This window comes from Malus sylvestris, chromosome 10 (genome assembly GCF_916048215.2).
Source record: "Malus sylvestris chromosome 10, drMalSylv7.2, whole genome shotgun sequence".
Lineage (NCBI taxonomy): Eukaryota > Viridiplantae > Streptophyta > Magnoliopsida > Rosales > Rosaceae > Malus > Malus sylvestris.
Genome location: NC_062269.1, coordinates 6465798 through 6579261, shown reverse-complemented (window position 1 = coordinate 6579261; position 113464 = coordinate 6465798). Strand labels below are relative to the sequence as shown.

The 113464-nt window shown below is 39.5% G+C and overlaps 8 protein-coding genes and 1 long non-coding RNA gene across 9 annotated transcripts; 5 read left to right on the top strand and 4 right to left on the bottom strand.

The window, feature by feature from the left end:
• The first annotated feature begins 22570 nt into the window (after positions 1 to 22570).
• Positions 22571 to 23428, top strand: LOC126584176 (uncharacterized). Its single transcript, XM_050248643.1, has 4 exons — positions 22571 to 22834; positions 22913 to 23068; positions 23155 to 23376; positions 23421 to 23428. Exons 1-4 carry the CDS (start codon positions 22591 to 22593, stop codon positions 23426 to 23428), a joined length of 630 nt encoding a protein of 209 aa, XP_050104600.1. The 5' UTR covers positions 22571 to 22590.
• A 20361-nt stretch (positions 23429 to 43789) lies between these two features.
• LOC126585726 (2-oxoglutarate-dependent dioxygenase 19-like) lies at positions 43790 to 45381 on the top strand. Its single transcript, XM_050250222.1, has 2 exons — positions 43790 to 44172; positions 44381 to 45381. Exons 1-2 carry the CDS (start codon positions 43912 to 43914, stop codon positions 45197 to 45199), a joined length of 1080 nt encoding a protein of 359 aa, XP_050106179.1. The 5' UTR covers positions 43790 to 43911; the 3' UTR covers positions 45200 to 45381.
• A 7383-nt stretch (positions 45382 to 52764) lies between these two features.
• LOC126585592 (tRNA nucleotidyltransferase cca2) lies at positions 52765 to 58902 on the bottom strand. Its single transcript, XM_050250045.1, has 15 exons — positions 58538 to 58902; positions 58307 to 58437; positions 58103 to 58220; positions 57746 to 57801; positions 57580 to 57629; positions 57371 to 57469; positions 56550 to 56659; positions 56265 to 56392; positions 56068 to 56134; positions 55825 to 55908; positions 54864 to 54926; positions 54585 to 54729; positions 54002 to 54169; positions 53298 to 53395; positions 52765 to 53217 (listed from the first exon to the last, which is right to left on the bottom strand). The coding sequence occupies exons 1-15, from the start codon at positions 58829 to 58831 to the stop codon at positions 53113 to 53115; spliced, it is 1716 nt and encodes a 571-aa protein (XP_050106002.1). The 5' UTR covers positions 58832 to 58902; the 3' UTR covers positions 52765 to 53112.
• Positions 58903 to 59863: 961 nt separating this feature from the next.
• Positions 59864 to 63692, top strand: LOC126585593 (dicarboxylate transporter 2, chloroplastic-like). Its single transcript, XM_050250046.1, has 4 exons — positions 59864 to 60741; positions 61716 to 62029; positions 62326 to 62774; positions 63453 to 63692. Exons 1-4 carry the CDS (start codon positions 59923 to 59925, stop codon positions 63566 to 63568), a joined length of 1698 nt encoding a protein of 565 aa, XP_050106003.1. The 5' UTR covers positions 59864 to 59922; the 3' UTR covers positions 63569 to 63692.
• Positions 63693 to 65919: 2227 nt separating this feature from the next.
• Positions 65920 to 68077, top strand: LOC126585595 (putative H/ACA ribonucleoprotein complex subunit 1-like protein 1). Its single transcript, XM_050250049.1, has 4 exons — positions 65920 to 66137; positions 66500 to 66648; positions 66744 to 66859; positions 67700 to 68077. Exons 1-4 carry the CDS (start codon positions 66005 to 66007, stop codon positions 67848 to 67850), a joined length of 549 nt encoding a protein of 182 aa, XP_050106006.1. The 5' UTR covers positions 65920 to 66004; the 3' UTR covers positions 67851 to 68077.
• A 1428-nt stretch (positions 68078 to 69505) lies between these two features.
• Positions 69506 to 73225, bottom strand: LOC126585594 (2-carboxy-1,4-naphthoquinone phytyltransferase, chloroplastic). Its single transcript, XM_050250048.1, has 13 exons — positions 73057 to 73225; positions 72845 to 72924; positions 72656 to 72733; positions 72223 to 72472; positions 71462 to 71565; positions 71280 to 71351; positions 71015 to 71153; positions 70728 to 70834; positions 70543 to 70642; positions 70408 to 70446; positions 70198 to 70308; positions 70038 to 70103; positions 69506 to 69821 (listed from the first exon to the last, which is right to left on the bottom strand). Exons 2-13 carry the CDS (start codon positions 72850 to 72852, stop codon positions 69684 to 69686), a joined length of 1212 nt encoding a protein of 403 aa, XP_050106005.1. The 5' UTR covers positions 72853 to 72924; positions 73057 to 73225; the 3' UTR covers positions 69506 to 69683.
• Positions 73226 to 90162: 16937 nt separating this feature from the next.
• On the bottom strand, positions 90163 to 92170 carry LOC126585703 (nuclear/nucleolar GTPase 2-like). Its single transcript, XM_050250189.1, has one exon. The coding sequence runs from the start codon at positions 92076 to 92078 to the stop codon at positions 90399 to 90401; it is 1680 nt and encodes a 559-aa protein (XP_050106146.1). The 5' UTR covers positions 92079 to 92170; the 3' UTR covers positions 90163 to 90398.
• A 2242-nt stretch (positions 92171 to 94412) lies between these two features.
• On the top strand, positions 94413 to 103682 carry LOC126585708 (uncharacterized). The gene is made up of 13 exons (XM_050250195.1): positions 94413 to 94738; positions 95293 to 95366; positions 95814 to 95897; positions 96072 to 96152; positions 97076 to 97156; positions 97940 to 98032; positions 100361 to 100540; positions 100697 to 100764; positions 100949 to 101000; positions 101208 to 101261; positions 101345 to 101437; positions 103025 to 103091; positions 103306 to 103682. The coding sequence occupies exons 1-13, from the start codon at positions 94588 to 94590 to the stop codon at positions 103392 to 103394; spliced, it is 1167 nt and encodes a 388-aa protein (XP_050106152.1). The 5' UTR covers positions 94413 to 94587; the 3' UTR covers positions 103395 to 103682.
• A 368-nt stretch (positions 103683 to 104050) lies between these two features.
• Positions 104051 to 104255, bottom strand: LOC126585718 (uncharacterized). The gene is made up of 2 exons (XR_007610629.1): positions 104186 to 104255; positions 104051 to 104154 (listed from the first exon to the last, which is right to left on the bottom strand). It is a non-coding gene; the product is annotated as an uncharacterized LOC126585718 (long non-coding RNA).
• Positions 104256 to 113464: the final 9209 nt, after the last annotated feature.

Sequence of the window (113464 nt, the reverse complement as noted above, 5' to 3'; positions counted from 1 at the left end):
GTTACTTGGGGCGCAAGTAATCAATCTATTTCTCCGTTTTGTTGCTATTATATCTTGATTCGTAGAAAAGGCTTAAGCATGGAGTGAATTCTGATAGAAAGCCTCAAGGCCTACACCTAAGGCCCCACGAAGGCATCTATTTAGCTTCATTTCATGTTGCGGTCTAGTTGGTCCGAGTATAAGGATTAACTCTGATGAGAAGCCTCAAGGCCTATACCTAAGGCCCTACAAAGGCACTCATTTGGGTTCGTCCTACCTCTTGGATTCAGATAATTAAAGGTATAATAGTGATAAAACTCTGGCAACCATAAAAGACCAAATATGATACATCCAAGCGCTGGTTTAGTTTGACAGGAAGCCTCAAGGCCTATACCTAAGGCCCCACAAAGGCACCTGTTATATCTAACTTGGTTTCTCGGGCGTATACATATTCAATCAAAGCTTAACACCCATTCAACATCTGCCATACTGAAGATGGCAGTGGCACGCCTGAGCACGACAAAGTTAATCTTGATTGTGAGCCTTAAGGCCTACACCTAAGGCCCCACAAAGGCACCCTTTCAAATTAACTCTGTCCTTCTCTTTCAGAACTGCCCGACGAGCCTTGCCCGAAGTGTGTCTTGCCCGACCAAGATCTGCCCAACAAAGGCTTGCCCGAGCGAGCCCGAGAAGAAAGCAGAAGTACGACAGATACCCTCAACCGACGCCATTCTCCCAGGGGAGCTGTGTGCTCGTCCGCCAGGAGATTCCTGCGACGAACAAATATAATAATTTGAATCAACAATAAAGATGAATTTGATAATTTTTAATGAATTTAAAAACTGAATTTTCACCCGTAAGAAGTCATGGACCAAATTAGCAAATTTTTATATTTTTTAAGCAATATATGGTGGCCTTTTCAGCAGTCAATGATAGGGTGCGGTTGAGCTACGCCGGCTAACAAAAAGTTCTAATTCCAATGACAGTTTCAATGCATGGAGTGCGGGTAACATTCGTTTTTTTTTTTTTCTTCTTCTTTTTATACTACTATACTCAAGCATTTGTTACTTGTGGAGAGTAGCAGAAATTTGACCCAACATGATTTAGAAGCTGTATATTGTTGACTTGTTCACAGTAGCATGTTATACCGTTTCAACTTCTTCCTCTTTACTTACGTGTGTCATTATTACACTGGGATACTAATATTAAAAAATTTCTAGAACTAGAAACCTGACGCCAACATGAGTAATTCTACCGTTCTTAAATATTTGTACCATCTTATCTACTATTTCACTTATAAAATTAGGACTTATTCACATATATGAGTCTTATCTTTATTAGAGAAATGATCCAAATGATGGCGCAAATATATGGTTATAGTACCATTTCTGCACCGCATAACATTGTTAGATGGGAGACCTCATTAATATACTGTATCAAAATTATAATAGTATGACGGTTTCACGCTCGAAGAAAGACAGTGAAATATCTTATTGATCTTAGGACCAATTTTTTTTTTTTTTGTCAAACGATAAATTTTATTAGGTTAGATTAGCCGCCGACGAAGTTCGAATCTACACCATCATGCAATGACTTAACTCTTTTCTACTACTGTGGTAAAAGGCCACTTGCAGGATCAAATTATTTTTATTATTACAAAGAAGTTATACTTAACAGAGATGTAATTACAAAAATTATTTTTTGACTTAGTCACTTTTAATGGAAAATATATGGATAAAAAATATTACATCAATATTGGAGCATATTAGTTTTTTTTTTCTTTTTTTTTTAAATTGTTATTATTAAGGTGAGGAGAAAAAGAAAAACTTGTGTAAAGCTTAACTTGCCTCTAGATTAAGGCCTGGTTTGGTACTGAGGTGATTCTGAAAAAAAATGGTATAAAAAAAAGCTGGGAGCTTTTTTGTGTTTGGTAAACATTCAGCTTCAGTTTTTTTTCACAGTTTTGGGTGAAAACAAGCCAAAAACAAGAAGCTGCAAAACTCAACTTTGAAAAACCGACTTTTTTTCACATCTATTTTACATAAAAGTTCACCAAACATTATAATACTGCTTTTTTTTCAAAAGCCTTTTTACAAAAAAGTTTATCAAACACTCTACAACTTTATTTTACAGCCGCTTATTCTCATAGCACAGCAGAAGCAGCTTTTTTTCAAAGCACACCAATACCAAACCAGCCCTAAGTTGATTGGTAGTGGCAAACATATCATAGCTTGCCATGTGTTAGCTTTAAATATAATTTTTATATTTAAAGCTTTATTAGCAAACCCAAAAACAAAAATAAATAAAATCTAAAAAGGAAAAATTTGAACAGTGATACTAAAAAAATAAATTATTTCTTAAATAATCGAAATCAATCTATTGAAGCCCCAGTTCAATCTGTTGACCACATTCCAATTTTCAAATTCAAAGTTAATTGTAAAAATTGTGAATAGAAGACTTGGAGGATCTTTTCATCTAAACATTGGAGTATATTAGAATTTCAGGAAGAAACTAATTTATAAAAATTAAAAAAATTGGATTGCCTCAAGGCTAAAACACCCAAATCAAAATGTAACCTGGACCAATATATTATATCTTGGATTGCCTAAATTGCAAAGTATGAATGTCCAGGACAATATATTTTTACGAATCTGCTGTCAATAAAGATCATCTTTTTATCAGCAAAACAATTTATTAGAAATCTAAAGGATCATGCCTCAGCAGAGAGAACAGTCAACACACCCGGATAGAAGAAGCTCTAAACTAGGTAACATAATATCTTCTAAAACATTACTACATAAATCATTGTTATCCTTATCTAGAGTGTCACGCTATAGCGAGATTTTACTACATTTTCTAACAAAGAATGATGCAAGAGAGATTACATTTGATAGACTACATTTGTGCCACCTCTCTAATAAAAGGAACACACACCAGTGATGTTAGAACATGTCCATCTATTTTAGGAGGTCAAGGACAAGCACAGTGAAATTACCCTTACTGTTTTCTCTAAACAATAATTAAATTTGTGCAAGTACACTCATTTGAGAAGAGGAAGGGTAAGGGCGATTACTATTCACAAATATATTTTCATTTTGTATGCTTTGTAAGTGTGTACTTAGCAAGTTTGTATTTTGAAAATAAAATTCCATATTTAACTCCGATAATTTAATTTTAAATACAAAGAAAAAAAATAGCATTACAAACAAGCATAATAATTAGAGATAAAAAGTGAAGGAAAAAGATGGCTGAATTTTGTGAGTTTGTTTAAATGTGTTCTTAAACAAAATTTTGTGTTTTTATTTTGGAATTTTTCAGAATTTGTTGGATTGTTTTACTTTAGATTAATCATGGTTGTTGATTTCCAAGACATGGCACAACATATAATTTTCAATTTTTTTAATGTTGGAAATCCAACTGTCCAGACAAGAAGACTGTTGGAAATCTAACGGCTAAAGGCGAGGCTTTTGCCTCAGTGGGTTGCACGTGGTGGATCCATGCTGACATCAACTTCAATTGCCTGCAGGCGCAAGTTTATGCTTGAACAAGCAGGGCAGCCAAATGAGCTGCTACCCTTGCTCCAATTATCTGTACGTGCAAGGTCAAGCTTGAACAAGTTGGGCTGCTTCCCTTGCTTTAATTGTCTCAATGATTTTGAACCGGTGGAGATCAGGGGCGAACTAACTTAGGGGCAAGGGGGTCAGCTGATCCTCCGAACTCCATTGAATTTCCATAGATGACTTGGGTGCTGTCATTTTGAAGGTTAGAGTTGCCCTTCATATATGTCCTCCAACTACTTGATAAAATGCCTTAGAGAGGAGCTTGGACTGCTGGGCTACAGGGCATGCTTAGATTTGGGCATAGCATAGCGGATGTTTTGCTCAGCAGTTGTGTTGCTTTGCCGCACCTTTCAAATCCTATTATTAGTATTTTATACTTCTTTATAATTATAGTTGGTCGAAAGTTTTGGTATACAGTCTAGTCCTAAAATTGTTTACCTCTAATTTGTTTGTTGGTTGTGATTACAATTGTAGGATGAAAATAAGAATGAAGTAAAAGACTATCCAAAAATGCAAAGTAAATGAAATGGTAATCTCAACGAATGAACAAAGCATCTCATTCTTGAACAAACATATTAACGAGATCCAATGATATCAATCAATTTGTTAGTGTGTTAACGATAAGTGTGTTCCTTAATTAATCATTCATATGGGAGCAGCATTGGAACATATAGTTACTCATGCAATTAAGACCTTAATATGTGTGCAATATGCCTCTGCAAATGACTTCAAGTCTTCCAAGACTTGATGAAAAGGTAATTTGCATGTATTTATGTCTAAAAGTTTTTTTGCGCTGCGTGCTCTCTTTTTACTGAAACCCTCCTCTCGTCTCCCTACCCCCTCCCCCCTCCCAAATAATATTTTCTAGACCTGCCACCGGTGAAGATGAATTTTTTGAGTTGGAGGCAAGTCAACCCACACACATGACCGGAATTTGGTGCACTAGTAGAATATCATCCCATGTTCTTGTCAATACTGAAAAAATCTCTCCTAATGGACTTGCTTTTTCTATTAGCGTATTCGCGGTTATTTTGTCTGATTCGTTCCCTTTTCCAGTCAACCCACATAGAGACTTAAAGCAGGACAAAAAAGTTAAAAGGTCGGATGACGTTGCTACTAGAGAAATGGGTGCAAATGATGTCACTTTGACTTGTGTGGGGTTACATTCTGGAAGGGATAATTCCTTTGAACGAAAGGTAAAAGTCAAATTTCCGTTTCTTTTTTTTTTTTTTTTTTGGTGAACAAGTCAGATTTACGTTTAATTTATACAAATTTTTAGTGTTTTCACGTGTTTATCAAACTATGAAAGCATACTCTCCAAAATATTATTTTAAGATATTGTGGAAAATGAAATTTCAAGAATCTAGTTGATTTACGTACACATTCACATTCAAAAGGTTTTAGGCATATATATGGTTCACCAAACAAAAGAGATGTTTCATATAGATATGGATTGCATCATTCTCATTCTAAGTTTCATATAGTCTAATTTTTTACTATTCAAGGAAGATACTAGCCCATGTGGTGGATGTAGACCCATTTTCTTGTTTCATTGGGATGAAATTTCTTACTAGTGCTACATTTATAGTAGCCCTAAAAGAAAAGGAGGATAAGGCCTTCATTAGTGATGCTCTTAATAGTTAGGTCTTCCTTCTCAACCAATTTCGTCCAAAGTTTAAACTTTTCCCTTTAATATGAATACTGTAAAATGTTATTTGTAAAAAAAATAAAACCTTATAAAAAGTGCACAACAATTTTTAAAGTGTTGATAATTGCACCCAATTAACTAGGTTTTATAGAACGGGATTCCAATATTACTTGGCACATAAAGAATCTGTTCCCTACTGGTGGGTAATTTAGATTTGGAATTGTAGATGCGTCCAGATGACGATGCGCGATTGTGTTTGCTAGTGTGTTTGTTAGTTTGAACCATATTTCGTTTCATATTCTTTTACTTGGCTGTGGTGACTGGCTTGTTGTGAGACGAATTATTCACGTCGTCGGGGGAACACATTGGTTGGTTAATGGGTGGGGCACATGAAGATGTAGTGCTAGCTTCAGTGGCTTATCTGCCGTAGCCAAAGTCTCAAACTGGACGCGACACTGGATTTCCTTAAACCCCATACCAAATGCTTTCCTACATTTTTCTAATTTTCTCATCAACTATACATTCATACATCTACTTTCCCCATCTCCCCTCCATCTTTAGGAATATAAAACAAAATAAAGCATATTTTCACTATTTTATTAGTTTAACTACTTACAGCATGTAAATTTACTTAGTATGTTCACCAATTAAGGGTCAAATTTTGTAGTAGTATTATATAACATATCTATAGGCAGTTCCCTATTGTCAAATTTTGGTTTTCCTATGTTCTAGTGGGACTATGATTATTGCATAGAAATATGCTGGGGAGCTAATATTTTAGAGACCACATTTATCTCATCTTTATAATTGAAGTGCAACCTACTACATATGGTGGACTCTACTTCTATTACAAAGAGGGTGATGCTAAGAAGACCACAGTTTGTAGATTGAGTAATGCTAAAGAGACCATATATATAAACATGATGTGGTTGTCAATGTCAATGATTATTTTATTACTTCAGTGTTTGATTAACGAACTTATTTTTATTGTTGACATATCATATCATTTACAAATATGGTCTAAATATCCCTTTGACATTTTTCTTTGAAGACCACAATAAACCATCTCTTGAATAGATATAGGGTCTTTAATACAAGTGTTGTTGGATTTATCCAATATAAATCAACCTTTAAGTGGTCTACTACATGTAATAGGAATGTAATATTGGAGAAATAATGTTGATTGTGATTCGATCTCTTAAAGATATTAATCCTATATCATGTGTCTTATATTGGAAATAGGATTGATGGAATCCTTAATTGACTATAATTATGATACTTCACTAAGAGGCTAAGAAAGTAAGTTTAGGTTTCCTTTATGGATGGAAACCCTAGCTTTTAGCCTATATATATAAACACCAGTCCCTATAAGCCCTAGATAACACAACACAATGCTTCCCATATAGTAGTTGTATTCGGCTAGGAGTTTATAGAAGATCCTGGTGTTACTTGTATGGCTATTTTGGTTCAAGCATATGTGAGATGATGCAATTTTAAACATTGCCGTGAGCTTGGAATGTAGTGAATTATAGCTTTTTGGTTAATCATGTGATTATACACATGTTTAATAAAAGGCGGTGAACATATGAAGGCATCAAGTAAATATTTCATTCAAAGTATGTGACTAAATTGATAAGCATGAATTTTCAAACATGTATTATTGTTTGTGGTTTTTCCTATGCCTAAAGAATTTAAAAAGTTCTTTGATCAATCAATTTTTATGTGCCATAAGAGGAGAAGAAAAGAAACTTTTCAAGGCCAATGTAGGGCATATATTAGAGATGTTTTCTATGGAAGAAAATAATTTTGTTTGTTCCTTCTATTTAATTTGGTATTTACAAAGCTAATGCATGATTTTAATGCTATGTTTAGTAGTTTTGTACTACGGAAAGAAATCTATAAAAAGGAAAGGAACCTGTTTAACTTAAGAAAACATTTGAGCAATCTAGCTTTTAAGTAATTGACTCCATAATTATAAGTATTGACATTCTTGTGGTGGAATGAAACTTGTTCTATATGTGATTACTCTCTTTCAAGTATGCTATCAGGTTTCTTGAGATTAATTTAATGTCAAAGGGAGTCATGAAGGAATTAGTGCCATTTGCCGGCAAGACTCGAAGCTTGTCACTTACAATTAATTAATCCATGTGACTTCTTGTATTGTTTCAAGGCAGAGTTGATCAATATCTTGTCAACAAAGCAAGCCATAGCCGCTTCGTTGATGCTAGGACTATGGTTTTTGAGTTATTTCGATCAACATTGCATCTTTATTAGAATAAAAGCGATAATCTTCAGCCCGCAAGTGTGGATTGTTTCTCTTAGTTTAATTATGATGGCATAGTATGAGTTTTATTTCATAAGAGTAGTGAAAGCTTCATCTGCCCATAGGTGTTGAAGTTTTTCATGAAGGTACTCTTGAGACATAAAATCTAGTACTAGAAACTAGTTAATTTTCTGCCTATAGGTGTAAATTAACCTAGTTTCATGAAGTTTGTTGGGGATAAAGTTCCATGCCATAAGTTGCAAATATTTCCACTACAAGCCCCATAATAGGTTGTGGTTTTAAGGCATAGAAATCAGTTGCATCATAACGTATTTTGTGTCTCTTCATGAGACTTGTTGATGCAAAGTATTGGACCCATGAAGGTTAATCAAGGATTGCTAAGGTACGCATTGTTTAAATCTTATGCTTGTAAATCTTTTCAATTTGAATTATGATGTCGGTTTAGAGGATGAAATTTGACTACTAAAGTTTCTTTTGGACATTGAAATTGAAATGATATGAAATTGAATTTGTTATGAATGCATAAATTCATGATAGATGCACATAATTGTTTCTGGCAGATTACGTGACTTGATTTAAATTGGGTGAATGACACGTCTAATGGTCACCAAGTTAACTGAATTTTGGATATGTTCAGCATATAGATGTCTACTATGTGTCTGCAAATTTTCGTAATTTTCTGCCATGTATGTTAATTATGGTGAATTTACTAGTAACCCATGCTCATATAGACAGTTTTTACTGACAGATTGTGTTGGTCTTTTTGAGACGTCACTTTAGACTACTACTTTGACCCAAAACAGCTCCATATTTTTGTCTTATGAAGATTTGTATGTCTATTTTGATCAGTATAAATTTGGTAGCAATCAAGCTTATAAATTAATTATGATTAATTCTAAATAAAGTGTAACTTGTTGCTGAAAATTCTGTTTGACAACTTTATGTTGATTGTAATGTCTATTTTATTATGTCTAAAATATAAGGCAATTTTATTTAGGTACATACTTGAAAGAGTGTTCACCCATGTGGGAGAATTAGTGAACAAAAATTGGGCTTCACACTCGTTAACTTATTTGCAAGTATAAACTCTGAAAACTTAGTGGGAGTTGTTCTAAAATTTTGAGCATTAAGTGGACTTGCATGAATCTATTAAAGTGTTATTCTATCTTCCATGAATTTGTGTTACTCAAATATCTATAATATGTTTAAGTTGCACGAATGGATACTTGGTATATGCGTACATTTTTCTAGTACTTGCAATCATTTGGATTTCTTGGTTGATCATTTGTTTTGAGGCTCACAAGGACTTAGCATAAATGTGGACTTATTAATACATATAAGATGGTTGTTAGATGCATGTTTTTGTGTAACAGCGGTGAATGCTTCCATGCTTAGTTGTACCTTTCATTGAGTTAATATGCATTCATTGACCAAGTAAGGCTATTCCCAAGGGCATGTTTTCAAAAATATGATTTAAGTATTGACTAGCAAATTAAGTAATGATGTTGCAGATAAGTGGGAGGTTGAGTTTTGTGTTAGTAATGCCTTACATTTGCAGATGGCCTATAAGGTATGTATAGAATCCATGTATTCAGTTTAATCTTCAGCTAGATTCATTAAGTCACATTTTTTGTGTGCTAGTCATTTATCTGATGAAACATATGTTGGATATCAAGTTGTTATCAAACTGCATACTAAATGGCATGGCATGGTCTATGCGTCAGTTGTGAGGATTTCAATCTGCTCGCAGGTGTTGGAAATCACCATTAAAGTAACTGGTAAAGTGCATAGATCAATGTCAAAAACATGTTAATTCATCTACTTATAAGTGTTGGATTAGTTTGTTTTACGAAGCTTCTGGGTATTTTACTTGGACATGTGCTTATTTGGTACTTTCAGTTGTGTCCGTTGGCTTCAAACATTGTCTGTGTGCTTGTTATTGGTCTAATGAAAGTGATGCGAGATTGTTTTGAGATGTATTCATGCCTACAGGTTATGGTGGTTTCATTAGATGAAGGATATCTGCATTGGCAGATTTAAGGCTTCGAAGAAGTGTAAAAGTGTAACTTGTGTGTTTGGACCTGAGATGATATAAAGTAAGACATTTTGGTTAACTTAAAGTTTATTTAAAGTTTCATCTCTTGATCATAATTTTTGTTTCATGTGAATGAGGATCTTAGCATGTGTGATTATGAAGGTTCTAGATTGTGTCAACCCTACAACCTTGTTAGTTCCATGTTGAGAAATGCATTTGACAGAAACTGCATTAAGGACGAGATGTAATCACTATTACATGGCCACTAAAGAGACATTAGTCTCCAATCTCAAGTATAAACATGAATATTACATTTTGTAGACCAAGTGGGAGAATGTTGGATTTATCCAATACAAATCAACCTTTAAGTGGTCTACTACATGTAATAGGAATGTCATATTGGAGAAATAATGTTGATTGTGATTCGATATCTTAAAGATATTAATCATATATCATGTGTCTTATATTGGAAATAGGATTGATGGAATCCCTAATTGATTATAATTATGATACTTAACTTAGAGGCTAAGAAAGTAAGTTTAGGTTTCCTTTATGGATAGAAACCCTATCTTTTAGCCTATATATATAAACACCGGTCCCTATAAGCCTTAGATAACACAATACAATGCTTCCCATAGAGTAGTTGTAGCTTATAGAAGATCCTGGTGTTGTCGTGCTCTGCTACTTTTGGTTTCAACTTCCATGGCCGCCATTGGAATTAGGTTAGTGACTCTTTCGTTTGTGTCTTAATTGTATAACCTAATAAGGCTAACAAGTGTGTCTCATCTCTATTAGAGAAATAATTTAAATGTAGTTACATGGTCTTTAAAGAATTAATATTTTCCATATACATGGTGGTTAACAACAAACTAATATATATTTTATTGTTGCAGCTGGACAACAAATTTGAAACTTAGGTCATTGTTAGCCAACTTATTCAAAAACCTCCACCTTATGGGGTTAAGACCATAAGAGTGCTTGCGTTGTAAATACTTCTCACGACTAAAGTCAGTCATATATTATCTTGCCATCATGCTCTATAAATACCAACTCCCTTTTCCATATTTCTCCACACCACTCAAACAATTAACTTTCCTTCTAGACATACAAATTAAAGACTAGAATTCTCAGCTTCTTTCAATCTCCCTCCACCAATGGCACCTACAATGACTTCAGTGAATGCATCTGAACCTAAGGTCGCTGTTAGGATGACAGATGTATTGATAGAATGGTCGGATATGTGACATGTATTATATTGTAATTGATTGTTTTATAAAGTTAGTTAGAATTGTTGTTCTCTGGTATAGACTATATATACCACATTGAAGTGTAATTATCGGGGTTTTAATGAGAAAAAGAATATTCAGTATCTCTCTCCTGTTTGTTAACTTTCTCACTCTACAATTGCTTCCTACAATTCTTCATAGTTGACATGGTATCATCGCCTATCATGGCCACCGCCATCGATTGACGACCTGGTTGCTTCCGCTCATCTTCATGTTTTTTTTGTCGCTCTGTGCTGTGTTGTTAGTGGTGATTGACGTCGGTGGTGTTTCGATTGAAGTCAGTGGTGTTCGATCGAAGTTGGTGCTCAAACCCTAAGATTTGGGGATTTTGGTGTACAGTGAAGCCGATGGTTACTTCTGCGTTCGTTGTTGTCGCTTGCAAGGTGTTTCTTCCTTTCTCTTGCATCTGTTAATTGTGATTCTCTACTTTCTTATTCGATTTCGTACTTGTGCTTCTTTCGAATTGTTGTGTTATTTCTACAATATTGTGCCTGTTTAAAGATTTGCGGCTATCTGGTGGTTGTGGTTTTTGAATCCTAGTGCTGCTTTATGTGTTTTTTTTATTTGGCTATTTTGAAGTGTTATGTGTAGTGAAGTAATCTTGGCTATACACAATGGTGAACCCTAATCAGTTGGCTCTTACTCAATTGCCAATTTCCTCATTAATTATGAGTGTAGGCAACACTGTGACAGTGAAATTAGATAACTCTAACTATGTTACCTGGAATTTCCAAATGGATCTTCTTCTGGAAGGAAATGGTATAATTGGTTTTGTTGATGGCTCAATTTCTTGTCCTAAGAAATTTGAGAATAATAATTATGTGGGTGGTACTGTTGACACTACTCCGGTCATCTCTGATGCATACAAAATATGGAAGATTCAGGATAAAGCTCTCATGACTCTTATTGCTGCTACTTTATCCACTTCTGCATTGTCCTGCATCATTGGCTGCTAGAGTTCCAAGGAAATGTGGGATAATCTTCATGAACGATTTGTTAGTGTCACTCGTTCTAGCATTGTGCAGATGAAAATTGACTTACAGAATATTAAAAAAGGGCATGAGTCAATTGATCAATATCTTCAGCGGATCAAGGATTCTAAAGATCAATTGGTTGCTATTGGAGTGACTATTTCTGATGAAGATATTGTTATTGTGGCTTTACGGGGTTTACCATCTAAATACAACACCATCAAAGCTGTAATTCATGGCAGGGAAAGTTTGGTGTCCTTGAAAGAACTTATATCTCAATTGAAGGCTGAAGAATCTACACTAGATGAAGTTCACAAGCAAATTCCTTTAATGTCTGCTATGTATGCTCAGGGTGCTCGAGCTACATATGATCAAGGTTAGTCTTCGGGACATGCTGGAATGCACATTGGGACTTCTTTGCCTCATTCCCGGATGTCTATGTCAGGATTTTCAACTTTGTCAATGCCTGGATTTCCATATCCAGTACCTATTCAGATGACTATGCCTGATAATCCACCGTGTGTTTTCCCTTCTCAATATGCCTCTTGTTCATTTAACAACTTCAGAGGTAATAATAATTTCAAGTCTAAAGGCAAGGGCAAACGGTTTTACTCAAGTTCTCAATATGCACCACAGTCTCTGTATGGTGCAAATAGTTCTCAGAGTTTCTTTCCTGTTCAATCTCACTCTGGTTCAAATTTGTGACAAGAAAGGTCATTCGGCTCTCAACTGTTTTCAGAATGGGTGTCAAATCTGTCATAGAAAATGACATACTGCAGCTACTTGGTTTGACAGGAATGTTTCTTCTTCATAACATTTTTCAGTCACTTCCCCACAGTTTCCTATGGCTAGTTCTTCATCTCAATAGTTTCATGTACACCCATCTTCCTCTACTGGAGTTCCATCTGGTTATTATTCCTTTAGATCACCAGTTCAGCAACCCTTTCAATATCACTCATCTCAGCCTGTTGATATGCAAGCCTAGGCCAATTTGTCTCCAAATGCACCTCACCAAGATTTTTGGCTGGTTGATTCTGGTGCAACCAACCATATGACTTCAGATATTGCTAATCTTCAAGCTGCAGTTCCTTATCCATCAACTGAGACAATCATTGGTGCTGGTGGTGAAGGTTTAAGTATTACTCATATTAGCAACACTGTTTTCCCCACCAAATTGCATACATTTCAGCTTAATTATGTATTACATGTTCCTAAATTGTCTCAAGATTTGCTTTCTATGTAACAATTATGTAAAGACAACACATGTCGTTGTATTGTTGATGAGTTCTCTATTTGTATACAGGACAAGGTCACCAGGAAAGTGTTATATCACGGACTGAGTAACAACGCAGTCTACCCAATTCCAGTTCTCAAGTTTCCCAAATCACAAATGCCTACTCCAGCTGCATTTTTGGTCAAAATGTGTCCTCTGAATTTTGGCATTGTAGATTAGGGCATCATTCGAATGCTATTACTACTGCAGCACCTAGGAATTCCTCCATTTCTATTCCCTGTAATAAATATTCAACCACATATATCTCTTGCTTGCAAGGCAAGTTTTCCAAATTACCTTTCCCTAATGTTGCTTCAAAATTTGTTCTTCCTTTTGAAGAAATACATTCTAATGTATGGGGTCTTGCTCCAATTATATCTTTAGAAGGGTTTAGGTATTATGTGTCCTTTGTGGATGAAATTACGAGATATACATGGGTTTTCCTTATTATCAATAAAGCTGCAATTCTATCTGTTTTTGCTCAGTTTGTTGCCTATGTTAAAATTCAGTTTCATACAACTATTAAAACACTTCAAAGTGATGGTGGGGGTGAATATGTGGGTTTAGCTTTCAAAGCATTTCTTAGGGATAAGGGTATTGTTCATCAAATGTCTTGTCCTTATACCCCAGAACAAAATGGGTTGGCTGAGAGGAAAAATAGGCATATCTTGGAAACTACTATTACTTTATTTCAAAAAGCATCCATGCCTTCTTATTTTTGGTTTCATGCTTGTGCCATTACTGCCTATCTAATCAATAAGATGCCTACACCTATTCTTCACATGAAATCTCATTTTGAATGTCTGTTTAAGTCTCCACCTACACTTGAACACTTGAGAGTCTTTGGGTGTGCTTGCTATCCTTCCATGAGACCTTATAGGAGCAATGAGTTAGATCCAAAAACTACAGAATGTATATTTGTTGGGTATGTTTCACAGTACAAGGGTTATATTTGTTTTTCTCGCAGCACTCATAAACTTTTTGTGTCTAGACATGTTTTGTTTGATGAACATAGTTTTCCTAGTACAAAATTATTACATTCTTCTTCCAGTCATGCATCATCTCCTACTCCTAGTGTTGTTGTACATCTTAACACTTTTGAACATCCTCTGGTTATACCTATACCTTTACCTCAAATGTCACAATTAATGGGTTCTAGAGATTCAACACCTACTGTTACTCAGTCTAGTTCAGCATCAACAAATAACACGGGTGACCTTGTCTCTCCTCAAGCATCTCTTCCTCCCAGATCAACTACACAAGTGTCTCATTCTGGACCTGATGCACAGTCTCTCAGTCATACAGAATTACATCCTAACACTTCTACATCTCAAGTTGATACATTACAGTCCGTACCAGTGTCCACACTTAATAGTCATCCTATGTAATCCAGATCGAAATCTGGTATTGTGAAAAAGAAAGTTTTTTCGGCTAAAGTTGGTGGTGATCTCTCTAGCACAGAACTTCAAACTTTTTCCGCAGCTTCCAAGTCTGTGGAATGAAAGGCTGCTATGAAGGAAGAAATGCAAGCTTTGGTTCAACAACAGACCTAGAAACTGGTTCCTCTTCCTCCAAACAAGAACCTTGTAGGCTGCAAGTGGATTTACAAAATCAAAAAGAATGCCGATGGTTCTGTAGCTCGGTATAAAGCTAGGTTAGTTGCTAAGGGGTTTTCACAGGAAGCTAGGCTCGACTAATAAGAAACCTTTAGTCCAGTGGTTAAGCCTACAACTGTACGATTGGTTTTGTCCTTGGCTACTACAAATGGCTGGAAACTCAACCAATTGGATGTGAAGAATGCATTTCTTCATGGTTTTTGTAAGAACCCGTATTTTTAAAATATGGAACGTATGGTATTTTGAAACTACTATGATATTGTGTATTTCTTTTCCATATATATATATATATATATATATTACATATTAGTTTTTGCATTTTGCTGTCAACTTCTAGTCGATAGTTTCTTACAATTAGCAAAGTGTAATCTTGCAATTGAAGTCTATCCCATTTTGCTTTGAGGTGTCCAACAATTAGATGGCTTCCTTCATAGTCCAACATGCAGCATTTCATTTTCTTGACAACTGTTATATTTACAATGAGGTGTGAGGTTTTGAGGGATTCCATTGACACCACCAGCTTCCACCATTGTTGGCAAAGCCACATGTGTTAATCCTAAGTCATCTACCCCATGCACAATGACACCTTGAAACCCACTTGTCAACTGGCCATTCGTCAGTTACATTTCTATCCCTACGTATAATATATTTTACATTGTAGGGAGCCGACCCTTTCTACTATAAATAGAGGTTGCATTTCATTCTTTTATTCACCACTTTAGGAAACATATGTTGGCTGCTAGGAAGCCATGCATGTATGTCCGTGTATATGTGTGTGTGTGTGTGTGTGTGTGTGTGTGTGGAGAGAGATCGGGTTACAGAGAGACAAGAAAGAGAGTTTAGGTTAGTATGCTAATTGTGTGGAGATTGTTAGTTGGGTTGTCTTGCCAAAGCTTGGATTATCGAAGTGAGTGGTTTATGTAATGTGTTTCAAAATATTCTTATTTTCTGATAAATGAAAACCACAAACTATTGTGGGTTTTATATATTTATAAATCTATCTATTTTAAGTCAAGCATGTTGGATTTGTTGAAATCCCTTTGGATTATTAATATGGTGATATGTGGATTAGTTGGATATGTTCATGGAGCATGAGAACTTTATGTGTTGCATTAATCCGAGGGATAAATGTAAATTGCACACGGGGACATTAGGACGGAAAGGCCAGTAGGGGTCACGTGGTGAGTTACAATTTATGAAGGATGTAATGAACATGTAAAGGGATGATGTGATATGAAATTACGTGGTTAAGGCTTTGATATTATTATTCTATTTTTTTTAGTGTATAAAAAGGCATTGCTTGACTTGCATACTACATATTCTACTTACTGAGTGACGGTGGTTGTTGCTCACCCCTCACCTATTATTTTACAGATGAGTTATTTGGCAAGATAGATGTTGTTGATGCACAAAACCGGAGGTCTTGGAACAACAGAAAGTGTCAGGTTTTGTGACCTTCGCTTGGTTGCTTGGTTGCTTCAGTCACTAGTGAGGATAAGTACGTGAATGAATAGAGACAGAGAAGCAAACACAGGATGTACGTGGTTCACCCAGATTGGCTACGTCCACGGAGTAGAGGAGTTCTTATTAGTAGTGAAGGGCTTACACAAGTACAAAGGATCAAGCTCTCAATTTAGTGAGTTCTTGTGAATGATTTAACACAAAATGGCATTCGGCCATATTGTGGGGGAATGACCCTATTTATAGAAAAACTTGTAGCTTTGTCACATTGACATGTGTCATGTTGTGATTGGTTCTTGATGTCGACACGTGCTGCGCTCTGATTGGCTTCTAATCTTGACACGTGTCGAGTAGTGATTGGCCTCCTGGTCGGAGGGGAACTCTTCTGGGTCCTTGACAGTATAGCGTTGGCCGGTGCTCGGTAGTTTCGGGATTGGTCAAGTATGGTACAAACAGTGCTCCCCTAAGTTCCCGAGTGAGGGAAACTCCTCGGTTGGGGACTTGCAAGATCCAATCCCTTGAGTAATCACGAAACTTCTAAGTACCGAAGTGTGGTCTGATCTTCATCTGCCCTTCTCTGGAAGTACCTTTCCTCCATCCGGGAATGGTGTATTTAGCTGATGTTGACGCACAAGGTAATGTATCAATTTCACTTGAAGCTTACTTGTAGTTTCGGGCTTGGTCAAGTGCGATACAAACCCTATAGTAGGAGTCCCCCAAGTCGCCGAGCTAGGAGATCTGCCGAAAGAGGTGACAGACAAGGTAAGCAGTCAAACTTCCAAGTAAGCAAACCAGGAGCAGAGGTTTGACTTCGGCTTCCGGTTGATTGTTCTCATTCTCCTTGTCTCTCATTCAACTGCCAGGATAAGGAGAAGCAAATGGATAAGAGATGATATGAGATACTTTTGCTTTTGAAGAAGTAACTTTCCACAGGCTTATTCTTGAACTGTGCTGGAGGGTTTTCTGGTGCCCTTCAGAGTATAAGGCCGACTCAAAAATTTGAGGGTCAAAACAAGTCCATCAAATCTAGAGTACGTTCGACCTTGATGATATGGGATACTATTGCTGTTGACGGAATAATGAATGTGGTATGGAAAGGTGTCGTGCTGTAGTGATCTGTTTCAGCCCACCGTTGAACCTTCTGCTTCAATCTTTTGCATGGCAGAAGTGGTGTGCAAACTTTGCATTTAAATGGTCCTTCAGAACATTCCTTCATAGTGACTCATTCACGCTTGGCAGCTTCAGTGTAAAGAGCCAATATCTGATCAACTGTCATGAGGTATTTGCCGGTGGAATTCGTGACCTTGATAGCAGTTGAGGATGAGTACTCGAGAGCAATGCTAAGTAAGCGACCAGGCAAAGGCTCCAGGCAGTCAGTTCCAAATTGGAGGTTTGATTTCAGGTTCCGACTGACTGCTCTCTTTCTCCTTGTCCTGCAGGTGTGGACAAGGACAAAGACAAAGACAGGGAGAAAGCATGATATGGGATACTCTTGCTTTCGACCCTGATGATATGAGATACTCTTGTTCTTGGTGTGGCTTATTTGCTGAGGTATTATCGGGGGGAAATAAAGCTGAGTATTTCGAGAGGTTATGTTGAGGGTGCCTTTTCGAATGCGAGAAAGGGTTGAGCATTTTTGCAGGTTTGCCTGTCCGTTGAGGAGGGATGTCAATGTATATAGGGATTTCCCAATAACAAGTAGTAATGCTATTCCTTTACCCTTCTTGGTCACAGCAATGTAGTGGGAGCTGCCAGCTTCACGTGTTTTAATTTTGTCAGAGCACTTTGAAAAAGTGGTATGTGGTATCTGGAAAGCTGATATTACGTGTGAAGATTACAGACAAGCTTTATCTAAGGAAATCTGGCTCTCGAAGTTCTGAGAGTTGTGCCTCTTCGGTTTTCGAACAAGCAATCCCGTCGAGGATCTGACTCTCGAGATTCGGAAAGCGGTGCTACTCCGGTTTTTGAGAAAGTAATTATGTTGGGAGTCTTTTCTCGAATGTGAGTAAAGGTTGGACGTTCTTGCCAACCTGTCTTGCCGCAAAACACGGAGGTCGACACACATAGGGACTTTCCAGTTGTCAAGCAGTGGTGCTGTTCCTTTACCCTTATGGGTAATAGTAGGGTAGCTGGAACTTCGAAATTCTCGTGCCTAAACTTTGTCAGAGATCTTTGACAAAGTTATATGTGGTACCCGAGGAGTTGATGGTGCATATGGAGAGCGGTGATTGAACAGTAAGATTCACGTGCTTTCTACTTCACCAGAAATCTTCGACAGATTGCCCGTAATTTCCGCAAAGCTGAGTGTGCATGTGACAGGTGCTGACGAGGCTGAAAAAGCAGGTGCTTCTTCGATTTCTGAGATCGGCCCTCGTGGTCTCTGAGCAGCCCAGCTTTTGAGAAAGCAAACGCCTCTTCGATTTCTGAGATCGGCCCTCGTGGTCTCTGAGCAGCCCAGCTTTTGAGAAAGCAAACGCCTCTTCGATTTCTGAGATCGGCCCTCGTGGTCTCTGAGCAGCCCAGCTTTTGAGAAAGCAAACGCCTCTTCGATTTCTGAAGCTCCGTCGAGTGCAGATTTTTATAGAGGCTGGCATTAAGTTCCACAGCACACTTGAATCTCTACCAGTAGAAGCTCATTTCTTGCACTTCTAAGATCTTGATTTGTCTGACCTCTTCCTTCTTCAACACATTTGAAAATGTCTGGACCCTCCGACCGTCGTTTTGACTTGAACCTTGGAGAAGAGACAGCCACGCCTTCTCCAGACAACATATGGCGCCCATCCTTCATATCCCCTACTGGTCCTCTTACCGTTGGGGATTCTGTGATGAAGAATGATATGACCGCTGCAGTGGTGGCCAGGAACCTTCTCACTCCCAAAGATAACAGACTACTTTCCAAACGGTCTGATGAGTTGGCTGTTAAGGACTCTCTGGCTCTTAGTGTTCAGTGTGCAGGTTCTGTGTCTAATATGGCCCAACGCCTATTTGCTAGAACCCGCCAAGTTGAATCATTAGCTGCTGAAGTGATGAGTCTCAAACAGGAGATTAGAGGGCTCAAGCATGAGAATAAGCAGTTGCACCGGCTCGCCCATGACTATGCTACAAACATGAAGAGGAAACTTGACCAGATGAAGGAATCTGATGGTAAGGTTTTACTTGATCATCAGCGGTTTGTGGGTTTGTTCCAAAGGCATTTATTGCCTTCGTCCTCTAGGGTTGTACCTGGTAATGAAGCTTCAAATGATGAACCTCCAATGCCTCATCCTTCTGGGGTTTTGTCAAGTACTGAGGCTCCGGATAACCACCCTCCGGTGCTTTCTCTTTCTGGGGCTCTACCGACTGCTGAGACTTCCCCTAAGCAACCTTTGTGAAGGCTCCCTTTTGTTTGTTTATTTTGACTCATGTATATGTACATATTTGTGGCTTATCGAAAATATTAATAAATAAGCTTTGCTTCATTTCAACATATTGTGTTAAATACACCAAAGCCTTCTTCATAAAGTTCTTTGAATTTTTGCTTTTGTTGAAACCTGTATTGTTGAAGCTTTGTGAGTGAAGCATGTAGTTTGAGGTAGTGTTCCCTTAATTTCCCGAGTGAGAAAAACTTCTCGATTGGAGACTTGAAAAATCCAAGTCACTGAGTAGTCACGAACTTTTGAGTACCAAGGCGTAGTAGCATATGGTGGGAGTCCCCCAAGTCTCTAGTCGAGGGAGTTGACGAATGAGGTGTCTTGCTAAGAGTCCATGTCGTAAGTACCAAAACTTCATTCTTTTGTTTTCTAAGTGGTAGCCCCGGACTTTTTCTTCATATATTTTGTTTATGAAGGTTGCTAGGCCCGAATAAGTGGAATTGCAGAAGGTGTAACGGTTGGTAGCTGTTTTATGGAAAGCCATCTGACTACGATAGTCTTGCACAGGATGACTATAGGGAGATACACACACATACTGCTATGATAGAGGGTGTAACCGTTGGTGCATTACAATCATAATGGAAGCATCACAATGATGGAAGCATCACAATGATGAAAGCATCATAATGATGAAAACACCATAATGATGAAACATCATAATGATGTTTCTTTGGTGGAATTGTTTTTCATTTCCCCTAACACCCGGAATTGGTTTTCAATATAAGACCATCATCTGTAGCTCGAATCACAAAGTTGGCTTCATGAAAGTTGTTCTTTAATTCCTTAACTACAACATATCCAAATTTGAGAGCCATCAGATCAGTACAACTCTAGAAATTCAGGTACGACGAGTGATTGTTCATCATTTGTCTGTCAACACGTCAGACCTGTTGTGAGCTTCAAAAACTCCATTTTCTCTTGCTTAGATCAACAAACTTTCTTCAGCGAAGTTGTTCCTTAACTTGTGAAATACAACATATCCAAAATTGAGATCCCTCGGAGCTGTATAACTCAAGAAATTCAGGTATGATGAATGACTGGTTATTATTTTTCTGTCAACCCGTCAGATTTGTTGTGAGCTTCGAAACTCCAGTTTCTATTGTTCAGATCAGCATGCTTTCTTCATTAAAGTTGTTCCTCATCGTCTCTTTCATAACATATCAAAAATTCAGAATGAACTAATGGTTAAATATTTCCAGATCTTCGAAACATCACAGCAGCTTCGAAATCTGCAAGAATCCGACTGTCATGCTTGGAGCTTCAACACTTTAATTTCCGTGGCTCAAACAGAAATGGTTCCTTCTTGAAAGTTGTTCATCTGCTCAAGAACTAGAGGGTGTCCAAAATTCAGCTCCATTGGAGAGAAGCAGCAGCTGCAAAAATTTGATAGAGAAAAGGAGGCGAAGCTTTGTTGGATTTCTAGGCTGGGGAAGATTCCAGTTTTTGTAGCAACTTCAGTACTGGTGAATTGCTTGTATTTTTGTCCATAACTAAATTTTGGACTTTGAATTATTATTTGATCTATCATAATATGTTTGGGAACATATATAAGTGAATAAATAAGAAGGAAGATTTTGGGCCCTTGTGGGTGTAAAACAAAAAATGTTTAGGTTTTGTGAACAAAATTTGTTTATTTGGAGCAAGGTTTTGTGTTGAAGCTTTGTAGGTGAAGCTTTGGTGTTGAAGCTTTCTAGGTGAAGCTTTGATGGTGAAGCTTTGTAGATGAAGCTTTGTAGATGAAGCTTGCTAGGTGAAGCTTTGATGGTGAAGCTTTGATGGTGAAAGTATGTAGATGAAGCTTTGTAGATGAAGCTTGCTAGGTGAAGCTTTGATGGTGAAGCTTTGATGGTGAAAGTATGTAGATGAAGCTTTCTAGGTGAAGCTTTTTTAGGTGAAGCTTTGTAGGTGAAGCTTTTTTAAGTGAAGCTTTGGGCCCTTGTGAAGCTTTGGAGGTGAAGCTTTTCGGGTGAAGCTTTTTTGGGTGAAGCTTTGTGGGTGAAGCTTTTTAGGGGAAGCTTTGTGGGTGAAGCTTTGGAGGTGAAGCTTTTCGGGTGAAGCTTTTTTTTTGGGTGAAGCTTTGTGGGTGAAGCTTGTTAGGGGAAGCTTTGTGGGTGAAGCTTTGGAGGTGAAGCTTTTCGGGTGAAGCTTTTTTTTTTGTGAAGCTTTGTGGGTGAAGCTTTGTGGGTGAAGCTTTGGAGGTGAAGCTTTTCGGGTGAAGCTTTTTTTTGGGTGAAGCTTTGTGGGTGAAGCTTTTTAGGTGAAGCTTTGTGGGTGAAGCTTTGGAGGTGAAGCTTTTCGGGTGAAGCTTTTTGGATGAAGCCCTTTTTTTTTTTTTTTTTTTTTTTTTTTTTTTTTTTTTTTGTTTTTTTTTTTGTTTTTTGGCGCTTGACACGGTCTTCATTTGCTTGTTTTGTAGTGACTGTGGAAGACGGATTGCTTTCTGATTGAGAAGGGTTCCGGTATCGCTTTGCACCATCTTCATGTGGGTAATATAGGAACTTCCTTATGTTTTGATCATGCATGTAGTGATAGAATTTGTTTCTTCTTATTGTAGATGTCAGAGCCTGGAAGTTCTAGTGATGAGGGCTCTTCTAGCTTTAGCTCTAAGTCTGAGTCTGCAATGTCGGAGTCTTCAGGGTCTTTGTTAGAGTCCGGTACTAGAGAAACATTGGATGATCTTCCCAACCGTCAAACTTTAGCTATTGCTAGTTCTTCCTCCATGGCGTTGGGTGAGGGGGTTGTTTTTGATGCCATACCCATAGTTCGCTCTGAGTTCACAGCAGACCATCTAAAGAATAACTTGTTAGATAATGAGAAGCAGGTTGAGGCGCTAAGGCAGTCATGTAATATCCCTCGTAGTGTAGGGATACGTTTGGTACATGATGAAGAATGGCCTTCTGAGCCTCCCCAGGGTCATGTTATGTTCTACACCCAGATATTACTGACTTTAGGGGTGAGACTACCTTTACATCCGTGGTTGCAAAAGATGTTATCTTTGATCGGATATGCACCTGGGCAACTCAATCCTGGTTTTTGGGATACTTTGATTGGATTTTATATCATTTGGATGGAGTGTGGGTTGTGTGAGCCTTCCTTCCATCAGTGGCGTTACTGTTACAAGATGCGCCCAGCAAAATCATGCACTGGTTATGCCGAGTGTGCATGTCGGAGTGAGAGAGAGCGTATTGTGTATGGTAAGAAAAAGGCATACTACACATGGAAAAACCGTTGGTGCTTTCTGTATAATGATTGGGAGTATGATAAGGGTGTCACGCCTGAGCGACGTGTGCTTACTCACTTCCAGACTGTAGGTTGTAACGTATCCACCGTTCGTACTATTTGCTATTTGTTGTGGTCTTTTCTTGCTTCTAACACTTTGCTTCATGTAGTGACGCGGGGCACCATCCAACTGTTTGGGCAGGAGCTATCTGACATAGAGAAGGTGTTGAGGGTGCCCAAAGAGGATAGACACTTAAGCAAGCTACGACCCTTATTTCGTCGGTACGGTTTCCAACCCTTAGTTTCCGAGAGCCAGGGACGATCGAGTAAGTTGTATCCTTCATGTAAACTTAGCTCAATTCCTTACTTTATTTGGAAAGTTGTATTTCTTATTTTGATTTTCCTTATGCAGTGGAGAAGGTAAGCAAGAAAACAGGGACTAGCACCCATAAAAGGAAAGCACCAGTGTTAGTTCCTTCGGAAGACATCCTACCGCATAAGAAAATTCATAAGTTCCGAGGGGAACCATCCGTTAGACCTAAGTCCCAAGATGTGGTCCTTAAGGGGCCTGCCTTTAGGAAGACTGGAGTCAAGGCCGTTGATAATGCTGCTGCCGTAGTTGCAGGAGAAGGGAGCCGACTATTGCCTCATCCTCTTACTATGGAGCACACTGTCCAGGAAAGTGATCCTGGTTCCCGCCATGAGGGGAAAGGCAAGGAAAGAGCTGGCAGTGTCCCGTGGAAGGACTTGAGGGTTGCCACGCGGCCAAAGGATTTTGGGGATATCAACAATTGCTTGGCAGGGCGTCGATTCGCCTTCGATGAGCTCGGAGAGCCCTTAGCTAAGGATGAATCGGATTGCGACCGGATGTTGAAGCTGTCTTCATATGTGAGTGTTACTTTGTCATTTCCTTACTTTTTCCTCTTTATTATCATTATTTAGGTAGTGATGATCGTCTTGCCATGCAGGTCATGGCCGAGTATCACGACAGACTGCAAGAGGTTGAGCGGTACAAGGCAAAACTGAAGGAGAATAAGCAGCTTGTGGACGAGGCCCGGAGGAATAAGGGACTTTTGACTCAGGCCCTCCAACTGAAGGACGAAACCATGGAGAGCTTGAAAAGGCGAAATGGTGAGAACCTAAGGCTTAAGAAATTGTTTGAGGCAACTAAAAAACAGTTGGAGGTGGCTACCTTGGAAGTATCCAAGGTTAGGGGAAAATTGGATGGTGCCTTAGTTGAGATTTCTGAACTGGAGAAGAGCATTCCAACTGAAAGGGAGGCTGCTGTGCAAGAATACTTAAGTTCTTCGACCTTTCATCTTGCTATTAAACCCTACTGTGCTCAAGAAGCTCGCTTTGAAAAAAGGAAATGGATGGCCGTCCTTGATCGTTATGATGATGGGAGCAAATACCACGAAGATATAGATGAGCATCATCGAAAGGGCGAGACATTTGTCCTTGCTGTTGATCCTAGCAGCGAAGATGAGTCTGATAATGAAGGTAGTGCTGATGCACAGACTCAGCATGGTGAAGAGGATCTTGGGGATGCAGAGGATGATGGTAGGACACGGAGTGATACTGCCAGGGGCTCGGCTTCAGATGAGAATGAATAGCAGTGTCTTTACTATCTGCATGTATTCTGAATGTAGTAGTCTGATGTGTGTATAACATGTGCCCATGTTATAAGCTTGAGAGTTTTGGATTTTAGGTGTTTATGAGTGTTTGCACTATTATTAATGCATGTTTGGCTATGTATGAATAGATCTATTGTTTGGATATAAGCCATTGTTTGGTTGTTCCTTTCTTTGTATAGTCTTGTCGACACATACTTAGATTTTGCTTCGTGTTGGATATATCTGCTTTGAGGTTTCAACACTTGAGTGTTCCCTTGCTAGGAATGTAAAAGAGTGAGGGCTGAGTTGGCTAAATTACCTCTTTATTGAATTCATTGCCAAATGGCCTTCATTACATAGGATGCCGAACGGCTATAGCTCAACACTTGTACATCGTGAGTCTATTTGTAGTAGTACTTCAAGTGATCAGCGTTCCATGGATGGCCAAGGGTCTTGCCATCGGAGCTTCTAAGTGTGTAAGAGCCAGGGCGACTGATGCCAATGACTTCATACGGTCCATCCCAGTTTGGACTAAGTGTGCCTTCACTCGGGACTCTGTCGCAGAGTAATCTTTTCTTTAAGACCCAGTCTCCTATTTTGAAAGAACGAAGCTTGACCCTAGAGTCATAATAGTTGGAGATGCGCTGCTTGTAGGCGACATTCCTCAAGTGAGCTTGGTTTCTGTGTTCCTCGACTAAATCCAAGTTGAGGGTGAGTTGTTTGTCATTTTCACTTTGAATGTAGTTCTGGACTCGGAATGTTGCTTGCTCGAGCTCAACAGGGACAACCGCCTCTGTGCCAAAGGCAAGTGAGAATGGAGTTTCTCCTGTTGAAGTCCGATATGAAGTGCGATATGACCAAAGAACTTGGGGTACAAATTCTGGCCAACAGCCTTTAGCTTTGTCCAAGCTGGTTTTCAAAGTGCGCTTGATTATTTTGTTGATGGCCTCAACTTGTCCATTAGACTGGGGATGAGCTGGAGAGGCAAAGCATAAGCTGATGTTGAACTTAGAGCAGAACAACCTGAACTTCTTGTTGTCAAACTGTCGCCCATTGTCAGTGACTATCGCATTGGGAATGCCGAATCTACAAAGGATGTTCTTCCACACGAAGTCTTCTATCTTTGCCTCAGTAATGGTTGCCAAGGGTTCTACTTCAGCCCACTTTGTGAAGTAGTCCACTGCAACGACTGCGTAACAGACTTTGCCCTTCCCTGCCGGCATTGGGCCGATCAAATCAAGTCCCCACTGGGCGAAGGGCCAAGGGCTGATCATAGGAGTAAGAGGCTCTGGAGGGGAATGAGGAATAGTTGCATATCGTTGACATTTGTCACATGAGCGGGATACTTTGATGGCATCCTGGTGGAGTGTTGGCCAGTAATATCCTTGGCGAAAAGTCTTGTGTGCTAGGGACCGAGATCCAGCATGATCTCCACAGACTCCCTCATGTATTTCCCGAAGGACGATTTCCGCCTCGGCAGGCGTAAGACACCTTAAGTATGGCAGGCTAAAACCTCGCTTATAGAGTTGATCATTGATGATCAGGTAGCGGGTAGACTTGTATCGAATTTGCTTAGCCTGGACTTTATCATTTGGGAGGGTGCCATGAGCAAGGAAATTATAGATCGGGGTGATCCAACTATCCCCCTGTTGTAAGTTGCATACTTCTGCGGCCATGGTGCTTGGTGTTGCCAACAGTTCGACATGAATTTTTCTTCCAATCTTGTCTTCCACAGCTGAGGCGAGGCGAGCCAGGGCGTCTGCATGACTGTTTGCCGCTCGAGGAACTTGGGTGATCTGGTAGTGGAAGTGCTTGAGCAAAAGTTGTGTTTGCGCAAGATATGCTGCCATGGAGCTGTCCTTAGCATCAAAGTTGTTGGTAACCTGGTTGACCACTAATTGGGAGTCACTGAAAATATCAATTTGTTTAACCCCGAGGTGTTTGGCCAAACGTAATCCTGCTAGAAGGGCTTCATACTCGGCCTCATTGTTTGATGCCTTGAATTTGAAACGAAGAGCATACTCTATTGCTACTTTGTCGGGCGTAGTCAAGACTAGTCCCGCTCCACAGCCCTGTTGGTTGGATGAGCCATCAACATACAGACTCCATGCTGAGGTCGTTGATTCTACCTTCTGAGCTTCCGGGGGTAATGAAGCCACTGCTTCAGGTGTAGAAGCAATGTCAACCGGATATGTGAAGTCGGCAATGAAATCTGCTACTGCTTGACCTTTTTCGGCTGGTTTTGGTTGGTAGGAGATGTCAAACTCACCCAATGCTATCGCCCATTTGATCATTCGCCCAGACGTGTCAGGACTCTGGAGTATCTGTCGAAGAGGGTGATTGGTAAGCACGATGATGGCGTGTGCTTGGAAATAAGGGCGAAGTTTCCGAGCAGACATGACCAATGCTAGAGCTAATTTCTCAATGTTGGAGTATCGTGTCTCCGCATCTTGTAGGGCTTTGCTAGCGTAGTAGACAGGTCGCTCAATATTCCCATCCTTTCGAATGAGAACGGAACTTACGGCTGAAGCTGATACCGATAGGTAGATAACGAGAATGTCTCCTACCTCGGGCTTGGAGAGTAGAGGGGCTTTACTCATGTACTCCTTGAGGTTTTTGAATGCCTCGGCACATTCATCAGTCCATGTAATGTACTTCCTACTTCCCTTAAGTGCTTTAAAAAAGGGAGCACATTTGTCTGTGGCCTTAGAAATGAACCTGGTTAAGGCTGCCACCTTGCCAGTAAGGCTCTGGATGTCCTTTGAAGTTACCGGTTCCTTCATGTCGAGGATTGCTTTGATCTTCTCGGGATTAGCTTCAATGCCTCGTTGGCTAATCATGAAACCTAAGAATTTGCCAGAGCCTACGCCGAAGGCACATTTGTTGGGGTTTAACCTCATTCGATACCTCTTCAAAATAGTGAAAGTTTCAGATAGGTTGGTGATGTGTTGGTCAGCATGTTTGCTCTTGACTAACATATCATCAACGTAAACTTCCATGCTCTTCCCAATCTGCTCGGCGAACATTGAGTTGACTAGTCTCTGATAAGTCGCTCCTGCATTCTTTAGGCCGAAAGGCATGACTTTATAGCAGTATAGTCCTCTGTCGGTAGTGAAGGCTGTGTGTTCTTGATCCGAAGGGTTCATGAGGATTTGGTTGTATCCTGAGTAAGCATCCATGAAGCTCAGGAGTTCACACCCGGCCGTAGAGTCTATAAGTCTGTCAATAAGAGGAAGAGGGAAGCTATCTTTCGGACACCCTTTGTTTAGGTCGGTGTAGTCAACACACATTCTCCACAAGACCTTTTGAAGCAAAAGACTTTCTTTGGTCGGATTTTTCTTAACAAGGACCACATTTGCTACCCATGTCGGGTAATTGACTTCGCGGACAAAGCCTATGCCTTTAAGTTTTTCAACTTCTGCTTTCATTGCCTCGTATCGTTCAGCGTCATAAGATCTTCGCTTCTGTCTCACCGGCTTGATCTTGGGGTCAATACTCAAACGATGACAGATGACATCGGGAGAGATGCCTGGCATGTCCTCGTATGACCAGGCGAAGACTTCAGTGTTCTCTTTCAAAAAAGATATCAATGCTAACCGAAGGGGTGGTGACAATGTGGTGCCAATCTTCACCATGCGATCTGGATAATCTCTTGAGATAGGTACCTTCTCCAACTCTTCAGCAGGTTGGGCTTGCTGGGTGAAAGAGTCATCTCGAGGATCATCGGGTTGATTGTTGCTATCAGGAAGATCCAAGTTCGCTTCATCTAAGCTGGTCTTTGTGACTTGGTCATGTACAGACAGGGTTTCCTTGGGTCCGGGCAAGTGTTGTTGCTTAACTGAAGTGTTGTAACATGATCGTGCACTAAGCTGATCTCCTCTGATGTAGCCGTTGCCATGGGGGGTTGGAAATTTCATCAACAGCATATGCGTGGATACCATAGCCTTGAGATCATTGATGCCTGTGCGCCCAAAGATGACATTGTATGCCGTTGGGCAGTCAACCACTAGGAAGTTAGTGGTAATGGTAGCCGTGTAAGGGCCTGTACCAATAGTAAAGGGTAAATGTATGCTCCCTAAGGGTTGCACGATATCACCGGAGAAGCTTATCAGAGGAGAAATCGAGCGATCGAGCAAGTGTTCAGCTACACTGAGTGCCCTGAAAGCTTCGGCAAACATGATATTGACCGAAGCCCCTGTGTCTACTAGGATTCGTCGAACATCAAAGTTGGCTATGTGAGCCTCCACGATCAATGGGTCGTTATGAGGGTAGATGATGCCTCTTTCTTCCTCAGGGTAGAAACATATCGGATCCCAGTTAGGTTTTTGATACTTCCCTCCCCTGATGTCTTCCACGTGAAACACTTGGTGACCAGGCCTCAGACTTCGTTCACTGTTTTTCATGGCCCTATTGGAAGATTCAGATATGGGTGTGCCGCCGCTTATGGAATATATGACATTCACCTGGCGTTGGTTACGGTTATCCCTTTGAGGGTGAAGAAGGAATTGATCAATTTTTCCTTCTCGTGCCAAAGCTTCAATACGATCACGGAGGATGATACATTTCTCGCTATCATGGCCGTTATGCTCATGGTAGCAACAAAACGTGCCCGCGTTATTCGGGGGCGTGTAATCTGGGTGCCTCGGCTTTGGTTTTGGTATCAGGTGAGCTATGCTGGGGTAAATGGCCGCGCATGTGGCATTCAAGGGCGTGTATGTCTCATACCTTGGGGTAGGGGGTATCTTGACGCGGGTTTGACCCACTGCATTGACTGCCTGGGGGCGAGCGTTATTGTGGCGATACCCTTGGTTATCGGGATAGTGTCCCTTACTCTTTTTACTGAAAGGAGAGTGGTGAGGATGGAAATCCTTCCTCTTGCCTTGAAATTGATATGTCTGTTGATTCGGTGAAGCATTATGCAAGGCATGGGGAGGTGCCACTGCTGTTTGGGAAGTCGAGGTCTTCTCATTTAGGTGAGTCTGGCTTCCACCTCCCACTTGTTGATAAAGGATGGTTGTAGGGGGTTTCTCCTGATATGTCTTTGCCTCGGCGGAGGCATGGTTATAAGCCTGCGCCATCACCTCAGAGTAAGTCTTCCAAGTATTGGCATTGATCATGTATTTAAAGAAACAATCACGTAGGCCTGCCGTGAAGGCTTTGAGGGCAGTCTTGTCATCTGCTTCGGCACACCGGGAGTATTCATGGCTGAAGCGGCCAGCATACATACGTAATGACTCGTCTGGCTTCTGGCGGATAGTGTACAAGTCATCTGCAGAGTGCAAGCGATCGGTTTGGAAAATGTGTTGGGAAACAAATAGTTTCCTCAATTCCTCAAATGAGTCTACCGTCTCAGGTGTAAGACGACAATACCAATTTAGAGCTCCACCAGAGAGGGTGGAGGGGAAGAGAAGACATCGCTCTTCGTCGGTGTGCATCCGGTATGCCATGGTGGACTCAAAGAGGTTAAGGTGCTCAATCGGGTCCTCTTTTCCAGTATAAAGTTGCAAGCCAAGCTTTTGCTTTGTCTTTGCTTGAAGGGGGGTGTTGAGGATCCTCCTTGTAAGAGGGCCAGGCCTGGGTTGGTTCCAGTCAGGTATTTCAGCCTGACGTTCAGCCTTCAACTTGTTTACTTCCTCAAGAAGTTGTAGGACAAGGGGGTCCTGAGCGGAGTTATGTGTCACTGGAGCTTTCTTTCGTAAATCTCCATCTCCTCTTGGAATTAGGAAGGTTTGATCAAGGGCATGTGATTTTTCCCTGGACTCGCTGTACTGGCTTCCAGGGTATGTCTGTCGGAACACCTCTGAGTCCCCTGTACCCTCATGTCTCTCTGGGACTTGTTGCCCCTTCCCCAAATTGGTGGTCGGCTTGGGCCGTGGCAGGGGACCGAGTCTCTCAGAAATCCTTGGGTCATTAATCTTTGAGCTTATATGGATGGAATTCTCTCGACGTTGCTTCAGAAAATCCCGACAATCGCGAAAGACGGCTTTCGATCCTTCTGCCCCTTCAGTAAAGAGGTGTCTCCCTCCACTTCTCATGGTTCGGGTTGAAGCAACTGGGTTAAGAGAAGCCTCATGTTGATTATCAAGTCGAGGGGTAATCTGTTCCCTATCAGGGATATCTATGTCGAATGCATGTGACCCTCCATGTTGGAGGGCACCCAGTTGATGGTTGACTTCCACGGGGGCAACAAGCTCGCGTGTCTGAGCTTGCCTAGCTTCGTGGAGTGTCTCGAAGAGCTTCTCATATTGCTCCTGGAGGACCTCATTCTTCATTGTTATCTTGTTGTTCTGAGCTTCCAACTCATCGACTTTAGCTTGAAGAAGAACTCGTTTTCCTTCCTTCTTTCGTTGTTTCGCACTATGTGCAAGGGGGGTGTCATTCTGTGTGCTGTGGCTTCCTTCGCTTCCCATGTTGGAGAGGGATGCCTGGTCAAAAGAAAGTGTACGAATGATAGAAACCAGCTTGACACAGCTGAAGAGAGTAGGAATAAGTGTCGTTTCCCACAGACGGCGCCAAATGTTGATGCACAAAACCGGAGGTCTTGGAACAACAGAAAGTGTCAGGTTTTGTGACCTTCGCTTGGTTGCTTGGTTGCTTCAGTCACTAGTGAGGATAAGTACGTGAATGAATAGAGACATAGAAGCAAACACAGGATGTACGTGGTTCACCCAGATTGGCTACGTCCACGGAGTAGAGGAGTTCTTATTAGTAGTGAAGGGCTTACACAAGTACAAAGGATCAAGCTCTCAATTTAGTGAGTTCTTGTGAATGATTTAACACAAAATGGCATTCGGCCATATTGTGGGGGAATGACCCCTATTTATAGAAAAACTTGTAGCTTTGTCACATTGACATGTGTCATGTTGTGATTGGTTCTTGATGTCGACACGTGCTGCGCTCTGATTGGCTTCTAATCTTGACACGTGTCGAGTAGTGATTGGCCTCCTGGTCGGAGGGGAACTCTTCTGGGTCCTTGACAGTATAGCGTTGGCCGGTGCTCGGTAGTTTCGGGATTGGTCAAGTATGGTACAAACAGATGTTATTTGGCAAGACAGGTGATAGACGAGCTGAAGCTGTGTTGGATAAGAGTTTTAAGGATTTTAATTTATTACTTTTGTACATCCTGTAAGGATTTTGGAGTTATTTTAATAAGAGGAGTTTATTTTTCCAACCCGTGTCAATTTCCTTTTATTTATTTAGCTTTTAACTCACGTTTCAGATTCGGGTTCGAGTTTTTATTACCGACTCCGGGTCCGGAGCGGGACAGTTTTCTTGATGAAGAAGTTTATATGGCTCAACCACAAGGTTTTCTGGATCCTGTACATCCTGAGTATGTGTGTAAACTGGAAAGGTCTTTATATGGACTCAAACAAGCACCTAGAGCTTGGAATGAGAGGTTTTCCAAGTTCTTGCTTTCTTTGGGATTCAAGTCTTCTTATGCTGATTCTTCTCTTTTTGTCCAACATATTCAAGTCTTCTTATGCCAATTCTTCTCTTTTTGTCTCTGAATTCTTCCACTCCACCTTCAAATCCTTGATTTACATGATTAATGTAGGTCTTCCAAGAGTTTGACATATATACCTTGCCTCCTGGTGTTGCATATTTCCCTAAATACTCATTCCCATCGCTGTGAATATTTCCTTCAATTATAAATGTTTGTGAAACATTGGTATTTCGGCTGACATGATCATCGTCACGGCACGACTTTTGGTTGATAACTATATCTACACAATAATATTTCTCGTTGACAACCGACATATACAACATCCGCACGTCCATATTAGATTGCAATAGACAAGTAGAATATCTAGGTAAAGCATATGTAAGGTCGAATAAACCATGAGTCAAATTAAGCCTTGAGCAAACCTCATTGTACACTTCAGATAATGTAGTGTGGCAAAAAATTGGGATAGATATAATGGTACCTTGATGAGTGCATCTCCCCACTATAGCACCTTCCATCTGAAAAGATAAAAGAAAATGGATACAACATTAACCCAAAGCATTCTACCTTGACATGAAAAGTGCAATAAATTTCCAAAAGGAAAACTAGAAAGATGAATGAAACCATGTCCAATTATTATTTGCTATTTGTACCGCCAATTCCCCTCACACCCCCCTCTCAAATACGGTATATGTCAAACAGAAAAATAATGGCAAAAACTCTTGGCCTTAGCTGGTCCTCCCTTGACTTATCTGCTTTGTTTTTCTGTTGTACCCCTACCTATACTTCTACAACATCAGTAATTTCCACAGGACATTATTATTTGCTGTTTGTACCGCCAATTCCCCACCTCGCCCCCCACCCCTCAAATACGGTATATGTTAAACAGAAAAATAGATAGCAAAAACTCTCAGCCTTAGCTGGTCCTCCCTTGACTTATCTGCTCTGTTTTTCTGTTGTACTCCTACCTATACTTCTACAACATCAGTAGTTTCCACCGAACATTATTATTTGCTGTTTGTACCGCCAATTCCCCACCCCCCCCCACCCCTCAAATACGGTATATGTCAAACAGAAAAATAGATGACAAAAACTCTCGGCCATAGCCGGTCCTCCCTTGACTTATCTGCTCTATATTTCTGTTGTACCCCTACCTATACTTCCACAACATCAGTAGTTTCCACCACATCAACACATGATCCATTGTTAAAAAATGTATCCAATGAAATTGAATTGTACCCATGCCCACCACAATAGAGAAAAAGACTTATTCAAGAATTTTTATAAATAGTTTCTATGCATACAAAATTTTCGTATACGAAATTCTCTTTCAAACATTTCGACAAACACTTGGTATGCACCAGAAAAACACTGCAAAACCACAAGATACATGCTGAACTCATTGAAGTTCCCCAATACATGCCAAAAAAATATTGAAAAATAATCATTTTACATATGCAAAACCAATTGTGAAATCGATACTACACTACTTGTAAATATGGGTTCGAAAATTATAACACCAAGAATCCACCATTGCGGACAAATCAGTATAAATGAACTATGGGTGCAAATTCAAAAAAAAGAAAAGAAAAAAAAACCTCAAATTTTAGCTCGGAATTGTCATTGATTCTTCAAGTTACTCTGCAAAAAATTGTGCTCGCTCGAATGCTCGCAGATAAAGTATGACTTCGATTCAAATCTTGGCCAAACTTGAATTCGAAGCATCATATCAAAGATAATAATGATGGATTTGAAAAACTTAGTGAGATTATTGTGGAATTTGCAGTTACGAAAATCAAAAAGAGAAGAAATCAAGTGAGCGGGATTATTTGGTGGAATTGATGCGTCATATTCAATTTGGTAAGCATAGGAGGCATTTGAGGCATAATAGTCGTAGAATAAAAATGCAGCCTCAGATAAAAAAAAGCACTAATTAACTATTTCAAATAAAAATAAAAATAAAAAGCTGACATGGAAATATGCTGATAATAAAATGCTGATGTGTACAAACTTCAAGGACCTTGATCAAAAAGTAAAAAATAACAAGGTATTAATCAAAGAAGATCAATAATTAAGGACGGGAGCCTAATTTCTCCATAAAATAATATATGCTCATGTAAGAGCCTAATTTCTCTATGAGAGCAGCTTGTAGAGTTGTTGTCCAATGTTTCTTGCACACATATCATCACAGTAATATTAATGTGTAAAACAGTGGGACCTTCTCATCACATATCGAACTCGTTAAGAGAGGCTGAGACTAAGGGCTGGTTTGGTATTGCTGTGCTTTAAAAAAAAGCTGCTGTGAGAATAAGCGGCTGTGCTGTGAGAATAAGCGGCTGTGAAATAAAGCAGCAAAGTGTTTGGTAAACTTTTTTGTAAAAGTGCTTTTAGAAAAAAAAGCTGTATGATAGTGTTTGGTAAACTTTTATGTAAAACAGCTGTGACTCTGTGAAATGACCAAAAAGGGTATAATACTCTAAAAATCTCTTTCCAATTTTATTTCAGCCATTAGAAAGTCCAACTCTACACCTTCACTCATATGAACTTCGGCTATCTATATAAACATAAGGTTTACAGCTAACATTAGTTATGGAAAAAGTAATGGTCAAAAGTATTGAAGCAAGAATTATGAAGGCTGAAACAATAAAATTCAAGCATTTCCCAGAAGAAACAAATGCAAATTCCATCTGGGTTCTTCTTCAAATTACAGAATTTACGAAATGCCGGCACATTCAAAGAATCACAAAAGCAAAGTGCTAAAGAGAAAACCTCAGCGCTAGTCTTGGCAGCCTTCTCAATCGCTCCAACAAGCTGACCAATTGGAATTGGTCCAGTTGAATTGGCCCCAACTTTCCCATACAGCTCCTGGTTCAGAATTTCAGACAGCACAGCCTTGGTGCAGAGACTTCTCGTCGGTTTGGCAACTGATAGTCCAAATCTTTGAAACCCATATTGCAATTTATGCTTTGAGTTCAGTAAAAGTGAGTGGTTAGGTCGATTGGGCAGTAAAATTGATCTGGGTATTTGAGAAATTCTCATAGGAACGTTTGGGGAGAAACCTGGAGAAACCATACCCTCATTGTTTTTCCCGACACCCATACCCTCATCCCTTTGCTCTTCCCACCCCTCTTTCCTGTCAATCTCCCATCCCCAAATTGAAAAATTCAAACAAATTAATAACAAATTTTTACAAGAGAAGCTTACCAAAGGAACCTGGAGAAACCTGGAGAACGAGAGAATGAGAGAGATCGCTGGTTTTTGGAACGAGAGGACGAGAGAGTGGTTTACGGTGCAGTTTGGGAGGTACGCGAGAGCTCTGAAGGCGAGAGCTGAAGGCGAGAGCTGAAGGCGAGAGGAAGGCGAGAGCGGAGGGTAATTGTGGGTTATTGAAAGTTTCATTAAACGTAACACTGTTCATCCGTGTTTTCAAAATAAGCTGTTTTTGGAAGCTGCTATTTGCAGCTTCAGGTCTTCTTCACATTTTTGGCTTTTTTTCACCCCTAACTTTGAAATAAAGCTGTTTTTCAAAGTTTACCAAACAACAAAAATTCTCACAGCTTTTTTTCATCCCAGCTTTTTTATTAAGCACCTCAATCCCAAACTGCACCTAAGGAGAGAGACTCGATGACAAAATATGAGAGAAAGTAGGAGACAAAAAAGAAAAGTCAAAACTAGAGAGGGGGATGACTGAAGTGAGACAAAAATGAGAGGGGAATGGACCCGGCTTCTCTGCCCTCCCAGTTTCCATACATTCTCATCCCTTCCTATTTTGTGCGGTCACGGTTAAGCCACGTCAACATTTTATATTGATTTTTTTATAGAAATAATAAGACAAAAAGCAATAGTAATATAAAATGTTGACATGGCTTAACCATGACAGCACAAATAGGAGGGGATGAGAGTGTCTGGGAATTGGGAGGGCAGAGAAGTCAAGTCCGAGGGGAATAGGATATCAAAGTGGGATGTGGGCCCCAAGTGTAACACGCAACAAGACAAAATAAAACAAAAAAAAAATAATGATATATTTACCATCTATTTATAACATTTCTCAAGGCCTAGCAATTTTTTACACGACACGAAATCAACAGGTTTTCAGGTTGACACAATAACAAATCGAGTCGTTATCCGGTAACCTGATAAGAATCTGTTAAAATAACGGGTCGGTACACACGTGGGTAACCCGTTACATAATAGGAAAAATATTAATTTAAAATTTTCATACCACTAGAAAGAAATATTAAGATTAACAACAAAAGGATTTAATCCTAAACTGAATTGAAAGTTAATATATATATATATATATATAGGGAGTTTTAACAAAACACTCCTGGTACTGTTCACTTTAACGAAAAATGAAAATTTTACTCTAAAAAGTCACTCATAGTACTATTCACTTACAACACATTTTTGTCCTTTTGATTAAAATTTAAAATTTTCAAGCCATTTTCATTAGTTTTCCTATATATTTTTAAAAAATTAGAAAATTGATGACCATTGGATCGGCTAAGATTAAATCTCAGCCGTCCAATGTTTTTCTCAGCCTTAAATCAGACTCTTCTCTTATTCTCGAATGCTCGAATCGAAGCAGAGACTCTTTCTTTTTCAAACTAAACTCTCGAATCTCAGTCTCGAACCTTAACTCCACCTAGCTACGAGTCCACGACCATCCTCTCTAGTCTCCCTCCACAACACCACCCTCACCACATACGACCTAGTAACCCACCACCAGTCGATCTACTACTTTTGTCTCTATTCTCTCTCTGGATTGAGCGAATCTGGAGCCCTAATCAAGGTAATTGTTGATTATTTCGAATCACTTTCAAAAGATAGGGTTTTGCTGTGAATTAGTTTTCGAATTAGATTGGTTTCATTTCTTCAATTTGGGGTTTTTCGTTTCGAATTAGTTTTCGAAGTAATATTTTATGTGGCAATGTGGTATGTCAAATTTAAAAGAAAAAAAAATCTTAACGGGTCATTTTACCTGCTGGTTAAATGGCCCGACCTGTTAAGAACATGTTAAGATATGGGTGTGATACGACACGACCCGACCCGTTAAGATAACAGGTGTTACACGAAAACACCACGAACACGGTAAACACAACCTGTTTGCCAGGACCTACATTTCTCTAACAGATGTAGGGCCCGCCAACGTCTTGTGAGTATGTACTTAACAAGTTTGTTCTTTAAAAATAAAATTCCCTATTTAACTCAAATAATTTAATTTTAAACACAAAGTAAAGCATAACATTACAACACAAGCATAATTAATTAAGGGTAAATTACACTTTACCACCTCAAGTTTGAGGTTTATTGCAACCTCATACAACATCTTCAAAAAATTTCACTATCATACCTCATGTACTATTTTATTTCAATATAATACATCCGTTATATTTTCCATCCATTAATTCGTTAAGAGCTAACATGACTGCCACATTTGAGCCACATGCCTAAACAATTAATAAAAAATTTTAATTTTTTTTAATTAATTGTTTAGCCATATGGCGCAAATGTGGCAGTCATGTCATTTTAAATAATTAATTAAAGAAAAGTAAAAAACAAAAAAAACAAAAAACAAAAAACAAAACAGAAACCCCCATTCGTCTTCCTCGAGCACCTCCTTCTCCCATCCCCCATCACCCACCCGAGCCACCCCTTCTCTGATCTGCCCTACAATTGCATATATTTACAATCCAAACCCACCCCTTCTCTCTATGTCTCTCCCTCTCTTTCTCCGTCTGAACCTTCCCCTTTCTCTCTGATTTGGAGAATTGCGACAGCGATCAGATATCTTCAATAGGCGGAGTTCTAGACTCTCCTGCGAGGTAAGATTTTTGTGAAATATTCCTTTGCCCTTTCAATTGGACTGCGGGTTTTGAAAAATTAGGGGCGGGTTTTGAAAAATTAGGGTTTTTGGTTTCTAGCGGTTGATGTAGATGGACGAAGGTGTGAGATCTGTTGGCCCTTCTGGGGTTTTGGTGAAGAAAAATTCTTCAGGTTGCTTAATTGTGAGGAAGAAACCTAAGGGGTTGAGTGGTGTTGTTGGTTCTTCGAGTGCTCGGAAGGTTTTTGAACCGAAGGACAAGAAGAGGTCTAGGTTGGTCTTAAGCGATTCAGGGTCTAGTGATGAGATACCTCCTCGGGCTAACGGAGGAAATGTTGCAACAGGAGGAGAGGAGGAGGTGATGGGCTTTGTTTGGGGGAAAAAAATTAGGGGACAGGGTTGGTGTCGAACAAGGTATTAAATATCGATAATATCAGAAATATCGATAATCCAAAAACACGGAAATTTCGATGGAAATATCGGGATATTATCGATATCGATAAAAATTGAATAAAAACCACGGAAATTGTAAGAAAAACTTGGAAATTTTATTGAAACTTTACAGGATGTTTATTTAGTCAATTATCTATTAGTTTATTACAAAAAAATTGGAAGAAAATGCATTGCATGATAGATATAACTGATTTAAGTTGATTATATAGCGAGCTGGCAAACATTGTGAGTGTAGAAAATATGTAGTAATTAATGAAAGAAGTTTAAACACACCATAATCATTTATATATAATGAATTAGTACAATATTTTACACTTTATACATTGCATGGTAAGATATATGAGTGACTTAGCAAGGTCTAAAATATCGATGATATCGGAAATATCGATAGTCCAAAAAAATATCGGTAGTCCAAAAACACGGAAATTTCGATGGAAATATTGGGATATTATGGATATTTTAGACCATGGTGACGAGGGATGGGAGAAGAGGGTGCTCGGGGAAGACAAATGGGGGTTTCTATTGTTTTTTAATTAATTATTTTAATATTTTTATTAATTGTTCAGCCACATGGCATAAATGTGGCAGTCATGTTGCATAAATGTGACAGCCACATCAACTCTTAACGGACCAATGGATGAAAAATGTAACAGATGTATTATATTGAAATAAAATAGTACATGAGATATGAAAGTGAAATTTTTTGAAGATGTTGTATGAGGTTGTAATAGACCTTAAATCTGGGGTGGTAAAATGTAATTTACCCATTAATTAAAGATCAAATGTGAATGAAGAAGATGGTTGAACTTTTATCAGTTTGTTTTAGTGTGTTTAATTTTAAGTGTGTTCTAGAACAAAGTTTTGTATCTTTTAGGAATTTTTTGCATTTTCTTCTAAATTTTTTGCTTTGAATTAATTATGGCGGTTAATTTTTAAATACACCACATTATGCAACTTAGCACAACTTATAATTTTTCATTTTTTTAACGTGGAAAATCCAACGGCCTATCCTTCGCGTCCTCGGCAGCTGGTGCGTGAGGCTGAATGCTGTGTGAACATGTAGCGGATGTGTTTTCCCAAGAAGGTCAGTGCCGATTGATTCTATAGCAGATTTTTATTTTTATTTTTATTTTTTATTTTTTTATTTTTTTATTTTTTTATTTTTTTATTTTTTTGTCAAAAGGATTCTATAGCCGATTTTGATACGATCATTTTGCCTTATTATCCTGAGGACCTTTCCCTTGTCAACTCACACAGACTAAGAGGAGTTAAAATTAAAGGGTATGATGACGTTCCAACATAGAGAAATGGGTGCAAATGATGTCAGTGGGATTACATTTGTTTATTGCGGGAAATGAAATTTCAAGAATTCAATTAGTACGTACGCATTCCCGTTCAAAAGGTTTTAGGTACATGGTTCACCAAACAAAAGAGAGGTTTTATAGAGATATGGACTGCATTATTTTTGTTTGTATGCATTATTTGTCATATGAGATAATACATTAAATGTAGTAAAAATGTGTAATCTCCTCAGCATTACTCAAAATGAATACAAATTGGAGAATCATAGTATAGTTGGAATTTTGGCATCTCGAAAACCAAGCAAAACATAGTAGTACAAACAAGCATAATTAATTAAAGGTAAAGGGTGAATAAAGAAGATGGTTGAACTTTGGAGTTTGTTTAAGTGTTAATGTGTTACTAAACAAAATTTTGTATTTTTTTTTTTTTTGACATTTTGTGGAATTTTTACCTTTGGATTAATCCTAGTCGTTGATTTCCAAAAAAAAAATTAAATTAGATGCACCAAATTGTGCGACGTGGCACAAACTATAATTTTCAAGTTTTTTTATTGTTGAAAATCCAACGGTCGATGAGAAGACCATTAAAAATCTAACGGGTGAGTGCGAGGTTTTTGCCTTAGTGGATTGCACGTGGTGGACCTGCACAGACGTTAGTTTCAGTTGCCTACAGGCCCAAGCCCATGCTTGAACAAGTAGGACAGCCCAACGGGCTGCTACCCTTGCTCTAAGAGCAACTCCAGCAAGAGCTGAAGCCCGATGGACCGACAACTTTGAAGACCTAATAGCCCCAGCAACAACCTCCAGCCTATGCGTGCGATTGGGGAGGGGGGCCTGAGTGAAAGGCCCAATGCAAATTGGTGGCCCGAGAGCTCGAGGGCCATGTGATGCAACGCTGACGTCAGGGTGGCGTCAGCCATTATTTAATTATTTTTGCATCAAGCACTGGGGCCCACGGCGTAGACGGTAGAAATGTTACCTGTTGGTGGCCACGTGGCTTTTTCTCGTCTGTTGGATTTCAACGATTACTTTATCTACACCGTTGGATTTCCAATGGTAAAAAAAATTTGAAACCTTCCACAGTATCAGCCGTTGGATTTGAGATCAACGATCCACATTATTCGCCTTTAAAAATAAATAAATAAAGAATTAACATTAATAAATTTTGAAATGTTACTGTTGTGCCACATGGCACAATCTGGAAGGTTGGATTTCAAATTTTTTTTAGTCCAACTGCAGAGATTAATTAAGTTAATAAAAATGTTAAAATTAATGAAAAATCCGAAAAAAAAATTATTTTACTTTTCTATAAATACCTCCTCATTATCTTCTATCTTACACCACAATTTCATATTAGGTTGTAGATAATGTCACGTGGCATGCCATCATTCGTTAAAAATCTGATTGAAGTCTATCCTCAAAGATTGTAAACAAATTGTGACACGTGGCGCGACGTGATTGGTTAAAAATCTTATTGAAAATATATCCTCAACAATTCTGAAAAGATAACAACACGTGGCACGACAGCATTGAATAGATATCTTATCGAAATCTATCACCAAAAATTGTTTTCTCAGATAATGACATGTAGCGCAACGAACACAATTAAAAATTTTATTCGAAATTACAAATAAAATTATTTTGTATTATTTTATAAAATAAAAAATACTAATATTTTATTGCCTATTGCCATGACTATTTAGTTTAGGAGTGGAGATGCAAAAGATAGTTACTGTTCATTAATGAAAGTTATTATTTACTGGAGGTTATTTAATAGTGAGTTGCCCTAAGGGCCTTTGCAACGCTGAAGTTGCTCTAATTGCTTGCAAGTGCAAGCTCAGGTGGGGTTGCTACACTTGTTCCAATTGCCTTAATATTTTTCTACCAATGGAGATGATTTTTTGAATTGGCGCCAAGTCAACTCACATGATTGGAGCACCGGTGGAGTCACTTTTTCTAGGATTATTTCCCCTTCTCTCCTCTCGTATTTGAAAGGTTGAGATTCAATCACGTCAGCAGCTCAGAATATTTTTTATAGAGGTATAAAGACAAAAATGAAAGTATGAGAGGGGGTAAGGGAAATGGAAGAGAATAGAAGACTAGAAGTAGAGAAAATTCTACTCTGCTTTTCTATGGTAGATTTTGACAAGGTCATTTTGTCTGTTTCGCCAAAGAACCTTCTCCAGTCAATTCCCACAGAGACTTAAAGCAGGAGTTATAGTTAAAAGGTAGGATGAAATGGGTGCAAATGATGTCACTTTGACTCGTGTGGGGTTTACATTCTGGAAGGGATAGGTCCTTTGAACGAAATATAAACTTAGGGTTACATTTAATTTATACAAAAGTGTCTTGCGTGCATTTTGAACTAATTTGTAGTATTTTCGCATGTGTTTTTCAAACTATGAAAGCCTACTCTCCAGAATATTATTTTAAGGTATTGTTTTATTCTGAGAAATGAAATTTCAAGCATATTCACATTCAAAAGGTTTTAGCCATATATGTGGTTCACCAAACAAAAGAGAGGTTTCATAGAAATATGGATTGCATCATTCTCGTTCTAAGTTTAATGTTCGAGAAAGTAAAATATGTAAAATCTCTCATGCCATGACAAGTAATGTGTACACGTCAAGTCAATATAAGATTATCTCATTGGATATTAGTTGTATGCATCACTTGTTATATGAGATGATATACTAAATATAATATAAACGTGTAACCTCCTTAGCATTACTCAAAATAAAAACAAAATGGAGAAGTATAATATAGTTGGAATTTGGATATACGTCACCTTCTCGAAAACCAAGCCAACTAACATGAATTAATGGTTGACTAATTGAATCATCAAAGTTGATTGGGTGTTGTTATTGGCATCTCAGAAAAAATTATTGTCTTATTTAGAAAAAAAAAAACTTGCAAATAGTGAATTGTCTTAATAGTTAGGTCTTCCCCCTCAACTAATTTCGTTCAAGGTTCAAACTTTTTCTTTTAATATGGATACTGTAAAATATTATTTGTAAAACAAACACTTATAAAAAGAGCACAATAAATTTTTTAAAGGAAAACTAATGAAAATGGTTTAAAAACTTTGAGTTTTAACGATAAGGACAAAATAAATGGTAAAGTGAATAGTATCAGGATTGACTTTTTAGTGTAAAAATATGATTTTTCGTTAAAGTAAACAGTACTGAAAGCGTTTCGTTAAAATTCTCAATTTTTGGTGTGTCAATAATTGCACCCAATTAACGAGGTTTCATAAAACGGGATTCCAATATTAGGCTTGGGACATGAAGAATCTGTTACCTACCGGTGGGCATCCAAAGGGCAGAAACTCCCAAGGCCAAGGGGTAAATTTAGATTTGGAATTGTAGATGCGTACAGATGCCGATGCATGATTGTATTTGATTTTTTGTGCCATATTTCGTGTCATATTCTTTTACTTGGCTGTGGTGGGCGGCTTGTTGTGCTTGCTTCAGTGGCTTTGTCTGCCGTAGTCAAAGTCTCAAACTGGACGCGACTTTGGATTTTCTTTAAACCCCATGCCAAACGCATTCCTACATTTTTCTAATTTTCTCATCAACTATTCATTCATGCATATACTCTTCCCATCTCTCCTCCATTTGGGAATATAAAACAAAGCAAAGCATTTTTTTTCACTATTTCATTAGTTTACTTACAGCATGTATATTTATTTAGTATTTTCACCATTTAACGGTTAAATATGATACCATGTCTTTTTAGTTGCATATCGTACTATTAGATAATGAATGTATTATATAACATATTCATAGGCAATCCCCTCAAATTTTGGTTTTCCTATATCTAGTAGTAGTATGATTATTGCATAGAAAAATGTTGGGGAGCTAATTGTAGGCATGTAAATATCTCATTTGTGGCAGGAATTTTTGTGCTTACACTAATATTTTGGAGAATCTTTGAAATAGTGCGACCTACATGTATGGTGGACTCTACTTCTTTTAGAGAGGGTAATGCTAAAAAATCATATTTTGTAGATCGAGTAATGCTAGTGAGATCATATATATAAACATGACGTGATTGTCAATGATTATTTTGTTACTTAAGTGCTTGATTAACGAACTTATTTCTATTAGTAACATATCACATGATTTAAATGTTCCTTTGACATTTTCCTATGTAGACGATAATAAACCATCTATCGAATAATACAAGTATGTCTCATCTCTATTAGAGAAATAATTTAAATATGATTTACATAATATGGTTTTCCAAGAATTAATCTATTGCATATACATGAGGTTAACAACTAATTAATATATATTTTATTGTTGCAGGACAACAGATTTGAAATCTAGGTCAGCTTTGGCCGAACTTATTCAAAAACCACCAGCTTGTGGGGGTAGAGTCATAAGTTATCTTGCTCTATAAAATAGCAACTCCTTTTTTCATATTTCTCCACAACTCTCAAACAATCAACTTTCCTCTCCCTCACGTCCTTCCTTCAGGATATACAAATCAAAGACCAGAATTCTCAGCTTCTTTCTCTCTCCCTCCACCAATGGCACCTACCGTGACTTCAGTGGATGCATCTGAACCCAAGGTAGCAAGCATCAAAACCTTAGCCGACTCAGATGCTCTCACTTCTGTACCTTCCGAGTACGCCTACATCATGGATCCCAACGATAAGGGAGATGCAAACGACCCTGAACACTCAATCCCCATCATTGATTTTGCTCTTCTCACCTCTGCCTCCCCAGATGAACGGGCACAAATGATCCAGAAGCTAGGAAAAGCTTGCCAAGAATGGGGCTTCTTTCAGGTATATTCACACTTGTTATCAATTATGTCTGCTTGAACATGTATAAAATTAACTAATATTTTATTAGTTTGATAACTATTTCGTTTCAAATTTTTATTTAAAAAAAATATAAATATATAAATTGAAAATTGAAATAGTTATAAGTTTTCAAATTTTAACTTAAAAATGAAACATGAATTAATATTGTCATGTGCTTGATGCCTTTTAGGTGATCAACCATGGTGTACCAGAGAGCCTAATGAACGAAATGATCGACGCGTGCCGACGATTTTTTGAACTGCCGGAAGAGGAGAAGAAGGAGTTCCATACAAAGAACCTGTTGGATCCAATCAAGTGCGGCACCAGCTTCAACGTCGCAATTGACAAAGTTCGTCTCTGGAGGGATTATCTCAAGGTCATCGCACACCCTAAATTCAACTCACTCTACAAACCTGCTGGGTACAGTGAAGTTTCATTGGAGTTCAGCAAAAGAACCCGTGCAGTGGCAACCGAAATATTGAATGGAATATCGGAGAGTTTGGGACTGGAGGACGATTACATTACCAAGGCCATGAACTGGGATCGGGGCTGCCAAATTCTTGCAGCGAACTACTACCCGGCTTGCCCACAGCCCGACCTGGCAATCGGTATTCCTCCTCATACAGATCATGGACTGGTGACGCTCCTGATTCAGAATGATATGTGTGGCCTTGAAGTCAAGCACAATGATCAGTGGGTCTTGGTAAATGCCGCTCCGGGCGCTTTTATTGTTAACGTTGGTGATCAAATGCAAATTCTAACAAACGACAAGTACAAGAGCATATGGCATCGAGCAACTGTGAACAACACAGCTACTAGGATATCGATCGCCGTACCACATGGACCGGCACTCGACACGCCCGCTGTACCGATCCCGGAGTTGCTAGAAAAGGAAGGTGAAAAAGCGAAGTACATTGGAATGACGTATGAGAAATTCATGGAACTTCAGGCAAGCCCCGCTGCCTACATGATGCCTTGCTTGGATCACCTGCGGGTCAAGGACAATTGAAGAAAATACATGCATGGCGGCCACTTGCTGACGTTTCTCTGTTTTCTTTGTGTAGAATAATATATGCTCCTGTAAGAGCTTTGATTCTCTATCAGGGCAGCTTGCAGAGTTGTTGTCCAACGTTTCTTGCTATACGGATCTTTGTCTTGTATAAAAGGAAACTAATGAAAAGGGCTTGAAAACTTTGAGTTTTAATGATAAGGACAAAATAAAGGGTAAAGTGAATAGTACCAGGATTGATTTTTTAGTATAAAAATGTGATTTTTCGTTAAAGTGAACAGTACCGGGTGCTTTTCATTAAAGTTCACTTGTATAAATTAGTGGGACCTTCACATATCATCACAGTAATATTAATGTGTAAAACGATGGGACCTTCTCATCACTCATCGGACTCGTTGAGAGGGCTGAGGGTTTGCTGTCCCCTAATTTGATGTCGCCTTTATGTCTCTTCGTTAGCTTTTTGACAGATGTTTCTTCATTTAACTTTAATTTAACACTATTAATTTAATTTTTTTTTATTTTAAAAAAACTGAAAAATTAAAGAAAAATGAAAGGACACTGCAAAAACCTAACAGCTTCTACATTTCCTTCATGAACCCGTAAACAAACTGATCATCCTTATCAATCCCATCAACCCAATCACAGTCAATCTCTGAACCTGAAGAAGAACCCACAATCCCAAGATGACCCCAAATCGTATCTGTCTCAGCAGTTTTTGAGACTGTAGTCCTTCCTCCTTCGTCTCTGCCGCCAATCAACCCAAACAAATCCAAAACCAGAATCGTAAAGAGGACGAGGTTACGACGAAGAAGGCGACTCAAAACCGGTGGGCTGTGGCCCAGTGCGAGTCCTAAACTGGGTTTCTGATCACGATCTAGTACGTATAGTTGAAGAAAGAGAAAGGGAAGAAAAGAAAGCTTTGTTGTTAACGTCGGCGATGATGGGGTGGTGTGGTTGCAGTGAGTGGTTGCCGGTCCTGGGTTTTGGGGTGTTGTGGTTACCGGTGTTGATTTTTATTTCTTTAATTTGTAAAGTTAACACTGTTAAATTTTGTGTTAAATTAATGAACAGATGTCAAAAATTTAGAAAAGAGACACAAGGAGACATCAAAGTAGGGGACAGTAGACCCCAAGCCCGTTAAGAGAGGCTTAGAGAATAATAATGTTAGAGATACCAAATTTTTAAATTAAATTTGTAAACTGAATGATGTGTCACTAATAAAAAACAAGTACGTCACTCGACACTTAATCAATAATCCAATCATCTACAACCACATCATTTGATTTGCAAATTTGATTTAAAAAATGTGGTCTCCTGACATTACATCTAAGAAAAAGAAGAGAGACTTGATGACAAAGAATGAGAGAAAGTGGGTAGGGGTGGGCAAGGTGTAGTTCGCTACAGTTCCGCCCTCAAAACAGAACCAGAACTAGGAAATATCAACGATTTGATTCAGTGCGGTTCCATTTAAATTTATTACTAAAATCATATGGTTCGATCCATACCAATTTTGGTTCGGTCCATGCTGGTTTACGATGCCGAATACTAAGTCATTTGAATACCAAATCAAAATGGTATTCAAAGTTTACTTTTTTATTCTCTTGTTTTTTGCATGCTTGCATTCAAATACCACTTATAAAATGGTTAAACAAAGTTACAAACAAAACATATCATTTTCAAATACAAAATCAAAATGCAAATATTGCTGACACTAAGCAAACAAAAAAAAAACATAATTCAAATGTCATATAACATTCATAATACAAATGTACATCCACTATGCATCAAAAATGTTAGTATGAATACAATATTTAAGCCCAAGAGGGACTTATCAAGAGATTAAAAAAAGTCATAGGAAAAGGGAAAGAAAAGAATAGGATGTAACTGAACACCTTAAGATCACTCTATCAAAAAACTAAATAAATAAAATGAAATCAAAACCTAAATGTCAAATTTCGAGATCTAGGAGAGAAAATGACCTCTTTTTTTTTTAAATATGTGCATTATCTCAATAGGTGAACCGTGCAAGTGAAAGACCTAATTGAGAAATGATCTCATGCGATTAGGTAAAACCAGTTTGGTTTTCACCACTCATTTAGTAACACCCATATACAACTATTAAATTTAATTAATTATTTATTTTCAAGGTCCGGTTTGGTTCTAAGCAATTCTACCAACATGAAAATTGAAATCGGTATGAACGGTTTTGTCCGGTTCTTGAACCTACGTCGACTTTTTTTTTGTCAACACGGTTTTTTACAGTTTATTTTGTCGCGGTTCCACAATTTTTATGCCCATCCCTAAACGTGGAAGACAAAAAGAGAATTGACAATAGAGAGGGGGGTGATTGAAGTGAGACAAAAATGAGAGGGAAATCAGGAGATAAAAAAGGGACGTGCATCCCAAGCGGCACATGCAACAAGGCAAATTAAAACAAAACAAATATGTCCACCGAGTGTATAATTATCAAATTGTTCTTGACATTTTGCATCTCATAAACTCTTCGTTGTAGTTTCAAATTCTATTCAGGGTACGCGTACACGTTTGTAATGACAAGTACTACACAAATATGCTGAAGAATGGGCCATAAGTGCCACAACACAATAATCAACAAAAGTCAACCTTCTCACTTTTAAGAATATTTTGGTCATTTTATACCTCTTTGATTCCCTTTTTCTTCCGCAGTTATACGGACAACGGCGTATCTAGAATTCTAACATCGAGTGGTCATAATCAATGTACAATATGTGCTAGTCGAGCAGCGAGCTGGGACCTAGGGCATAACGGCTATGCACCTAGACGGGGCCTAGGTGGATTAAGTAGATTTATTATCACATATAAATAAGTACGTACTTACATTTAAAACAACAATACTTGTATTGAGTATTTGGATTTATACATTATTTTAATTAAGTTGATTATTTAACATATACAACAACAAAAACGCCTTATCCCACTAAGTATGGTTGGCTATATCAATCCTAAAATGCCAATGCGCTTGTTTTTGTGTCATTTCTTCCTTTAGATCCAGTAATCCAAGTCTTTTCCTAGAGTCTGTTTTCAAGTCTTCCTAGGTTTCCTCTACCCCTTTAGCCCTGAGCCTCTATCTCGTAATCACGTCTTCTAATCGGAGCATTTGTAGGTCTTCGTTTGATATGTCCAAACCACCTTTAGCCGATTTTCTATTATTTTATCTTCAATTTCAGCTACTCCTAATTTACCTCAGATATCCTCATTCCTAATCTTGTTCTTTCTCGTATGCCCACACATCCAACGAAGCATTCTCATCTCTGCTACACTCATTTTGTGTAAATGTTGATACTTCACCGCCCAACATTTCGTGCCATAAAGCATTGCCGGCTTATTGCCGTCCTATAAAATTTTCCCGTGAGCTTTAGTAGCATATGACAGTCGCACAATACATCTGACGCACTTTTCCCCTTCATCCATCAAGCTTGTATTTAATGATTGAGGTCTCCATCCAATTCTCTGTTTTTTTGCAAGATAGATCCAAGATAGCGAAAACGTTCGCTCTTTGGTACTTTTTGATCTCCAATCCTCACCCCTAACTCATTTGAACCTCCACTTTCATTGAACTTGCACTCCATATACTCTGTCTTTGACCTACTTAGGTGATGATCTTTAGATTCCAACACTTTCGCCATAGGTTAAGCTTCACATTTACTCCCTCCTAAGTTTCATTTAACAACATTATATCGTATGCGAAAAGCATACACCAAGGAATATCATCTTGGATATGTCTCATCAACTCATCCATTACTAATGCAAAAGGGTAAGGACTTAAAAATGAGCCTTGATGTAACCCCACAGTTATGGGCAAGTTTTCGGTTTGTCCTTCATGAGTTCTTACGCCAATCCTTACTCCATCATACATATCCTTTATAGCTTGGATATATGCTACTCGTACTCATTTCTTCTCTAAAATCCTCCAAAGAATATCTGTAGACATCGAAATTTCGGTAAATAAATGTTGATCAATAAATCAAAGTTTCAACGCTCATGTATTACATAAATTTTACACGTAGCGTGTGACTCGACGAAAATTTGAAATGAGTTGGAAAAGTCATCAAACAGGACACGTGTCAACACTTGGCAGAAACGACTTATTTCATCTGGGATATTATATTCAAAATTAGACCTTGGAAAATTCTATAAATACAAGCCCATTTCATTCATTTTAGGGGGAACCAAAATCATTAGGCAAAATTCTTGAAGCTCTGAAGCTCTGAAACTCCGAAGCTCTCAAGCATCCAGGTTCCTGAAGAATCAAGAAAGCGTTTTTCGTTCTTCGTTCATCGTTCTTCCAAGATCAAGCCCCGACGGCCCTTGGATTAACAATCACCAATTCAAGATCAAGCCCCGACGGCCCTTGGATCAACAATCACCAATTCAAGATCAAGCCCCGACGGCCCTTGAAGAAAGTGTTCTTCGTTCTTCGTTCATCGTTCTTCCAAGATCAAGCCCCGACGGCCCTTGGATCAACAATCACCAACTCAAGATCAAGCCTCGACGGCTCTTGAAGAAAGTGTTGGAAATGTGCCCTAAAGCCAATCATGTGATGATACTTTACGGACATTTCACATGTTAAACTAATCCAGTTTAACATATAAAGGGCATAAATTATTGTTTGAGCCGTCTCATATAAATGTTATATGCTTAAACGATAAAGTCCAAGGAATATGTGATTGGGAGAATGTAATCTAATGAAGTTAGATTCATGAGACCATTCTTTCGTAGACACATCCTAAACGTTCCTGATCATAGGATTGCCAATTGGGCGTTGACAGTCCGTTAAGATCAGTACGTACTATGTCTTCTCTCAGGGAGAGTGATTAGTCTCTAGTTATTGGTGTGTGTGACATCAAGACAAGTACGGTAGGTGCTCAATAGAGAATGAGTTCACTGAACGTGATTAACGAAGAGTTCTTATATTCCATGTCACATGAGAACTCATGGTTGGGATAATGCAAAGTAGTCCTTTGACCTGAGGCATCACAGTTGTCTTGTGGTTAAGTCCTTGATCTTTGATTATGTCAAAGTCACCCCCTCGGGGTGTCCACGGCATCGTTGGGGTTAAGCCACTTAGCTATGGAGACAAGTGAATGCGCAACAAGGGATCTCTAACCTTCAAACAGTTGAGGGAGAATACTCTATGATATGATTTGGAATCTCTGGCCAGAGTATGAATGAGATTAGGGAATGCGTTCCAAATCACATTCAAGGAAATCATATAAGCACACGAATCACATTGGATAGTAGACATGAATAAATAAACTATCATACCAAACAATGTGGTCAAGAGTATTAGATTAGAGAAGGACCGTATTGCATTTGTAATCCCAAACTGAATAGGTTCTCTATCCTCTTCTGATTAGCTTGGGTAACCATGATATGCTGCTAGGTGTCACTCATGGTTTGTGGAAGCCCTAAACGTGTGTAATCACTAAAGGGAGAATTGAAAATAGTTTCAATTCACAATCGATGTAAAATGGTTTTAATCGCCCACTACCTCGCTAAAAGGAACCTAATGGATCGCACACCATAAAAGGTGGAGATTGAAGATTAAACGGAAATGAGTAAGAATGATTAAATGGTTTAATCATTTAATTATGGCAAGGATTAATTAATATGTTAATTAATCAAACGAATAAGTTCGTTAAAGACTTCGGGATAGTTTTGGACCTTAAGGCCCAATGGGCTTCGAACGTCAAGCCCATTAACTTAAGTTGTATGACAATTTAATGAATGAAGATTCATTAAAGCCCAAAAGCCCAAAATCCCCTAAATGGCCGGCCATGATGAAATGAATTAGGGTTTTGGTTGTTTAGGTCACTTAAAGAAGTGACTATATAAATGATTTTATAGCCAAATATTCATTAAGTGTTAAAAGGGTTTATTTTGGGGGAAAATTGGTGAGAATTGTCTCTCCATTTTCTCTCTAAAGAGGCCAACACCTTGGAGGGTACATCTAGCAATCCTACTACTCCAAGGTCACTCATTTCTTCTACAATCAAACCTTGGTGAAGAGACTTAGAGGTTCCCTATTTTGGGAACTTGGAGAAACCTATTTTTCCATCCAAAACCATGGATCTAAGAAGCAAGGAATGAAGGCCCTATCTCTTTGGGTGATTAGCCTTTGCTTATGCAAAGAGGAATCTACAAAGGTAATAATTTCAACTCACTTTGTTTTGAGTTGATTAATGGTTCACCAATCTACTAGGCTTTGAATTTCATGGTAATGTTTTGTTTTTGAGTACATGCAAGCATGATTCCGCCTTTAAATTGTTAATTGCATGCCATATGATGTTGCTCAAATGAACATGTTTTTCAAAATAAATCCTTCAGAAAGCGTTCTTCGTTCTTCGTTCTTCGTTCTTCCAAGATCAAGCCCCGACGGCCATTGGATCAACAACATCAACAAATCCACACATCCAACCGTTCTTCAAGATCAAGCCCAAAAGCCCTTGAAGATCCATTCATCACCGTTATTCAAGATCAAGCCTTATCGGCCCTTGAAGAAACACTCATCCTTAAGATCAAGCCCCAACGGCTCCTTGAAGATCCACTCAAATCCACCTTCAAAGATCAAGCCCACGGCCCCTTGAAGTAACTTCCAACAGTTCATCCAAGATCAAGCTTCGACGGCCCTTGGATCAATGAAACATCCATAAATCAACACCTTACGGAGATCGAATCAGATGATCAAAATAGAGAGAGATTGTAACCCAAAATCATCAAAATACAAATATTTGTTTGTGCACGTTGTTCTTGACTCTTTCGTTTCAGGAAATTTTCGTGTTCACAATATCTATTGAGACCCTATCATACGCTTTTTCTAAATCTATAAAGACCATGTGCAAATCCGTCGTTCTTCGTAAGCGCCCTGACATGAACTCGAATTGATTTGCCTGAGACCCATGTCTCATTCCTTAGCCTATGCTCAATTACTCTCTCCTAGAGCTTCATTGTATGACTCATTAACTTAGTACTCCTATAATTCCCGCAATTTTGTATGTCTTCCATGTTCTTGTAGATAGGCGCCAAAGTATTTTTTCGCCACTCATTTGGCATCTTCTTCATTATTTAATATGTAACAAAGAAAAAAAATTCAGAATTTATGCTTTAGTATTTTAGTAAATTTGATGGTATGTGATGAATACTCAAGTGATTACGAGTTCGAGTACTTTACAAAATATTTTCCAAAAGTCGTAAGAGTTTAAAGTAATTTTTTGTAAAAATAACGTTGTCAAATATGTGGTATAAAAAGCACGTTGAGTTATACACCATCCTTTTCTTTGTTCCTCATCATCTACTGGATCATTCAACTTGTCTAAAATTATCTGCCATTCTGACTGCGCGACTAGCTACACCACCTTAATTTTCGTAAAGAACTAGGAGGTGTTTTAGGCCAATCCATGCATCAGGAATGGCGAATACCATGTCTTGTAGATGTTAACATACCTTCAGGCTCCGCAATTCAACTTCGTAAAGAAAAAATTCAACAGTGGATAATAAAATTTGATGCATGGTTCGGAGGCACAAAATTCAGTAGTAAAATTTCTTCAAATTATCACCAAGGTTAGCAAATGACATATTTGATGTAAACATGAACGGTCGGGGTTAGAGTTGCTCTATGTTCCTAAGTTCCTAACATCTGTATTACAGCTATTCGTACCGGAAAGACAAAAATATAACAGGGCAGCATTACGATGACTATTGGCAAATGTCATAGTGCTTTTGCAAACTCTTGAGCATGGTCGCTTCTGTAAATGGTGAACCGGAACCGGATGTAGCTCGCTGCAAGGATCCGAATTTACAGATGTTGTTCTCAGCAATCCATAACACCAGCAGAGCTAGAAAAACCGCACTTCTCAAGGCAATTGCTTTCAGTATCATTCCGTCTTTAAACGTTTCGAATGTGTTTCCTTCATCCACTCAAGGCATTCTTCTGCAGTTCCTGAAGGGTCAGCAAGCTGCCATGCAAGTATTTTTTGTTGCTGCCAAGTAAAGGATACATTAGCAATTGGAGTTCCATAATAACTTTTTTTCGGTGCTGGAATCAGAACTTATAGCTTACCCATTCTCGCACAAGTGGTCCTCCAGATTTAAGCTGCAAAACATTCATGATCTCCTTCCCGTTCAGTAGTGGTTTTGCATCCCAAACTTTATCAAGACCTAATGCACCAGAACAAATATCAGAAATGGCATCCAAGCTGTCGCCCAAAGCTTGAGAAAATCTTAAGGGCAATCTGCCCAGGACTAAACAAACTGGTTGGGCATCGAACTCCAGGACAAGATCTAAACTAGATATCCTACAAAATATCATACACACACACACACACACACATACTCAAGCACATACGTATACCATGTTTGAGGCCACCTTAGATGCTATTTAAGTTTTTCCAATGCTTGAAGCTTATTTTTACAGTGATATATACATATATATATATATATATATATATATATATATATATATATATCCTATATAAGAGAAGAATAGAGACGATAAAAGTTCATCTTGTTGAATTTACTCTCACAATGATAGCACATGCTGACATGGGAAACATAGAGATAATATTCAACAGTTAATGACACCAATAGTAGTCTAGTCACAAAGCATTGTTTTCACAAAGAGACCATTAGCAATGGTTGACATCAAAACTAATTAACATATCAAAACTACAGTAGATTGGAAAGTTGGGAGTTTCCAAATTAATATCAAAACTAATAAACATATTCATATCAAAATAGATGCTTGGTTAAAAAGAGACTTGATACCTAGTTTAAGTATGGCATCTTCAGCTGCTATAAATAAGGCTCTTCGTCTTTCCAGTTCAAAGTTCTTACTTAGAAGATCTTCGGTACAATCATTGTTGGGGGGATATAACAATGTAGCCATCAGCAAGGCAACTCTCCAAAAATCTTTAATTTCTCGTAGAAGAAATCCTGGATGGTTGACAATTCAAAATGAAAAAAAAGAACATTTAAGGACAAACGCATCAAGCAGATTACAGTCTTAGGACTTCGGAGGATAGAAAGATGGATGTTAGTCCATAATCAAAGCAAGAAGTTCCACATAAACAAAATACATAGGTGGTCAAGCATGGATTAATAATTTAATATGATTAAAAAATTTCAATTGACATTTATATTCATAAGGTCTGAGACACATAAGTTTATCTCCAGTATAATTTCCCAAAGAATTAATCAAACTATGGAAATTGCAGTGTCAGCAACATATGTGTTCCCTCTATTAGTATTAAGTACACACCAACATTTCAGAGAGTTTTTATCAAAAGCACAAAGGAAACATACACCAGCATTTCTAAGAAAGCACGGCAAGAACACAGAAACCTCATACCTGTCAGTACCCGGGGCTTTGAAGTAAGAGGTACATCAACAGATTCTCTTGCCCAATTAACTTCAGAAACGAGTGCATCATCATTTGATGCAAAATAAGGAATCAAAGACAAAAACTTCTCCAACGCATGGTGTACATTTATAACCTGTAACAATTAAAATTGGCAAACAATTTATATAAAAATGCAGATTCAGGAAGTCTTGATATAACTACCAGGTTAGTGTTTCCACGTAATGTGTAGAAAAAGGGGGGGGAGGGGGGGAAGTGGACCAAACATACTGTTTCTGCATCACTGGCTTTTCGCTTAAGGGAGTCTCGGAAAATGTAGTTCACCACAGGAATCTGAAATTCAAAAACAAAGATTTAGAACTGATTCCCGTTTGAAAATCATGTGATGTCGACCTGCTGCATTATAAAAACTATCTACATGTTTCAAGAATAGGTTATGAAATAATCAACTCCGAGCATCTTCCAGTCCTAATTAACTAAACAAACCAGTCATGCTAAACTTTCATACAAATTTATCTTGAGACGATTGATTCAAACTTTTTTTTTTCTATTGCAAACACCAATTATAATCAACTCTAATTTTGTGTGACAAACATCTAATCAAATAATCACGTTATTATCTAGTAATACTGTTGTTGTCTCTAGGTGTGGTATGGGTAGGGGTCAATTAACCAGAATGAGTGGCCGGAACCACCCACCAAACCACAACTGTCAGTAAGGACTGACGTTTAACTGTCCTAACCTTCCACCAACTGTGGTTAGTTCACCAAGAAACCAGAACAGAAAAATCCTCGAGATCTAGCAAAATACGAGTGGTGCGACGAAATGAGCTATGCCAGAATTTGGTGGAGAGAGAGAGAGAGAGCTTATATATATAAGTCAACAGAAATGTAGCAAATGGATAAGTCAAATTTAACGGGAACCAATTATGTTCAACAGTTCGGTCAGTTTTTTCACCAAAATTCAAAAATAAAAAATCACACCAAATGACCGTCCGGTTTGATAAGTTTTTGGGTCTAAAATTATCAGCCCTAGTTGCTTCTATTGAAATATCTCCAATAACATTCCTGGTTTGCACATTTTGCTACAAACTAGCATGCTGTCTTGCACAAGGTTGCGCAAATGCAATGCAAAAGGCTCAATGCTAGTATGCTTACAGCCTCATACACAAAACAAGGATAATTACATCAGGAAACAGCAAACACATGATAGCAAAACAAAGGAACCATACCTTTTTTCCTTTGTTATCTTTATATATGGTTTTCCTAAGTGGGAGGAACATAGCAGCATACAGAGAGAGCCTTCTTTGTTCATCCTAAATTCACACGTTAGAGGTAACGCTATTCAAACCAATACACATGGAAATGTAATACACACAAGCAGAATTTGAATTAAAACAATGATCAGTGCATAAAAAATGAAGGTATACAGGAGAAAGCAATAAGATTATCGTATTTCAGGTCCTTATACTTACAGTAAAGGTAGACTGGCCAATTAATTGAATAAGGTTCCATGTAGCCTCCAAGTAAGAAACACAAAGCCTGCATTCGGTGAGAAAAATAATGAATTACCATTGAAATATTTATGTGTCATTCGACCTACCCGCCCATGCATGATGTTATAAAGAAGGACATGCTTGGAAACTCCCTTTTTCCTTAAGCAACCCCATACCTGTCACATCCTTCTGATACTGCAGGCTCATGCTTCGTATGAAGACTGAAGACAACCCAAAATAACTTCAAATCACTAATGTAGGCCACAGCTTGGACAGGTTGATTTCCAGAGATCATAAGGTCAATCTGAACCAAGGAGAAACAAGAAAAAAATAAAGAGATAATTCCACTGTACCTGGGGACCCAGGATATGTTTTTCCATTAAACGAGCTAGAACAGTGTCATCATAAATCAAATAATAATCAGACAATCACCACTTGAGGTATGTAAAACAGGAATTTACTTCAGTGCCGATACGCTCTCTGCTAATTTTAGCCGAAAGAGCAGCTTTCACTTCATCGCAGGCAGCTGCTTCCTTTAGTTCTTCATCTAATATGAATCCAAACCTTGCACCTGAGCACACGACCAGATATTTCAATTTTGGAGATGTTTCCAACTGATCAGTTCTGTGAAAGGACCCTTGGTTTACTCCGAAAAGTTCATGCAGAACGTTGATGCTAGCAAACAAGGTCATTTAAGAAACCATGCCAACATGAACTTCAAGAAGGCAGAATAAAGCAAATACATACTTATGAATACTAGCATGCAGCAGTTAACAGAAACCTTGGACGAGAGACTAGTAAAATTTAAGATGTTTTTCTTTTCAGCAAGAAACAAATACTTTTTAAGAAAAATAAGAAATAATATTTTCACTAAAACATTCTAATGTTACAAATAGAGTAGACAAAATGCAATAACAACACCCTCTGAATGTAGGGGAGCTTTTTGAATTCGGTTTTTATACCATACTGTTTATATAGTTGGTTGAACCTTGACATACTTCAAATTGTTGACCATAAGATGTTGAACACTCAATTACAGGCCAATAATGAGATAGATAACTAGAAAAAAAAAAAATTGAAACAGAAAAATCCAGAAGAGAAAGTCAAACCAATTGGGCACGAAGCATATATGGCTCTGTTATGACTAGTGAACCGTGAATGACCAAGTACCAAAGACTAGACACGGTTAGTGCAACAGACCAATGAACTATGACAAATTAGAATAATCAGCCATGGAGAGCTGAGTGTGCATAAAATTTAGAAAAGATAAAGAAACAAGTACCAAAACGGATAGCTCGAAGAACTCGTAGCGGATCATCCATAAATGTGGCCTTTGGTGGTAAGGGAGTCACTATTATACCAGATTTCAGATCTTCAATTCCTGCAAAATACAAATGAAAGACAAATGAAACATCAAAACAAAAAGTAATAACTATGATTCTGGTAAATAGGACAAATTCGTAGAGAACACGCCAGATGCAGAAAACAGACCTCTTTTGGTATAATCTTCAATTGAGCTGGTATTTATATTGTAGAACAAGCTGTCCAACGAAAATAAATCCCATTAAGAACACAAGTTCTAACGAAGCAATATAGTTCTCATTTACCGACCATGACATTATTTTAGTTCTAGAAGATTCTTAGGGAAGAAATTCACCTGTTAATAGTTAAATCCCTCCTATACGCATCCTCTTCGGGTGTGCCATATTTTTGCTGTAAAAACAAAAGTAAACTTTAAATTACAAATTTAATAAGAATAGACTTCAAATTTGATTCAACATGCTTCACTAACTGTTTCTTCAACTAATAAGGGAAAAACTGCCTCAAACTTAGCGTAAATTGAAAACTAACAAGACAATAAAGTTATTCTTGATGGTAGATGTCTAACATTTTTGTCTAAAAGAATCACTCTCGCACTAAGAACATTTGGAGCTGAATTAATCATCAATCATAATGTCCTAAAATGAAAGAGTATGAAGAGATTAGCAAACGCTTATCGAGCAAAAGTATTTACCACGGTAGGAATGCGGCTATTCTCACAATACTCTTCACATCTTAAGTTGACAAAATCAATCCATGTATCACATATGCGCATCCTCGCGGTTTCCAAATGTTTGGATTGATCAGGATTGCTATATAAAAAAATTAAGCATTAAAACACACACACACTAAAATGGAGTCTACTTAGATAAGAAATTGCAGAGCCAGAGCCGCATACCATGGAATTACAGCGATTCCCTGAGCCTCTTCCCCGACGTGCAGTAAGTAGTCTTGAACCTTGTCTACAAATTCGCTTCCCAACATGTTGTCCAATGCAATATCAATGTCATAGCACTCCTTTCCCAGAAGCTGCAAAAACCCCCATTCCAAACATGATTTTCAAACCTAAACTCTATGAATACATACGTATATTTGCCGGGATTCCATGAATAGGCACGCACGCACGCACCTTATCGCGGACCCATCCGCCAGCAACGCGAAGCTGATTCTGTAGGCCGAAATGGCGAAGCGTCCCGAGCAGCCGGTCAAAGATTTTCTTCTCGGTTTCATTGAGTTGGATGTTGTCCCTGACTTGTACGGGCGGGCGAGGCGGCACCGCCATGATTGCTCTGCAAGGGTAAAACCCTAGCGCTTGCCCTAGGGTTTTGGCGGGAAGATTGCGGGTCTGGAACGTCCGACGGAGCGTGGGAAGAAAGAGAGGGTTGCAGCAGCTTACTGAAGCGGTTTTGAAAGCAAGTCTCATGCTTTGAAGGACTTTGGAGCTAATTTAAAGGGTCAGGAGGCGGGTGGGTTAATTTCTTAGTTTTTCGTTTCAACTCCACTGCGCAAACCCGGAGAGGCAGAGGACTTTGAAATCTGCTGTGGACAATTATCTGCTCCAACCCTGTTACCAGCGTCTAATTAGTTGACATCTGTCCTACACTTTTTCATGATCAAACTCATATCAAACCATTCAAAATGGGTTGGATCGGTTTGTTTGATGCCCATTCTATTTTGTTTTTTAATATGAATAACTGGTGGTAAGTTACCATTATCTTCTTTTTTTTAGTGTATAAAGACATTTCAGTATTCTTCTTGTCACAAGTCTAATAGCGAGTTTGTTTGATGCCCATCCTATTTGGGTATAGACCTTTTTTTTTTAATTTATACTAATATTTGCCTACACATTTTATGTGTATGAACACATTTTTTTAGAAAACCAGAAGGAGAGAGGGAGAGACAGAAAACATGAGGATGTGAGGTTTTTGTTTTTGGTTTTTTTTTTTTAATATTGGAGGTATTTGAACATCACTTATGGATGAGGTTTCAATAAAAAATAGTAAAATTTAAACCTGTGAAATTACATTATTGTCCATCAATATTTTTTTTGTGATAGAAAATTAATTTATCTTTTTATCCTCTTTTGATTGACAAAAAAGATTTTATTAATAAGTAGAGATATAAGAAAAAGGCATGTAATAAAAAATAGAAAGAAAAAAAACATAATTCCATTGAATTCCCTCCTCACACAGCACCGTCACCGTCACCGTCACCATTCTCTCTGTCTCCGTCTCTCTCTCCCGTCTTTGGGAGCTCCGCCCTTCTCTCACAAAAATGAGAAATTTTTAGTTGTGACGGGAATACAGATAGTACACCACTTATTTTTATGTAAGTGGTGAAAAATTTTAACTTTTAATACACATAACCCATCATTTATATAGAAACACATGATGTACCACCTTGTGTGAAAAATCTCTTCACAAAAACCAAAACCTCTGCATTCTCTCTCTCCCTCTCCCTCTCAAATTCTAATTCTCACTCATTTCTCTCTCTCTCTCTAACAAGTTAGCAATAATGGAGAGCTTCGCCCTCCACTCTCTCTCCACCTCCTTCTCTCTATCTTCCCGCCCTTCCTTATTCCGTTTCTCAAAACCCGTCATCAAATCCCCACCGTCCATCCACCACAACCTTAAACCATCTCCCTCACTCCCCACGCTCCGATCACCATCCCTCTTGGCCTCAAAACCCTTCATTTCCCCGTCTCATTCCTCAAAACCCAGAAAACCCCACTTCCCAATCGAAGCCTCTAAATCCACAGAACCCGGAACCACTCTCACACCACCGGCGCCGCTTCAAGGTGCCAAACCCATCCCCTTCATCATCTCCATCGCCGTAGGCATTGCGGTCCGCTTTTTCGTACCCAAACCAGTCGAAGTCACCCCACAAGCCTGGCAATTGCTCGCCATTTTTCTATCCACCATTGCCGGCCTGGTTCTGAGCCCGTTACCCGTTGGTGCTTGGGCCTTTCTCGGCCTCACCGCCTCCATTGTGACCGGAACTCTGTCTTTCCCGACGGCCTTCGGTGCTTTTACCAATGAGGTGATCTGGTTGATTGTCATTTCCTTCTTTTTCGCTCGCGGGTTCGTGAAGACGGGCTTGGGGGATCGGATTGCCACCTACTTTGTCAAGTGGTTGGGGAAGAGCACACTGGGTTTGTCCTACGGGTTGACAATAAGCGAGGCACTAATTGCTCCAGCAATGCCGAGTACCACGGCCAGGGCTGGCGGTGTTTTCTTGCCAATTATCCAGTCATTGTCCCTCTCCGGCGGGAGTAAACCCGGTGACCCCTCCAAACGAAAGCTCGGTTCTTATCTGGTTATGTCTCAGTTTCAGGTTGCTGCTCTTTCAGTCCCTCCCTTGTATTTGTAGATATATGAATTCTATATTCTTAGCCAGTGGATTTTCTTCAGTATTTCTTATTTAGGGTACGGACTCGATAACATCTTTCGTTGATTGCCTCTTTAGATACCTGTAATATTGTGAATGATATGACTTTGATAAACTCAGTTTGGAGGAGTTTTCTTTTGCACTTTTACTTAATCTGCTCACTGAATATCCTTAATTCAGTTGTTCTATTAATTTAAACCAAAAACTGTACTAAAAACGCGGAAATCTAAATGCTCTCGACCATGCAAGAAGAAGAAAACTAGAGCTCTACAAGTGGGAGGAGGGGGTGGCGGGTTATTGTCTTAACTCTTCTTTGTACTTTACCTTTAGTTTCTGCTGAATTAGATGGGAAGAGAACCTTTTCTTTTTCGTACAAACAAACAACTGCCCTTCACTCTATGTTGTTGAATTAACCAAGGGGAGAACTTTCTTTCGTTGTTCTGCCTTTCGCCTCAACAACCACTGCCTCTTTTACTCTAGTTGTTGCTGAATTGTACACAAGAGGATTTCTTTTTTCCCTCTTCGTTGATGTACTATGCTTTATAAGTTTAATTTTTTTGCCTCGTCCTGTGTGTTTGTTTGAAGACAAAATGCTTATGTTCTCCCGTAGTCAGTCAAAGTACAAAGAAGAGCATATAACTCTTTGTAGTTCTGTCGTGTCCCACATCAGTGGATTCTATTAAATTTTAAGTAGAGATCCTTGAACTAATCAAACTTATTATCCGTACAATTGTTTGTTGAAAGAAAGGGTAGGAACTCTCATGTGTCAATTAAGAAATCCAGTGTACGTTTTATGTTTTTTCTAGTGAATTAATCCAGCATTAACTATTACTGTGTTATATATTCTTTCTTTGCTGACTCTAGTAGCATATGTTATTTGTGTCTTCTTGTGACTTATGCATCTGTGTTGTCGGTGACAGTCGTCTGGTAACTCTAGTGCTCTTTTCTTAACGGCTGCAGCTCAAAATTTGCTGTGCCTTAAACTGGCTGAGGAAGTTGGGGTGATTATTCCAAGCCCTTGGGTTTCTTGGTTCATGGCTGCTAGTTTACCAGCATTTGTCTGCCTTCTAGCTTCTCCGCTAGTCTTATACAAGCTGTTTCCTCCAGAAACCAAAGACACACCTGATGCCCCTGCCATGGCTACAAAGAAATTGGAGAATATGGGTCCCGTCACAAAGAATGAATTCATTATGGTTGGTACAATGCTTCTTGCTGTCTCTTTGTGGGTCTTCGGGTAAGTAGTTTATCTTGCTTTGGACTATTCATGTCCAGTAGATCATAATTGCATATCCTTCTTTTTTTGTAATCGGATATATTTTTCACCAAGAATAGGACTTTGCTTGGGATAATGGGATGTTTCCATGGACTATAGTTTTACAATATATTCTTACAGTGATGGTTGACGGTAGCAAACCCGTCATGTGTGTGTGTGTGTGTAAGTTATCTTCATGATTTCCCTGGGAATGCATTTTGTTCTACTAGGGTTCTAAATCTTCTGATTCACCAATTCGTTTCTTTGTTCGCTTGCAGAGACACTTTTGGTATATCAAGTGTTGTAACTGCGATGATTGGCTTATCTATACTCTTTTTGTTAGGAGTCCTTGATTGGGATGACTGTTTAAGTGAAAAATCAGCATGGGATACATTGGCTTGGTTCTCTGTTCTTGTTGGTATGGCTGGCCAGTTGACAAATCTTGGTATTGTAAATTGGATGTCTAGTTGTGTAGCCACTACGCTCCAGTCTTACTCTTTGAGCTGGCCAGTTGCATTTGGTGTTCTTCAGGCAGCTTACTTCTTCATCCATTACCTCTTTGCAAGTCAAACCGGTCATGTGGGTGCTTTATACTCTGCATTTCTTGCCATGAACTTGGCAGCTGGGGTGCCTGGTGTGTTAGCAGCGTTGGCTTTAGCTTACAATACAAGTCTGTTTGGGGCTTTAACGCATTATAGCAGTGGTCAGGCTGCTGTATACTATGGAGGTATGCTCCCGTCCAATACCCACTTCATAAGTTTGGATTTTTTTTTCCCTAACAATAACATTTTTGGATTTTTTTTTTTCCTTAAACAATTACATTTCTGTAGTGTTCGTTTTCCTTTTCAATAACAGTTGCTTCATTTTATTATTTTATGGTCTTTAAAATTAGGGAAAATTTTCGAGATGTCACTTGAAGTTTGTACAAAGTTCATTGTCACCTCAGAAAAAGAAATTTAAGAAATATGTCACGTTAATTTTTCAAAACCCATGACAACCTCACTCTGTCAAGTTCTCCATTCAAAACATGGCACTTGCGTCACTCTGACCCACTTTCAGGGATATTTTTTTACTTTTTGAGGCAAGTTTTTAGGATTTTTCATTAGTGTAAAGACTGGGTTTCTTTTTCTGGACGGAAAGTTTGAAGGTGTTAGCATGAGGTTTCAAAATGAATTTGGTGTGTTGTAAGTTGGTGACATTGAAATTTTTTGCTTACAATTTGATAGCCTCAAATATTTTTATTTACCTCCCTCTCTCTCTCTCTCTCTCTCTCTCTCTCTCTCTCTCTCTCTCTCTCTCTCTCTCACTAAAGTGCTCAGAAGTCAAGAACATGAAAGAAAGTGGATTGTCTTTATCAGTATCTGTTTTGTGTGGTGACTGATAAGATGTTTGTTGTTTCCAACAGCTGGTTACGTTGATCTTCCTGATGTATTCAAAGTTGGCTTTGTAATGGCTCTTGTTAATGCTGTCATCTGGGCAATAGTAGGATCCTTCTGGTGGAAATTTTTGGGCCTCTACTGATGTTCATCAGTTTCCTGTAAGTAGATTATTTGGTATTCCCTGTTGTATTATTATTTTCAGGGCAGAATGGAACTATCGTTTTGGCAGAAGCCGATAATAAAATGCAAAACCATAGGTTTACTTAGCCACAGTTCAGATAATTCCGTAGCCGTAGGACCTCTCTTCTGTTCTTTAACATGAAGCAAAGTATTCTCTCTTTTGAATTACTCTTATTTGTCCACCCCAAGCATGCCTCACTACACTTGTGTTATACGTTAGTCTTGTTTCGGATTTAACCATGTCGGAAAAGAAACTTTTCTTCGTTTGAGAATCATATCCTGCTAGTCTCGGCGTAGAATTTCAAATTAGCGGACTCGTTCATGGATGCTGTTTTATGACCTGACTTTTCATTCATGGTTCATGCTCTTTTCCAGATCATATGTTACCCTTTCTCATCTTGATGTTGTTAGAGTTTCTCACTATCTATAAACAAATTCCGGTGAAATACTTGCTGCGGTTAATGAGATTCCGGCCATCATTCCCGGACTTCAAAAGGGGCTAGCATTGCTACAAAATTATTTTCACACCTTACTAAAGATTCTGAATCATGAGTGTTTCTCTTCTGCGCATGACCCGAATCAATACAGGGAGCGACTTGAACGAAGCGAACGACGATATTGCGAATGAGCATTTTGGAAACATAAGGGAGGGATTTGTAAATGACTACTTGAAATGTGTCATTTACAAATTACTCCTTAAGATGATAATGGGGGAATCCCTTGTAATTTAAAAGTATCTCACCCAAACATACCCTGAGGATTCTCTTGGATGGAGGATTTATATCAAGGAATTTGCTGATGATGGGACTAGAGAGTGAAGGGATTTAAGATGATGATATTGTGGAGTTGGCGATAAAAAAATTTTGGCTTTTTATATTAGCATCCCACAAAATGTTAAATGCATCTCACATTAAAATTTAATATTAATGACTTATTTACTCTATTATGTAATGACAATTTTGACCTTATTAGGTTTAAAAAATAATACAAAATTTATAAATACATCCCAAATTACTTTTAACGTATTATTTATCTAATTCAACTATCAAAACCCCTCTCACTCTCCATTGTTGAAAAAAACCCTAAGTAATGAAACTACAAACATGATTGAGAAAAATTATTTTTGACGAATAAAACACGAAATCGATGTTTCGAAAGCTTTGAAATCATTATTATTGTTATTGAAAAACGTTCAAATGAACCTAAACATTTTTTCAAATCATTCAATTTGAAATCATTCGACAAACTAACGTCCAGATGGTTTGAAATCATTCAGCAAAATTAAAAATGAGTGTTATAAGATTTGAGGAATGTGAGGTATATAAAAAATGTGGGGTGTGCGTAGAAAATGTAAGGTGTATATTAAGAATGTGGGGTGTGCGGGTATTATGGGGAAGGAAGTGGGGTGTATTATGATAAATTTTAATTGCAAAAATAAATGTGGAGTGTATTAAGTATGCGGGGTTTATTCAACAATTTATGAGGTGCTAATATAATAAGCCTTTTTTATTTTTTGTCAAATGATAGATTTTGTTATATTAGATGTTAGATTAGCTACTGACGGGTTTTAACGCACGCCGTCATGTAATGGCTCAACACCTTTCCACCACTATAGGTGATAAAATTTAAATTGATGGGATTTAGAAATTACTAAATTTGCTATCTTAGGACTAATACAAATTAACAAAAATTGAAATTCATTAGCAAATTACTATTGCGGCAAAATATTTTTATAATAATACGTATGTTGTAAAACCTCTATCTAGCCAACGAAAAAAATTTCGATAGTGAATTGTCGTGCTGGTTAGGAAATTTGTTTTCAACCTAGTGCTCTTGGGTTTAGACCCTCCTATTTCCTCTCAGGTAGTGTCATTTACAACCCCAAGGGGCTAGTCTAGTAAAACAATAAAAAGAAACAAAAATTTTGGAATCCTTAACCTGAGTTTGAATTCTCAAGGATACATTATCTAAGACATTGATTCTGTTTTGATATACCGTTTAGTTATGATGCTAAAAACACATTGTCACATCATGTGGAACTGAGATTGCATGGAGGGCATGATTAGTCAATCACTAATGTATGTTTGGATACCTCTCGTATTAAAATAATTATTATTATCATTAAATGGATAAAAGTATTTGATAATTAACTTAAAAGAAAAAGGTTCAAATAATCTTTTTATTTGAAATAACTAATTTGGGCCGGTCCAGAGTGATATGGCCCAAGCCCGCGGACGCATCTTGAAGCAGGGGTATTTTAGTCATTTGAAGACGGAGCATGGAAAGCCCTAGACAGACATGCTTAAACCCTAAAGCCATTTCACTCATTGATTGTATTGGAGGCCGAAACCAACGCTCTCAGAGCTCCTCTTCCTCGTTCCTTAAGCACCCAAACATCATGCGACCTCCCAGAGGCGGCGGAAGTTTCAGAGGCTCCCGCGGTCGCAGTGGCGGTGGCGGCGGCCGCGGCTTTAATAGGGGTGGCGGTCGCGGTTTCTTCCGCGATGAGGGCCCACCTTCCGAAGTCGTGGGTCTGTTCATTTTTCTTTCCAAACTCATTTTTGTTCATTATTTTGGTAGTTCTTCTATTTAATGGGGAATTTGGGTTTTCCGTGGAGTTTTCGAAACCCTTTTCTTTTAGTTTTTAGTTTTGTAAATTTTGGTGTTCAGCTGCTGTGGAATTTAGAAGTTGAATAGAAATCTGGGTTGGTGAAAAATGTCCCAGTTTCTGCAAAAGACGACGACAACGACAACAAAGCCTTATCTCACTAAGTTGGGTCGGCTGTAAAAATCTTAGAACGTCGCTGGTCTCGGTTTTGTAGATTTTGAATTCTGTTACCTTTCCTCATCGGGTGGTTTATTGATTTTTTTTTTTTTTTTGGTTGTTTTGCAGAGGTTTCGACATTTGTTCATGCATGTGAGGGTGAGGCAGTGACAAAGCTCACAAATCCGAAGATACCCCATTTTAATGCCGCAATCTATCTGCAGAACAAGACTCAGATAGGGAAAGTTGATGAAATATTTGGTCCAATCAACGAATCTGTGAGTCCTTCAGTGCACTGTTTATGATGCCAACTCGTTGTGGCTTGTTTTTCAGTTTTGGATGTTTAATTTGGTTTCTTGTGATGCAAATGCAGTACTTTTCGGTCAAAGTTATGGAAGGAATTGTGGCTACTTCGTATTCACAGGGTGATAAGTTCTATATTGACCCAATGAAGCTTCTTCCTCTTGAAAGATTTCTTCCGCAGCCAAAGTATGATTTTCGTACTTTTGCATTATTTAGGTTGCATTTCATGTTTGAGTTGAAATAATGATAAGGTTCATTCCACATTCCGTACTTTAATTAAACAACACATGCTTTCCAATGAACAACTGCAAAGAGTCTATATCATTCCTTGTTACTTCATGACCTCTTTTTTCTTCGAAGGGGATTATTGTAAAGACGTCAGTGTCCCAAGTTATTTATTAGTGTAGGACAATCTAAAAGCTGATCAGTCTAGCTTAATTTTGGTCACATTGCCAGACCAAATTCTACTTGTTATAGATAATAGATATCCCATTGGTTTCTCGGGGAGCCTCTCGATACGCTCTTTATTCTTTGGCTTATCTTCAACTGTTATGTTTGATAAGAACAGGAGTTGGCTGATGGAACATTTTTATTCAAACACTTGAACTTTCAAGATCGTTCACAAGGCTTATTTTGAACTCTGTTATTTTTATTTGACAAAAATCAATGTCGGAAAGTTCTCTTGGAAATGGTCTCGTCGATGGGCTTAACTATGTCATTCAGTTAACACATGAGCTAGTTTTATGGCTGATCCTTGGCTCTGATAATTTTTTGGTAACTGTTAGTCATATTCATTCGTTCCTTTCTTGTACTGTGTTGAGTGACAATTCCTTTGCTTCATTGTTATTTTGAGTTGTATATGTATAGGTTTTTTTTTTTGGGGGTCTGCCAGTGAGCATGGTTTTGTGTGGTAATCTGTTTTTAGTAGTGTTAGAAAGGTCTTCCATTGTTCATCCGAAGTAATTGTCATATTATTCTCGTTGTCAATTCTTGTGAGTCACACATGTATGGATGGTTTTCCTGCAGGGGACAGAAGCCAGCGTTTTCTCGAGGTGGAGGCCGTGGAAGGGGTGCTCCAAGGGGAAGGGGTTTTCCAAGGGGAGGGGGTTTTACGAGGGGAAGGGGTCCTCTGAGGGGTGGTAACCGTGGTGGCTTCAGGGGCAGAGGGAGATTTTAGAATAGCATTTTGTAATAGTTATAGTGCCCTCCCCACTTTGTGTTATCATTTCTGGATGCTTAGGGCTCACAAGAATCACAACTTCATGCTGATTTTGGTGTTGACATGCGGTTGATGGACTATTTACTTTCCTGAGTAATGTAGTTTTATGATCCTAGCTGCAATTTGAACTTGAGTTGAGTTAAACGTAGATGTTTATTTTGAATTTAAGAAATCTGCTGTGGAAATGAGCCTTGTCTGAGTGGTTAAGAGTTTTTGCAGCACCGTATTTGGTAGACCCAAATACATCATTATTTTATACTTTTTCGTATGTACGGCGCAACCCAATCTTTGTTGGGCCATCTTGGAACCCAAGACCTTGCTCGTAAAGTAAATCATCGCACCTACGGTCCAATCAATTGAAAGATAATCAATTGATTTTTTTTTTCTTTAGATTCCTGAGTGTGAAAGTTCTCATTTGTCAATTTTTCCAGACGCCAAGTGGTGATATAAGTTCATGCAAGATTTTGAGCTTTTATGGAAGCTTTTGAGCTTTATGATCTAGTGGTTTATTTTTTTTTATCACTTGTAAGTGAGGTTTTTTTGTTTAAATCTCGTAAATAGCGAGTTCGTTATTAATTTATTCACCTATCTTTTGGTGTAAATATATCATGGTGTAAAAAAATAGAGTGAAGAAAGTTGAGTTCTACTATAAAACAAGAGTGATGATAGACCCATCCTATTGTCCTCTTTCTACACCTACATTATAATTTCACACACCATAAAAATAAAAATGAATAAAAAAATATTATTTCTCCACCCACCATTATTCCTAAATTGCCACTACCATATTATTTCACACACCATAATAATATTAATATGTTAATAAAAATAAAAATAAAACTTCATGGTTCCTTAATTGCCACTACCCTAAGCTCAACAGAACTTCCTTCCACCCCCATCAAAAACCAAAACCTTTGACACCTGCTTGGCGGCATCTCCTTTGGAAAGAGAGAGAAACCAAAGGGAAAGGAAGAGAGAAGCACAAGGGGAGTTTTCCAATACAAAGGTAGATTGCTCCAAATTGATTTATTCCAACTAGAATTGGGTATGATTTGATTTTAAAATCTAGGTTGTCGTCGTTGTTCATTTATGAGGAAAAGGAGGAGAGGATGGAGGTGGTAGTACCAGAATTGAAAGGAAGAGTGGGATGGTGTTTGTTTCTGAGGAGGGTAATGGATGATTGGGGATTTGATAGTTGTCTGTCTATCGTGGATGATTTGGGAGGATGATGGATTTATTTTTACTTTTGTTAGTTTTAGTTTTTCTTTATTCTCTTTTAGTTTATTTAATTGAAGTTATAACAAATTTATAAATGTGGATTTAAAAGTCTTTTGCTAAAAGGATAATTATGTGATTAGCATTTTGATTAAAAGGTGGGTGGGAAAATAAGACAATGGGGTGGTTTTAGTAATACTCTAAAACAATTGGCAATATGGTTTCCCATCAATGTGGGGTTCATTATTACCACGCCAACTCACATGTGGCGAATTTTTAAGCTAAACATGTGAACAATCAAATGAGGTGGCATGGAGCACGTGTGGCCGTTAAGCTTCATAGATGGGACAAACTGCTCTAATACTATGAATAAAAGTGAGGTTCCACCACAAAACCAATTGGTAATATGGAGTATCCCAACTACTTATAAACTCAGGCAAAGATCCACTCTCCCATCAATGTGTGATTTATTCTCCACACCTATTTTTAGTCAAGTTGGCCAAAGCAAACTTCTCGTAGTCCTTTGAAAATGATATATCTTCGTGCGTACACAACAGATTCTGCGATTGCAAAACTTCATGACAATCCAAACGTTGAGGAAAGGCTAAGTTTAGGGAACATTCTCGACACAACGAGTCCAGCAGCCAATGCAGTTCCAAACAAAGAATGCAGTCTCACACAGTAGTACTTCGCCATGAATATCTTCTGCTTGTCCTGTAACAAAAAGAAATTTCTTGTAATCAAAATCTGCAACACTCGGAATAAAATGAGCAGATGTTGTCGTTCCTGTCACTACACCGATGTATGAGTGAAGCGACAGGAACGACACTCTGCGCCAAATTTCAGTAGAATCACACATAACAGTTACAACAGAACCAAGAGAATTTTGAAATCGAGGCATCCTGCGTTCCACGCTAGCTGCGTACTCACATTGTGGTTTTCTTCAACATAGCTAACCACCAGTCTTGCAATTGGTAAGGTCAAGCAACAGAGAAACTGAAAGAAGCCGCGATCAAACTCAGACTTATAAATGTAGGATAGAATCTAGCTACTAGGCACATGTATACTTCACCAATTAGATATAACTTACGATACAAGTAAAAGGAAGAGCGCTGCTCAGACCGAAAGTGAAAGTAAGAACATATAGTCCTGTTACTGCCCATTTCACTACCCCTGATCCTCTTTCAGTGCCAAGCCTAACCTGTATACCGATAGACATACAAATTAAAAGATCAACGGTAAGTGGTTCTCGTTAAGGTTTCAAGTTTAAACATATAAGAGCTCAGTTAAGTGTATATACCAGAGGGGATATTTTTCCCACAGCCCGGTCTCCTTCGATCTGTGTTACATGACATTTGTGTGAGTTTCGACACACTGTCATGCTATAAACCAGCCGGAGAGCTCGAAATTTCTCAATATAGAAAACGATAACTACCTGATGAAAGTGACTACAGAAGAGGATCAAGGCCGTTGTAATGCCAACAAGGAGTGATAGGGAGAGAATTGAACCGGTGAAAGGAAGATGGATCACTTCCCTGTCAAGACAAGCAATATTAACAAGGGTATCAAAGACTAGAAAAAATTAAATCAACATCCATGGCATTATCGAAGTTAGTTAACCTTGTGCTGCCCTGCAATAAATAAAACCCGGTAGTAGCGAATGGACCAAATGCTGCAAAACACAACGGCTCTCCCAATCCCTTGTAACTTAACCGAAATGGTGGACACTGCAACCCAGCAGTAGAGGAAACATGCTTCGAAAATTCAGCTAATGCTTACCCCCATTTATAAAATTGCTAATTTCAAAAGATGTGACTCGAATTTTCATTTGCTAAAGAAGATCATCAAAGATACAGATTTGTTGTTCAGATTAATTTACTTGGTCTCATATGCAGCATTCTACTTACCTGATATATATAACCACAAGTGACTGCACAGCCGAGTAATAATATTGCACGCATACTTCCTGCCTTAACAGATACCCAAGCAAGCCCCAAGAAGCCAAGAGCAAGCAGCAAGTATGCAGAAACAAGAGTGCCTGTACGGCTTGCCAAACACATTGCAAAACAAAATCGGAAATTAATACTGGACATAACGACGCCACAAGATTGCAGGAAAGCGCAGACACACTAAATTCATTAATATACAACAAAGAAGAAGCATAAACCTTACCTGCCCACCAGATTTACAACTGATTCTTTCTTATTTATGTCTGCTCCTGTATCGAAATCGTATACATCGTTGCTGCAAATTGATGAACGAATATGAATTTTAACGGTGCAGAAGTGAAGAAAGGAGTTAACACATTTCTAAAAGCCAAACGCATGCACTTATGAAATTATTACGATGTATACCTTAAGTTGAGCCATGTGATGATAAGAACCGAGGAAATCAAAAGAATAGAATAACGTTGAGCTGAAAACATGCCTGTCTGCAAATAAGCAGCTGCGCTACCTACCTGCTTAAGAAAGCAACACATGGTGAAGCGAGCTATAGTTAGAGGCGGGGAAGTGTATATCATTTCAAGCATAGTGATGATCAGAGCCAACGGTGTAATAGAAATGACTGCATTATATTAAAAGCAGAGTATATCAGTAACTTTAAGAGAGGAAGAGATATGCTAGAAGCACTCCGCGTAGCGTACTACTTCAAAATCCAAAGGAGGATATAAATTACAGCGAAGACAACTGGAATATATACAATTTAAACCTGTCAAAATTGTAACGTGAACAAAATTCTACAGAATCTCATGTACGTGCCCTCACTGAATGTCTGTGTCATATAAAAATAGTAGTTACATAAACACGAGTTCTCAAGTATAGTGTAGGAGCTCTGTGGAGTTTTCGGGATTCACATATCCAAGGTTATTTTAGTTATGTAGTCTTATGTTTTATAAATGCAATGCTTCCCCCAAAACACCGCTACACACACATTCAACATGTTTATGTTTCTTCCGCTGTGTGTATAGTCCATTATACTGCACACAGAGAACGGAAGCTGGATTTCCAACAGTTGCGGACTTGACAACCATATACGTACAAATACATAGAAAATTGAAACCTTAATATGATGTTAGTAGAAACGGAGAGATGTATGCATCACCCGAAAAACTCACCGTGAGAGGAATCAAAGCAACGGAGTATATTGGTAACTTGATCGCCCTCCATGTCAAGGTTGCTTTAGAAATATCCGCTTCCTTATCCTCCTCTTGGTGGATGGTGGTGTTAGAATAGTAGTCTGACTTATTGTTGACAAAAGCCTGTCCACAATGTTGCCACTGCCGCCTGACCTCTACCTCTCTTCTAGGGAAAACTTTTTGAGGATTACAGAAGAAACAAGACAACGTTTCGAAGCGTCGATAAGGTCTGAGATATGAGAAATGTCAGTACAATTATACAGAGATTCTCGGGAAGTTTCATCTATTTAATTTTTTTCTTTCTTTGATCCGATGATTTGATTTTGTTCTAGCGATATTTGATCTAATCTAAAACAAAGAGGAAAATGATTCGGTCACAACTTAGCAATGGAAAATAAGGCCGAGAACTCGCCTTTTGGAGACACGGTAGTCATTCAGTTTTGTGAGACCAGACCCCGTGGGAAGATAACAGAATGTTGTTGCCATGAACCTATCCAAGAGAGATGCTTAGGGTTTAGGGGTAAGCCAGCAGTAGTGAACAAACTAATTAAGTCATCAGATTAGTGTTAATTTACAAATACACATCCAAGAACCAACCAACCTGATCATACAAAGACACTAATCAAAGAAAGCCCGTTGAATGATTGAAGCTTTTTCACTTGCGTACGCGTAGCAACACAGCTGAAGTGGAAGATCATTCACCCATTTACAATGAAAAAATGCAGTCAAATATTTTCTAAGCAAATAGTTTACAACAAATATAGCAGAAAAATCTCCGAAAGTCAGAAGAAAAACCAAAAAAGAGAGACCGACCTCTCTAATCTGCCGGTTGCGGTTGCGGTTGCGGTGGGAGTTAAGGCTTCCGCAACTTCATTTATCATCTAAGAATTGATCGAGTCCTTTTCTGGTCAAGGAGAGTGAGTTCAGAGTCTTGAGGTTTTAGACTCGCCAACAAAATCTAGCATGCATGAGATAAGATAACGTTAGTCTGATTCTGTTTGTCCCATTGCCACGTCTAATTTCTCTTTTTGACCACTACTTTCAAATCCCTGAAGTTTTAGGCAATTGTCAAGTTGGTCCTAAACTTTTCAATATTTTCCAATTTTTTACATCAACTCCAATAAACACTTGCATGTAAATCCCTAGTCAACAATGAGAGATTTTTCCATGTACATGTAACACAAGTCGCTATACCACGTGATTCTTTCATGTACACGGAATACAAACCGTTATACCACGTGTCATAGTAAAATTAAGGAGAGAATATTTTTCAATGCTCCCTTACTTGTACTATGACAAACTGTGTACCGACTTGTGTTATGAGCACACTGAAAAATCTCTAGTCAAGAAGGCTATGAAATCTAGTTTATTTGTACCCATTACCCACGAACCAAGATGCAGTAGCATCCCTATACTTATCGTTATTATTTTTCCATAGATCTGACAAAATTGCTTGTGGAGCAAAAAATAATCAAGAAAATTATAGATGTGACACGTCGACTTTTGGGTAAAATGTACAAAAATTCCCCTCAAATCACACCAGGATTCCCACGCGCATGCAATGGACAATAACGGCTCAATCATGGAAGAGTCAAAGGTGATTAAAATGATATTTATTCAAATCCCTCTCATCACTCCTCATCAAATCCTTATTCAAAAGGTAACTCCTAAATTTCCTATTTAATTTATGATTAATTGTCATGTTAATTGCAAGATATTATTTCACATAATATCTTACAATTATTCACCCAATCACACCATATATGGCCGACCACTACTCTTCAAATAGGGCCAGTCACTCCCCTATATATAGCCTTATTATCCCACTAAAAAGCTAAGCCATTTCTTACCCACAAACTTCTAAACACATTCTTTTTAGAATTCTAACTTTGGCATAAAAGATTCTCGGCCAAAGCCCCTCATTCATCGTGGGCGCATGAGGCTTTTGGCCTTAATATTAGGTATTATTATTTTGCAGGTGCATTTTCGTCAAAGGAGAAGATGGCATAAATTTGCATCCACAAATTGGTGCTTTCATTGAGAGTCTTCTTTCACACGCTCGAAGAAGACTCTCGCATTCAAAGTTTCTCATTTCTCGTTCATTCGTAGATTTTTCGTACGTTCTTATTTCTAGATTTTTTTATTTATTATTTTATAAAGTTCTTTGAATAAACGTAAAAGAAAAGTACAATGACTAGAAATTCGAAAACCACAACGAACGAAAACTTCCTACGTTCAAGGATTTGTACCAAGCGAGGAGATCAAGGCATAGTCCCACCACGACAATCCACAAGGCTCAACGCGACGACGAGTGGAGCGGCACCATCCCCACGGGGCACCATCATGGCTATGCCAACGGCAGCAACCACTGTGGTAACTTACAATGAGACCTAAGCCCACGGTGAAGGCATCACCTTGCAGCCGCAAGCCTAAGCCCATGCCACATTGCAGTAGCTAGCCTAAGCCCACCCCACAAGGGAGACCAGCACAGCTCATCGCAAGCAGGCCCAAGCTGCAGCAGTAACTGCCAAGGCAGCGGCCCAAGACTCGCAGGCCCAAGCTGCGCCAAGGGGAGCCCAGCGCCTACGCACTCTAGCAGCCCAGCCCACGCCCACAGTCTAACCCATGCCGGTGACTCGACCTAGGTCTAGCACATTCTCGTGGCCCTTCTAGCAGACCAAACTAGTCTAAGATCGGTTCAACCGTCCCGACTTCAGATTTATAGATTGATGATTGAACATAGGTATTTTCACCTTATTTCCCTACAAATTTGACATATCTCAACTCAAATCTCACGTCTGGAGTCCATTACACTTACCCTACTCAAAGAGATGCATACTGTCCAAGCATTCCCAACCCAAAAGGCAAACAACACTTGTCTCGACAAGTCATAGAGTTGATAAGCTCCCTCGCGCAACAGGCGATCTTAGTGAATCAGCTCTTGTAGCATGCCTCAGACGAGGTGTCCCGAAGTAGGACAAGGGCAGTCGACGAACCTCTTTAGCAGCATCACAGAAAACAGCCTCTTGACCAACCACGAACTAAGCATTTGGGCGGTGTACACTCCCAACTAGGCCCCTAAGATAATGTATACTCTCATCTTAGCACGTGGAGAAGCGTGCACTTTCAGTTAAGCCCACAGACGAGCATACACTCACGGTTGAGGCCATACTCCGATAATCAACATGAGCAACCTTCCAGGCGAAGTGTTCATTCATGACTAGGCCCACGAGAAGCATCTTCTACCTCACATCGGAGTAGGCAACACGATGGACAGAGAGAAGCAGTCACTCAATCCAACTCAAGTTCAACCGGCAGCCTGCAAGAAACTCGCTTGCCTGCTAAGAACATACCACATGCACTGCAGTAGAGGCATAGACGAGCCAAACACATGGAAAAGCAGCCTAAACCAGCCAGTCACAATCAGGGGCAGCCGAAAGCTTTGCTACCCCAACAAAGGTAAATTCAAGAAAAAGTAGAGAGGCTTCTGACAGAATGACTGTGTAATTTCCAATGCAACGAGGTCACTGACGAGGCACTACGACGGGACATGACCAGCATAAGTATGTCACATTTTACGAACGAGATCGAGCAGGCAGAGCCTCCATGCAAGTTCAACATGCCACATTTCACATTCTTCAAATGAGATGGAGACTTGGAGAAACACTTAAAGCACTATCAAAGCGCAATGATCCTATATCGAAACAACGACACTCTTATGTGCAAGATATTTGCCATCACTCTATAAGACGAAGCGTAGATTGGTTCCACACCCTGCTGCCACAATCCATCCGTAATTTCACCAAAGCATATTCATCATATTGCTCGATCAAGAAGAAGTCTAACCACTTGTTCAACATCAAGAAGAACCCAAAGGAGTCACTCCGTGACTATATGAAGAGGTTCAAAATAGAGAAGGCAAAGATAGTCGGATGCAACGACTCGATAACTAGTGCAGCCTTCCAAAAATGACTCACAACAGACCACTCGCTGTTTGGAGAATTGATCATAAAAGAAGACCTAACTCTGGCAGACTCATTTGCTCTGGCAGATAAGCATGCACTTTGGGTCGAGACTTGGCGAGTAAAAAAGGCACCCGAGCAACCTTGAAAATAATCGACAGTAGTTCAAAAGAAGGAGGACGAGAAGCAGTACAACAACAAAAGCAGGCAAGAGGCTACGCGCATGGACTGATCCCTAACTAAAGGAGGCCTGACACCCAAGAACTACTCTAAGTTCTCGATCCCGATCCACCAAAACCTCCGTGACATCAAGAATGAACCATGGTTCAAGCTATTGAAGAAATCAAAGGAAGATACCTCGAAGTTGGACCACACCAAATACTGCGCATTCCATCGAGGTCCTGGTCACATAACTGACAATTGCTGCACTTGGAGGAACTATCTAGAAAAACTGGTGAAAGAAGGCAAGGTCGATAGGTACCTAGACAAGCCAGTTGCGTATCCTAGAAGAAACACAGATGCCAACGAAGAGCCGTCGACCAAGACAATCTGGATCAATGGCATTTTCGTCGAATCCGAGCACTTGGAGGCCACCAACAACTCCAAGAAGAGGAAGATCCAATAGGCTCTATTAGTCTCTCAGGTCCAGGCAGTTAACCCTAAACCTAGACCCATCGTTGGCTTTATTGAGCAAGATGTCGAAGGTGTTGACTTCCCACACGACGATGCACTAGTGGTATCTGTCCAACTAGCCCACACTATAGGCGACAAAATGATGGTTAACAACGGAAGTGCGGTTAACCTACTGTAGCTCTTAGTAATTTAGAAGATAGGCCTGGAAAGCACATACACCGAGCGGAGGTACTTACCGGATTCAACGGACACACCTCGACTGCCATTGGCAACATTACACATGACGTGAGAACACCGCCATTTGTCTCAAAACAGATGTTCATGATAGTAAGCGACTAGTCTCCCTACAATGGGATTCTAGGGTGACCTTGGCTGATAAAGCTAGATGTCGTAACCTTTATCAAGTATAAAAAAATATTATTCCGTATCCAGGGATAAGGAGTCGGAGAAATTAAGTTTGACCAGGCCACATCTCGATAATGCATTGTGTAAGTACTGAATGAGTAAAAAAATAAGACTTTTACACCTGTAGAGGCTGCCGAGGTCCAAAAGGACAATGAAGCTACCAAATAACAATCACAACAAACGAATCAAGAAGATAGTGTCCAAATCAACGCGCTAGCAGACGAAACGGGATGGAAACCTGAAGAAGACGTTGAGCACATCATTCTTGATCCCTAGTAGCTAGAAAAGACTACTAGAATTGGCTCACGTTCGAGCCCGAAGGAAAATGAAGAACTCATGTCTTCCCTTAGGGAAAATCGTGACATCTTTGCATGGTCACCTTCCGACATGCCCGGCATCAACCCCAAGATAGCTTGCCTCTAGTTGCACGTCGACCCCACTGCCAAATCGACTATCCAAAAGAGAAGACATTTTGCACCCAAATGAGTAGTGATCATTGAAGCAGAAATCAACAAGCCACTGAAGGTCGGATTCATAGAAAAGGTAGCACACTCAGTATGGCTAGCCAACGTTGTGCTAGTAATGAAGAAAAAGATTGGCAAGTGGAAGGTTTGCATGGACTACACCAATCTCAACAAAGCATGCCCAAATGATCCTTATCCAGTTTCTCGAATCGATCTACTAGTAGATTCAACTTTCGGGAACCAGCTGCTCAGTTTCTTGGACGCATACTCTGGCCACAACCAAATAGCCATGCACGAGCCCGACAAAGAGAAAATCACGTTCGTGATCGAGTGAGGCACATACTACTACAAAGTCATGCCTTTTGGCCTCAAGAACACGGGAACAACTTACCAACAACTGGTAAACATGATGTTCAGGAAACAAATTAGAGTAACCATGAAGGTCTACGTTGACGACATCATGGTGAAGGGCAAGCAGCAATCAGACCACATCGGCATCTTGGCGAAAACTTTCGACATCCTTATAAAGTACAAGATAAAGCTCAATCCCGCCAAATGCACATTCGGAGTATCTTCAGGCAGATTCTTAGGGTACCTAGTAACCCGGAGATCTAAAGCTTGACCGGATGAGCAGCTGCACTCAACCGTTTCCTCTTGCAGTTTACCAATCGATGCAAGCCTTTTTTTAAAGCAATTAAGAGAGCATAACGAGACAAATGAGATGATGAGTGCGAAAGAGCTTTCCAAGACCTGAAAAAGTAATGAAATGGGCATTAGAACTTGACTAGATACTTCATAGCAGAATTTATGCCTAGCTTAGGTGACGTAACAGAGTGATCCAACAATGCCCCGGAAGTAACCAAGCACTCCCTAGCCACGCTTGCCTCACCTGATGGAGACTTTTATCATTTGCACGTCTACGGCGCATCCAACTACAAGGGCTTGGGAGCATGCGTGGTCCTTATCACCCAAAACGGTTCAATGCTTGAGCAAGCTGTCACTCTAGGCTTCAAAGCATCCAACAACAAAGTAGAGTACGGAACCCTATTAGTAGGCCTCCGAATGGCTAAAGACTTAAAGGTGAAAAAGCTTGTAATTCATTTTGATTCACAGCTAATCACTAGCTAGATTACTGGAGAGTACAAGGCAAAACTTCTGAAGATGGAGTAATACCTAGAGAAGGTACAAAAGCAACTTGAGGTGTTTCAGACTTACACCCTCACTTAAGTTCTGCGGGCAGACAACGCCCACACGGACGTGCTAGCCGGCCTAGGCTTCACCTTCGACCATCAACTCAAACACTCTATTTCGGTGGATTATCTCGACAAACCAAGTATAGAGGCGGAGCCAGTAGCTGAGGTGTCACAGGTTAGTACAACTTCAAACTGGCTAGATTTTATTATAGACTACCTAATCAATGGTACACTCCCCATAAAAAGATTGGAGTCTAAAAAACTCTAAACGAAGGCAGCACGCTACTACATTGGAATGACATTCTCGTTCGAAGATCTTACACTAAACCATATCTTCGTTGTCTAATGTCTCCCAACGACCTGAGGGTTCTAAGTTCAATCCATGAAGTCGTTTGTGGAAATCACTCTGAATGTCGATCTTTAACACAAAAGGCTCTTAATGTAGGCTACTACTGGCTTACTATGCATCAAAACGCTAAGGAGTTAATACAAAAGTACGACCACTGCCAATGCTACAAGCCGGTACCAACAATGCCTGCCATCGAACTACATCCACATATGAGTCATTAACCGTTCATGTAGTGGGCAATCAACCTGGTAGGGCCAATACCGCCCGCTACTGGGGGTAAATGCATGATGATCGTGGTAACTGACTACTCCACCAAATGGGTGGAAGTAAAGCCCATGACAACCACAACTCAAAATGACATAGAACACTTTATATGGAAGAACATCATCTGCCGAATTGGTATCCCTCAATCCATCATCATAGACAACAGCTCGTAATTTGTAGGTAAAGATTTGGCGAAGTTCTTTAAAAAATATGCCATCAAGCAACACATGTCAATGCCAAGGTATCCCCAAGGCAATGGGCAGGCTGAAGCATCCAACAAGTCGATTCTCGACTGCTTTAAGAAATCCATCTTCGATAAGAAGGGAAAATGGCCAAACGAACTTCCCGGATGTCTATGGGTGTATTGCACTACCAAACGATGAATAATTGGTGAGACTCCCTTCTCCTTGGCATTTATTTTAGAAGCAATCATTCCTCCCAATGTCATTGTGCCAAGTATCAGCACTTCACTGCCAAGCATCGAGCATAACATAAATAAGATAGCCACAAACTTAGATCTAGCAGAGAAAGAACGCGAGAAGGTCATCACCCGCATCGCAACCTATCAGTAGTCTTCTCCAGCTACAACAAAAAGGCCAAGATCTAGCAGTTCCAGCCCAGAGATCTAGTCTTAAGAAAAGCCTTCATTACTGCCCGCAGAGAAAGCTCCAAAAAGATAGATCACATCTGGAAAGGTTTGTACAATATCAGCAGAGTAGGCGGCAAGGGTAGTTGCACTTCACCACCATGAACAACAAAGAGATCGAAAAACAGTGGAACGCCTACAATCTGAGGAAGTACCATGCATGACCTCCCACTATATTAAACCCCGAAGACTCATGTAGCTCAACGGGTACCACCTTACAAGCCGATGACTATCTAGTTGTTATGCAGTTCCTACTTTACAGCTAAGTTTTCATTCGTTTCACTCATTTTTCAATGAGGAATTCATAAGTAATTTACAACTTGTCTTAGTTGTATGCTTACGACAATTAATCACTCTTACACTCCAAAAAAATATCGCGCCCTTCTTAGGGACTTATTGCAGGAATTGCACCCATTTGGGGACCAATCATGCTCTCCAGTGCGAGAGGGTAAACCAACTCCCCAACACCCACATGGGCTTGCTCTCTGATGCGAGAGTATAAACTATACACTCAGAATATCTAAACGTAGATGAGTCGGGCTGCTCTGGTGTAACTAGATGCACGATGGCTTGCACCATGATTCCTAGAAGTAGCCATAATGGTATTTTTCAAGGCTTAGCTAACTGAATGATTTTTGGTCTCTTGGCTTAATCCGTTAGGAACCGAGCCTCAGAGACGGATGAGCCACATTACGTAATACGCTCTATAGATAGTTGCCCTAGAACCCTAAAGCTGCTACCGAGTGCACTAAGGTAGCCTACTGTTTCCAGAAGATTGCATACGACTTGTCATCCGAGCAGTAAGTCACCCTAAACTTATACAACCGCATATTTTTTATGAAAGGTTAAACAATTAGCGTGCATATATGAAACTCTATCCATTACCGACATGCTACGCAGTCGATAAGCTTCATCTCTGCCATGCGCAGAATGATCGTTCAGATCTACACTAATTCCTAAAGTGTTGTGATACTTGCTACGCAACCCACAAAATTGGTTACATAAAGAGTAAAGAGTTCTCTTGGACCTTTGCCTACGAAATTCCATACAACCGTGTACTTTTGATACGAAAGGTTAGCCAATTTCATGCCCGCAAAATTTTTAGTATGTTGTGAAGCAGGCCACACAGCTCAAAAGATTGAAGAAAGCCAAAGTTAATAGTTGAGTGATCACGCAGGCTCGTCTGCTTCTATAAGTAAAGCGTTTGGCTGCTAACCCTATGGCTAACAACTTTGCAAAAGTTCTACACCAAAACCCATGCATGTTGCTGGCCTAAGAGTCAAATGTTAGGTGTAAATAAAATAAGCGAAGATAAAGAAAAGCGAAGGAAGCAAGTTTATTAAAAAATTTAGCGAAATTGATAAACAAATAGCATTGGCTGAAGGAGTTCAAGCAAAGCAAAAAGCAACAAGGAAAACAAACAAAATCCTAAAGGCTACCTAGAATACTACTCTTCAACAGCTTAGACATCCCATGACTACTAGGTCGCCACACCTTCAACAGCCGCGACATTCTCAGCATCGGCATCATCCTACGCTTCACCCCCGGCTACCTCAACTTGGGCACCAACTTCTCCGACTACTACACTAATGGAAGCCTCAAAATTAAAGGTAAACAAGTCTTTTGGAGAAATAGAGAAGGTCTCAAATTTTTTCCCAACAAAGTCAAAGTTAGATGGCCTACCAAAGAGATAATCTACATAACCCAGCTTGTAGAAATCGGCCTGACTCTGAACAAGCGAAGCCTCGAGTCTAGCTTTTTCGCCCTTCAGCTACTCGTTCTCTTTGAGTAAACCAAAAGGATGCGCTACAGCTCATCCACTTCCTTTATCAGATTTTCGTTGATCTTCAGCGTGCCTTGGAGTTCCAACACTTGGGGTTCAAGCCTGTCGACGATCTTCTTAAAGTGAATCACTTGGTTATAAGCAGCAATCAACTCTTCATCCTTTACGTAAGCAGCAGAACGAATCTCAGAAACGGTATGCTCAAGATCTTGAATCTGAGGTATGTAACAACTAATCTCCTTCTCTGCATTTTCATAATTAACTTAGATCGCATCAAGCCTAGTCTTCAAGTTAACAATCTCCTCGCAAGCGATCTCAAGCTGCAGAGAAATGGGGGCAGAGATATTGGACCCCTTCAAAGTGAAAAACTCAGACTCCAACCTTTTAATCTTCTTGGCAGAAGAATAAGCTTCAGTTGCCATATTTATTGCCATCTATTTGGCAACCTTAGTATCCCCTCGGTCAAGGAGCATAGACTTGGCAACTCGAATCGTCATTTTCTGCATCATGGCTAGCAAAGTCCTCCTATACTGGGTCGTATGCTTCGCAAATGAACTTGGGCAAACAACCCCTATAAAGTCATCAACAAGTTTGGCACACGCGTCAATGTCTTCAAGCAGATCAGGCTTTAAAGGCGCACAGATCTCAACAGACTCTCTAGAAACAGGCTTGGTGGATTTCTCGCGCCTATGTGAACAGTCTCATCTTTCTTAGTAGGCAAATTAGTCTTAACAACAAGAGGAGTAAGCCTTAGCACCACTTTAGCAACAAAGTCCACTGTATCGCTCTTCATAGTAGCAAGCATCTCCAAAAGTGAACCAAACCTAGCTTCCAACGAACGTCTCGATACAAGCATCTCGACAGTAGGAGAACCCTCACAAACAACGGAGGAAGTCTTTGGCTTTTTCTCAACCGACATCTTTTGAACAAGCAGGGAAGATATCTTCTTTTCACCTTTATTCACAGTAGGCTCCACGAGAGCGATCAAACAAGCCAATACATTTGCTTTGATCTGCTTTATCTTCTCTTTCGGGGGCATCCCATATTTCTCCTGGTAAAAAGGACTAAGCAACCAACACTATTCACGGTACTCAACAGGGATACCTAAAACAATGTGCACCTTCTTCATATTTAGAGAAATCTTGAGAGTTGAGCCAAATTTTGAATCTACATAGAAAGAGGAGGACAATCAACAAATTAGATAGCAACTCAGCAAGCATAGAGCAGCCTAAAGATCAACTTCGACTGCCCACAAGCCAAGCCTTGCGATTTATCTTTCTTGACTCAATTAAACAGCAGGGGAGCTTAGCCCATGCTAGCTTTTCCCTTATTATTCTCTCTCGCACCAGCAGGCAGGAGGCTTGCATGCCCAGTATTCTAGCAGCCTATGAGGCTCGTGACCTCATCATTTTTCTCAATCGCCAACCTAGCCCGCGTCAAGAGCCCATAGGGCTTGAGCCATGCGGCTTGTCAAGCACTATGCCTTAAGTGCCTCAAGTTGCAGCCCCAATCGTGGTCCATGCCACACCATCTTCGCGGTCCATGCTAAGCCGACTCCTAGTCTCTGTCAGCTGATTTGTTGCACCACCCCGACGACTGCCCTGTGGCAGCACGTCCAAGAAGAAGACAAGGAAAATTAAAATTTTCTTACCTCGGTGCGACGTGGAAAAGACAAAGAAATCAACAGAAAATGGTTCTTTGCACGGGCAAGTGATGCAAAATATATAAGCACACAAATTAAACCCTCTTTTGACAATTGTAGTATATGTATAAGTAGGGATCGTTCTAGACCGGGGATTAGGAGGGATTGCTAAAACACTTGAAACTAACTAGAAAACGTAAAACTAAGTTTGAAACACTAAACTAGACTCAAAGAATGCAAAACTAGACTCTAATACACTAAAACAACTCAAATAACTCAAAACAGCACAAAACAAGCCAATTGACTCAAAACAGACACTAAGAGTGAATTTGGACGAAAATTGGTTTTAACTTGACTTAAAACACTTAAAAACACAAACTAAAATAGTTTATAACTAATATGACTCAACAAAGTAAAGGGGGAATTGGTTTTGACGAACTTGAAAGTAAAACAAGTAAATTAAAGACTTAGAGAAATCTGCATGAAATTGGGGAAAAATATGGATGATTGGTTAGCTAGAGTTCCTTTTCCACACATGATATACTTCCATACAAATTAATGTTCAGTTGTTCTTTCGATAAACCATAAACCTCAATGCCCCAGATTAACCGTGAATTGCACTAATTAACCTTCAGATTTTCCTAGTTTCATTGAATTGGACTTAACGTCGACAACCAAATTATTCCTCACAAGTTCCCTACATGAATTGCATAATAGAGATACAAGCAAAGATCATTAAGTTCTACGAAAATCATAAGCATTGACAAGGCACTTGTAACTATGAATTGCATGATACTTATGCCAAGAATTTACTTAACACGATCGTGACCAGCAACCTCCACTACTCATGAATATAAGTTCATAGTGATTAGGTGAAACTCCCTTATATTCTAGCATCAAATTCATGCATGCAAACTAAGTGTCGACCCTCAATCAACATACAAGACTAAGTTATCAATCAAACCGTTAAGTAAATTGCATTCAAGGTTTATGAAATCACAACTGAAAGTAATCAATTCATATTGCAAATATGTTCATGGCTTTGAATACCCTCTAGCAAAAACGGGTTTAGCCACTCATGTTCACAGAACAAATATTATTAAACATAAACATTGAAAACAAAAGGTTGAAAACACCTAAGAAACGTTCCAGTGATCCAACTTGAATAGCAAGCACGTCCAAGAGTCTCATTCCTTCTCCTTTACTGTGGCACAAGGGATAGGTGATGTTTGGATGGTTATTTGTATGGAAGAATGGCTTAAGGCTGTGTAAGAGGTGCGGCAGAGACTTAGGTTGATCTATGGATGTGTGTTGGATGGTAAGAATGGTGTAGGATGGATAGGTAGATAGGTGGATGGAATGGCTGAGGAGAAAAGAAGAGAGCCCTAAAGGGTGCGGCAATATGTTATTTATAGGGCTAGGGTACTTAAAAAATAATAGGAAAGGTTTATAACTTAGCTAATTTGTCCTACAAGAATTAAAAGGCAGAAATTAAAGAGAAAAGGAAAGGGATATGCGGCAAGAAAAGGGAAAGGCATTTAATTGTTAGAATTTAAGAGAGAAAAGGGAAGAAGGTGTGGCTGGGTTTAGGAAAGAAAGGGAATGTGTTTTTAAGACATAAAATAGGAAAGGGGAGAGTCCCCTTATGAGGCAAGAGTTGTAAAAGAGGAATGTGGTTTTGGTGCAGAAAATAGGAAAGAAAGGTGGTGTTTTGTGCGGCAAGGACTCAAGGGTATCTAAGAGTCTTTGTTGAGTATCCTAATGTAACTTGGAGCCTTCTTTGTTGTTGGAACTTAGGGAATGTTTAGGATTAGGAAAGTTTAAAACCAAAGTAGGAAACATTGGCAAACATTCCTTCTTTGAGTAGGAATCCTTATTCTTCTAGGAATCCTCATTCTTCTAGGAATCCTTCTTCAACTAGGAATCCTTCTTCAATTAGGAATCCTAGCATCTTTAGGTCTTCAATTTCGTCCATACCCTTTGCTCCAAGCCTATGCTATCCATTTCATGCCCAAAACTTCTCCAAAATGCTCTAAAATGCACTTTCTTGCCTCCTTAGCCCTTTGGACCTACAAACACACGAAAATAGCTTAAAATACTAAAATAACTAAGAACTAACAACATAAATGCAAGAAAACAAGCTAACTAAACTAAGAACTAACAACATAAATTCAAGAAAACAAGCTAACTAAGTCGCATAAATATGCTCTTATTAGCAAGCAAAGAAGAATGATATGGGATGGGGAACAAATATCCTCTAGCTTTCTCTCTTTCTTGTAGGGATAAATAATTGCCCTCTGAAGTTGATTTAATCCCCTACTTAAGGTAGGCTTAAATAGGCTTTGATGGCGATTTACTTCTCGTTCCTAGGAGAATCTAATTCCAAGTCAAAGTGGGAATCTACATCAAAATAGGAAACAATCTTATGTTTCCTAAAGCAAGGGAAGATCTATACACCTGCTGCCCTTTCGTACGAGCAACCCAAAAGGTGTGGGGGCATTTGTTGAGCCAAAAATAATGAAGAAAATTATGGAGGTGTCACATGGACTTTTGGGCGAAAATGACAAAATTACCCTCAAGGCACACCGAGATTCCCACGCGCATGCAACGGACAATAACGGCTCAATCAAGGAAGAGTCAAAGGTGATCAAAATGGTATTTATTCAAATCCCTCTCATCACTTCTCATCAAATCCTTATTCAAAAGGTAACTCCCAAATTTCCTATTTAATTTAAGATTAATTGCCATGTTAATTGCAAGATATTATTTCACATATAATATCTTGCAATTATTCACCCAATCACACCATATATAGCCGACCACTACCCTCCAAATAGGGCCGGCCACTCCCCTATAAATAGCCCTATTATCCGACTAAAAAGCTAAGTCATTTGCTACCCACAAACTTCTAAACACATTCTTTTTAGAATTCTAACTTTGGCATCGGGGATTCTTCGGCCAAAGCGCTCCATTCATCATGGGCGCGTGAGGCTTTTGGCCTTATTCTTAGGTGTCATTATTTTGAAGGTGCATTTTCATCAAAGGAGAAGACGGCAGAAGTTTGCATCCACATTGCTCATTCCGTAAAATCTCTAATGGTGTTGGCAACTAAAGTAGGCAAATTGTAATGTGGTAGCTTATATGGCATGCTGCCTACTCATTTTCCTTGTCGACAAAATTGGTTACTCCAATGAACTAGGTCTGGAAAAAAAATTGAAAGAATTGAACCCGAACTGAAAAACTCAAATTGAAAATCTTGCAAAGTTTGGTAACCGAAGCAAAAAAAAATCTGAAAATTTCGGTAACCATTGAAAATTATAGAAGACTAACAGAAAACTTAGCCATTTCTCTCTTTTATGCGCGATATCAAACCTAGACTTTTTGCACAAACTCTCTCTCCCTCTCGACCTACCACGACTCATTCCTCACAATTAAGGGGGAGCCTCCTCACTTTCAGAGGCCATTTCTTAAGCCTCTTCACCCCTCTCAAAGCCTCACTCTCATTACAGAGGCTCTCTCTCTCCCTCACAATCCTCTCAGAGAAATACAATATCAGTGTGGACGTAGCCCAAACATTAGGGTGAACCACGATACATCTTGTGTTATTTACTTTCTTGCAGATTCACGGTCAGATTTACGTTGTTCCAAGACCCCTCCGGTTTTGTGCATCAACAGTATTAAAAGTAGCAAATCAATATCATGAAGGCTGCATCAAATCCCTATTAAAAAAATTAATTACTCATAGCCATCATATTACAGAACATCATAATTATGAAAATCATAAATACAAATTCTGAAAAACCCTTAGAGTGCCCTTGGCGTCAAGCTTCCTCCTTGGATTAATCGTCAATGGAAATCTGACTGTGAGTGTGAAAACACAATAGGTTGTACCATAAAGCCTAGAAGAGATGACACTCCGTGATTCCAATGCCCGAAAGACAACGGGATGGCCACGTGCTGGCTGATACCCGAGGGTGACACAATCCATGTTCTCAACATATGCATTAAGAAAATGATTTGTGTCACCCTCGGGTATCATCCAACACGTAGCCATCCCGTTGTCCTTCGGACACCGAGATCGGGGCGTGTCAAGAGAGGTGAATAGGCTTAATCCAATTTTCACAAACTTTACTTATTAATCACATTGATCAAGTATGCATCAGAAATAGTAAACAAGTTGTGATTAACAAGTGCAATGGTCGAATGATGCATGTCCAATATTCTAGTGGATAAGGTGTTGGGTTTCTACTAATGCGTACCAGGTGTCTCGAAACACAATTGTTATACAAGCCTTAAGCCGAGCCCAAATGCTGAAAGTCCCCAAACACTAGGTTCGAAACTCCCCCTTCCCTAAATTATTGTAAAAGTTTCGAACTCTCCCCGCTCCTCATAATAATAGTAAAATAGAAAAAAGTACAATGATCGAACACAAATAACAATCAGACATCAGGATTGACTAGGCCTAGCATTTTGGACCCAACCCATTAACCCGACCCGACGCAACCCGTTAATATTTGTATTTGGGTGGATGCTTAACGGGTCGGATCGCTAACGGGTGAACCCGTTAACAACCCGTTAAATAACGGGTCACTTTGGGTCAACCCGTTAGAGCCGTTAGGACCCGTTAACACCCGTTAGCACCCGTTAGTTGAGGATATTTTAGTAATTTTAGTAAAGTCTTAATAACAAAAAATAAACTTTATGCAAAAAAAATAATAATAATAATTGTTAACGAGTGATAACGGGTGACCCGTTAGCTTAACGGGTCAGGTTCGGGTGACCCGTTAACTTAACGGGTTGGGTTCGGGTGACCCATTAACTTAACGGGTCGGGTTGAACCCGACCCAAACCCAATAAACCCGACCCGTTTACAGGTCTAGGATTGACCATGGATATCAATCTTATTATGCATATAATAAAGTGCAGAAAATTAAATCATAGAACACAAGGATTTAGCAAGGTAAAACTCCAATGCATGGAGAAACATCGTGTACCACACAGCCAGCAAAAAAAATCCACTGTGAGAAAAGTAACTTTACAAGACTCACCCAATGGACTTACGCAAGCACCAAGACGCAACCTTAGCCTAGCACACAAGACACCCTCCAAGATGTTGGTATATGGTCCAGCCCATGATCAATGTTCTAGATTATTCTAGTAAGCAAGAGAGGAGGTTGGAGCATGCTAGACAATTCTAGCATGTTATTAAGTTGATGGAAGAAGCTAGAGAGTACTAGTTTCCTTGGTTGCAAATGGAAAGATCTAGAAGCTACAATTATGTGGCTAGTCTAGAATTTTCTAAACTAGAGGTTTGAAGAAGGAACTAGAAACTAGTAGAATGCCAAGCCCTCACCTATAAATATGGGTGTGATGTAACCAATTAAGAACCGAGTGTGAGTAGCAAAGGATCAAGTCCAAAGCTAGAGTTCCACTCCAAGAGTGAGAGTGAGAGTGTTCCACTACACATTGTGAGTGAAGTTTAGAGTGATAGAAAGTGTGTGTCATACTTTCTTGTATCCATCAAGCCTTGTCTTTGGCTTGGTAAGACTACTCTTGTTGTACTCATCTTTTTCATATAGTGAAGATTGATCCTTGTCTTGTGGACGTAGGCATAAATTGCTGAACCACATAAATTCTTGGTGTCCATTTTCTACTTTACTTTGAGCATTCTCTATCTTGTAGTACCGACATTCCTAACACAAGAATCCCAAGACTTACATTGTCGGTATGTCTTCCTCCACGATGAAAATATCACTTCACGACTTTTCTCCCACAGGATCTTCCACGTACAATCTCAAGATAAGAAATTGTGATAAAACCCTAGAAAGTGATCCAAAAAGGAAACAAATCTTCTAGGAACATGATATGCACATTAACTCACTCAAAAACTATTTAAAACGTATAAAGTATTTTCTCTCTAATGCATATGAATTCTCTATGTTCTGTATACTGCGTATCTGTGTGTGCAATTTTTCACGGAAACAAGCTAGCAGCTACATAATATTTCCAGTGTAAACCCTAGCACCAAAACTTCAAGTCTGCTGGGCATTTTTCCCAAAGCCTTAACCAGTACTTACTCATCTTAACCTACGCCTAAATTGTTGCCGTAAAAGGAAAGTTAATAGAGTAGTGCTATACTTACTATCTAGTTGTACCATCACTTGTACTATCTTCCTAATAGAGGTAGGGCTCGCCAAAATATTTGTATGAATGTAAACCACCTAAGAATGCATGTAGGTCTCTATGTCTCACTTACCGTTCTAAACTTGAGATAATAACACTTCAGCTTCGTGTTTGAATCAACTTCGTCAGTATCTTGCTCCAAATTTATGTATAAAGATAATCAAATCTACTTTAAGTTTTCTTACTTTACATTGACATTTTTGCACATAAATCAAGTTTTGGTATATGATCCAGAATCATTTGGTGCAACTTTTAATCAATTTTTTATACAGAATATCAAGACAACTTTAAGCATTCATATGGATGACTAAATATACAATACATTTACTTTTGAGATGAATAATGCTAAAAGGAATGAATGATACCTGTTATGACGTTTGTATAGTGAAATAACGTTGTATAGTGAAAATGTGTTTTATTAAAATACCAATAGATAGTAGAAGACATCATAAAGAACTATTGAAAAACTCAAACGTGACCTTCGTCTAATAAAAAGAAACGCTGCCTTATCTATCATAGGGCAAACACTTGAACAAAAACTGCGTCCATATAGATAACTTATCTGGTTCTCTAGAAAGAAAATGCACACGCTAACAAAACACCTTCCGTGACAAAAACATGTGTTGGAGGCTTAGATGTGTTTAGGATTTCCAGACTGTTCAGCTGTGTCTTCCTCCAAGTCCAGTGACTGCTCAGATATTTCATCATCCGACTCCGGAGACTTCTCAGATACTTCAGTGGCTGGAAGCTGTTCCGGCCCCTCATCGCCATTTAACTCTTCTTCACTGAACAGATCCCTTTGCACCGGGATAGTGCAGATCTTCTGAAATGAAATAATATCTCCAATTACTCGATAAGCAGCCTCCTGATTGTTATCTTCCACAGTGTCATCTTTATTGTGATTGGTATCAGGCTCCCCGGTTGACGATTCACTTTTTGGTGGCGGCACAAAAAATGGTATCTTACCCCTCTGCCAGTCGTGGAGGACCATCTTTGCTGCAGTCATCAAGTCGGGTTCACCACCCTTCAAAAGTTTGCCTGACAATTTGCATAGCTGACATAGGAAGTCATTATCATCTTCCCACTTCTCTATCTTATATGCTCTTTTCAGGTGGATATTTTGAACTCGTTTCAAAACTTCTCCTATGTGTTCTGTAGCATCCTGCAAATTTGTGACACGTACCACGCCCTTCAGTACGATATCTGTTTCAGAGTCACCGCTTTGATAGACAACTCCAGGGCAATCAATCAAGAAAATCCTCTTTGTAAGTGTTATATACTGCCACACTTCAGTCTCCCCTGGGATAGGAGCAACTATGCAAACATTTTTAGTTCGCAATGTGTTGATAACAGATGACTTTCCAACATTGGGATACCCAACAAATCCAACAGAAATTGCTTGCTTGTCGCTTTTCAAACGGGTGAATTGTCTCAAAACCGATAGAAGAGTTCCCTTGCCAAACGATTTATTGATGCTAGCATGAAATGCAATAGTTGGAAATTCAGCCTTCAGTACGTTCAACCAGCGTCTAAGCACCCATGAAGGAATCAAATCACACTTGTTTAACAAAAGAATTAAGTGTTTATGCATGCAGTGCTCTTTCAAATATTTCTCTAAGTGGTGGCATCTTGTACCTTGTGGATCCCTTGCATCCAAAACCTGGACAACCACATCAGAAGAGTCTATGACTTTGTAGAGCTCACTCCAAATACGTTTACTTTGGCCCTTCTCAAACATTGTATGCCGAACCAGGTCCCGAAATCCATCCGTTTCACTACCTTCTACAACATTGTCAGCAGCATGCTTCTCCTGAAACACATCAGCCTTCTTAGCTAAGGATTCATAATCTGCTGCGAGGAGCTTTGGACGTTTCCTCTTTGTCTTAGGTCCAAAGACATTAGAAAATGTCTCTCTCTCTAAAAGATGGAATCTGGTTAGCTTCTGATGGTCATTCAAGAGGGACCATGGCAATTGCTTCTCCTTCAAAATAACATTGTAGTTACTTGAAACCGTCCTACCGTGCTCCTCACGGAAAATGTCGATCTGCTGCTGAGACGCAGCCCGAGTAACCGCAAACAGGCCGCGATCGGGCTGGATACGAGTGTTAGGCAACTCCTTGGACTGGAACTTGTTCCTCAAGACCTTTCCCTTGCGGTTACGTTTGGGCCTAGTGTTGTACATCTGGAGGCGGCGGACGGTGGCGCCGGTACGCGCGTCCTTGTTCTTGACCTTGCCATCGGAACGATTTGCGTCCAGAGAGTGCTTCGGATTCCCAGAGATGTTCACTTTCCTCTCCGTCTTCTTCACCATCTTTGCAGTGGGTCTGTTTGGCTGCTGAGAACGTGACGGAAATGTCCGAGATTTTGTTTTGAGCAAAACCCTCAGATTAAGGTTTCAGTTATATAGAAAAACTAGGATGGTATCTTTATTTATTTATTTTGTGCTAATTACATTTTACATCATGAGATTTAAAATTAAATCGATTTATGTCTTTTAACTCTTTTAATCATCTATTAAATTGATTTACATGATAAAATTAAAACTTTAGATTTTGAATAAGAGTGGTACTATTCACATATTTATTTTTACTTCTTTATCTTCTTAAATTTTTACCGTCGAAGACCTAGAAAAAATTAATTTCAAAGGGTGTAGTCAAACTTGGATTTGAGAGGATTTTAAAAAACTTTAAAATCCTAGTGTAGTCAATTAAAAGATTTTAAAGGATTTTAAAATCCATTCAAATCTAGGTGTAGTCAATTAAGGGGGGTGTAGTCAAACTTGGATTTGAGAGGATTTTAAGACTTTAAATTCATAGTGTAGTCAATTAAAGATTTTAGAATCCATTCAAATATAGGTGTAGTCAATTAAAAGATTTTAAAGGATTTTAGAATCCATCCAAATATAAGTGTATTAAAAAAATTAAGATTTTAAAGGATTTTAAAAAGTTGTGGATTTTGTGGGATTTGAAAGCAAAAACTATATATAACCAAAACTAAAAAGAATCTAATCTCACCCCCTAGGATTTCAAATCCTTCCCCCACAATCCACCACAATCCATTCAAATTCTTTAAAATCCATATGAATTTTGTAAGAGTCTTTAATCATCTTAAATCCTATAAAATCTATCACTTTTAAAATCTTTTAAAATCTTAGTTTGACTACACCCCTAAAATATTTTAGAATCTATTCAAATCTAGGTATAGTCAATTAAAAGATTTTAAAGGATTTTAGAATCCATCCAAATATAAGTGTATTAAAAAATTAAGATTTTGGAGGATTTCAATAAGTTGTGGATTTTGTGGGATTTGAGAGCAAAAAGTATATATAACAAAACTATTCCAACCTCACCCCTAGTATTTCAAATTCTTCCGCCACAATCCACCACAATCCATTCAAATTCTTTAAAATCCATATGAATTTTGTAGGAGTCTTTAATCCTTTTAGGGTGCGTTTGTTGCACCGGACTGTCTCGGACTGGATTAGCTTCAGGGACTAAGCTGGACTGACTTAGACTAGACTAAGCTGGACTAACTTAACGAAACGTTTGGTGCAGTGTCGGACTAAGAATCAGGATAATAACAAAATTTTATACAAATACAAAAAAATTGAACCCTAATGTCAACATTTTCTGCAAAATCCAAATCCTAACATCCAAATCCAAAACCCTTCTCTGTGTCTGTGACCCAAGTGTCGAAAACCTTACCCTCTTCCCTCCTTTTCTTTCCGCCATGGAAACCCAGCCGAGTTGAAACCCCACAAACAAGACTCGGAACCCAGTTCCCGGAGACATGCGTCTTCTTCTCCATCGGCCTTTCCGCAAGCTCTCCTTCTTATCCTCCTCAACCTCCGGGCTCCTAATGGTCTCCAAGCAGCTACTCAAGTCCGCTCTTTTTTCGAACCCACTGACCCCTTCTGCAAAAAATTGAAGATTATTCTGCAAATTTGCATGTTTGAATTGAATTTGGGGATTTGAGTACTGGGTAAATTTAAATATGTCAAGCTCTATTTCTTTGTCTAACGGAGAGGGCCCAGGCGAGCTCAGAGGAATCAGACGACGGCGAGAGCGGAACCTTCCTTGGAGGTTTGCAGCACAGAAGTCATTGTTGGAGCTCTATGCAGCTGCAATTTGGTCGGGTCGCCGAGAATATCGCCATAGTTCTCTCAGATTCGAAACGAGGGAATGGTCTTGGTGTGGTGCTGTGATCTCGTTGGATAGAGGACGCAACGCAGACGAAGCAAGGTCTTCGTAGAGGGAGGACGCCAAGCGGCGCAAAGGAGACGAAGCAGGTCTTAGCAATCCGGTGGTTTTCGGGGTGCTTCGCTAAGACGACCTAGCGAGGGAGATAGTCCACACGAGTCCGGGCTAGTCCCACTTAAGTTAGTCCCCAAGCTTACCAAACATGGGACAATAATCCTAGCCAGTCCGGTCCCACTTAAGAAGGTGAAACAAACGCACCCTTAAATCCTATCAAATCTATCACTTTTAAAATCCTTTAAAATCCTTTAAAATCTTTAATTTGACTACATCCCCAAGATGTAAGATGTAAAAATTAAGAGGGTGTAAAATGTAAAAATGGGTGTCTCAATGGTACAACCTTAAACAATTGCAATTAATTTTTGTTCAGCAAACATAAGTATAGCCGGTGACATTTCAAATTAAAATTTGTCAACCGGTCGTCTCTGTCTCTGTCTGTCTGGTCGGGTCGTCTCTGCTGAATTGAGATTCCCGAATCGCAGCATCCTTCCTTCCTTCCTTCCTTGTTGTGGACTGGTGAGATAGAGAGGGCAGGCAGGCAGGCAGGCAGGCAGAGAGAGGCGAATGGGCAGGGACGGTGGTATCCTTGAGAAGCTGAGGGGTTTGGACGCCTACCCTAAAATCAATGACGATTTCTTCAGCCGTACGCTCTCCGGCGGCATCATTACCCTCGCATCTTCCCTCCTTATGTTCTTCCTCTTCGTCTCCGAGCTCGGTATGTAATCATATGCAATTCCAATTCCAACCCTTTGCTTAAGTTTGCTTTTTTTGCCCTCCTGTATTTTACAAGTTTAGAAATTGAGTTGTATTGTTCTGGGTTTTATCTGTTGGCTTGAATGATATTGTTTTGGGCTTCTTTAGGATAATTCAATTAAGTTAGCAGAAGAAATATAATTTAGTTTGTTGACTTGATATTTACGATTTTTAGAGGGGATAACTTATAGGTTAATGTTATTATTCCTTCATGTCGCCACCGTTAAAGCTGCTGGAAGCCCGCCTTAATTAACCTTTCATACTCCCTCCTGTGATTTTTCTTTGATAGTAAGCACTACCCCATGCCAGTGATCAATCAGGGGATCAAAAGTGTGTAAGAAAACAGCACAATAGTAATCGTGTTTAAATCTGTATGTAAAGCTGAAATTATTTCCCTTCTTACTGCTCTAGTGTAATGCGTTGAGACGAATGCTCGAGTGCTTATTATGACCACGCCTTCTGCCCTCTTCAATCTTTGTTCACTATATAAATTCTTTTACTTGTTTGTGCTTGCAGGACTATACCTCCACACTGTTACAGAGTCAAAGCTTCTTGTAGATGTTTCAAGAGGAGAAACCCTACATATCAATGTAATCCTCCCTTTCTTCCTCCCCACTCCCTTCTGGGGTGATAAATATCAAAATCTTCATTTCCAATAACTTCAGGGATAAATTAAACTTCTTTTGCAGATATCAGTTTTGTAGAACACCATCTTACATGTTACGTTCATAGGTTTACCTCTGTCATAGGTTTTTACGAGATCAAATCTTTTGTACCCAAAATGGGTGTGGCCTCTTGTGGCCTCCATCATTGTTTGACACATTAAGTTTATGAAAACAAAATTAAGAAAAGTTCAGTTTATAAATACGTGTCGGTCAATGATTGGGGCCACAAAGAGGCCACACCCATTTTGGGTGCAGAAGATTTGATCTCAGTTTTTACATGGAGTAGTTCTTTTGCATGTAAAAAATTTTGTCCTTCATAATTGTTAATGGTTGTAGATTTATTAATCCTCTGTATCTTGTTTAAAACTGCAGTTTGATGTAACTTTTCCAGCTATCCGATGCTCATTACTCAGTCTTGACACAATGGATATTAGTGGAGAGCGACATTTTGACATAGTATGTACCGCAGGCAGCTGCTTCTTGATAATTATTTTCATTAATAGTTTCAATTGTGTTAGGAACATGCCTATTGTTGACTTTTATCACAATCATACCGCTAGTGACCAACTTGCTTGAATGTCATGCTCACTTATTTTGTTAACTGACAATTTATGACACATCTACTTTCAGCGACACGATATAGTCAAGAAACGAATTGATGCGCATGGTAATGTAATAGAAGCTAAGAAGGATGGAATTGGTGCACCAAAGGTTTGTGGGAACACATTTTGTGCCATTTTCTTCAGAAAGCAGTGGTTACATATCGTACATGTTTGAATACCTGTCTATATTATTTGGTAAACATAATATTATGACTTGTATCTTACTCTCTGTTCAGTTTTTGTGCTTTTGGAAAAAACATGTAGAATTACAGAAAACCTTTCATAATGTGCACACAGACGTTTATCAAACAAAATTTTCATCCGTATTCCTCATAATCTGACTATTCTGTCTGTGGCTGGATGGTTCTTTGTGGGTGCAGCTAGATTAAAATTACCAGCATTCACCATCTTCCATAATTGTAATTAATCATGTGATTATGATACTTTCATATGGCTTTGTAGCAGATGCTTTGCTGTCTTTGTGAATATTCCATACATCCCTTCATCATAGCATGTGCTAGTGCACCATCGCTTGAATATTTAGGTTCTTTTTTATGATGGGTAGAATTTGACAAGGCATATGAACTACAGATTTGAATTAGTAATGCATTTGGCCTTATTTACTGACATGGAAAATGTTGCTAAAGAAAAATATTCTAGCGGCGGTGCCTTATGCACCATTTTTTGGTAAACTTCATTTAAAAGGTACTCTTTTTGCAAGTTTGTTCACCTTTGTTGCATGAGTAGTGCACAAGAAAACACCTAATAAAAGAGATCTAAAAGCAGACCCATTGAAACAAGAACTCATCAGTGAAAACGAAAGAAGAGGAAAGAACCTGATCACCCCTTCATAAATGGAAGAAATGAAAGTAGATAATACATATGTTTTTTTGTTGCAATCCTTGTTCATTTTTTTGGGTGGGAAGCAAACAAGGAATATGAAACAGAATATTCTGTTTCTTATTCCTTGTTTGATTGGTACCCTGATCCTTTTATTTATTTATATACTTTCATTTTAATTCTCTAATGCAGATTGAGAGCCCCTTGCAAAGGCATGGTGGAAGGCTTGAGCATAATGAAAAATATTGTGGATCGTGCTTTGGAGCAGAAACGGTATAAATGATTTTCTTCCATTCCTTGTGTTAATAATAGTTCTTTTTTATTTGGAACAATAATGCTAGGGACACCATGTTTGGTCCCAGATGATCTGCCTCCAATTTTGGAGCTTTCTAGACTCCGCAGCCGCAGGTACAGATTCCCAGAAAGAAGCCCAAAACAAAACCATAGAGAACTCTATGAGTGCCTAACAGGTTTTGTGTGTGTGTGATTAGTGGTTTCATAGAACGCCTAGTGTTTTCCTACTCCTTGTTCTCTCCTTCTAAACATTTTTTTCCAGAAAATTCCATTAACCTTGGGATACTGCGAAAGCTGTCAAGGGGAAATGTTATTACTAAGAAACCGTTCAAAAGCTCAATTCCTGTAAAATCTCCACTAAGTTATAAGGATTCCCTATCATAAACTGGAAAATACATTTCGATAATGCCATGTTTGAAGAATGCGTATGTGTATGAGTTCTTAGCATGACCAGTAAATTTATTTTTTAGTTCAGAGGATGTAGATTAAGAAGGTGGCACAGCTTACCAAATCTTTTAAACAAGTTGGTTTTGTTCAACTTGCTTCCTTAACATATGTACACGAATGCAAATTGCCTTCTTCGTAAATGTCCTGCATGCTTGATTCATTAACATTTGATCAAATATTCTTGTTTTGTTATTTCATATTTTGGCAATTCTGTTTTAGTTAAACTGATTAGAGAATTAGTAATCTTGAAGCGTGCATCAACGAGCAATGTTCTTCCATTGTCCTTTAATCTCTTCCTTTTTCTTTCTTATGCAGTCTGATGATGAATGTTGCAACTCGTGTGATGAAGTTCAAGAGGCATATAAGAAAAAAGGTTGGGCATTGACGAATGCAGATTTGATAGACCAGGTTAGGTCATAGAAACTTAGGATTTTTCTTTGTGTGATCTGGTTCACTGGTATAAACATGGGCATATTACACCAATAAGTTTTCTTATTACAAATGTGTCTTCTTGTGAGTCTGCTGACATACCAAATTGACTGAGAAAGTTAATAATTGGCTGGGGCACAGTTTCTTTCTTCGAGATCTGTATCTGAAATTTTATACCTAAGAAGTTTTGGACACCCTCTCTCCGAAAAATTGAAAAGAAGTGTTAAGGTAAGGAGACTGAGGATAAGGGGATTTTTGTTTACAGCTAATTTTCAGTTTTAATCAATGGGAGACTGAGGAGTAGGTTTGGAGCATCTAGAGGGTTAAGGCAAGCAGATCTCCCATCTGCTTTTTTATTTAATGTTGTGGTGGATGGGTTGAGTACATTGGTGAAAAGAGCCAAGGACATCTGGTAAAGAGTTTGATAGGTGGTAGGAAAGAAGTGGAGATTTCTTATTTGCAGTTTATGGATGATACAATTCTTTTACTTTCCAAGAATGATCAAAATTTGAGAAACTGATTGATTGTACCGGAAGTTTTCTGTACTACTTCGGGACTGAAGATGAATAGAGGAAAATCTTCGATTCAGGTATTGACACCCCATAAAGAAAAGCGGAGAAGCCAGCTTTGGTCTGGTGGTGGTGAAGTGGGCAGATGGGCTGTGAAGTATTTGGGGCTGTTAAGTATTTGGGGCTGATATTGGGTTGTAAGCCATAGGCTTAAGGACAACTGTAGATGCAAGCCATATGCTTGGTGATAATGCTTGCATTAGTATCAAATTGACCACAAATAAACACTTTCCTGTTATTTTACTTTACCTTTTCATAGGATCCTATGTTCGCATTGCTTTTGAGTTAAAAATTAAATGAACAAGAAAAGTGTGCATAATATTTTTTTTATATGATGAGTTTGTGCGTTACAATTTCTGCGGAATTCCTGGCAAGAGGTAGGAACATAAAGATGATAATGTTCCAAAAAGATGACAAATACCCGTCACGAGCCTAGCAAATCTATTATTGAGACATGTTCAACAACATTTGGATAATTCCTTCATGTTGCTCAATCCGAAGGCTTCTTTCCATCCCAATGGACCGGAGCACCCCGAAATATAGCACATATACTCCGAGAGAACTTGAGCAGACAAAGCACTGAGACTTGTTACTCTATCATTGTGTTCCAACATGTAAATGCCATTCATGTAGAACAAGTAACCAGAATTTAGAATTTAGAACTAGAGGATAGAAAGAAATAGAGAGGCCAAGTAGAATCCAAGATAAGACAGGAGTAAAACAGAAATCTAGAGGAAGACCGAGATAGAAGAAAGATTTAGAGCAAAGAAGATACACACGGAGAAAATATGATTAAACAATCTTTAAGTCTGTCTAAATACAATTAGAAAGGACTTATTTATACTATTGAAATCCAACAGCAAGGGTATTGTCTGGGAGAATCTTTTAGGAAGACCGAGATAGAAGAAAGATTCAGAGAAAAGAAGATACGCATGGAGAAAATATGATTAAACAATCATTAAGTCTGTCTAAATACAATTAGAAAGTACATATTTATATCATTGAAATCCTCCAGCAAGGGTATCGTCTGGGAGAATCTTTTATCAGTTGTGGTTGTGGACTGCTTTTGCGGGAGGGAACTCAAGCTTAAAGGTGAATAAAGAGTGCTCGTTGTCGATCAGAGTAAGGTGGAGAGGTGGGTTACTTCCTGAGGTGTGAATGTGATTAAACAGTTGCCACTCCCTTTGTTGGGTATTTTTTTTTTGGGGTGGGGGGTTGGATCCATGGCGGAAAAGTTTGAGAGAAGGTTACAAAGTTGGAAGTTAGTTTCTCTCTAGAGGTGGCATGTTGACTTTTGACTACATCAGTTACCGAATTTTACAATGATTCTTAGACCTGCACTTCACTTATTCATTGAATTCACTTCAATATCTGTAGTGACATCCACCAAAAAATTATTTAATAAATTTAATTTGAATAAGCAATAAGAGAGACTATCTCTCATTAAGAAGAATAAATATTTTTTTTTATAATCAATATTTTAAGTAACAGGTAAACAGGCCTGCTCGTTTAAGGGCCAGCATGACCTGGAGTGAACCGGGCTGCAGGTGTGGTAAGTTTTAGGTGTAAGTTATTCGGGGCATTATTAAAGACTGGCCCGAGCGGGACATGGCATACTATAGGTCTCTGGTCTTGACGGGCATCTGTTGAACACCTTTACTCCTCCCAAGTTTGGACAGTTTTTTATGTTTGTGTGGCATTATGTTGATATTAATCATCAATGTGCTTTTGTTTGCAGTGCAAACGGGAAGGTTTTATTCAAAAGATAAAAGATGAAGATGGTGAAGGATGTAATATTGAAGGATCCCTTGCAGTTAACAAAGTCGCGGGAAATTTTCATTTTATGCCTGGAAAAAGTTTTCACCAGTCTAACTTTCATGTCCATGATTTGCTGGCTTTCCAGACAGATAGTTACAATGTAAGGAACATTTTATTTCCTTCAGTAGCAAAGAAAATAATATATTCATGAAGTATAATATAAGTTTTGCCATCATTTTTTGGTTGTAATTTTCTTTTTTTGTTTTCAAGTAAAAAGCATGTGCCAACTATTTCAGTTTCATATTTCGTGATACAGATAAGTCACAAGATAAACAGATTAGCTTTTGGTGACCACTTTCCTGGCATGCAAAATCCCCTTGATCGGTAATTGTTTCTTTCTACCCATCCCTAGCTATTTATAAATTGAAGAAATCTTAGTGGCATCAACTTCAAAATATGGAATTTGTTTTAGGTGGTAGTTTAATAGATATTGTTGATATGTTGTTAAATACAATATCATATGGTTGCAATTTGAATCTTTTTTGTTATTTTCTTACTGCATTTTCAGTGTACAATGGATGCAGGAAAGACCTGGTGGTATGTACCAGTATTTCATCAAGGTTGGTATTATCGGTAAATTAATTTGGGTTTTGCTATATGGTTATCCTTTCCAGGAACTCTGTTGAATGATTTCTGGAATTTCATCGCTTTCTCGGAATAATGACAGCACAGGATTGCGAGCAAGTTATTATTTGCATTTGTACTGTTTCTTTAAGAGTAGTTATTAATCAGTGAGGATATTTAGACACTTAATTTATACTTTGCAGGTGGTCCCTACGCTATACACCAATATTAGAGGCCGTACAATTCGCTCAAATCAGGTACTTTTAAGCTTGTTGAATTTGTTTGGTTTGTGTTTGCCATCACATCTGCCTTGATATGTAGTCAAATTTGTATGGTATAGTATTCTGTGACAGAGCATTATAAGAGTTCAGAGCTGGGACACTCTCAATTGCCACCAGGAGTTTTCTTCTATTATGATCTTTCTCCAATTAAGGTGTGTTTCGTGGTCCACATGTAACGTGGTATTCTAAATCTGATGTAGTGTCTTTGATAATTATGGTGGTGTGCCCATTTTTCTTAATTTGGTTTTTTGCGCTTTCCTTCTCTGGTAATTACGTAAAAAAATAAAATAAACTCTTCCATACTAAGATAAAAGTTTAGACTTTCCACAGTGAAAACATTCTATGCTTGTGGAAGCAAGAGGGGGAAACTAATGAAAACAAAAAGGCCAAATTGCATAAATCATCCCTGTTATAAGAGACTAGTCTCAAAATGGCCCATGGGGTACGGAAATTGGCATTCAAACCCTTGTGATGAAGCCTGATAACAATTTAGCACCAAAATTGAAATTTTTGTTGATTCTTCATCTGAAGGATGCACACGAGCCTCATGTGTGAGGTTAACTTTGTCTTCTCACCACTATTATTTCAGTAAGACAAGTGAGCCTTATAAATCTCATAAACCTTCCTGTGGTGTCAACTCTCAAGATGGCTCATTGTAAAACAATTGACATTAAACCTTTGCGGTGAAGCATGTTAGAAATTTAGCCCAAAACTTGAACTTTCATCGATTCTTCTTCCAAAAGGATGCACATGAGCCTCATGTGCTAGTTAACTTTGTCCTTTTACCTTTTTTTATTGAGAGATGATGAATTTCATTGTTTTAGGGAGAGGCAATATTGAATGGGTTAATAAATGTGAAGGTGTTAAATATATTGGAGTATTATCTATTTGCCTCCTTATGTGCAAGTTATGGTAGTGCATACAACTTTAAGATACAATCCAAAGCCTCAGAATTTCTGGTTCGTTGTGCACGTCAACGACAAATGAGAATCCAAGTCTTGATCGATTGCCCAGAAAGTACAACACAAAAATAGTAGGAGAGGAATATTGATGATAGTATTAGAGACGTGGAGAGTGAGAGCAACAAGGAAATTGTATGTTCTCTAGTTTGTTTGAGGGGTATCTTATTTATGGAAGTCCTAATAACCCTCTAATAAGAGTTGGGACTATTAGGCCAACAACTTTTAATATTAGTAGAGGTTGTGACTTAAGAGGTGAAGCTCGTACCTGGGACTAACGTATTAGGTGGAAAATCTACGAAATAGGGGGAAAAAAATATGGGCTTACTGATGAAACCCAGCAGAACATTTACTTTTTATCCTGAGAATGCTCTTCCTTTTATCTAATTATAAATTTTTCTCAACTGAAAATAGATCTGTTGGTTTATCTTTTCCCTGTTAAGGATAAGATTGGGGCTCGAAATTGACATGAGAGCACATCGATATCGACGTGACATGAGAGCACTGTCATGCCACACTAAAAAACCAGTAGGATTTTATTTGAGCTATTCCCTGAATATGGGGAAAAAACCTTCTGGTTTCTAGTGTAAGTTTATATCGAACCTATTCTTTGTCTCTCAAATATCAACCTCATCTAGATTTGATCAAAGAACAATATCACAAAATTGTCAGGTTTATAACTTCAGTTAATAAAGTAGCATATAATCATGTTATTGAGATGAACATTTGTATGAGCTGCCTTGTATATCAAACCATCTTTACATATGATCGATGTTGCAGGTCACATTCAAAGAAGAACATGTTCCGTTTTTACACTTCGTGACCCATATCTGTGCCATAGTTGGAGGTAATCTCGCCCATTCTTACATGCATTGATGTATGTTGAAGAAACTAACCAGTATTTGATAAGTCCGCAAAATCATTACGCACGTAGTATAACCATTTGATTCAAACTTCAAATATAAGCATGTATGAATGACCACACTGTTCTATCTTTTTTGTGGTTATGTTTTTACCTAAAAGACTTCTAACGAGTGTTAAAATTCTGGACTTTGTTCTAGGTATATTTACCATTGCAGGACTTGTGGATGCGTTTATATATCACGGTCAAAGAGCAATTAGGAAGATTGAAGCTGGAAAATTTGGGTGAATCCGGCAGTTGGGTATATGCTGCTCTAATATCCTCGGCTTTCAGGGAGACATCGATTACAAATTTACAAGAGATGGTCGTCGAATTACTCTCTCTACTGAGTGTCGTCGTGATCACAGATTATTAGCAAATATGTGAAACTAAGTAGTAATGTGTAATGGTAAATTCATTTGGTTCAGTTTATCTTTTTGTAAGTTGACTTACTAGATATACCAAGTGATTTCATGCATGTAACCACCAAGCTCGTTCAGGCTTCCCAACAGATAAATACACCGAAGTGTTAATTAATGGGTAATGTAGTATATTTCAACAAAATGAAAATGTATGTGGGGTGATGTGTGAGGGTAATTTGTGTCACATCTCGATCCCGAGATAAGCCAAGAATTGACGCGTGGCCAAAGGACGCAGCGGTACAAAATACATAGAGTCCATTGGAACTAGGCCTGGCATTTTGGACCCAACCCGTTAACCCGACCCGACCCAACCCGTTAATATTTGTATTTGGGTGGATGCTTAACGGGTCGGGTCGCTAACGGGTGAACCCGTTAACAACCCGTTAAATAACGGGTCACTTTGGGTCAACCCGTTAGACCCGTTAACACCCGTTAGCACCCGTTAGTTGAGGATATTTTAGTAATTTTAGTAAAGCGTTAATAACAAAAAATAAACTTTATGCAAAAAAAAAATAATAATAATTGTTAACGGATGTTAACGGGTGAAACGGATGACCCGTTAGCTTAACGGGTCGGGTTCGGGTGACCTGTTAGCTTAACGAGTCGGGTTCGGGTGACCCGTTAACTTAACGGGTCGGGTTCAACCCGACCCAAACCCAATAAACCCGACCCGTTTACAGGTCTAATTGGAACTCATACATAAAACATCAGAGTTTCATCGGAATACAAATTAGCAATAAAGGGTAACAAAACCTCCTATTGAGTGCGCTAACCCAAAATAGTTACACTACACTGCTACAGGTGCAAATATAATACATAGTAATTCTTAGGACGGGATATCACAATTTGAGTATGTAAAGTGGGTACATTAAGATAATTTTTTTTTTTAACAAACGATATTAAAAAGTAGGGATGTGATATCCACATACCCTTTTTTACTTCTCACACACCTTTTTAATTTTCGACCTTTAAATCAGATGAATTGAAAAAGATCAACGAACAGAAATTAACAAAGGGTGTGTGGAAAGTAAAATAAGGTGTGTAGATAGCACACTTGAGCAGTTTTCAGTACGTAATGTGTATATCTAAGGTGTTTTTATCCACTTGAGCAGTTTTCAGTACGTGTATTTAACAAAATGTGGAATAATAAATGAGGGGACAATGTTGATGAGTTGACAAAACCTGAAGGACCAATTGTGATAAGCAAGTCTTTTCAAATGTTCGTTTTTCTCCTTTCAAAGTAAAAAATTAAAGATAATTCTATTCATACATTCTTTTTTCTTGAACAACAAATGATATTATCTACACTAAAAAGGTAGGGAGTGGACTTAGCCTCGCAATAAGCTAGCAATAATGTGGTTCAAACTAGCACCCATTTTTAATTGAAGCTTTAATGAAAAAGGTTTGAACTAAGTTTATTTTAACAAAAAATCAGCCTATAACTTTATTTAATGAAAATAACTTAAATTTCAATGAAATTGACTTAAATTTTAATGAAAATAACTTAAGTTTTAAGGAAAATGTAATATAATAAAATAAAATGAAAAAGGTTGGTGGCCTTCCTTGAGAGACAACACAAGAAGTTTTCATGAGTTTCAGAAGCCTCAAACTTCGTCATTGACTAAGTAATCGACTCCAAAAACTATGATGGCTTTCTTACCAATTTACTGGGCATCTGGATTTATTTAAAAGTTTTGTCATACAATATGACTTGGTTCATATGATTTTTCTTCTCTGCAAACAAAAGGTTAAAAAAAAAAAAAAGTAAAAAATTGACTATTTCTTAAACTGAATACTGACTAGTTCTTCAATTATTATTTCTGAAAATGAACACGGGTACTACACTATTTCTTAAACTAAATACTAACTACTTTTGAGAATTGAACACGGGTACTATCATTGTGGATGCAAATTTCTTCCTCCTCGATCTTGGACGATTTTGCACCTACAAAACAATTAACACCTTAGGTTAAGGCCAAGAGCCTCACGCGCCCACAATGAATGGGGGGGGCTTTGGCCGAAGAACCTCCGATGCCAAAGTTAGAATTTAGAGAGAAAGAGTGTTTAGAGAATTTTGGGATTTTTGCCAAAGTGTTGGAATTGATTTTTTGATGAGAATAGGTGTCTATTTATAGAGTTAGGAGGTGGCTAGGGTTTTTAGGTTTAATTTAGGTTTAATTAGCCAATTTATTTGGCTATTTAAACATAAAATGAATGTTTTGGTGGTTTTTGGAATTAATTGGCTAGTTAATTAGGGTAATTAAAAAGGGAAAATGGTGGAAAAGGTAGAGAATATGATAGGCTCTTTTTGGATGGGAATGGCCGGACCTTGGTGTGATTTTGGGGTGATTTGGTGATGTAAATAGCCTTTAATATATTGATTATATTAATTGGTTGATGATGTTATGGAATGTTTGAAATAAATGGCTAATTGAATAAGGAAAAAATGAGGTAAAAACATATATGAAATAGGTTTTGAATTGTTACCCATTTTGGGTACTTCTGACTTGGTTGATGGATGATTCTCCACTGCTCGCGTGTAGGAGACCCGGTATGCCTCGAGGGTATTTTTGTCCTTTTTGTCCAAAAAACCCACGTGTCGCCTTGTGAATATTTTTTGCTCCACAAATGCCCCCACACCTGTTGGGCTGCTCGCAGAAAAGGGCGGCAGGTGTAGAGATTTTCTTGCTTTAGGAAACTTAGGACTGCTTCCTATTTTGATGTAGATTCTCTCTTTAATAGGAAATTAGATCCTTCTAGGAAAGGGAAATAAATTTCTCTCAAAGCCTATTTAAGTCCACCTTAAGTGGGTTATTAAATCAACTTTGGAGAGCGATTTATTCTACCCTACAAGAGAGAGATAGCTTAGAGGATATTTGTTCCCCCTCCTCTAGCAATCTTATACATCTTGCCCGTGCAAAGGACCGTCTTTCGTTGCTTTCTTCGTCTTCTTCGTGCCGCACCAATGTAAGAAAAATTTAATTTTTCTTGCCTTATTCTTGGATAGTGCTATTGCGGGGTAGCCGTCGGGGTGGTGCGGCACGTCGGCTGGCAGGGGCCAGGAGCTGGCTCGGCATGAACTGAGGAGATGTCGTGGCAGGGACCACTGCTTGGGCAGCTTGGCTTGGCTTGAGCCAAGGGCAGCTTGTGCAGCTGGGGTCGAGGATTGTGGCGCTAGGGCACAGTGTTAGGCGAGCCGCATGGCTCATGTCCTTTGGGCTCTTGGACCTGACTCGGGCCAGGCTGGCGATTAAGAGAAATAAGGAGATTGCGGGTCTCATGGGCTGCTGGAATGTTGGGCATGCATGCCTTCTGCCTGCTGGAATGCTAGGTTGAGCTCCCCTGCTGAGTACCATGAATGTCGTTGGCTGCTTAGTCTTCTTTGCTGAAAGAAAGGTGGGCTGCTCCAGAAAGATGAGGTAAAGAGGATCAAGGCGGATGCATTGGCTCGTCTGATCGCTATCGTGGAGCTTACTATGAATGAAGATGGAAAGAAGAGATCTTCCCCGCCTGCTCATGAGATGCCTAGTTAAGAAAAAACTGAAGACTTCTTCTGCTGCTCATGAGGGTCCGCTTGCTACCGAGAGGTATGTGATTGACATGACTTCTTCTAATGGGAAGAAAAATAAGGCTGCTAGATCTGAGCATGTGGCGTCTTCCATGTTGAGAATGGCTAGTACAATTGTGGATAAGATTGCTCAGCGTAAAGGTTTTATCATGCCCCCAGTGCCGAAGTCTGTACCAGGACGTTCTTTGGGAGCCAAGTCCGGTTCACCTTTGTAGAGACTTGCTATTATGAAGAGTGGTAAGGTGGACTCTGCTGCTAAAGTGGCGCCAAAGCCTGCTCCCTTTGCTGCTGAGATTGATTCGCCTCAGATTCAAGATCTTAAGCTTGCAATTTCTGAGCTTCGTTTCGCTGCTTATGCTAAGAAGGGAGTGGATGAGCTGCAGCGCGTCTGCGTTAGTCTGCTTAAGAAGAATGAGCAGCTGAAGGATGAGAATGATGGGCTTGAGGTTTTAAGACCTTCTCTATTTCTCCGAAAGACTTGCTTGCTTTTACTTTTAAGGTTTCCATTGGTGAAGTAGTTGGAGAAGTTAGTGCCCAGACTGGGGCAGCCGGGGATGAAGCGCCGGATGATGCCGTTGCTAAGAGTGTTACGGCTGTTGAAGGTGTGGCGACCGAGTAGTCGTGGGATGTCCAAGCTGCTGTAGTGTAGTATTTTAGGTAGCCTTTAGGATTTTCTTTGTTTTTCCTTGTAGCTCTTGTTTTGCTTGAACTCCTTCGACCTTTGCTAGTTGTTTATAAACATGTTTTCCTCCCTTTTTCTTCATCTTCACTTCTTTTGTTCATGCCCTAACCTTTAGACTTGATAGACCAGTGGCAGGCATGCTACTTTTTTATAAGCAGACAAGCTCGCGTAGCCTATGCAGCTGTAGGTGTTGGTGTAGAACTTTGCAAAGTTGTTAGCCATAAGGTTGGCAGCCGGATGCCTTACTTACAGAAGAAGACAAGTCCGCGTAACCACTAGGCTGTTAACCTTGACTTTCTTCAATTCCGTAGGTTGCGTAGCAAGTATCACAACACTTTAGGACTTGGTGTAGGTTGTTCCGCGCTTGGCAGAGGTGAAGCTTATCGACTACATAGCATGTCGGCAGTGGATAAAACTTCGTATATGCGCGCTAGCTTGTTTAACCTTTCACAAGAATGTGCGGTTGTGTAAGTCTAGCGCGGCTTTACTGCTCGAAGGGCAAGCCGTAGGCAGTCTTCCAGAATCCGTAGGCTACCTTAGTGCACTCGGTAGCAGCTTTAGGATTCCAGGGCAGCCGTCCATCGGATGTACTGCGTAATGTGCCCTCTCCGTCTCTAGGGCCCGGTTCCCCACGGATTAGGCCAAGAGACCCAAAATCCTTCAGTTAGCTAAGCCTTGAAAAAGACCATTGCGGCTACTTCTAGGAATCCCGGCGCAAGCCATCGTGCATCTAGTTATACTAGGGCAGCCAGGCTCATCCACGTCTGGATATTCGGAGTGTAAAGTTTATCCTCCCGTCTTGGAGAGCTGACCCATATGGGTGTCGGGGAATTGGTTTACCCTCTCGCACTGGAGAGCAATTAGTTTACCCTCTCGCACTGGAGAGCATGGTTGGTCCATCGGGGGGCGCAATTCCTGCGATGGGTCCCTAAGAAGGGCACAGTCTTCTTTTGAAGTGCTGGAGTGATCACTTGTTGTAAGCATGCAGCCGAGCCAAGTTGTGATTACTTCTGAATTCCTCATTGAAAAACGAGTGAAACGAACGAGAACTTAGCTGTAAGGTAGGAACTGCATAACAACTAGATAATCCTCGACTTGTGAGGTGGTGCCCGTCGAGCTTCTTAAGTCTTCGGGCTTTGATGTAGTCGGAGGTCACACATGGTACTTCTTCAGATTGTAGGCGCTCCACTACTTTTCGATCTTTTTATCGTTTCATGGTAGCGAGGGTATAATTACTCTTACCGCCTATTCTGCTGAGCTTGTACGGACCTTCCCAGATGAGATCCATCTTTTTGGATGTTTCGGCCTGTCTATTGCCTTGAGGATATCTCGGCATGGACATATGCTGCTTGATGCCATATTTTTTGAAGAACTTCGCCAAATCTTTGCCCACAAATTGCAGGCCGTTGTTGGTGACGATGGATTAAGGGATGCCAAATCGGTACATGATGTTCCTCCATATGAAGCGCTATATGTCCGTCTGAATCGTGGTCGTCATGGGCTCTGCTTCCACCTATTTGGTGAAGTAGTCGGTTGCCACGAACCACGGCTGCTCGCGAGCCTTTGTAGTTGGATGCGTCGTTGACATGCGAATGCCAGAAATCTTCATTGAGGGAATATGTGCGGCTAAAGTGTGATCGACTGCCTTCGGGGCATCGTTGGGCCGAGTTGTTACGTTCGTCAGAAAACTTTGCATCTGCCAGGGTCTACGCCTTTATCGTCGCCGGTTTGGATTCGGCGGAATAGTGCGTCATGATGATGACTGCAGGTAACTGTAGAATACAGGTAGTCGGGCCCCCAACTCTTCTCGCATGATGGTAGAGCTTATTGCTACTTTAGATACCGTGAAACATGCGAATAAGTCCTCCGCTGCTTCTAGGGAGGTGATGTCGGGTACTTCTTCAAGTCCTTAAATGTGCATTGGCGAGCCTCATCCCAAAGTGCATGCTTCTCTGCTAAAGCAAAAGAGTCTGCCAGAGTTAGATCTTCTTTCATGATCAATTTTCCGAATAGCGGGTGGTCTGCTGGAAGTCCTTTTTGGAAGGCTGCTCTAGCTATCGAGTCGTTGCATCTGACTATTTTTGCCTTCTCTACTTTGAACCTCCTCACATAGTCGCGAAGCGACTCCTTTGGGTTCTTCTTGACGTCGAACAAATGGTCAGACTTCTTTTTGATCGAGCGATAGGATGAATATTCTTTGGTGAAAACCAAAGAAAGTTCGTAGAAATTCCGGATGGATTGTGGCGGCAGGGTGTAGAACCAATCTTGTGCCTCGCCTTGTAGAGTGGTGGCGAATATCTTGCACATGAGATCATCGTTGTTTCGATAAAGGATCATTGCACTTTGGTAACGTTTTAAGTGTCTTTCCGGGTCTTCATCCCCTTTGAAAGATGTGAAATGTGGCATGCTGAACTCGCGTGGAGGCTCTGCCTGCTCAATCTCCTCCGTGAAGGGTGACCTGCTTATGTTGGTTATGTTTCGTCGTAGTGCCTCGTCGGTGACCTCGTTGCGTTGGAAATCATGCAATCGCTTGGTCAAGAGTCTCTCTACTTCTTCCTGAATTTGCCTTTGTTGGGGTAGCGGAGCTCTCGGCTACCCCCAGTCATGACTTGCTGGTCTAGGCTGCTTTTCCATGTGTTTGGCTTGTCTATGCCGCGGATGCAGTGCATGTGATGCGTTCCTAGTAGGCGAGCGAGTTCTTCGCATGCTGCTGGTTGAACTTGAGCTGGATTGAGTGACTGCTTCTCTCCGTCCGTCGTGCTGCCTACTCTGATGTGAGGTGGAGGACGCTCCTTGTGGGCTTAGCTGCGAATAGACACTTTGCCCGGAAGGTTGTTCATGTTAACTATCGGAGTATAACCCCAACCGTGAATGTATGCTCCTTCGTGGGCCTAGTCGAGAGTGCATGCTCCTTCGCGCTCTAAGACGGGAATGTACACTGCCCAAACGTTCGGCTCGTGGCTGCTTGCCGGGACACTGCTGGAAATGTCCGTCTGCCCTTGTCCTACTTCGGGATACCTCGTCCGGGGCACGTTGGATCCCAATGTGTTGCAAAAGTTGATTCACCAAGGTTGTCTGTTGTGCAAGGGCGCTCGTCAACTCTATGACTTGTCGAGACAAGTGTTATTCGCCATTTGGATTGGAAGAGCTTGGAAGGAATGCGCCTCCTTGGGCAGTGAAAGGGTGGTAGACTTCGGGCGCGAGATTTGAGTTGGGAAATGTCAAACCCGCGAAAAAATGTGGTGAGAATGCCCCCGGTTCGATGGTAGGTCCGGATGGTTGAGATAGTCTTGGGCCGACTTGGGCTGCTTGGAAAGCCACTGGAGCAGGATAGGCAGTGAGAGTGGGCTGCTCATCGGGAGCAGGCTGGGTCATGAAAGCAGGCTGCTTGGCAGGAGTAGGCTGGGCCACGGGAATGGGCTGCTCGACGGAAGCAGGTTGGGCCATAGGAGTCAGCTGCTTGACGGAAGCAGGCTGGACCACGAGAGTGGGCTGCTCGTCGGGAGCAGGTTGGGTCACGAGAACAGGCTACTTGGCAGGAGCAGGCTGGGCCACGGGAGTGGGCTGCTTGATGGAAACAGGCTGGACCACGGGAGTGGGCTGCTCGTCGGGAGCAGGCTGGGTCACGAGAGCAAGCTGCTTGGCAGGAGCAGGCTGGGCCACGGGAGTGGGCTGCTTGATGGAAACAGGCTGGACCACGGGAGTGGGCTGCTCGTCGGGAGCAGGCTGGGTCACGAGAGCAAGCTGCTTGGCAGGAACACGCTGGGCTGCGAGAACAAGTTGCTTGGCGGGAGCAGGCTGGGCCGCGAGAGCAAGTTGCTTGGCGGGAGCAGGCTGGGCCACGTGATTGGGCTGCTCGACGGAAGCAGGCTGGACCACGAGAGTGGGCTGTTCGTCGGGAGCAGGTTGGACCACGGGAGTGGGCTGTTCATCGGGAGCAGGCTGGACCACGGGAGTGGGCTGCTCGTCGGGAGCAGGCTGGGTCACGAGAGCAGGCTGGGCCACGGGAGTGGGCTGCTCAACGAAAGCAGGCTGCTCAATGCGCGGTGCATGTGAATGCGAGGCTTGGGCTTGGGTCCACGTAAACTTGGATGGCACGGCTTGGATTGTGGTCTTGGTACCGTGAGCCTTGGATGGCACGGCTCGGGCCGTGGTGAAGGCTCCATGGACCTCGCCACGAGTGGCTACCGAAGTAGCCACCGCGGTGGTTCCCATGGTGGCCGTGGTGAAGGCACCATGGACCTCGCCGTGGGTGGCTACCGAGGTAGCCACCGCGGTGGTTCCCATGGTGGAAACTCGTGGTGGTGATGCCGCTCCCCTTATTGTCGCATTTTGCCTCACGGATCTCCGGGCCGTGGTGAAGGCTCCATGGACCTCGCCACGAGTGGCTACCTCGGTAGCCACCGCGGTGGTTCCCATGGTGGCCGTGGTGAAGGCACCATGGACCTCGCCGCGGGTGGCTACCGAGGTAGCCACCACGGTGGTTCCCATGGTGGAAGCTCGTGATGATGATGCCGCTCCCCTTATTGTCGCATTTAGCCTCACGGATCTCCGCAATCCCATTTCTTGAACATTAGAATTTTCACTTGTGGAATTTTCTAAATTTCTAGCCATTATATTTTGCTTATACGTTTTATCAAAGAACCTTTGCAAGTAAAAAATTCTAATAATAAGAACGTATGAAAAATATTCAAATGGACTAGAAAATAAAGAAAAAACCTTTTTGTGCGAGAGTCTTCTACGAGTATGGATTTCAGTTCTCAATGAAAGCACCAATTTGTGGATGCAAATTTCTTCCTCCTCGATCTTGGACGATTTTGCACCTACAAAACAATTAACACCTTAGGTTAAGGCCAAGAGCCTCACGCGCCCACAATGAATGGGGGGGGCTTTGGCCGAAGAACCTACGATGCCAAAGTTAGAATTTAGAGAGAAAGAGTGTTTAGAGAATTTTGGGATTTTTGCCAAAGTGTTGGAATTGATTTTTTGATGAGAATAGGTGTCTATTTATAGAGTTAGGAGGTGGCTAGGGTTTTTAGGTTTAATTTAGGTTTAATTAGCCAATTTATTTGGCTATTTAAACATAAAATGAATGTTTTGGTGGTTTTTGGAATTAATTGGCTAGTTAATTAGGGTAATTAAAAAGGGAAAATGGTGGAAAAGGTAGAGAATATGATAGGCTCTTTTTGGATGGGAATGGCCGGACCTTGGTGTGATTTTGGGGTGATTTGGTGATGTAAATAGCCTTTAATATATTGATTATATTAATTGGTTGATGATGTTATGGAATGTTTGAAATAAATGGCTAATTGAATAAGGAAAAAATGAGGTAAAAACATATATGAAATAGGTTTTGAATTGTTACCCATTTTGGGTACTTCTGACTTGGTTGATGGATGATTCTCCACTGCTCGCGTGTAGGAGACCCGGTATGCCTCGAGGGTATTTTTGTCCTTTTTGTCCAAAAAACCCACGTGTCGCCTTGTGAATATTTTTGGCTCCACAATCATTATTTTGTAAACTTAACACTAGTACTATAAATATTTTTTTAAACTGAACACTATTTCTAAAATTGACAATTTCTAAAATTGAACACCAGTATTATACTATTTCTTAAACTAACTATTTCTGAAACTAAATACGAGTA

Coding starts and splice junctions, on each gene's coding strand:
- LOC126585592 (XM_050250045.1), bottom strand. CDS start 58,831: ATGAGACTTGCTTTCAAAACCGCTTCAGTAAGCTGCTGCAACCCTCTC. Junction 58,221..58,306: donor GGAATCGCTGTAATTCCATG/GTATGCGGCTCT, acceptor TTTTTTATATAG/CAATCCTGATCAATCCAAAC. Junction 56,393..56,549: donor GAGAGCGTATCGGCACTGAA/GTAAATTCCTGT, acceptor TCCTTGGTTCAG/ATTGACCTTATGATCTCTGG.
- LOC126585726 (XM_050250222.1), top strand. CDS start 43,912: ATGGCACCTACCGTGACTTCAGTGGATGCATCTGAACCCAAGGTAGCA. Junction 44,173..44,380: donor AAGAATGGGGCTTCTTTCAG/GTATATTCACAC, acceptor GATGCCTTTTAG/GTGATCAACCATGGTGTACC.
- LOC126585595 (XM_050250049.1), top strand. CDS start 66,005: ATGCGACCTCCCAGAGGCGGCGGAAGTTTCAGAGGCTCCCGCGGTCGC. Junction 66,138..66,499: donor CCCACCTTCCGAAGTCGTGG/GTCTGTTCATTT, acceptor GTTGTTTTGCAG/AGGTTTCGACATTTGTTCAT. Junction 66,649..66,743: donor TTGGTCCAATCAACGAATCT/GTGAGTCCTTCA, acceptor ATGCAAATGCAG/TACTTTTCGGTCAAAGTTAT.
- LOC126584176 (XM_050248643.1), top strand. CDS start 22,591: ATGGAGTGTGGGTTGTGTGAGCCTTCCTTCCATCAGTGGCGTTACTGT. Junction 22,835..22,912: donor TACTCACTTCCAGACTGTAG/GTTGTAACGTAT, acceptor TGCTTCATGTAG/TGACGCGGGGCACCATCCAA. Junction 23,069..23,154: donor CGAGAGCCAGGGACGATCGA/GTAAGTTGTATC, acceptor TTCCTTATGCAG/TGGAGAAGGTAAGCAAGAAA.
- LOC126585593 (XM_050250046.1), top strand. CDS start 59,923: ATGGAGAGCTTCGCCCTCCACTCTCTCTCCACCTCCTTCTCTCTATCT. Junction 62,030..62,325: donor GTCTCTTTGTGGGTCTTCGG/GTAAGTAGTTTA, acceptor GTTCGCTTGCAG/AGACACTTTTGGTATATCAA. Junction 62,775..63,452: donor GGCTGCTGTATACTATGGAG/GTATGCTCCCGT, acceptor TGTTTCCAACAG/CTGGTTACGTTGATCTTCCT.
- LOC126585594 (XM_050250048.1), bottom strand. Junction 71,154..71,279: donor GTTGTAAATCTGGTGGGCAG/GTAAGGTTTATG, acceptor GTGTTTGGCAAG/CCGTACAGGCACTCTTGTTT. Junction 70,835..71,014: donor CTTGTGGTTATATATATCAG/GTAAGTAGAATG, acceptor GCTGGGTTGCAG/TGTCCACCATTTCGGTTAAG.
- LOC126585708 (XM_050250195.1), top strand. CDS start 94,588: ATGGGCAGGGACGGTGGTATCCTTGAGAAGCTGAGGGGTTTGGACGCC. Junction 97,157..97,939: donor CGTGCTTTGGAGCAGAAACG/GTATAAATGATT, acceptor TTTCTTATGCAG/TCTGATGATGAATGTTGCAA. Junction 101,262..101,344: donor GTACAATTCGCTCAAATCAG/GTACTTTTAAGC, acceptor TGTATGGTATAG/TATTCTGTGACAGAGCATTA.
- LOC126585703 (XM_050250189.1), bottom strand. CDS start 92,078: ATGGTGAAGAAGACGGAGAGGAAAGTGAACATCTCTGGGAATCCGAAG.